Source organism: Mus musculus, chromosome 7 (genome assembly GCF_000001635.26).
Source record: "Mus musculus strain C57BL/6J chromosome 7, GRCm38.p6 C57BL/6J".
Classification (NCBI taxonomy): Eukaryota; Metazoa; Chordata; class Mammalia; order Rodentia; family Muridae; genus Mus; species Mus musculus.
The window spans coordinates 13,421,023-13,554,647 of NC_000073.6; the positions used below are offsets into that span (position 1 = coordinate 13,421,023).

General features: G+C 40.3%; 1 protein-coding gene, 1 non-coding gene and 2 pseudogenes across 3 annotated transcripts; 3 read left to right on the forward strand and 1 right to left on the reverse strand.

The window, feature by feature from the left end:
- On the reverse strand, window positions 18,439–19,289 carry Rpl7a-ps14 (ribosomal protein L7A, pseudogene 14; annotated as a pseudogene).
- Bsph1 (binder of sperm protein homolog 1) lies at window positions 29,819–52,428 on the forward strand. 2 transcript variants are annotated; one of them, NM_001033418.4, is made up of 5 exons: window positions 29,819–29,964; window positions 37,233–37,253; window positions 49,277–49,306; window positions 51,114–51,245; window positions 51,935–52,428. In NM_001033418.4, the coding sequence occupies exons 1-5, from the start codon at window positions 29,892–29,894 to the stop codon at window positions 52,078–52,080; spliced, it is 402 nt and encodes a 133-aa protein (NP_001028590.1). In that variant the 5' UTR covers window positions 29,819–29,891; the 3' UTR covers window positions 52,081–52,428. The 2 variants fall into 2 exon arrangements, with proteins under 2 accessions (NP_001028590.1, NP_001288611.1); NM_001301682.1 differs by lacking the exon at window positions 49,277–49,306.
- A 1,339-nt stretch (window positions 52,429–53,767) lies between these two features.
- LOC115486832 lies at window positions 53,768–53,908 on the forward strand. The gene has a single exon (XR_003947164.1). It is a non-coding gene; the product is annotated as a small nucleolar RNA SNORA48 (small nucleolar RNA).
- A 5,818-nt stretch (window positions 53,909–59,726) lies between these two features.
- Window positions 59,727–60,068, forward strand: Gm44254 (annotated as a pseudogene).
- Window positions 60,069–133,625: the final 73,557 nt, after the last annotated feature.

Consider the following 133,625-nt stretch of genomic DNA (forward strand, 5'->3'; position numbering starts at 1 on the left):
TTTCTATCTCCAGCGTTGCCTCGCTTTGGGTTTTCTTTATTGTGTCTACTTCCCCTTTTAGTTCTAGTATGGTTTTGTTCATTTCCATCACCTGTTTGGATGTGTTTTCCTGTTTTTCTTTAATGATTTCTACCTGTTTGGCTGTGTTTTCCTGCTTTTCTTTAAGGGCCTGTAACTCTTTAGCAGTGCTCTCCTGTAATTCTTTAAGTGACTTATGAAAGTCCTTCTTGATGTCCTCCATCATCATCATGAGAAATGTTTTTAAATCTGGGTCTAGATTTTCGGTTGTGTTGGGGTGCCCAGGACTAGGTGGGGTGGGAGTGCTGCGTTCTGATGATGGTGAGTGGTCTTGATTTCTGTTAGTAGGATTCTTACGTTTGCCTTTCGCCATCTGGTAATCTCTGAAGCTAGCTGTTTTAGTTGTCACTGTTAAGAGCTTGTTCTTCAGGTGACTCTGTTAGCCTCTATGAGCAGACCTTGAGGGTAGCACTCTCCTTAGTTTCAGTGGGCAGAGTATTCTCTGCAGGCAAGCTCTCTTCTTGCAAGGCAGGTACCCAGATATCTGGTGTTCGAACCAGACTCCTGGCAGAAGTTGTATTCCACTCACTAGAGGTCTTAGGATCACGTGTGGAATCCTGTGTGGGCCCTTGCGGTTGTCAGGCGACTCAGCTGGCAAGGTAGCCCGGGGCTCGAGTGGAGTGGAAGGGGTTTGTGCCCCAGATCAAGCCCGGGTAGCCTGCTTCCCTATGTACCACAGTCTCAAGTTCCTCGCGATTGGATTGGGGCAGGCGCTGTGTTCCACTCACCAGAGGTCTTAGGGTCCCGTGGGGAGTCCCGTGTGGGCCCTTGCGGGTGTTGGGCAAGACTCTGCTGGCAAGGAAGCCCGGGGCTCGAGTCGAGCGGAAGGGACTTGTAGTATTCTATCTTTATTTAATGCATTTGATGTTCTGATTATTATGTGTCGGGAGGAATTTCTTTTCTGGTCCAGTCTATTTGGAGTTCTGTAGACTTCTTGAATGTTCATGGGCATCTCTTTCTTTAGATTTGGGAAGTTTTCTTCAATAATTTTGTTGAAGATGTTTGCTGGTCCTTTGAGTTGAAAATCTTCATTCTCATCCACTCCTATTATCCGTAGGTTTGGTCTTCTCATTGTGTCCTGGATTTCCTGGATGTTTTGAGTTAGGATCTTTTTGCATTTTCCATTTTCTTTGATTGTTGTGCCGATGTTCTCTATGGAATCTTCTGCACCTGAGATTCTCTCTTCCATCTCTTGTATTCTGTTGCTGTTGTTGTTGTTGTTCTATGGTTCCAGATTTCTTTCCTAGGGTTTCTATCTCCAGTGTTGCCTCACTTTGGGTTTTCTTTATTGTGTCTACTTCCCTTTTTAGGTCTAGTATGGTTTTGTTCATTTCCATCACCTGTTTGAATGTGTTTTACTGTTTTTCTATAAGGACTTCTACCTGTTTGGTTGTGTTTTCCTGTTTTTCTTTAAGGACTTGTAACTCTTTAGCAGTGTTCTCCTGTATTTCTTTAAGTGAGTTATTAAATTCCTTCTTTATGTCCTCTACCATCATCATGAGATATGCTTTTAAATCCAGGTCTACCTTTTCAGGTGTGTTAGGGTGCCCTGGAGTGGGCGAAGTGGGCGTTCTGGGTTCTGATGATGGTGAGTGGTCCTGTTTTCTGTTAGTAGGATTCTTACGTTTACCTTTCGCCATCTGGCAATCTCTGGAGTTAGTTGTTATAGTTGTCTTTGTTTAGAGATTGTTCCTCTGGTGATTTTGTTACCCTCTAGCAGCAGACATGGGAGACTAGCTCTCTCCTCTGAGTTTCAGTGGTCAGAGCAGTCTCTCCAGGCAAGCTCTCCTCTTTCAGGGAAGGTGTACAGTTATCTGGTGTTTGGACCTCCTCCTGGCTGAAGATGAAGGCCCAAAACAGGATCTTTCCCAGAAGCTGTGTTGCTTTGGCCAGGAAGGTGGCCGGTTGTCTGGAGCCGAAGATGGCGCCGCCTCAGCAGCTCTGTGGCTCTCGCCTGTCCCAGAAATTGCTGGTCTCTGTATTCCACACCCTCACCCGTGCAGCCTGCCCTCCACGGAGTCCCGGAGCCAAGGAGGCTCCCGCCGGGGCCTGAGGCACAAACCTCTCGGGCAGGGCGGACCCCTGTGCTCTCACCAGGAAGGTGGCCGGTTGTCTGGAGCCGTAGATGGCGCCTCCTCAGAAGCTCTGTGGCCCTCGCCTGTCCCAGATACGGCTGGCCTCTGTATTCCACACCCTCACCCGTGCAGCCTGCCCTCCTTGGAGTCCCGGAGCCAAGGAGGCTCCCACTGGGGCCTGAGGCACAAACCTCTTGGGCAGGGCGGACCCCTGTGCTCTCACCAGGAAGGTGGCTGGTTGTCTCCCTTTCTGGTTTCTGCAGGAGCTAAATGCATATATATATATATACACACATATATGCAGACAAAACATCCATAAACTTTAAAAAAGGGAGATTGAATACATGGTCTTAGATTTCTTGGGAATAACAATCTGGAGGATGGTAAAGTGAGAGAGTGGTATGCATATATCCACTAGGGCATGAACAGCCTCCAAATGAGAGTGATTCTATATTTGGAACCAGTCAATAGCTCTTCTAATGGTGGTGGTATCTCAGGTGCCCTCTTCCCACCTCCACCTGTGTTGGAGTTTTGACTGGCTTGATCTTATGCATGTAACCATAGCTACTATGAGTTGATGCAGTTAACAGCCTTGTTGTGCTCAGAAATCAGTATTTCACAGCTCTCCTACCCATCCAAAAGCTCTTACATTTTCCAACTGCTTTCTTCTATTAGATCCCCTGAGTTTGAATGGTGCGGGATTGATGCAGATGGCTCATCCACTGCTTAGCACTCATAGTTATTTATACATAGAACTTCAGCCAGTTATGAGTTTGTTCATTAATCACTATCCAGCAAGCAAAAAGAAGCTTCTCTGACCAAAGTAAAGAAATAGAATAAATATATTTATAATTTAAAATATTTAGAATGCAGTTTAACAGCAAGACAATTTTGTAAAACAACAGTAAGTTTCCTTCAATAGCCTGTGAGTTCCCCAGTCATGGGCTTTTGAGCAGGTCTACCAAGAGAGAATTCCCTCCAATGGTGTAGGTTTCATAGTCTATTAGTAAGGAGTTGGTTAATCTCAAAATTGTCATTGAGCCTCTGAGCAGATCAGTAGTGTAGCATTAGGGTTATTAGTAACAGTAAAAAGAGGACATGAAGTTGAGAAGGGAATGGGGTATAGTCACTAAGGTATGTTAGAGGGACATAGTGGTAGATAGATATGACCAATATGCAATGAAAAGATGCTTGAAGCTATCAAAGAATAAAATGTATTATTTAAAATAAATATAAATAAAAATACCACACACACACACACACACACACACACACACACACACCCATATCCACTGTCTCTCATTCAAGCAGAGTTAATGGTTATACCATACATTTCTTCTGACCCTGACACACAAAGTCCACTTGATGAAGCAGTATTGTTAAATACAGAAACTGAAACATGGGATGAATGGGATAGAGGCTTTCCTTTCTCAGATGGGATTATTCAGGAATTAGGGTGTCAGATATTCATGATCATATATGTAAAAATCATACACTTAAAATGAAATCCATAGTCAACAGAGGGTTAGTTTTAAAATTAATTTATTTTATGTATATGAGTATACTGTAGCTGTCTTCAGACACACAGAAGAGGACATCAGATCCTATTACAGATGATTGTGAGCTACCATATGGTGGCTGGTAATTGAACTCAGGACCTTGGGAAGAACACTCATCTTAACCACTTAACTCTTCAGCCCAAGGGTTAGTTTTTTTTTTTTTTTTAAAGATTCATTTATTTATTATATGTAAGTACACTTTAGCTATCTTCAGACAATCCAGAAGAGGGAGTCAGATCTTGTTAAGGATGGTTGTGAGCCACCATGTGGTTGCTGGGATTTGAACTCCGAACCTTCAGAAGAGCAGTCGGGTGCTCTTACCCACTGAGCCATCTCACCAGCCCCCAAGGGTTAGTTTTAAAAAGGACTATTAGTCTCAAAAGAAGGCTCACCAAAGAAAGGTTTAAAGAGTTACTGCAGAGAGAAAGCAAGCTAAGATTCTAGGGTCAGTTCAATGAAACCACAGTGGGCCTTTGATTTGGTGCTCAGGGGATTATTTTAGGCCTGGGCAGTAGAAACTTGATAAAAGGTGAAGTAGTTTTTCTTGAGATTAGATTTTGAGTATATTGCAGGCTTAGCCAACTGAAGAACCCCATAGCCTATGTATGTTCCCCTGGCCCAACCAGGGTGACTATAATCTATACTTCTGTGCTTGTTAGTTTTTGGCAACTTGACACAAGCTACAGTCATTTAGGAAGAAGGAGTCTCATTTTAGAAAATGTCCCCAATTAATTTGCCTGTAGGTAAGTCTTTGGGGACATTTTATTGACTAATTATTGATGTAGGAGGGTCCAGATTACTGTAGGTAGTAACAATCCTGAGCATGTGATCCTGATGTGTGTGTGTGTGTGTGTGTGTGTATAGCAGGCTGAGGTAAAACATGGGGAACAAGCCATGGTTTGTATTTATGTATAGACTCTGCTTTAGTTCCTGCCTCCAGATTCATGCCTGAGTTCCTGCCCTAACTTCCCTCAGTGATGGAGTGTAACCTGAAAGTTGAAAGCTGAAATCAACCCTGTTCTTCCCAGGTTGCTTTCGGTTATGTTCTTTATCACCGAAATAGAGAACAAGGTAGGACAATGCTCAAATGAACTGGAATAATCTATGACCAACTTTGTAAATCTCAGGAGCTTCAACATTGAGCAAAACAAAACAAGAACAACAAACTTCACCCTGATGTACAGGTTGATGTTGGAGTTGTTACATTAATGTTTGAAATAGACTTAAAATTTTTCATAGTCTAAAACTATTAACTTTATCAGTCCATTTATTTGGTTCATTGTTACAAATAGTGATGGCCATGTGTGTGTCAATTTGTGTTAATGGTATAACCTAAAGCTGAGAGCAGACATGGAGCAACATATACATAGATTTGGATAGAATGTTAAAATAAACATTAGAAGTGAGTGATAGTATATTGGAAGGATAAGGTTGATTTAGAATTATTAAAATACACAATTTGAGGATAGATTGAGGACACAAGATCCTAGATATGATTAACATTTCTTAAATGATAAGGAAAGAACATAATTTCATTTTATGCAAAAATAAATGTGTCCATGGATAAATGCCTTGTACACGCAGGCAACAGCACACAATGAAAGAGCACCATGAACAGTTTGTACTAGAATTCAAATTCTAATTCTAACACACCTAAGGGTATGAACTTGGAAAGGCCTTAATTTTACTGGTAACATTTATTGAATGAAGAGGATGGGATTGCATCTCTGAGATGCATGGATAGACTCAATAAGATCCCAAGATAAGAGCCCAACACCAGAGAGCATCGAATAAATGTTCTTCCTTACAAAGTCAGGATGAGATATCTATTCAAGATAGCATGTTAAATAGGATATCTTTATCATTTATTTTTCCCCTCTCCAAGACCCAGGGATCATTGTAGAAGAAGGGGTTAAAATAAGAGTTGGAAGTCTACAGAGAGAAATATGTCTGACCAAGTTACAGACAGTGATGAGCCACTGTATGGGTGCTAGGAACTGAACTCTAGTCTTCTGCAAGAGCAGCCAGGGCTCTTAACATCTGAATCATTTCTCCATCAATTTGTCCCACTTATTAACTATGTAAACTAAGAGATAGTATGATAGTCTTGATTAGTCTTAAATAGTATGATAGTCTTGATTAGTCTTAAATATTATATCTTTACTTGGAGAGCACTATTTTAATACTATCATTAACATTATAGTATCAGCATCCCTAATTTAAATATTTGACATTCCAAACTCTAAAATGATTATGGCACCAACCTGGCTCACAGGAAAATACCACAACAGAGATCATTTAGTGGGCCATGCATGCCCTTTTGGGTTTGTGTTACCTCAGGATATTTTCTAGTTCCATTCATTTGCCTGCAAAATTTATGATGTCCTCTTTTTTAATAGCTGAATAGTATTTCATTGTATAAGTGAAATGCATTTTCTGTATCCATTCTTCGGTTGTGAGACATATTGGTTGTTTCTAGTTTCTGATTATTACCAATAAGGATGTTATAAACATAGTGGAGCACGTGGCCTTGTGATATGGGATCCATCCCATGAGTGGGCACTATTACTGATGATGTGCTGTGCTTGCAGATAAGAGCCTAGCAAGGATATCCTCTGAAAGGCTCTATCAGCAGATGACTGAGACAGATGCAGATACCATTGGGCTGAGGTCAGGGATCCCTATAGAAGAGTTAGGGGAAGGATTGAAGAAGCTGAAGGATATAGCAACGCCATAGGCAGATTGACAATGTCAACTAATCGGAACCATGGGAGCTCCCAGAGACTAAGCCACCAACCAAAGAGCAAACGTGGGCTGCTCTGTGGTCCCTGCTACATAGGTTTCAGAGGACTATTTTGTCTGCCGTCAGTGGGAAAGGATGTGTGTAATCCAGTAGAGAGTTGATGCCCCAGAACAGAGTGATGCCTGGGGGTAGGGGAAACACCCTCTCAGAGGCAAATTTGAGGGGAAATAGGGTAAAGCTCTGGGATGGGGGACATGGAGGGGTCAATATTTGGAGTGTAAATAAGTAAAATAATTAATTAAAAACGTTTTCAAAAGGACATGTTCATGTCTAAGGAGAAAGGTTATGTCATTTTACATTAACATGGTCCCTTTGGAAATCTGCCCTATTGAAAGCCTGAAGATAGACGGATGCAACTGTGTGAAATTTATTTTATAAGCTCCCCAGACTATATATAGCTCCACACCATTCACTCTTTATTATTAGAGTTAATAATAGGTTGGGGGTGAATGAACATGAAGGGGAAAGTCTATTGAATCTGGAGCAGGTAGAGAGAAACCTTCCCATGTAGAAGACAAGAAAGACACAACTCAGTGTTTTCTAAAAGATGACTCAGCAGAGAATACTGCCATGCAGTGGTGGCACACGCCTTTAATCCCAGTACTTGGGAGGCAGAGGCAGGCAGATTTCTGAGTTTGAGGCCAGCCTGGTCTACAGAGTGAGTTCTAGGACAGCCAGGGGAACACAGAGAAACCCTGTCTCAAAAAAAAAAAAAAAAAAAAAAAAAAGAAAGAATCCCAACAACACATAAGGTAAGGACACACCTTAATTTAAAACTTGCATTTCTAAAATTCAGAGCCTAAAATTCCAGTCCTGAGCTGAACTTAGTGTCTTGTGTTTGTGATAACCAGTTCTCCAGAGGTATGATTAAAGGCCACTTTAAGCTACATAGTAAGTTTTTGGCCAGAATGGTGGAACCCTATCTCAAAAAACCCAAGATAACTAAATATATTAGTCAATTAAAAACACAAATAAAAAACCCACAGTTCTTAAGGTAATGTCACTAGTACATGAAAGCCACTGAGTTGTAAGGCTAAGTCACAAATGGTAATATAGCCCTTATAAAAAAAGACCCATGTGACTATGCCCTAGGATCATTTGAGATTTTACAGTGCAAAGTTGTCATCTGAAGCATGAATGTGTGTCCTCTTCAAACTAATCCAGTGTCAGAATACATTTCTCCTCTTCCTCCTTTTCCCTTTTCCTCCTCTTCTTTCTCCTTTTCCTTCTTCTTTTATATCTTAAATGAATTCTTCTCTCATATGTTATATCTTGACTGCAGTTTTCCATCCCTCTACTCCTCCTAGCCCATTCTGCCTCCCCTTCCTCCCCAGTTCCACACTCCTTCTCTGCTTCCCTTAAAAAAAAAAAGACCCATACAGGGTATGTGATCATTGCTTCAGTCTCTGTGTCCTCCTATGTACCCTGATTAATTAATTCTGTGGGCTGTGTTCTCATAGTGGAGGAACACATTTCTATTGTTCATAAGCCACCAAGTCTTTAGTAATGTGTTATAGTAGCACAAATTGATCAAGTTTTCATGGTGGTTTGAAAGCTACATATCTGCTCTGTGAAACTAGCTCCTTAATGTCATGAAAGCTTATACCTATATCATATTTACATCAAGAGTACTAGGGAAGTGTTTTGTTTTAGTTTAGTTTCTGTTGCTGTGCCCTAACCAAAAGCAAATTAAGAAAGGAAAGAGTTCATTTCATATTATAGTTACAGTCGATCACAGCATGAAGTCAGTCCAGGATCTCAAGTCAGAATTTGAGGACAAGCTTGCTTGTTGTTCCAAACAGCATTATTTTGGAACAAGGTACTTCACAGCCAGATATCTACATCAGGAACTATGAAGGACACTGCTTACTAGCTGGAATCAAGTTAGCTTTCTTAAATAGCTCAGGATCACCTGCATAGGGATGGCACTGCCCAAAGTGGCCTGGGGTGTCTTACACCAATTAACAACCAAGATCTTTCTCCACAGATATGCTTGCTGGCCAGACTGATCTAGGTAATTCCTCAGATGAGACTGCTTTCTCAGGTAACTCTCAACTGTATAAAGTTTACAGTTAGAGCTAACTAGGACACATTTCAGACACAACAAAGGTAAACAAGGTATATTGTTCCTGTGACATTTCTAAGAGAATGGAATAGGCACCACCAATGTTACAAAAATACATTTTTGTATATGACATGACTGTTAGATAAACAGTGACACACAATGAATCATTTTGAAACATCGTATACTGAGAGAAAAAACAAATCCCTTTCTAATGGTTTTTTGAATCTTTTTGATTATGAAAAGGAAAGCTTCAATTTAATATGGGTACATCTATCTCTACTGTCTAGTTTTATAATCTCCCCTTTTAACAAAAGCAGGACAGGACTAGGCTCAGAACCTTATTTGAACAGTGGTATCTAGTGAAATTTAATAACAGATTTTTCATGGTATTTTTTATTTGCATTCTCTGTATAGAAAGTTTTCTTATTATATCATAGAGATGAAAAATTTATTAAAGTAAAGAGTGTGAGAATTTAAAGAAAATGGCAAATAAGTAGTAAACGTTGGTGGTATCTAGATGTGGCAGACAGACAGAAGATGACATCTCATTAGTTAATCTTGGGAAACACAACTCCTTGATATTTTTATTTTTCTGTATGAAAATGAGAATTTCATGTTTTGTTCAATAGGTTCACAGGCCCCAGAGTGATGAATTAGTCACAGCTTATGCTGAAGGAACAACTAATAGAATAAACCATAGGAAATAAAGCTTAACAGATTTTTTTTTTTAATGAAGGGATCATAAGAAGAGGCAAAATGCAAATTAGAGCCAAAGTATAGCCTGTTGCATTATTATTATTATTATTATTATTATTATTATTATTATTCTCAATATGTGATAGGTAACATCTGCTCTTACATCCCAGGGAGTGCTGTTCTAGCTAACACTCAGACCACACACAGAGTATGTAAAGTCAATGCCTTGTTTGGAGTAAAGATAGAATGCTAACTCAACTTTTATGTCTGTTAGTCAAGGCTCACAGCTACCATTCTACCTCCCCTAATACCCTTTAATGACATGAAGGAGTCCACAAGTAAAATAACCCTATAGGTAACCCCTCTTCCTCTTCTCCCAAACACTATAGTGAGAATGCTGATATTTTATCTTCTGGTTCAAAATATTCCTCAAAGAATCCTCTGTCTAGTGTCTTCTGTTGCCTGCTAGCTATGAAGGTAGTAGGAAGGGGGCTATAATCCTCCTACCTACTGAGTTTACACAAAAATTTCACACTTTTTTGAAGGGTGCTATAACTGGTGGAGTGTCTGATCGTTCTGGATCAAGTATTTGCCACTTCCCTATATATCAGAATGCACAGGCACACTCTCCAGAGAGAAAACTCACTGGGATCCAGATTTCAAATTGGAGCATGTTTATGCAATTCTGAGTTCCCGAGACTAATAGATATAAAGCAGAAGGATCTTGTTCTCTCTCTACCAGTAAATGCTTTTCTGCCCAAAAAACACCATGATGAACATGAGTATGGAACAATGTGCTGCTATAAAAATCAGTCCTTTACTGATTAGTATATAAGTGACACTATTGCCTCACCCCTTACTTTGGACCATGAGGGAAGGACTAACAAGAATAAAGAAGAGAATTCCACTTTTGCATTTCACCAATGGGTTGATGTGGTTATGGGTTCTTAAGTAACATGGCATTTCCCACTTGTGGCTCTCAGAGACGTTGTAAAGTTTAAACTGGTTTGAATCTGGAAACTAAAGTATATAGGAAGCATGAGTGCAGCTTAGCAAATATTTGCTGTCCCTATTATGATCATTTCTCTCACGTTGTCATCAGTACCATTCATCCCCACCATCATAAGTATCATCATCATCTTAAGCACTATCATCATCATCATCATCATCATCATCATCATCATCATCATGTGTTTCTCCAATCCTGGGATGTGCTAAGTACATGGGAGGTTGTACAAATTGAAAGGGCAGATGGCCCCTATGCAGGGAATTAAGGTTATCCTTCAGAGCTGTTAGTAAGAACCCAAATATAATGAATACTATTAGCCATCTGCAAATCAATCCAGCAGATGGCCTAATCTTCTTAACTGGGTTACAATCCTCCATAATCCATTCCCTACTGACCTTTGTGTTCTCACTCTCTGATGAACGTCTCTTTGACCTTACCCTATGATTTCTCTTGTATTTCCCTTTTTTCTCATGCCATTTATTAACCCGCCCTGAATGTCATTCCTCTCTTACTGTCTGTAATTCATATTCCTTCTCTATGACAACCTGCTTGCCACCTGCATCAATAGTCTTGACCATCTCCATATTATCCTACAAATCACTGAAAAAACTCCCCAATCTGAGTATTGTCTGCGATCTAACAGTCCCATTCAGTTTGAGCTCTTTCAGAGGAAGTGCTAGAATTGACTTATGGCTGCATTCCTTGTTTATAATCTGAAACCTCAAACTTAGGGTCACTTAACAAACATTCACAGAACAACAACAACAACAACAACAACAACAACAACATACACCAGGAAATCTGTGCAGAGGAGACATAAGGAAACCAGGTTTCCCAACAGGAATATAATAACTGTGTTCTTAGGAAGTTTCTGCCAAGGACCAGCACTGGCTTGGAGAGGGGTTCTGAGGGAGGGGGTGTCTGGGAGCAGCAAATCAAGCTGGCAGCCAATGTTCTGCTTGAGATGGCTCCCTAGACAGCTTTTTGTAGACAGCTCTTGGCTCTGTATTCTGCTGGAGACATCTTTTTATACTGTTCTCTCTGTCTGTCTCTGTATCTGTCTGTCTGTCTCTCTGAGATCTCTCTGTATCTCTCTCTCTCTTTGTGTGTGTGTGTGTTCTGCTCTCCTCTAGACATATTTTTTTGATATTCTAAAAAACTCTTTGATTGAGACAGCTAGCTTTCTGCTTGAGACAGCTCTCTCTGCTAGTGTAAATTCCAAAAACCTGTCTGGATAGCTCATGGGTTTTCTGGCCAAAGTCAGAAAGCTGCTATAAAAATTCTTGAATCTTTCAACCAAGTCAGAGATCCTGTAAGAAAAATTCTAAAAGTAATTCTTGGTTTTCTGATCAAAATCAGAAAGCCAGAAAATATTCTAAAAGAACTGTGTTGTTCTTCAGATAGCTTTCTCCGGATAGCTGCTAGAAAAATTTCTAAAAGAGCTATGTTATCTCACTAAGTAATTCTTGAGATATCTGACATCCTGTTAGAAAAAAAGTTGTAAAAGAGCTATGAAAAATTCTGAAAGAACTATGTTCATTCTCCATGATTTTTTTCCCAAACCGGAAATCCTATTAGAAAAAAAACCTTTTTTTTTGTTTTTTGTTTTGTTTGTTTGTTTGTTTGTTTTTTCAAGACCACTGTATAGCTCTGGCAGTCCTGGAACTCACTCTGTAGAACAGGCTGGCCTTGAACTCAGAAATCCACCTGCTTCTACCTCCCAAGTGCTGGCTAGGAAAAAAATTCTTTAAGAACTATGCTTGTTCTCCAGAGATCTCCAGAGAGCTCTGCTCTAGCTGTCAAAAAACAAAAACAAAAACAAAAAAATACCAAAAAGGAGCTCTTGCTTTTTGGTAGCTCATCTCAGGCAGATCAAAACCAGTTTTTTATTTGCATATCAATTTATTCCATGTTCCCTCTGGACCATCCCAAGAATCAGCATCCATGACCTTAGTGCCTTGACTCTTGGGAAGAGACAACAAGCATAAGCACAGATGAGAAGATAGCTGGGTGAGACCCCACCCTGGAGATACCATTCTGACCACACCTGGACCTAGATTTGCTCTGTCCTAGGGTAACCTTGAACTCAAGAATCTGCTTACATTTGTAAGCATAAACAAAACCTTAGCTGGGTGGGATCTCCTGCAATCACCACTCTCAAATCTCTTTATTTACTTCCTTAGTATCTTTCTGACAATTTGGCTCACAGTGCAGCTGCTTTTGTTCCTTGAGATCTGTGAAGCTCCTCATATAATTCATATTGCATCCTTATATCTTGCATAGTTGAGAAATTATATATTTTCAAACTCATGTTTTCAGAGTTCTTTCCCATAGCCTTGAGGGCTATCCTGAAGGTCCCAGTGTTTACTCTTTTGCTGAGACATTAGCTACACCTGCTTCTCCTGGGCTCAGGCTGTCTCTGATTATCATGAAGTTGGTAATGTTAACAGGGAGGGCATACTTTGAAGGAAAAACATGAAAATGTGTACATTATTATACAAACAAGCCTTATTTCCACAGCAGCCCTTGATGCTTGTGGAGGCCCATCGTGTTGGCCCTGTTCCTGGGTGGAATTCATGTCATTCCACCCCTACCATGGCCAGGACAGACCAAAAAACGCCTGACCAAAATGAGGCTGGGATCATATAATTCCCTTCAGGACTCCTACTTGGTCCCACCATTCCAAGTTTTTTCTTTTTAAATGTCCTCCCCATAGCATTATAACCTGAAGAGTAAGGCTTTAACATATATATAATTAAGAATGAGGGGGTGTTTAAGGCTTAAACTACAGGAAGGAACAAGACAAAAGTTTCTGTGTATAAGTGATGATATTTTAGAATGTATCTGTCATAAGCACAACTCTTTGACCAATCCTTAGGGGGTGTCACACATGTTAAAATACAAATCAGTGTTCTGTGGCCTCTAATAGACCACCAGTGACCCTTGGATAGGTATTATTGAATAATAAAAGACTGAATTTATGAAGGTTTCTTAAATCTTATTCAGAAAAGCTTGCAAGGATTTTAATGCAGAGTCATGCCCCCACTTCCAGCCCCTCCATGATGAATTCTAGGCAAGTGCTCTACCCAATCCCCAGCCCACGACTGACTCTAGGAAGGTGCTGTACCGCTGAAAATATCTTCCCAGATCTATTTTTACCTTTTTCTTTTGAAACAGTATATTGTTAAATTGTCCATAATAGTATTGAACCCACTCTGCAAGCAAGTGTAGGCAAGTGCAGGCAAGCCTTGAAATTAAGACCCACAGAATCAACTAATCTGGGCTCATAGGGGCTCACAGGGACTGAACTGATGACCAGGGAGCCTGCATGGGTTTGACCTAGGCCCTCTACTCATATGTTACAGTTGTGCAACTTGGTCTTTTTTGGGACTCCTAAAAGTGGGAACGGGGCCTTTCTCTGACTCTGTTGCCTACTGTTGGGACTCTTGTCCTCCTAGTGGGTTGCTTCATCCAGCCTTAATATGAGGGGAACTGCCTACTCTTCCTGAAACTTGATGTGCCATGTTTGGTTGATATCCATGGAAGGCCTGCTGTTTTCTGAAAAGCAATGGAGGAGAAGCAAATGTGGGTTTGGGGGAAGGTAAGAGACTGGGAGGAGATGAGGGAGGGGAAACTGCAGTTGGGTTTTAATATATGAGAGCAGGATAAATTAAAAATATTAAAACTAATATAAAAACATTGTCGTTGTCATGGTCTCTGTGTGTGTGTGTGAGAGAGGGGGGAGAGAGAGAGGGAGAGAGAGAGAGAGACATATGTAAATGTCAAAGGACAATTTTGTGCAGATGGGTATATCTTTTCTCCTTTGTTTTGGTTTTGTGTATCTAGAACTTCTATCCTTTTGTTGTCTTATCTATTCTCTCCAGGCTGCTAACGGGCTTCTTTGGGGGTTGAACACAGGACCTCATGCATGCTAGAAAAGCGTGCTGACTCTAAATCACACCTCATTTCCTCACCAGTGGATTCTAGGCACATGTTATAATACCAAGTTAGAGCATCAACCATTATGGAGGGCCTCCTCCTATGCATTCACTCAGGAGCAAAGTTTTGAAAAGTATTTTTAAAATTACCTCATTTATATTTCTAAGTTATAATAAAATTACATATTTTGCTCCTTTTCTTTCTTCTCTCCAAATCCTCCATATACCCCTTCTTTCAAGATTAGGACCTTTTTAAAAAATTAATATTGTTACATGCACACACACAAACACACACTACTCTTTTTAAATTTTATATGCATTGTTTTTTTTTGTTTGTTTGTTTTTTTGTTTGTTTGGTTTTTTTTTTTTTTTTTTGAGACAGGGTTTCTCTGTATAGCCCTGGCTGTCCTGGAACTCACTTTGTAGACCAGGCTGGCCTTGAACTCAGAAATCCACCTGCCTCTGCCTCCCAAGTGCTGGGATTAAAGGCGTGCACCACCACTGCCTGACTGCATTGATGCTTTGCCTTCATGTATGTATGTCTGTGTGAGAGTGTAAGATCCCCAGGAACTGGAGTTACAGAAAATTGTGAGCTGCCATGTGGGTGCTGGGAAATGAACTCAGGTCCTCTGGAAGAGCAGCCAGTACTCTTTACTGCTGATCCATCTCTCCATCCTCCATATATATTCTTAAATACAATGCAGAATCAAAATCTTATTGAATTCTTAGAATGCTGGGGGGGGTGGAAATAGTAGGTGTTATATGTACAGCAATGTAAGAAGCAGGCACCTGTATCTGAATGGCCTGAGTGTCCATTGAAAAACCACACAGGAAGTGAAAAAAGCACAAATAAATACAGGTTTTTTGTTAATCATGGACATGAAGAAGATAGAGGAATAGTTAGGGAACATATACTTTTGACTGAGAGGTTCCCCATGGTATATTATATACAAGCTGTGGTCTGGGAGTACAGAAGGAAGAGAAAATAAACACAAAGGTATGTGGAAGAATGAGGAGACACATCTAGAAAAGAACACAGGTTATTAGATAGAGAAGGGCCTAATGTGTTCAATGGACTGAAGCCATGAGCAAAGAATAAAGCTGGAAGGACGCTTGCTGTGGAGGATATAACAGGTGTCTACAGAGTGCTCCTTGTATTCTAAATACAACTGGAAGCTGATAAAGGGATGTGAATGGGGTGTTAATTTAAAATAATTTACAAAACTATTTATGGTTCATACTATGGTCTTCTCCTCAAAGCTCATTTCTTTCTTTTTTTTTAAATTTCTCTCTCTCTCTCTCTCTCTCTCTCTCTCTCTCTCTCTCTCTCTCTCTCTCTCTCTCTCCCTCTCCCTCTCCCTCCCTCTCCCTCTCCCTCTCTCTCTCTCCCTCTCCCTCTCCCTCTCCCTCTCCCTCTCCCTCTCCCTCTCCCTCTCTCTCTCTCTCTCTCTCTCTCTCTCTCTCTCTCTCTCTGTGTATGTGTATATGTATGTATGTGTGTGCTCATGCATGGCATGGTGCACATGTGGAGGTCAGAGGAAAACTTTTTGGAGTCCATTCTTGCTCTCTACCTTTGGATGAATTGTAGGAATTGAACTCAGGTCACTAGACTTTCACAGAAGGCATCTGTACCTGATCTTTCTATTTCAAAGGTCATTTCTTATCTACTTTCCCTTAGTCTCTCCTGGGTGTGCTAGTCTTTATCTGATTTTTTTAAGTGGTATTTTTATTTATTTGTTGAGAATTGCATGCATTTATACAATATATTTTCATCATATCCATTGACTATTACTTCCCTCTAACTTCTTCTAATGCCCCTGCCCTGTCTCCCTCTCAATTTTATCTTCTCTCTCTTACATCCAAATCCAATTAGTGCTTCCTATATGCATGTGAGTGTGCAACCATTCACTTGAACATGGCTAACCTATCAGAAATGAGTCCTCAAAGAAGAGTTTCTGCTCTTCCCTCAGCAATGACCCACTGTTGATTTCATCTCTGCCAATGTGAGGGCCTTGGATTATCCTGATCCATTTATTCTGGAATTTTGATTATTTAGGCCACCAGAATTGATGTGAGCTGATGTGTGCAACAGAGGTAGGCATCTGGCCGAGTTTTGCACAAGCTAAGGTTTTTCAATGAGGCAGGATGTTTGTATTTACTCTGTAATGCTTCTATCCACCACTCATTTGCAAGGCTTACTACTTTACATAACAAAAGGGATTTTTGTGCAAGATGAGATTTTGCAAATGGTCAAACGATATTGTATGAAATATACTGAAATTTACTGATGATTTCAAATGAGCATGAATATACTTAAATTGGGTTTTGGATATTAATAGGAAATATTGATAGCCTCTGACCAGTATCATACTATGAGATGAAGTTTGTTAGCCAGACACCCTCCCCTAGAACATTTAGGTAAAAGTTAAGCTTATCTCTGACCACTGGGTATCCAGATACTTAGAGTACAGTTTGTCTCAAGCCTTGAGGGACAATTTTCTTGTAGAGCAGGGAAGAACATTCATGACTCTGGAGAAAAGTCACAGTCAGACATGTGTATGAATTTTCTTAGTCTTCAAATAAGGGGGAATAAACCCACCTCAAGATCTTATGATCTATGAGGCAGATTCTGGAAGTAAAAACTTATAGAAAGCCAAGAGGTGGTGCACACAAGCTAGATATTAGTTCCTATTTGTTTATATGTTTGTTTATTTATTTAATGTGTATGGGTACTTTGCTTGCATGTTTGTCAGTGCACTGAGTAAATGCCTGGTGGTTGCAGAAGTCTGAAGAGGGTGTTATGTCCCTTGGAACTGAAGTTATAGAGGTTTGTGAGTCACCATATGGGTGCTGGGACTTGAACCCAGGTCTGTAGGAAGTATAGTCACTGTTTTCACTACCAAGCCATCTCTTCTGCCCCACTTCCCATATATAGAGAAGGTAGAGAAGCAACTTCTACTATGTCCTCCAGACCCTTTACAAGCTGCAACTCAATGCTTGTATCACAGCCTTACTAGAAACCCAGCAGCTATACCTTAATTTATTAACTTTAATCTTCCGTTTGTATCTCATCCTTTATGTGAGTTTTTGTGCCATACCTTCTATGGTAAGCCTTGTTCTTCTAGTTTTAGTGAGGGGAAAGCTATAATTGAAATTGAATTAACAGCTGTTGTGTGTGTTCTAAGATCCAGGCAGGAGTATTATACTGCCTGGGGCCATATTGATGTGAGTGTCCTGTGCTGCCACCTGATGTCATGGTGATGTTTGGTTCCATGATACTTCTATGGGCCATGTCTGGGTGCATGGTCTTACTGCAGCTGAGGTCTGTTTTGATGTCCATGGCCTGTGTTACCACAGAAGTCCATGTGGATGTTCATAGTCTGTGTTGGAATCATGTTGATGTCTGTGGGATGTGCTGCCACCAGGGGCCATATTGATATGAGGAACCTGTACTGCTACCTGAAGCCAAGGTGATGTCCTTGGCTTGTGCTGCCACTGAGGGCTATTATGGTGTCTGTGGCCCATATAGTGGTAGAGAACCATATTAATGTCCACGGTCTATACTGCCACTAGAGATCATGCATGCGGCATGTGCTGATGCTGGAGACCATGTGGATGTATGTGGTCTGTGCTGTTGCCAGATACCATGTGTAAGTCCATGATCTATGTTCCTGCTGACTGTGGAGGGCAAGAAAGCTACTTTTGCCATGGTATTGATGACTGAAGATGCACAATAAAGAAAGAGGAACATAAAAGGCTTCTGGGACAAGCCCTTTGTCCTCCCCCATCAAAAGACTAACAAAACAGCCTAGACAGAAAGCTATCAATGAGAACCCTTAAAATTGAGATGAGGACACTGAAGTATAGCTTTCCATAACTGATGGCTTCTGGAGGGTGATGCATGTCTGGAAGGACCAAGTTTTCTTAAAAGGACTAGCCACTCGGAGTTTGACTGTTCTTCAGTGAGTATATGAACAACACAAAATATTCTTCTCCTTTTCCTCCTTCTTTTTCTCTCCCTCCTCCTCTCCCTCCTCCTCTTCCTCCTTCTCCTCTTTCTCCTTTTTGGGATAGGGGGAGGGCACAGGGAAGATAGGTGAATCTGGGATGACTGGGAAGTAAGAGTGTTGTGAGTTAATGATATGAGCTTCCCCAAATCAATAAAAATATCATGAAAAATATATAAAATATTTTAAAAATTTTGATTTTTAAATAAATTTTGTAATTATATTTATGTATAGAAAACTTAGTGTACATTTAACACAATTTAATGGCGAGTTCTTTAGCCTTTGCCTTTTCCAGCTTGGCAATGTGAACTATAGACTTAGGACCCAGGACGTTGCCTCCCTAGTGGCGATGGATCTCATCATATCTGTCATTATAATTGGTTCTCATAGTTTCCACCAGCTTAGTCAGAGTACCCTTCTCTTCTGAGTTAACCTGTGTGAAGGCAATAGTGGTACATGTCTTCCTATGGGCCAGGCACCCCAGCCTGGCCTTCCCTTGATGATACAGTAGGGCACTCCCATCTTTCTACACAGGGCAGGCAGGAAAACCACCAGCTCAATGGGGTCTATGTCAATGGCCATCACCACCAGCTGAGCCTTCTTGTTCTCCACCAAGGTGGTGACTGTATTGACTCCTGCTCGGAGGACAGGTGGTCTCTTAGTTGGGATGTCGCCTTTGCCAGCAGCTTTCTTCTCAGCACAGGCCAGTAGCCTTTGCTTCTTCTCTTGCTTTGTCTCTGGCCCGTACTTGTAGGCAAACTTAAGCAGCTGAGTAGCTGTCTGTCTGTCCAGGGCCTGGGTGAACTGGTTAATGGCAGGAAGTACTTTGAACCACTTATAGAGGATGACTGCAGCCTGATGTAGCAGGGCCATTTGACAAAGAATGTTAGATCTCTTTTGGGCTGGATGTCCTGCTCAATGCCAAAGTTCTTGGGCCTTTTCTCAAACAAAGGATTGACCATCGTTTTGGCCTCCTGTTTCTTGATGATGGTGGGGGCTGGGGCCACCTTCTTCCCTTTAGCTTTCTTTTCTTTGGGCATCTTGTTCAGCTAGTAGAGAGAGCAAAACTTTGATTTTTAAAATTATATGTGTATATATGGACTGCCTGTGGAGGTCTGAGGACAACTTTGATATGTATGTGGGTTCTGGGGTGGAATTTATGTTGTGAGGCTACCACCACAATTCTATCTGCTGAGTTATCTCATGGGTCTAGTAATTGTTTTTTTTTAATTATTATTATTCTCTCATATGTTATATCCTGACTGCACATGCCTCTCTCTTCTATCTACTCTTCCCCACCCCCACCTCCACTCTCTTTCAGATCCACTCTTCCTTTGTTTCTCATCATAATAAAGTGGGTCTTCTAGGGATATTAACCAAACATGGCATAATAAGTTATACTCAACTAGGCACAAACTCTCATATCAAGGCTGAACAAGGCAACTCTGTTGGAAGAAAAGGGTCCCCAGATCAGAAAACAGAGTCAGAGATACCCCCACTCCCACTGTTAGAAGTCCCACAGGAACACCAAGCTACGTGTAACTATAACATATATGCAGAGGACTTAGCTCAAACCTTTACAGGGTCCATGATTTTTTGCTGCAGTCTCTGTGAGCCCCTAGGATCCCTACTTGGTTGATTTTGTGTGCCACGTTCTCATGGGGTCCTCCTGATCCCTGGCTCTTATAATCCTTTCTTTCCCTCTTCTGTGGGTTTCTCCTTGCTCTGGCTTTGTGTCTCTGAATCTGGTCCCATCAGTTGCTAAATGATGCCTCTCTGATGACAACTGGATAATCTATGAGTCTCTCTCTCATTTTTTAATACACCAATTGACTGATTATTTAACTTTTTGTTTTTGTTTTGTTTTGTTTTTTTTTTGGAGACAGGGTTTCTCTGTATAACCCTGGCTGTCCTGGAACTCACTTTGTAGACCAGACTGGCCTCGAACTCAGAAATCTGCCTGCCTCTGCCTCCTGAGTACTGGGATTAAAGGCGTGCACCACCACGCCCGGCTGATTATTTATTTAACTTTTTAAAAATTGAAAATAGATTTTCTTATGCAGTACATCTCAATGACCGTTTTCTTCCCTCCCTCCATTCTTTCCAGTGCTCCCATCTCCCTCCAAATCTCTCTGTTTCCCTTCAGAAATGAGCAGGCCTGTAGGAGACAACAATCAAACATGACAAAACAGGATACAATAATACAAGGTAAACACCCTCACACTGAGACTGAACAAGCCAATGCAATAAGGAGGAAAAAAGTCCTAAGAGCAGGCAAAAGAGTCAGAGACACATTCACTCCCACTATTAGGAATCTCACAAAAGTCCTTTATGGAGTGTCTCCATGAAGAAATTAGACAGTTGTCGTATCAGCAATTTAAAACTACACCTGAAAGTTCTAGGAAAAAGAAGCAAACACACTAAAGAGGAGTTGAAGACAGGAAATAATAAAACTCAGAGATGAAATCAATCAACTAGAAACAAGCAAACAAACAAATAAACAAAAAACAAAAGAAAGAGTCAACAAAGTCAAGAGCTGGGTCTTTAAGAAAACCAACAAGATAGACAAACCCCTAGCCAAACTAACTAAAAGACAGAGAGACAGTATCCAAATGAACCAAATCATACACGAAAAGGGAGGCATAACAATAGACAGTGAGGACATTCAAAGAATCATTAGGTCTTACTCTACAAAACTGGAAAATCTGATTGAAATGGATGATTTTATAGACAGATACCACTTACCAAAGATAAATCGAGACAAAAAATAATCTATTTAAACACAGCCTTATAACCCCTATGGAAATAGATGCAGTCATTAAAAGTCTCCCAATCAAAAAAAAAAAAAAAGTCCAGGTCCAGATAGTTTTAGTACAGAATTATACTAGACTTTCAAAGAAGAGCTAATACCAACACTCCCCAAACTGTTCCTCAAAATAGAAATAGAAGGAATACTGCCAAACTCATTACATGAGGCCACAGTTATCTTGATACTTAAAGCACACAAAGACTCAACAAAGAACAATTCAGACTGATTTCTCTTATGAATATTGATGCAAAAATACTCAGTAAAATACTCACAAACCAAATCCTGGAACATATCAAAACCATGATCCAGTAGGCTTTAACCCAAGATGCAGGGAAGGGTTCAATATATGAAAATACATCAATGTAATCCACCATCTAAATGAGCTGAAAGAAAAGAAATCATATGATCATCTCATTAGATGCTAAAAAAAGCCTTTGACAAAATCTAACACCAACCACAGAGCATATTCAGGCTGGACCTATGCCCCCTGTACATATGTAGCAGATGTGGAGTTTGATCATCATGTGGATCTGTCAATGACTGGAATTGGAGCTATGCCTAAAGCTGTTGCCTTTCTGTGGTATATGCTCTCCTAACTGGGCTGCTCTGTCTATCCTCAGTGGGAGAGGATGCTCTTAACTCTTCAGAGACTTGATGTGCCAGGATGGGGAAATACCCAGGAGGGTGACCTTTGTCTCAGCAGAGAAAGGCATGGGGGTAAGGAGGGGACTTTGTGAGGGAGAACTGGATGGGTGGGGACAGTAATTGAGATATAAAGTGAATAAATAAATAAATTAATTAAAAAGGAAACTTTCAGGACTTTGCTCACAAATATATGTTTTGGAGATGGTAGATTTTATGATTAATTTGATATCACCATTACACTTTTAAATTGCAGCAACTTCAAAATTGTATATTATTAATGGATGCAATAATTATTTATCAATAAAAATGACTGCTTAAGCTGGACCTGGTGGCATATGCCTATAATCCTAGCACTAGGGAGCAGGAGGATCAGTAGTTCAAGATATGTTTAAGCTCCATCAAATTTGAAGTCAGCTTGGGCTACTCGAGACCCTATCTATAAAATCTAATTAACAAAGCAAGCAAGCAAGCAACCAACCAACCAACCAAGCAAAGATTTTACAAAGAGAATTGTAAAATGATAAACTCTCAGACCTAACCTTGTCTTTGTGTCATATGTAATTTTTAATTCTTCTTCATCTTTCATTGGAAGAACAACTGAACTCATGAGAGATAGTCCCCTGAAACTCTTCACTGCATCACAATCTCACAGACTGCTGTCATTCTGGCTAGAAAGCCAACAATGGTTTCTACAAGACAACTATTCAGCCTGCACCCACTGCTGCTTCCAGGCACAGGTGTCAGAATTCTGTCTACAGATTTCCCCTTCACTGGTGGGTCATAGTACCTCCTGGGTCACAATGTTCCTAGTGCCCAAGAGGAGACTGGCAGATGATACAAGCCCATAGGATCTGTGGAGTTTCCAGGAGGAAGAGGTAAAGTAGTCTCACTGAGAAATGTTTCTGTTTCATTTGGTGGTAAACTCATTTTAGCAAATACTTAGTGTCCCATGAAAAGAACATAACTCAGAGAGCTATCCAGTCACTCTTCTACCAATTTATTAACTCATAGTACTCTGGGACAAGAAGATTTCTTGGATTTCTGTAACATAGTCCTCAACTCTGGCTTATGAAGTTGGATTAAGGTATCCTTATACACATGGCTCCCCATGTGACCTGGATGATTACCTTCCTGGGAACAAGTCAGATTTCTTTGTTTCTACTTAGTTCCATTAATGTGAAGTGTTTCTTTTCATGAATATGTTTGATTGCAAGAGTAGAGGCTTGGCTTTGTAGTCTGGAGAGAGGGAAGGATGATGGTGAGAAAAAGGTGGAGAGGGAGATGAAGAAACAGAATGAGCAGTAGAGAAAGTTGAAGGAGGGGAATGTTAAGAAGAGGGAGGGGAAATGTAGAAGGGGGAGAAAATATAGATTAAAGGGATCAGGGGAAGGTAGTTGTAGATGACAAGATGAACTGGAGTTAGAGATGGAATGAGTGGGGCAGATGGTGAGGAAGAAGATATGAGAAAGTGGAGGAGAAAAAAAAGTGTTGGAGGAAGAAGAGAAGAAGGAAAAGGGAGATAGGAAGCCAAGTGGGCATTTTCAATGCAGAAGAATAAGAAAAAGTAACAGGGACTCCGCTGAGGGCAGGCTGCACGGGTGACGGTGTGGAATACAGAGGCCAGCCGTTTCCGGGAAAGGCGAGAGCCAGAGAGCTTCTGAGGCGGCGCCATCTTCGGCTCCAGACAACCGGCCACCTTCCTGGTGAGTGCACAGGGATCCTCCAGCCCGAGAGGTTTGTGCCTCAGGCCCCAGTGGGAGCCTCCTTGGCTCCGGGACTCCAAGGAGGGCAGGCTGCACGGGTGAGGGTGTGGAATACAGAGGCCAGCCGTATCTGGGACAGGCGAGGGCCACAGAGCTTCTGAGGAGGCGCCATCTACGGCTCCAGACAACCGGCCACCTTCCTGGTGAGAGCACAGGGGTCCGCCCTGCCCGAGAGGTTTGTGCCTCAGGCCCCGGCGGGAGCCTCCTTGGCTCCGGGACTCCGTGGAGGGCAGGCTGCACGGGTGAGGGTGTGGAATACAGAGACCAGCAGTTTCTGGGACAGGCGAGAGCCACAGAGCTGCTGAGGCGGCGCCATCTTCGGCTCCAGACAACCGGCCACCTTCCTGGCCAAAGCAACACAGCTTCTGGGAAAGATCCTGTTTTGGGCCTTCATCTTCAGCCAGGAGGAGGTCCAAACACCAGATAACTGTGCACCTTCCCTGAAAGAGGAGAGCTTGCCTGCAGAGACTGCTCTGACCACTGAAACTCAGAGGAGAGAGCTAGTCTCCCACGTCTGCTGATAGAGGCTAACAAAAGCAACAGAGGAACAATCTCTAAACAAAGACAACTATAACAACTAACTCCAGAGATTGCCAGATGGCGAAAGGTAAACGTAAGAATCCTACTAACAGGAACCAAGACCACTCACCATCATCAGAACCCAGCACTCCCACTTCGCCCAGTCCAGGGCATCCTAACACACCTGAAAAGGTAGACCTGGATTTAAAAGCATTTCTCATGATGATGGTAGAGGACATAAAGAAGGAATTTAATAACTCACTTAAGGAAATACAGGAGAACACTGCTAAAGAGTTACAAGTCCTTAAAGAAAAACAGGAAAACACAACCAAACAGGTAGAAGTCCTTATAGAAAAACAGGAAAACACATCGAAACAGGTGATAGAAATGAACAAAACCATACTAGACCTAAAAAGGGAAGTAGACACAATAAAGAAAACCCAAAGTGAGGCAACGCTGGAGATAGAAACCCTAGGAAAGCAATCTGGAACCATAGATGCCAGCATCAGCAACAGAATACAAGAGATGGAAGAGAGAATCTCAGGTGCAGAAGATTCCATAGAGAACATCGGCACAACAATCAAAGAAAATGGAAAATGCAAAAAGATCCTAACTCAAAACATCCAGGAAATCCAGGACACAATGAGAAGACCAAACCTACGGATAATAGGAGTGGATGAGAATGAAGATTTTCAACTCAAAGGACCAGCAAACATCTTCAACAAAATTATTGAAGAAAACTTCCCAAATCTAAAGAAAGAGATGCCTATGAACATACAAGAAGCCTACAGAACTCCAAATAAACTGGACCAGAAAAGAAATTCCTCCCGACACATAATAATCAGAACATCAAATGCACTAAATAAAGATAGAATACTAAAAGCAGTAAGGGAAAAAGGTCAAGTAACATATAAAGGCAAGCCTATCAGAATTACACCAGATTTTTCACCAGAGACTATGAAAGCCAGAAGAGCCTGGACAGATGTTATACAGACACTAAGAGAACACAAATTCCAGCCCAGGCTACTATACCCAGCCAAACTCTCAATTACCATAGATGGAGAAACCAAAGTATTCCATGACAAAACTAAATTCACCCATTATCTCTCCACGAATCCAGCCCTTCAGAGGATAATAACAGAAAAAAACCAATACAAGGACGGAAACCACACCCTAGAAAAAACAAGAAGATAATCCCTCAACAAAACTAAAAGAAGACAGCCACAAGAACAGAATGCCAACTTTAACAACAAAAATAACAGGAAGCAACAATTACTTTTCCTTAATATCTCTTAATATCAATGGTCTCAACTCCCCAATAAAAAGACATAGACTAACAGACTGGCTACACAAACAGGACCCAACATTCTGCTGCTTACAGGAAACCCATCTCAGGGAAAAAGACAGACACTACCTCAGAGTGAAAGGCTGGAAAACAATTTTCCAAGCAAATGGTCTGAAGAAACAAGCTGGAGTAGCCATTTTAATATCGGATAAAATCGACTTCCAACCCAAAGTTATCAAAAAAGACAAGGAGGGGCACTTCATACTCATCAAAGGTAAAATCCTCCAAGAGGAACTCACAATTCTGAATATCTACGCTCCAAATGCAAGGGCAGCCACATTCATTAAAGACACCTTAGTAAAGCTCAAAGCACACGTTGCACCTCACACAATAATAGTGAGAGACTTCAACACACCACTTTCATCAATGGACAGATTGTGGAAACAGAAACTAAACAGGGACACAGTGAAACTAACAGAAGTTATGAAACAAATGGACCTGACAGATATCTACAGAACATTTTATCCTAAAACAAAAGGATATACCTTCTTCTCAGCACCTCACGGGACCTTCTCCAAAATTGACCATATAATTGGTCACAAAACAGGCCTCAAAAGATACAAAAATATTGAAATTGTCCCATGTATCCTATCAGACCACCATGGCCTAAGACTGATCTTCAATAACAACATAAATAACGGAAAGCCAACATTCACATGGAAACTGAACAACACTCTTCTCAATGATACCTTGGTCAAGGAAGGAATAAAGAAAGAAATTAAAGACTTTTTAGAGTTTAATGAAAATGAAGCCACAACGTACCCAAACCTATGGGACACAATGAAAGCATTTCTAAGAGGGAAACTCATAGCTCTGAGTGCCTCCAAGAAGAAACGGGAGACAGCACATACTAGCAGCTTGACAACACATCTAAAAGCTCTAGAAAAAAAGGAAGCAAAGTCACCCAAGAGGAGTAGACGGCAGGAAATAATCAAACTCAGGGGTGAAATCAACCAAGTGGAAACAAGAAGAACTATTCAAAGAATTAACCAAACGAGGAGTTGGTTCTTTGAGAAAATCAACAAGATAGATAAACCCTTAGCTAGACTCACTAAAGGGCACAGGGACAAAATCCTAATTAACAAAATCAGAACTGAAAAGGGAGACATAACAACAGATCCTGAAGAAATCCAAAACACCATCAGATCCTTCTACAAAAGGCTATACTCAACAAAACTGGAAAACCTGGACGAAATGGACAAATTTCTGGACAGATACCAGGTACCAAAGTTGAATCAGGATCAAGTTGATCATCTAAACCGTCCCATATCACCTAAAGAAATAGAAGTAGTTATTAATAGTCTCCCAGCCAAAAAAAAGCCCAGGACCAGACGAGTTTAGTGCAGAGTTCTATCAGACCTTCAAAGAAGATCTAATTCCAGTTCTGCACAAACTATTTCACAAAATACAAGTAGAAGGTACTCTACCCAACTGATTTTATGAAGACACTATTACTCTGATACCTAAACCACAGAAAGACCCAACAAAGATAGAGAACGTCAGACCAATTTCTCTTATGAATATTGATGCAAAAATCCTCAAGAAAATTCTCGCTAACCGAATCCAAGAACATATTAAAGCAATCATCCATCCTGACCAAGTAGGTTTTATTCCAGGGATGCAGGGATGGTTTAATATACGAAAATCCATCAATGTAATCCATTATATAAACAAATTCAAAGACAAAAACCACATGATCATCTCGTTAGATGCAGAAAAATCATTTGACAAGATCCAACACCCATTCATGATAAAAGTTTTGGAAAGACCAGGAATTCAAGGCCCATACCTAAACATGATAAAAGCAATCTACAGCAAACCAGTAGCCAACATCAAAGTAAATGGAAAGAAGCTGGAAGCATTCCCACTAAAATCAGGGACTAGACAAGGCTGCCCACTTTCTCCCTACCTTTTCAACATAGTACTTGAAGTATTAGCCAGAGCAATTCGACAACAAAAGGAGATCAAGGGGATACAAATTGGAAAAGAGGACGTCAAAATATCACTTTTTGCAGATGATATGATAGTATATATAAGTGACCCTAAAAATTCTACCAGAGAACTCCTAAACCTGATAAACAGCTTCGGTGAAGTAGCTGGATATAAAATAAACTCAAACAAGTCAATGGCCTTTCTCTATACAAAGAATAAACACGCTGAGAAAGAAATTAGGGAAACAACACCCTTCTCAATAGTCACAAATAATATAAAATATCTTGGCGTGACTCTAACTAAGGAAGTGAAAGATCTGTATGATAAAAACTTCAAATCTCTGAAGAAAGAAATTAAAGAAGATCTCAGAAGATGGAAAGATCTCCCATGCTCATGGATTGGCAGGATCAACATTTTAAAAATGGCTATCTTGCCAAAAGCAATCTACAGATTCAATGCAATCCCCATCAAAATTCCAACTCAATTCTTCAACGAATTAGAAGGAGCAATTTGCAAATTCATCTGGAATAACAAAAAACCTAGGATAGCAAAAACTGTTCTCAAGGATAAAAGAACCTCTGGTGGAATCACTGTGCCAGACCTAAAGCTTTACTACAGAGCAATTGTGATAAAAACTGCATGGTACTGGTATAGAGACAGACAAGTAGACCAATGGAATAGAATTGAAGACCCAGAAATGAACCCACACACCTATGGTCACTTGATCTTTGACAAGGGAGCTAAAACCATCCAGTGGAAGAAAGACAGCATTTTCAGCAATTGGTGCTGGCACAACTGGTTGTTATCGTGTAGAAGAATGCAAATCGATCCATACTTATCTCCTTGTACTAAGGTCAAATCTAAGTGGATCAAGGAACTTCACATAAAAACAGAGACACTGAAACTTATAGAGGAGAAAGTGTGGAAACGCCTTGAAGATATGGGCACAGGGGAAAAATTCCTGAACAGAACAGTAATGGCTTGTACTATAAGATCGAGAATTGACAAATGGGACCTAATGAAACTCCAAAGTTTCTGCAAGGCAAAAGACACTGTCAGTAAGACAAAAAGACCACCAACAGATTGGGAAAGGATCTTTACCTATCCTAAATCAGATAGGGGACTAATATCCAACATATATAAAGAACTCAAAGAAGGTGGACTTCAGAAAATCAAATAACCCCATTAAAAAATGGGGCTCAGAAGTGAACAAAGATCTCTCACCTGAGGAATACCGAATGGCAGAGAAGCACCTGAAAAAATGTTCAACATCCTTAATCATCAGGGAAATGCAAATCAAAAGAACCCTGAGATTCCACCTCACACCAGTCCGAATGGCTAAGATCAAACATTCTGGTGACAGCAGATGCTGGCGTGGATGTGGAGAAAGAGGAACACTCCTCCATTGTTGGTGGGATTGCAGGCTTGTACAACAACTCTGGAAATCAGTCTGGCGGTTCCTCAGAAAATTGGACACAGTACTACCGGAGGATCCAGCAATACCTCTCCTGAAGATGCCCCAACGGGTAAGAAGGACACATGCTCCACTATGTTCATAGCAGCCTTATTTATAATAGCCAGAAGCTGGAAAGAACCCAGATGCCCCTCAACAGAGGAATGGATACAGAAAATGTGGTACATCTACACAATGGAGTACTACTCAGCTATTAAAAAGAATGAATTTATGAAATTCCTAGCCAAATTAATGGACCTGGAGGGCATCATCCTGAGTGAGGTAACACATTCACAAAGAAACTCACACAATATGTACTCACTGATAAGTGGATATTAGCCCCAAACCTAGGATACCCAAGATATAAGATACAATTTGCTAAACACATGAAACTCAAGAAGAATGAAGACTGAAGTGTGGACACTATGCCCATCCTTAGAATTGGGAACAAAACACCCATGGAAGGAGTTACAGAGACAAAGTTTGGAGCTGAGATGAAAGGATGGACCATGTAGAGACTGCCATATCCAGGGATCCACCCCATAATCAGCATCCAAACGCTGACACCATTGCATACACTAGCAAGATTTTATTGAAAGGACCCAGATGTAGCTGTCTCTTGTGAGACTATGCCGGGGCCTAGCAAACACAGAAGTGGATGCTCACAGTCAGCTAATGGATGGATCACAGGGCTCCCAATGGAGGAGCTAGAGAAAATAGCCAAAGAGCTAAAGGGATCTGCAACCCTAGAGGTGGAACAACATTATGAACTAACCAGTAGCCCGGAGGTCTTGACTCTAGCTGCATATATATCAAAAGATGGCCTAGTCGGCCATCACTGGAAAGAGAGGCCCATTGGACTTGCAAACTTTATATGCCCCAGTACAGGGGAACACCAGGGCCAAAAAGGGGGAGTGGGTGGGTAGGGGAGTGGGGGTGGGTGGGTATGGGGGACTTTTGGTATAGCATTGGAAATGTAAATGAGCTAAATACCTAATAAAAAATGGAAAAAAAAAAAGAAAAAGTAACAGACTTGATCTAGCTCTGCAGAGAAAAAAGAGTGGGAAGAGGAGGGAGGAGGGAGGAGGGAGGAGAGGAGAGATGACATGACAAGAATGAGACAGAGGCTGTGACTGGATGCCAGGCCTGCAAGATTTTCAGAGTGAGCTACATTTGCCAACCTGACAGCAGGAACATGGCCCAGCCTTTGGATTTTCTATTGGTTTCAATCTGCCTGTTTCACAGCCTTTTCAGTTTTCAAGTAGAAGGTAAGGGATGAAGTGAGTATGGCTGGGGGTGGGTTTTTGATGAAGCAGCCTAGTACATCATTGCCATATGTAACAAACTCTGAGATTTCCTGTAGGGGAGAGGCCACCCTGACTTCGTGTGTTCTATTAAATGAAAAGGCATGTTTTCTCTTGAAAATAGGATCCTCCAAAAGGTTCAAAGCTAGCAAGATAAAACTGAAAGGGGAGAAAGAATAAAAACTCAAATTGGGATATTCTCCAGCTAGAAATCATACCACAGAATAAGTTCTCTATTTATTTTGATGTTTGAAATGCTTACATAAGGAGAAAAGGAGACAGTTTTGGAAAGCCCATTTTATTTCCTTATCAAAGTCGTGTTGTCTTGAGTGACTCTGAAATGGCTATTTAAGCAAGGATTCCATTCTGGTTTCTGTCTTAGTGTTGTGAGCATTAGGCAGAGCTGTGCAAATTACTTTTTATGGAGTGGTTGAGAGTATATACTCATTCAAGTACTCCTCAGCATGTCTTTGCATCTAAGAATAATTAAAAGCCAGAGTATTTAAAAGTGAAAGAGAAAAAAAAAGGAGGAGAAGATTCTCTTTGTATAACCACTTTTCTATTAACTGCAATTCCTATTTTATGATTATTGAAAGGCAACACTTTTGCCATAGCTATGTATTTTTAGTTGAAAAATTTAAATAGTATTTATTTGTGTATGTGAATATACACTTGGATATCATAGTGTGCATGTAGAGATCAAAGAAAAACTTGCAGGAGTCTGTTCTCTCCTCCACCATATAGATTCCAGGGGACCAAACTCAGGTCATCAGGCTTTGTCAGCAAGCACTTTTATCCTCTGAGCCATCTTGCTGGCCCATTTCTCTCTTTTACCTCGTACATAATTCAAGAAGCTACTTAAGATGTTTGCAGCCCCATAAGAGGAACAACAATATGATCCAACCAGTACCCACTCAGAGCTCCCAGAGACTAAACCACCAACCAAAGAGTACACATGGAGAGACCCATGGCTCCTGCTGCATATGTAGCAGAGGAAGGCCTTGTTGGTCATCAATGCTAGGAGAAGCCCTTGGTCCTTTGAAAGCTTGATGTCCCAGTGTAGGGGAATGCCAGGACCAGGAAGCAGTAGGGGTGGGTTGGTGAGCAGGGGGAGGGAGGATATAGGGGGCTTTTGGAGGGGAAACCAGGAAAAGGGATAACATTTGAAATGTAAATACAGAAAATATCTAATTGGAAAAAAAAAGATGTTCCTAAGACCTTTCTACTTTTAGCATCTGGCCTTTTAGGTTATTGACATCTTATTCCTCCATATATTATCATCATCATCTCTGCTATATAAAGTGAGATTCCATGGATCCTGGGTATGTTATCCTGTACTTAGAATGATACAGTGATATTTTACTTTTGGTCATATAACTGTTGTTTATTTATGATCCTCCTTTAGACAGTTTATGAACATTTGCTTCCTAGAGTTACAAACACTACCATCAGTGCCTTTTCCTCCAAAGACATATTTTTATGTATGAGTGTTTTACCTTCATGCATATATAAATACCATGTACATGTCTGGTGACCAAGGATGGTGGAAGATATTCCCTGGAACTGGAATTACAGACAGTTGTGAGTTGCCTTGTGGGTCTTGAAAACTGAACCCAAGTCCTCTGCAAGAGCTGAGGGCTCTTAAACATGGAGCCATCTCCAGGTGTCACTTCAGTTTTTGTTTTATGTTGTTTTGATTGGGGATGGTGGTGGTGGTGACTCATCACAGTACCCGTATCATGGCCAGAGAACAACTTGTGAGAGTCCAGTCTCTTCTTTCTGCTATGCGGGTGCTAGGGATCTAATTGGGTTGAGCCTCAGACTTGGCTTGGTGACAAGTGCTAAGTACCTTTTGCTTGAGCCACTGAAGTGCATACTGGAGGCTTGTAGAGCTGATTCTAGTCAGTATGGGTTGTAATGATCATATTACTGCAATAGCCAGTCTGAAGATGAGAGAATATGATCAACAGTTAGAGGCATTTTGCTTTCAGAGAAATCCAATAATGAAAAACATCAAATCTTACTTAGCATTTTGGCAATGATATCATGGTAGTTTAAAATTAAACATCACAAGTATCTTCAGTCAATGATTGAACAGGCAAGTGGGAAGACAGGCCTTGAGTGGTACCTGCTGAAACCATTTATGATCATGACCTGAAGAGGAAGAAGTGAACGTTGGAAACAGTTCACAGAGGGCTGGTTTGAGTGATCTTGTTCCAGAATTGAAATTATTATTTTGGGAATAAAATATATAACCAATAGCTAGCAAATGGTAACCTCTTTTGTTTGCTGTTTCTTCTATTTTTTAAAAGTTTTCTTTATTCTTAAGAATTTCATAATACATACATACATGCAATAAAATATAAGTATATATACCCTTATTTCCCCTCTTAATTTACTCCAACATGTCCTATTTACAATGTTTTTTTCTTTTTTCTTTTTTTGGATATTTTATCTATTTAGATTTTAAATGTTATCCCCCTTTCCAGTTTCACCTCTACAAGCCCCCTATCCCTTTCCGCTTCTCCTTCCCACCTGCTTCTATGAGGGTGCTCCCCCACCCACCAACCTACTCCTGCCTGACCACCCTAGCATTTCCATATGCTGAGGCATCAAGCCTTCACAGGACCATGGGACTCCACCCCCATTGATAACATAGTATTTTTACTGAATTTTTGGGAATTTTATATCATGCGCCCTATCACACTTATTTCCTAGTCTTTCCATGTCAACACTCCCCCTTGTAACCCCTTAAAAAACAAGTCTGATTTATGTTATCTCTATACTCACTGGAACATGGACAAACTCTAATAGCCAGCCCTTTAAATAGAACTGATTTGTTCCCCTTCTGCACACCATACTAGAAGCCATCAACTGTGGAGAGCTAACTTCAGAACTCTTATCACACTTTAACAGTTCTTTTCTTTTTTTTTTTTCCATTTTTTATTAGGTATTTAGCTCATTTACATTTCCAATGCTATACCAAAAGTCCCCCTTACCCACCCACCCCCACTCCCCTACCCACCCACTCCCCCCCTTTGGCCCTGGCGTTCCCCTGTACCGGGGCACACAAAGTCTGCGTGTCCAATGGGCCTCTCTTTCCAGTGATGGCCGACTAGGCCATCTTTTGATACATATGCAGCTAGAGTCAAGAGCTCAGGGGTACTGGTTAGTTCATAATGTTGTTCCACCTATAGGGTTGAAGATCCCTTTAGCTCCTTGGGTACTTTCTCTAGCTCCTCCATTGGGAGCCCTGTGATCCATCCATTAGCTGACTGTGAGCATCCACTTCTGTGTTTGCTAGGCCCCGGCATAGTCTCACAAGAGACAGCTACATCTGGGTCCTTTCAGTAAAATCTTGCTAGTGTATGCAATGGTGTCAGCATTTGGAAGCTGATTATGGGGTGGATCCCTGGATATGGCAGTCTCTACATGGTCCATCCTTTCATCTCAGCTCCATACTTTGTTTCTAACAGTTCTTTTCAATGGCTTAATGTTAGGCTTCTATTTTGTTGGGGGTATGGTTAGGGGTTGTGATAGAAGCCTTCCATGTCCATATTTCTCAACTATGCATCTATAGCCATCAATATAACTGCAGACGTAGTTTTTTTTGGTTTTTACAGTCAGCAGGAACATAAGACTTTGGATTTTCACATGGTTCTGGTGACAACACAGACCATGAATATGGCCCTAGCTTGCAGTAGGTCCACAGATACATACAAGGCCCTTAGAGAAGCCTGTACTGCAGAAATCACCATGGTCTCAGGTGGCTGTGCAGGTCATTCACATCAACATGGACCCCAGTGGAAGTAAGGCCCATGAACATAAACATGGATTTAAGTGGCAGTCTAGACCATGGACATCCACATGCCTTTTGGTGGCAGCATTGGCCACAAACATCAACAGAGTACTGGGATGCAGTAGGTCCTCTGAGCCAGACATGGCCCCAGGCAGCAGCATGGATCAAACATCTCCATAGCTTTAGGTGGTGTCCCAGGCCACCCACATCAATATGGCCTCCTGTATGTTCCATGAGTATCAACATGGACATAGGCGACAGCACAGACCACCAGCATCCACATGGCCTTTGGTGGTAACATAGATCATGAATATCAGCAAAGACCCTGGCTTCGGTAGAACCATGGGCCCAGGAATGGTACTCAGTGTCAGTATGAATCTGGAAATCACCATGACCTCAGGTGGCAGAACAGTCCATTCAGATAAAGTATGTCTCCCAGAGGAAGCACAGCCCCCCAAACATCAACATAATTTTAGGTGGTAGCCCAGACTATGAGCATCCTCATGAACTTTGGTATTATTGCAGGCAATGAACATCAACACAGATTCCCATATCAATAAGAACTTGGATCCAGACATGACCCTTGAGGGCAGTGCTGGCCCAGACATCACCATGTACTCAGGTGGAAGTTCAAGCCATTCAGTTCCATATGGCCTCAGCAGTGGAAATCAACATGACTTCAGGGGGCAGTAAAGACCATAGTCATCTGCATGGCCTTTTATGGTAACATGGGCCACAGACATCAATAGAGACACTGGCTGCAGTAGAATCATATACCCAGACATAGTCTTTGGAGGTAGCACAGATACAGAAATCACCAAGGTGTTAGGTGGTAGTGCAGTCCACTCATATCAGCCTGGTGCTCACTGTTGCTACATCTTGTCATATCTCCAGATCTAAGTCTTTCCACGGTGTATGTACTGCTCCATTTTCCTGTCTTTCCAATCTCTCTATCAACTATTTACTCCTTATATTGATACCCATCACCTGTCCCATGAAGGCAGGGTGGGCTTTGTGTCTTCTGCTGCCTGTGACTCCAATTTTTTTTTTTGAATAATCCATTAAGTCTAGTTAATGGCACCCATATGAGCATGGGTATAGGCAATTCAGACATGGGAGCTATAGAATCCTATCAGTAGCTAAACCCTCAAAAAAGAATGGTGTTCTCTCCTAGAAGCTTTTGTCTGTTAATAGCTTCCCAGTAAGGCACATATCTACAGAGATTACCTCCCACATCTCCCCTGTTTATGCTGTAACTTTGGTTATATTGATCATTTGCAAGATAACCACAGCTGCTACAAATGTGATAGCTAAACCATGCTATGTCCAGAGAACATCATTTCACACTTCTCTCCACACTTTGCCTCTTACATTTTTTTGTGCTTCCTTTTCTGCATTGTTTCCTTAGCTCCACTGACAGGGATGTTCCATTTAGGGCTGCACACTCAATAGCCTATGTTTTCTTGTTTTAAAGCTCTCATTACTTTGATGTTAGTCTTATTTGATGTTAGTCTTAGGGAGCACCTCCAAAATTCCTCCTCCTCCTCCTCCTCCTCCTCCTCCTCCTCCCCCTCCTCCTCCTCCTCCTCCTCCTCCTCCTCCTCCTCCTCCTCCTCCTCCTCCTCCTCCTCCTCCTCCTCCTCTTCTTCTTCTTCTTCTTCTTCTTCTTCTTCTTCTTCTTCTTCTTCTTCTTCTTCTTCTTCTTCTTCTTTCTTCTTTCTTCTTCCTTCTTCCTTCTTCCTTCTTCCTTCTTCCTTCTTCCTTCTTCCTTCTTCCTTCTTCCTTCTTCCTTCTTCCTTCTTCCTTCTTCCTCTCCCTCTCCCTCTCCCTCTTTCTCTTCCTCTTCTTCTTCTTCTCCTTCTCCTTTTTGTTTTTCGAGACAGGGTTTCTCTGTATAGCCCTGGCTGTCCTGGAACTCACTTTGTAGACCAGGCTGGCCTTGAACTCAGAAATCTGCCTGCCTCTGCCTCCCGAGTTCTGGGATTAAAGGCATGCACCACCACGCCTGGCCAAAATTACTCTTCTTGAAAGACATTTGTCTTTTTAATTTATGTAACTTTGGATCACCATATAGTAAAATTGATTGGTAGGTGATAGATCATAAGTAGAGGTTGGGTTACATTTTCTTTTTTGTGTTGTTTTGTCTCTTTTATGCACTTGTTGGAGTGTTTGTTATGGCTTTCTTTTCTCCTGAACCTATTGGGATGTTCTATTTTCTGTAACTCTTCCTAGAGGAATTACTGCATGCAGTTCAGCTAGGGGGCTGATGAAACATAGTGTTCATTACCAAATGGAATGCTGGCATCATCCTGTATTGGTTATATGCCAATAAGATCAAGGGTGAGGGTGGACACTCAACACCAAGGTGACTAGGTGGAGTCAAAACCTCAGTGACACCCTGGGTTCTAGGAATTTTCTGGAGACAGGAAAGCAATTTCAGATCCAATAAAGTCTGTCTACTATCTGGGAGCTGTGGTTAGAGACACAAGCCCAGAATAACGTTGGAAACACAGTTGTTTAGAGTCAAATTTCTGCAGCAACAATTGGAACTTCAGCAATTGGAAGACAACTCTCACAATGACCTGAGTGACCAAAACTCCATTTTTAAAAAAATTTTATTAGATATTTTCTTCATTTTCATTTAAAATGTTATCCCAAAGTCCCCTATACCCTTCTCCCCACCCTGCTCCCCTACTTACCCACTCCCACTTCTTGTCCCTGGCATTCGTTCCCCTGTGCTGGGGCATATAAATTTTGCAAGACCAAGGGGCCATTTTAAAAAAGATATTCTTTCATACAATTCATTCCAACTGTGGTTTCCCTTCCCTCCATTCCCCTTGCTTCCCCAGCACCTTCCTTCTCACCCAACACCTTCATTCTTCCTCTGTTTCCCTTCAGAAAAAGCAGGTCTCCAAGGATATCAATTGAACATGGCACAAGGCTAAGTGAAGTAATCCAAGAGGAGGAAAAAGGTCCCCTGGACAGGTGAAACTATCAAATATATCCCACTCCCATTAGGAGTCCCATAAAAACACCAAGGCAACAAACATAACATAGATGTAGAGAACCTAGCTCAGGCTCATGCAGGTTTCATAATTTCCACTTCAGTCTCTGTGCAAAGCTCTACTCTTTGATGGGACCCTGGCCACTAGAGCCAACGCTCAGCCCTGCACTGACCTCTGAGGCCACTGGACTAGAGTCATAATCACTCAGGGTACTCTCTTGTCTTGTACAAGCCATGATACTTTAATGCTTAACTTTAAAGATAGTTAAGAATTTTGTATGGCTTGAGCTTGCACAGGTCTTGTGCATGGTATCACAACCACTGTGAGTTCAAGTGGGCAACTTAAGAATACATTTTTTTTAAATAATTGAATTTAGTGAGGTACTTTGTCTCTTGAAATAAGTATTTGTTTCTAATTGTGTTTTTCAGATTATTATGCACCAACTATAGGTGAGTGTGTTTTTAAAATCCTTTTATGAGACATTGTAAAAATGTTGTAGTAAGTGGTGTCACTGGTACTTCATATTTTTAAAATATAAAATATTATTTTATGAATATATACAAGGGAAAGTAAGTTACTTTAAAATAATTAAGGGTTTTATATGGTTTGAATTTGTAATGGTCTTGTGCCTGCTGTCACAGTAGCTGTGAGTTCAAATGTGTAACAGTCCTGCTGTGTATGGAAAACATTCTTTCCTTATATTCATCCACTGTATCTGACTCTGAAAACATTTTTACTTTATTAATTTAATTTTATTTGTTTACATATCGAATATTATTCCCCTCCCCTTCTTTTTCCCTATCCTTCCCTTTGCCTCAAGAGGGTACTCCCCCACTCATCCTCCCACTCCCACCTCACCCTTCTAGCATCCCCCTTCTCTGGGACATCAAGCCTCCACAAGACCAAGTGGCTTCCCTCCCATTGATGCCAGATAAGGCAGTACTCTGCTACATATTTATTGGGAGCCATGGAAAGGTCCATATATTCTTTGGTTGGTGGTTTAATCTCTAGGAGTTCTTAGGGGTCAAGTTAGTTGATACTGTTGTTCTTCCTATGGAGTTGCAGTACCTCCTTCAGCTCCTTCAGCCCTTTCCCCAACTCTTCCATTGAGGTCACCAGGATCAGTCCAATGATTGGATATGAGTATCTGCAACTGTCTTAGTCAGGTACTGGCAGAGCCTCTCAGAAGACAGCCATACCAGGCTCCTGTCTGCAAGCACATCTTGGCTTCAACAATAGTGAGTGTTGAGGTTTGGTGGCTGCAGATGAAATGGATCCCGAGGTGGGAGAGTCTCTGGATGGCCTTTCCTTTAGTCTCTGCTTCATTTTTGTCCCTGCATTTCTTTAGACAGGAACAATTCTGAGTTAAAACTTTGAAATGGGTGGGTGGTCCCATCCCTCTACTGAGGGCCATGTCTATCTACTGGATGTGGTCTCTTCTGATGCTATCTCACCAATGTTGGGTATTTTGACTAATGTCATCCTCATTGGGTTCTGGGAGCCTTTCACATCCCTGGTGTCTGGGATTTTCAAGTGATTTCTCCCAGTTGCCCACATCCCACTGCTACTTATATCTGTTCATCCTCCTGGCCCTCTGAAATTCTCTCATGTCTCTTCACATACATGGTCCTGCTCCCCTATTTTCCTCCTCCTCCACTCTTCTACCAAGGTGACTTCCTCCCTCTGCCTCCTGTGATTATTTTGTTATACCTTCTAAGTTTGAAGCATCTACACTTTGGTCTTCCTTCTTGTTAAGCTTCATATGGTCTATGAGTTGTATCATGACTATTCTGAGACTTTGGGGTAATATCTATTATCAATGAGTAAATACCATGTATGTCATTTTGGGTCTGGGTAACCTCACTCAGGATGATATTTTTTAGTTGTATCCATTTGCCTACAAAGTGTGCGAAGTTGCCATTTTTAATAGCTGAGTAGAATTCCATTCTGTAAATGTACCACATTTTCTGTAGTCATTCTTTCATTGAAGGACATCTGGGCTATTTCCAGCTTCTGGCTATTATAAATAAGGCTGCTATAAACATAGTGGAGCATGTGACCTTGTTATATGTTGGAGTGTATTTTGGCTAAATGCTCAGTAGTGGTATAGGTGGTCTTCAGGTAGAACTATTTTCAGAGAAACTGCCAGATTGATTTTTGAAGTGGTTTTACCAGCCTGCCATCCTACCAGCAGTGAAGGGGAATTCCTCTTTCTCTACGTCCTTCTCTACACCCTTGCCAGCATCTGCTGTCACCTGAGTTTTTGATCTTAGCCATTCTGACTGGTGTGAGGTGGAATCTCAGGGTCATTTTCATTTACGTTTCACTGATGACTAAGGATGTTGAGCATTTCTTTAGGTGCTTTTTGGCCACTCAAAATTTCTCAGTTGAGAATTTTTTGTTTAGTTCTGTATCCCGTTTTTAATTGGGTTATTTGGTTTTCTGGAGTCTACCTTCTTGAGTTCTTTGTATATTTTAGATAATGTCCTCTATTAGATCTAGGGTTGGTAAAGATCTTTTACTAATGTGTAGGTTGCCATTTTGTAGTATTGACAGTGTCTTTTGCCTTACAGAAGCTTTCCAGTTTCATGAGGTCCCTTTGTCAATTGTTGAACTTAGAGCCTGAGTTCTTGGTGTTCTAAAATTTCTCCTGTGATAATGTGTTCAATGCTTTTTCCCACTTTCTTTTCTACTAAATTCAGTGTATCTAGATTTATAAGGAGGTCCTTGATCCAGTTGGTCTTCAGCTTTGTACAAGGAGATAAGAATGGATCAATTTGCATTTGTCCACATGCAGACTGCCAGTTACACCAGCACCATTTATTGAAAATATTGTCCCTTTTCCACTATATTTCTTTGGCTTGTCAAAGATCAAGTGACCATAGGTATGTGTGTCTATTTCTGGGTCTTCACTTCTATTCCATTGATCTACCAGTCTGCCTCTGTACCAATATCAGTCAGTGTTTATCACTATTACTCTTTAGTACAACTTGAGATCAGGGATGGTGATACCCCAACTTCTTTTACTGGTGTGAATTGTTTTTGCTATCCTGGGTTTTCTGTTATTACAGATGAAGTTGAGAATTGCTCTATCTCTGTGAAGAATTGAGATGGAATTTTGATGGGGACTGCATTGAGTCTGTAGACTGATTTTATTAAGACGGCCATTTTTAGTATGTTATAACATCCTACCAATCTATGACCATGGGGGATCTTTCCATTTTCAGAGGTGTTCCTCTTTTTTTTTTTTCTTCAGATACTTGAAGTTCTTGTCATGCAGGTCTTTCACTTGCTTGGTTAGAGTTATGCCAAAATATTTAATATTATTTGTAACTATTGTGAAGGGTGTTTATTCCCTAGTTTCTTTCTCACCTCAATTATCCTTTGTGTAGAGGAAGACTACTTATTTGTTTGAACTAATTTTATATCCAGCCACTTTACTGAAGTTGTTTATCAGCTGTAAGAGTTCTCTGGTAAAATTTTTAGGTTGCTTATGTGTGCTATCATATCATCTGTAAATAGTGGTAAGTTGACATCTTGCTTCCTAATTTTTTTTCCTGCTTTACACATATACTTTATTTTTCCTTCTTTTTATTTAGTTTCATTTTCTTATTCTCTTGATCTCCTTTTGTTATCTAATTGTTCTAGCTATAACTTTGAGTACTATAGTGAATAAACAGGGAGAGAGTGGACATTCTTTTCTTGTTGCTGATTTTAGTGGGATTGTTTCAAGATTCTTTCCATTTAATTTGATGTTGGCTGTTGGTTTGCTGTATATTTCTTTTATTATGTTTAGGTATGGGTCTTGCATTCCTGATCTTTCCAAGACTTTTAATATGAAGGAGTGTTGTATTTTGTCAGAGGCTTTTGTGAGCATCTAGTGAAATGATCATGTGTGATTTTTTCTTTGAGTTTGTTTAGATAGTGGATTACATTAATCCATTTTCATATATTGAGCCATCTCTGCATCCCTTGGATGAAGCTTACTTGATTGTGATGAATGATTGTTTTGATGTTTTCTTGGACTTGGTTTATGAGAATTTCATTGAGTATTTTTAGGTTGATATTCATAAGCAAGTTTTGTCTGAAGTTCTCTTTTTTTTGAAAATTTTATTAGATATTTTCTTCATTTACAATTCAAATGGTATCCCCAAAGTCCCTTATACCCTTCCCCCACCCTGCTCTCTAACTCACCCACCCCTGCTTCCTGGCCCCGGTATTCCCCTGTATTGGGGCATATAATCTTTGCAAGACCAAGGGCCTCTCCTTCCAATGATGGCCCATTAGGCCATCTTCTGCTACATATGCAGCTAGACAGGAGTTCAGGGGGTACTGGTTAGTCCATATTGCTGTTCCTCCTATAGGGTTACAAACCCTGAAGTTCTCTTTCTTTGTTGGGTCTTTGTGTGGTTCAGGTATCAGCAAAACTGTGGCTTCATAGAATTAATTAGGCAGTATTACTTCTGTTTCCATTTTGTGGAATAGTTTGAGAAGTATTGGTATTAGGTCTCCTTTGAAGGTCTGATAGAATTCTGCACAAAAATCATCTGGCCCTTTTTTTTTTTTTTTGTAGTGAGTTTTAATGAGTGCTTCTATTTCCTTAGGGGCTATGGGACTGTTTAGATAGTTTATCTTGCCTTCATTGGTACATGGTACCCATATTGAAAATCATCAATTTCATCTGGATTTTCAAGTTTTGTTGAGAATAGGCTTTTGTATTAGGATGTGGTGTTTTTTGAATTTCTTCAGTTTCTGTTGTTATATCTACATTTTCATTTCTGATTTTGTTAATTTGGATACTGTCTCTGTGCACTTTAGTTAGTATGGCTAAGGGTTTATCTATCTTGTTGATTTTCTCAAAGAACCAGCTCTTGGTACTTTAGATTCATTGTATAGTTCTCTTTGTTTCCAATTGGTTGATTTCATCTCTGAGTCTGATTATTTCCGCTGTCTACTCCTCTTGGATGTCTTTGCTTCATTTTGTTCAAGAGCTTTCAGATGTGCTATTAAGTTTCTAGTATAGAATCTCTCCATTTTTTTTAAATGAAGGTACTCCATGGTGTCTTAGTCAGGGTTTCTATTACTGCACAAACATCATGACCAAGACGCAAGTTGGGGAGGAAAGGGTTTATTTGGCTTACACTTCCACATTGCTGCTCATCACCAAGGAAGTCAGGACTGGAACTCAAGCAGGTCAGAAATCAGGAGCTGATGCAGAGGCTATGGAGGGATGTTCTTTATGGGCTTGCTTCCCCTGGCTTGCTCAGCCTGCTCTCTTATAGAACCAAGACTACCAGCCCAGAGATGGTCCCACCCACAAGGGTCCTTTCCCCTTGATCACTAATTGAGAAAATGCCTTACAGTTGGATCTCATGGAAGCATTTCCTCAACTGAAGCTCCTTTCTCTGTGATAACTCCAGCTGTGTCAAGTTGACACAAAACTAGCCAGTACACCATGGTATGAATTTGCATATTAGCACTGCCTTCATTGTGTCCCATAAATGTGGGTATTCTGTGCCTTCATTTTCATTAAATTCCAGAAAGTCTTTAATTGCTTTCTTTCTTTCTTCCCTGACCAAGTTATCATTGAGTAGAGAGTTATTCAGTTTCCATGTGTATATGTAATTTCTGTTATTTTGTTTTTATTGAAGACTGTCCTTATTCCATGGAGATCTGATAGAATGGATGGGATTACGTTAATCTTCTTGTATCTGTTGAGGCTTGTTTTGTGTGTCATTATATGGTCAGTTTTGGAGAATGTATTCTGAGGTGTTGAGAAAAGATATATATATACTGTTTAGTTTCGATTTCCATGATCTGTCTATTGTTGAGGGTAGAGTGTTGACATCTCCCACTATCACTGTGTGGGATTCAATGTATGTTTTGAGCTTTAGTAATGTTTTACAAATATGGGTGCCCTTGCATTTGGGGTGTACATGTTCAGAATTGAGAGTTCATGTTGGTGTAGGTTTTTTTGGTTTGTTTGTTTTGTTTTTGTCTTCGTTTTTGTTTTTGATGAGTATGAATTATTTTTTCCTGTCTCTTTTGATTACTTTTGGTTGAAATTATATTTTATTGTATATTAGAGTGGCTACTCCATCTTTTTTCTTAGGATCATTTGCTTGGGAAAAATTTTCCAACCTTTTACTCTGAGGTCTTGTCTGTCACTGATGTGTGTTTTCTGTATGCCAGATGTTAGCTTATATCTTTTAATTGGGTATTTGAATCCATTGATATTGAGAGATAATAACAATAATGAGCAATGATTCATGGTCCCTGTTATTTTTGTTTTTAGAGATGGTATAATGTTTGTGTGATTTTGGGGTTTGTTGTGAAATTAATTTTGTGTTTTTTCTTGGGTGTAATTCCCCTCCCTGTGTTGGAGTTTTCTTTCTATCATCCTCTGTGGGGCTGGGTTAGTAGAAAGATATTGTTTAAATTTAGTTTTGTCATGGAATATCTTCATTTCTCCATCTATGGTGATTAAGAGTTTTGCTGGGTATAGTAGCCTGGGCTGGCATTTGTGTTCTCTTAGAGTCTGCATGATGTCTGCCCAAGATCTTCTGACTTTTAGAGTCTCTGTTGAGAAGTCTGTTGTAATTTGATAGATCTGCTTTTACATGTTACTTGGCCTTTTTCTCTTATAGCTGTTAATATTATTTCTTTGTTCTGTTTATTTACTGTTTTGATTATTATGCAATGGAAGGAATTTTCTTCTGGTCCAATCTATTTGGTGTTCTATGGGCTTCTTGTATGTTTATGACCATCTCTTTCTTTAGGTTAGTGGAGTTTTCTTCTATGATTTTGTTGAAGATATCTCCTGGCCCTTTGAATTGGGGGAATCTTCACTTTCCTGTATTCTTTTTATTCTTAGGTTTGGTCTTTGCATTGTATCCTGAATTCCTGAATGTTTTGGGTTAGAAGCTTTTTGCACTTTGTATTTTTTTTTTTTTTTGAAGCTTGCGTCAGTATTTTCTGCCCCTGAGATTCTCTTCTATCTCTTGTATTCTGTTGATGGTGTCTGTATCTGTAACTCCTGATCTCCTTCCTAGTTTTTCCATTTCCAGGGTTGCTTCCCTTTGTTATTTCTTTATTGTTTATTTCCATTTTTAGAACCTCGAGAGTTTTATTCAATTCCATCACCTGTTTGATTGCGTGTATTTCTTTAACAGATTTATGTGTTTTCTCGTGAAGGGCTTCTGCCTGTTTACCTGTGTTCTGTATTTCTTTAAGGGAGTTATTTATGTCATCCTTAAGGTTGTTGTATCATCTTCATGAGATAGGATTTTAGATCAGAACCTTGCTTTTTATGTATGTTGGAGAGAGAACTGTGGTGGAAGAACTGGGTTCTGATGTTCCTAAGTGGCATTGGTTTCTGTTGCTTATGCTTTTGTGCTTGGCTCTCACCATTTGTAATATCAGGTGTTAACTGGCCTCAGTGTTTCTGACTGGATCCTCTCCCTCCTGTGAGCATGGTTGTGATGGACCTCCTGGGAGTCAAGCTGTATGTGGGTGGGAACAGGTCTGAAGTGTAGGCTCTGCCCCAGGTTGAATTGTGGGCTGGAAGGAAAATGTGTCTCCAGCAGGACAGGGTAGGGCAGGGCAGATTTTTTCCACCTAAGCTGGGCCCTGTAGGGGTCACAGTTAGGCCAGGTATTCGGGTAGGGGGTGTCTCACCTGTGAGCCTGGTTTTGATGGACCTCCTGGGAGTCAAGCTGTTTTTTTTTTTTTTTTTTTTTTTTTTTTTTTTTTTTTTTGTGGGAGGGGGTCTGGAGCACTGGCTCTGCTCTGGGCCATCTGACTACATTTCTTCTGCATTCACAATAATCCCTGAGTCTGGGGAGAACAGAGTGTGCTATAGATGTCCCATTTAAGACTGAGCATCCTACAATCTCTTGTTCTCTGCATGTTAAGTAGTTGTGGGTGTCTGTTAATTGCCATCTACTACAGAAGAAGCTTTTGTGATGAGGGTTGAATGCTGCAGTAATCTATGGGGATACCAATAAATTCTTAAGCATGGTGAGGTAAGCAAGAAAATAGTCAAGGAGCTATTGATAATTGATTGCTGCTGAAAGAGGAAAAGTTAGTTATCTTAAAGAGTATGGACTCAGTCAACCACAATCCAGTGGATGGCAACTTACCCAATCATATATAGGCCATAAATTTAGGTAAGCATGAAATGGGGTATGGATCTGGGAGAACCTACTAGAGGGAGTATTATAAAAGTATAATATATTACGTTCTCAAAGAATTAGCAAAAGTATTAAAAATTAAAAATAATGATTTTATCAGTACCTTTAAGCAATTAAATTTGTCATTATGGATATATCAAACTAATTTTTTTCTTTTCTTAAATACTGAGCACTTAAAAAATGACAAATCAGATTTTTTTGTGTCTATTCATATGATCAATTTAGTAACAGCTTAATATACTACAAAGCATGTTTTTCTTTAAAATTCCCTTACTGGTTGATAGTTTATTCTTAATTTACTATTTTAAAAAGGGTTATTTTACTTTTAATTGTGCATATGTGTGTGTGTGTCTGCATGTGGGTATGTATATATTAATGCTGGTGCCTACTGAGGCCAGGAGAGGGCATTGGATTCCCTGGTCCAGTCTTACCTGTTCTTTGTGTATTATAATCTTCCTCTCCCTCATCCGTGATGTTCCTTGAGCCTCAGGGGAAGGGCATATGATATACATGTTTCATCTGTGGCTGAACACTTCATAGACATTTATTCTTTGCACTTTGATCAGCTGTGATTTGTAATGGAATTGGAATTTTAATTAGAATGCCATTCCAACTAAACCCATACACACAGGACTATATATTGTCCACAATTTTTAGTTAATTTGACTAGAGAGGGAACCTCTAATATATGTGATATTATGAAAGAGAAATGACATGTAAGCTGATATAAAACAACAGATTACTAGCAAAGCTGTCAAAAATTATTAGAATCTGGCTTTGTTGCTGATAAAAAAATAAATACATTATAAATACTTTTCTGGATATTTAATGTTAAGAGCCATTCAGACCTGATAAAAGAGGAAGTCTATTTTACATGGATGATGAAGTACTTTGGAATGAAGCCAATGTAGTCATTAAGAAATGTATAGGATTGTTTTGATTTGCATTTTCTTGATGATTAAGGATGTTGAACATTTTTTAGGTACTTCTCAGCCATTAGGTATTCCTCAGTTGAGAATTCTTTGTTTAGCTCTGTACCCCATTTTTTAATCGGGTTATTTGGTTTTTTGGAGTCTAACTTCTTGAGTTCTTTATATACATGTTGGATATTAGTCCCCTATTGGATTTAGGATTGGTAAAGATCTTTTCCCAATCTGTTGACTGCTGTTTTGTCCTATTGAGAGTGTCCTTTGCCTTACAGAAACTTTGCAATTTTTTGAGGTCTTATTTGTCGATTGTTGATCTTACAGCACAAGCCATTGCTGTTCTGTTCAGGAATCTTTCCTCTTTGACCATATCTTTGAGGCTCTTCCCCACTTTCTCCTCTATAAGTTTCAGTGTCTTTGGTTTTATGTGGAGTTCCTAGGTCCACTAAGACTTGACCTTAGTACAAGAAGATAAGAATGGATCAATTCACATTCTTCTACATGATAACTACCACTTGAGCCAGCACCATTTGTTGAAGATGCTGTCTTGTTTCCACTGGATGGTTTTAGCTCCTTTGTCAAAGATCTAATCATAGGTGTGTGGGTTCATTTCTGGGTCTTCAATTCTATTCCATTGATCTACCGTCTGTCATTGTACCAGTACCATGCAGTTTTTATCACCATTGCTCTGTAAACCAGCTTGAGGTCAGGGGATGGTAATTCCACCAGAGGTGTTTTTAATGTTGAGAATAGTTTTTACTATTCTAGTTTTTCTGTTATTCCAGATGAATTTGCAAATTGCCCTTTCTAGCTCATTGAAGAATTGAGTTGTAATTTTGATGGGGGATTACATTGAGTCTATAGATTGCTTTTGACAAGATAGCCATTTTTACTATATTAATTCTGCCAATCCACGAGCATGGGAGATCTTTCCATCTTCTGAGATCTTCTTTGATTTCTTTATTCAGAGACTTGAAGTTCTTTTTTTTTAAAATATTTTTTATTACATATTTTCCTCAATTACATTTCCAATGCTATCCCAAAAGTCCCCCATACCCTCCCCCCCCCACTTCCCTACCCACCCATTCCCATTTTTTTGGCCCTGGCGTTCCCCTGTACTGGGGCATATACAGTTTGCGTGTCCAATGGGCCTCTCTTTCCAGTGATGGCCGCCTAGGCCATCTTTTGATACATATGCAGCTAGAGTCAAGAGCTCTGGGGTACTGGTTAGTTCATAATGTTGTTCCACCTATAGGGTTGCAGATCCCTTTAGCTCCTTGGGTACTTTCTCTAGCTCCTCCATTGGGAGCCCTGTGATCCATCCAATAGCTGACTGTGAGCATCCACTTCTGTGTTTGCTAGGCCCTGGCATGAGACTTGAAGTTCTTATCATACAGATCTTTCACTTGCTTGGTTACAGTCACACCAAGGTATTTTATATTATTTGTGATTATTTTGAAGGGTATTGTTTCCCTAATTTCTTTCTCAGTCTGTTTATCCTTTGTGTAGAGAAAGGCCACTGATTTGTTTGAGTAAATTTTGTATCCAGCTACTTTACTGAAGTTGCTTATCAGGTTTAGAGATTCTACCTCACACCAGTCAGAATGACTAAGATAAGAAAATCAGGGGACAGTAGATGCTGGTGAGGATGTGGAGAAAGAGGAACACTCCTCTACTTTTGGTGGGATTGAAAGCTTGTACAACCACTGTGGAAATTAGTCTTGTGGTTCCTCAGAAAATTGGACATAGTACTACCAGAGGATCCCACAATACCTCTCCTGGGCATATATCCAGAAGATGTTCCAACTGGTAATAAGAACACATGCTCCACTATGTTCATAGCAGCCTTATTTATAATATCCAGAAGCTGGAAAGAACCCAGATGTCCTTCAACAGAGGAATGGATACAGAAAATGTAGTACATTTATACAATGGAGTACTACACAGCCATTAAAAACAATGAATTTATGGAATTCTTAGACAAATGGATGGATGTGGATAATATCCTGAGTGAGGTAAGCCAATCAGAAAAGAACACACTGATAAATGGAAGCTCAGAATCATTCTTTGAAGGGGGAACAAAATACCCATTGAAGGAGTTACAGAGACAAAGTTCAGAGCAGAGCCTGAAGGAACGACCATCAAGAGACTGCCCTACTTAGGGATCCATCCCATAAACAACCACCAAACCCAGATGCTATGATAGATGCCAACAAATTCTTACTGACAGGAGCTTGATATAGCTGTCTCCTGAGAGGCTCTACCAGTGTCTGGCAAATATAGAAGTGGATGCTCACAGTTATCCATTGGATGGAGCACAGGATCCTCAATGAAGGAGCTAGAGAAAGTTTCTAAGGAGCTGAAGGGGTTTGTAGCCCCATAGTGGGAGCATCAATATGAACTAACCCCCAGAGGTCCTTGGGACTAAACCACCAATCAAAGAAAACACATGATGGGACTTGTGGCTCTAGCTGTATATGCAAGAGAGATTGACCTAGTTGGTCATCAATGGGAGGAGAGGCCTAGGTCCTGTGAAGGTTTCATGCCCCAGTATAGGGGAATTCCATGGTCAGGATTGGGAGTGGGTGGTTTGGGTAGCAGGGGGACATGATTGGGGATTTTTGAAGGGACACTAGGAAAGGAGATAACATTTTAAATGTAAATAAAGAAAATTTCTAATAAAAATTATATATAAAGAAATGTATAGGATAAGTAGAGAGCCTGCCAAGAATTTCCTCAGTGAGGGTCTGGAAGCATGGCTGAGTATTTGCCACATCCACAAGGCCTGGGTTCAGTCCCCAGCAATGAAAAAGGATGTAGGATTTCCATAAAGTAAATAATTTCAGGAGCATAAAACTAGATCTGAAAATGTATGATATCTATGGTGGTTTGAATAGGTATGTCTACCACAGACTCATGTGTTTGAATGTTTGGCCCATAGTGGGTGGCATTATTGAAGTAGATGTGGCCTGGATGAAGGAAATGTGTCACTGTGGGAGTGGCCTTTGAGGTCTCCTATGTTGAAGCTACACCCAGTGTGATACACAATCTTCTGCTGTCTGTGGATCAAGATGTAGAACTCTCAGCTCCTTCTCTAGAACCATGTCTGCCTATGTGCTACCATGCTTCCTATCATGATAATAATGGACTAAACCTTTGAAACTGTAAGCCAGTCCCAATTAAGTATTTTTCTTCAGAAGAGTTGCTGTGGTCATGGTGTTTTTTGCTTGACATAATCTTGTGTCAATACTGCTCTTTCTCAGATTAAGATGTCTATTACTGTCATTTTCCGGAAGAGTCTGGATTTTAAAATCTATGAGTGAAATGAACTTTACTTGAATTTTAATTTTTCAGAGTCTTTAATTAGAAATCCAGAGACAGAAGGTAAGTTGATCAGAAAATTTTCATTATTAATATGCTCTTTTTCTTCACATGTTTTTCTTTATTTTAATTTTATGTGTATGGGTGTTTTGTCTGTCTGTATGTTCATAAACCACATGAATGCCTAATGTCAATGGAAGCCAGAAAAAGGCATCAAATCCCTGGAATTGAAGTTACAAATGTTTGTGAGCAAACATATAGGTACTGTCAACTGATCCCAAATCCTTAGGAAGAGCATCTAGTGCTCTTAACCACTGAGCCATCTCTTCATTCCCTGTGCATTGTCTTCTGATTCCAGAAAATAGGAACTTAGTGATTTTGTTTTTAGTAATTTTTCTCCTTTTTTAAATAAAACATTGCATATGTTCCTTTTAAATGGACAAAAGAGTGAAATATGCCTCCATGAGTTCTTACTAGCACTAAAAATTTAGACTTTAAAATTTTTGCTATTCTAGTAAAGAATTCCAGATATATAAAAATCAGCCAATAATAATTTGGGGCATTATGAACAAAACAGTACTGAAGTAGAAAAACATTTTCTTTTGTAATCAGTTGTCTAACCATATTATAGATGTTTCAATATGAAAAATATGGTATCGACCTAGTTGGAGTCAAATAAGTAATATTTTCGATGCTTGTGGAATCCAGATTATGGTGGTTTAAATAAAAATAACCCCTCTAGGCTCACAGAGAGTGGTACTATTAGGAGCTGTGGCCTTGTTATAGTAGGTGTGTCCTTGTTAGAGGAGGTCACTCAAGCCAGTTCACTTCATGCTCCTTGCCAACCAATGTAGAACACTCAGCTCCTCCAGCACCATGTCTACCTGCATGCTGCCATTCTGGATCCATGGCAATAATGAACAAAGCCTCAGAAACTGTAAGCCCAGTGAATTGTTTTCCTTTACAGGAGGTGCCAGGTTCATGGTATCCCTTCACAGCAATGGAAACCCTAAGACCCAGGCCTTGACTATTTTTTCACAATGGTGTTCACAGCTCTAATAGTGGCTTTGATCGCTAAAGTAAGGGATTCTGAGGAAGGACTCACATTTTTAAAGGAGTTACATTTAGTTTCTTAGTTATGTATGTGCTTGTGTATGTATTTGGGTATGCTCATGTGAGTGCAAATGAGGAGACCCGATGTATAGGATCCTCCCTGGAGCCTGAGTTACAGGAAATTGTGAATTACCACACTGGGATGCTTAGAACTGAACGTGAAACCTCTGTAATAACAATATGTGTTCTTAACCACTGAGCCATCCCTTTACTCCTGAAAGAACTCACTTAGAAGTTTAAAATAGAATAGTTTTTTAAAAATATAAATCTAATACATTTAAATGAAGGGAGATGTGATGTAATTCTATTTTAATTAAAAATGTGTTATATAAAATGGTTTATATTTGTCAATTTCACATATTTAAACAATGTATTTTGATCGTATCCATCTCTAACACTTCATCCTACTTCTCACATTCCTAACATTCCTTTCCTCATTTCATGTATTTTTTTTCAACTTGGTAACTAATTATTTGCCAAAATTAACTCATTTTGGCAATTAAAGATACATACTGGAATGTTGGCTTGATGCTAGGCAGCTCATCACAATTGCAATGGCCATTCCATGTCTGATAGCATTCCATAGCTCTCCATAGCTCTCCTTTCCATCCTTCTGACGTTATATACTTTCCACCCTCTTTATGAGATGTGTTGTGTGGGTGTTGACATAGATGTCTCATTTAGGGAAGTAATTCATTTTAAAAAAATACTCTACTAACATACTCAGGGTTGATAAAGAATTTTTGTGTTCTTTTAGATGGTGCATGTGTCTTTCCGTTCTTGTATAGAAGTGAAATATTCTATGACTGTGTCAATTTCAATCTGAAACACAAGTGGTGTTCTTTGAACAAGACTTACCAAGGTTACTGGAAATACTGTGCTCTTTCAGGTAAGTGCTTGACTCACAGATAGTCATCCCTTGTCTTGGGAACCATTTGATGTGATAGACAGGAACTCAGAATCCAGAGCAACTTCCGTTGTGAAAATAAGAGGCACACAACTTCTTTGTTGCTGTTGAATGAGAGCACATGCTTTAAGTGTATGTCATATATCTCCTTCTATCCTTCTATTACTCTTTACCTTTTTATTATTATTTATTTTTTGAGACAGGGTCTCTCATTAAACGTGGAGGTTGCTGATTTGGTGAAACTACCTGTTCAGCAAGCCCAGGGGATTTACTTCTTTCTATCTTCCCCTAGAGTTGAGATTGGAGGCATGTGATACTATACCTGGATTTTATTTGGATTCTAGGTATCTAAAATTGGGTCCTCATCCTTGCACAGTGAGGACTTTAGATACTGAATTGTCTTCCAAGTCCCCGAGGTGTGTGATTTCTGACAATTTCAAATTATATAGAATTAAAGATGTATTAGAGATGTTTTTGATTCCATCATCTTGATAAGAAAACTCCAGTAGAACATCAAGTAGAAATGAATTGCAACGTAGTAGCAATCTCATTTTTATAAGCTACATGGACTAGGAAAGAGAAGATTGTGCAAAAGTGTGTGTGTGTGTGTGTGTGTGTGTGTGCTGCAAAGAAGAAAGTGTTCCCCTTCCCACTGACTCTTCCTTTTACAGACTATGCTCCATGTGCCTTTCCCTTCTGGTACAGACATATGATCTACTGGGATTGCACAGAGGATGGAGAGGTGTTTGGGAAAAAGTGGTGTTCACTCACCCCAAATTACAACAAAGACCAAGTTTGGAAATATTGTATAGAGTGATGAGATTTATTGGATAATGGTGATGATAATGATGACAACAACGACAATAATGAAGATAACTGGTTGTAGAGAGAAGGAAGAAAAATGCAAATTCTTTTTGGAAAGGACTTTCCCTCCTGAAGAGGTTGAATCTTCATTAAAAGTTTTTGTTAAAATTTAAAGCTTTTTTCTGAGATGCAAGTTGAAGATGCTCTGACTATAGATAACTTAGGGTATAGATTATGACTATAGATAACTTAGGGTATAGATTATGGGTTGTGGGATTTAAGATGGAGCGTTATTCTTCAACCACCACTTTCTATTTGCTAGGCATATAAATTGAAGCCATTAAAAATCATACCAGTGTGAAAGCAGTCTGTCAATGTAGTTTTTTGTTTTTGTTGTTGTCATTGTCACACTACTCAGTTGGGAAATCTCCATAAATTCTTGATTTTCTTTGAAGATGAAAGTGGTACAGTTAAGACAATCAGAAGTTCATTGCTGAACAAAGGCCAAATTTTGAGAACACAGATCTTCCCCTGCTCTGTGTCCACTTTGCTTTTTATCTGAACCAAGTCAAATCATGCTCCTCCCTTTCCCCTTCTAGCACCATTTGTATCTGACAGTGAAGAATACACAGCAAATGCCTCATACTTTCACCCCAAAGGGGAACAGCTGACCCCTAAATCTATTCTAATAGAAGAAAAGGGGTTTGCCATGGAAATACCACAGTGACACAAAGCAACCTTGGAAGACTCTACTGGGAAGCAAAAGCTTCTTAAAATTCCCAAAAGGTGCAGTCAACTGGGCAGAATTCAAAGATGGATTTTGAAGAGAATATACTGAGAAAATTTCAGCACTAGACAATAGGTGCCATATCTGGCACTGTGCAAATTGGTGGGCATTATAACTGTCTCCTATTCATCCAGAACATGAAGGAGCCTGTGAAAACCTCAACCATCATGGGATTGTTGCTATATGTAACAAGGTAATTGAAAGAGATGAAGTGAGCTTGTCAGCATGATCACATGACACCTGGTTGGGTGGAGGGTTGACAGGATGCCAGGTCCCATATTTACCTTAGAACCCAGGCAACAATCTTTATGCCTATAAAGACCTTGGCTCTTCTTGGCTGCTAGGTGAGTTCACCTGACATCAGCACCTACTTGGTTCCTAAAAGGAGCAAGCTAAGAATATATGTGTTCAAGGTTTATATCTGTGTCTTTTCTTATCCAGGAAACAAAGGCAGTTCCTGAAGCTGCCTGAAAAGTGGTCTAGAGCTGGGCATAAGAGTTATTATAAGAATCCAAAATTAGGTCTCCATTCTCAAGCTTTTTGGGCCTTAAATAGGTTCACACTGAGCTGCCCCTCTCAGTGTCTGCATTTTGCAATGTTCATAACATTTTGGTAAATAAGCATGGTTTTCCTTAAACTGGTGAGTTTCCTACCATAGCCTCCCAAGTGCTGGGATTACAGTGCCTTACCATCATGCCTGCTGCAATATTGGGGTATTTGAAAATCACACCGTAGGGTCTAATCAGATGATTCAGTGGGTAAAAGTGCTTGCCACCAAACTTGATGACCTGAGTTCCATATAGTAGAAGGAGAATCCATATAGTAGAAGAAGAGAACACACTCCTGCAAATTGTCCTCTGACCCTTCTTCCTTCTACACAATTAAAGATAAATAAATGTAATTAAAAATTAGACACCTCTGGCAATGGGCAAAAAGACACCTTGTTGGTGCTGTTTTTAAATCAGTCAGGGCCAGAGCAGATGGCAGCCCTTTGTTCATCCTAGCCTGATGCCTGGCTAGGTGGCCAAAGCTGCCTTAAACCTAGGACTCATAAAAATCAAGTCAAATCAAGTCAAATCAAATCAAATCAAATCAAATCAAATCAAATCAAATCAAATCAAATCAAATCAAATCAAATCAAATCAAATCCAGGCAGTACATTGTGGGAAGAGGAAGACAAACAGAAACCTGTAGACTGTCATGTCAACCATAGGCTTGCCCTCCAGTACATGGCTCATTTGGGCCATAGACATCCACTTGCTGCCATGCCCTGTATATCATGGATGAAGGATGTCAGCCAGAGGCCTGCCAACTGTGTGACCAGCCTGCAGCAGGAGCCATCACAATGTGTGAGTATGTGGTGATCAGATGGAAGAGAAAGAGAAGTGGAACAGCTTGAGTAGTATGAAGTGGGATGGGACTGGAGACTCGAGGGTGGAGAGGAGTTGCCTGTGAGTTGCCATCTCTGCCACCTAAGGTGCTGGCGTGGTCCCTGTCCGAGCTGCTCCTGAGAGCCATAACTGAGTCCATGACCATGTGACAGGGGTCAATACAATATTTTGCCTTTACTATATTTTGGTGTGGGCCTTGAATTCCTTATCTTTCCAAGACTTTAAATGTGAAGGGCAATTGAATTTTGTCAAATGCTTTTTTCTGCATCTAATGAAATGATCATGTGTTTTATTTTATTTTTTTTTTGAGTTTGTTTATGTAGTTGATTACATTGATGGATTTCCATATATTGAACCATCTTTGCATCACTGGGATGAAATCTACTTGATCGTGGTGAATGATCATGTTGATGTGTTCTTGGATTCGGTTTGCGAGAATTTTATTGAATATTTTTGATATTCATAAGGGAAATTGGTCTGAAGTTCTCTCTCTTTTGTTAGGTCTTTCTGAGGTTTTGGCTTCAGCATAACTGTAGCTTACTAGAATGAATTGGATAGTGTTCTTTCTGTTTCTATTTTGTCGAAAATTTGAAGAGTAGTGGTATTAGTTCTACTTTGAAGGTCTGATAGAATTCTGCACTAAACTCATCAGGTCCTGTGCTTTTTTGGTTGTGAGACTTTTAATGACTGTTTTTATTTCTTTTAGGGGTTATGGGATTGTTTAGACAGTTTATCTGATCCTGATTTAACTTTGAAATTTGGTGTATGTCTTTAAAATTGCCCATTTCATCCAGATTTTCCAATTGTGTTGAGTATAGGCTTTTGTAGGAGGATCTGATGATTTTTGAATTTCCTCAGTTTCTGTTGTTATAGCTTCCTTTTCATTTCTGATTTTGTTCATTTGAAACTATTTCTGTATCCTCTGGTCAGCCTGGATAATGGTTTATCTATCTTGTTGATTTTTTCAAAGAATCAGCTCCTGGTTTTGTTGATTCTTTGTCTAGTTCTTTTTGTTTCTATTTAGTTTATTTCAGCCCCAAGTTTGATTATTTCCTGCCATCTACTCCTCTTGGGTGTATTTGCTTCTTTTTGTTCTAGAGCATTCAGGTGTGCTGTTAGGCTGCTATAATATTCTCTCTCCACTTTTTTTTTGGTAGTCACTCAGAGCTCTTAGCACAACTTTCATTGTGTCCCAAGTTTGGGTATGTTTTGCCTTCATTTTTATTTAATTCTAAAAAGTCTTAAATTTCTTTCTTTGATTATTCCTTGACCAAGTTATCATTGAGTAAAGCATTGTTCACCTTCCATGTGTATGTGGAATTTCTGTTGTTTTTGTTGCCTTAGTCCATGATGATTTGATAGGACAGATGGGATGATTTCAACCTTCTTCAATCTGTTGAGGCCTGTTTTATGACTGATTGTATGGTTGATCTTGGAGAAGGTGCCATGAGAGGAAGGAGCTTTTGTTTTATGATGATATGTTCTATAGATATCTGTGAAATCCATTTGGTCCATAACTTCTGTTAGTTTCACTGTGTCTCTGTTTAGTTTGTTTTTCTATGATCTATCCAGGACCCTGATATAGCTGTTTCTTGTGAGACTATGCCGGGGCCTAGCAAACACATAAGTAGATGCTCAGAGTCAGCTATTATTGGATGGAGCACAGGGCCCCCAATGGAGGAGCTAGAGAAAGTATCCAAGGAGCTAAAGAGATCTGCAACCCTGTAGGTGCAACAACATTATGAACTAACCAGTACCCCGGAGCTCTTGACTCTAGCTGCATATGTATCAAAAGATGGCCTAGTCGGTCATCAATGGAAAGAGAGGCCCATTGGTCAGGCAAACTTTATATGCCCCAGTATAGGGGAATGCCAGGGCCAAAAAAAAAAAAAATGGGAATGGGTGGATAGGGAAGTGGTGGTGGTGGGGGGGGGTTTGGGGGACTTTTGGGATAGCATTCTAAATGTAATTGAGGAAAATACGTAATAATAAAAAATATTAAAAAAAAAGACTGGGTTGTTTAAGTCTTTCAGTATTATTGTGTGAGGTGCAATGTGTGCTTTGAGCTTTAGTAAAGTTTCTTTTATGAATGTGGGTGCCCTTGCATTTGGAGCATAGATGTTCAGAATTGAGAGTTCTTCTTGGTAGTTTTTTCTTTTGATCAGTATGAAAGTGTCCCTCCTTATCTTTTTTGATATATTTTGGTTGTAAGTCGATTTTATCTGATATTAGAATGCCTACTACAGTGTGTTTCTCAGGACAATTTGTTTGGAAAATTGTTTTCTAGCCCTTTACTCTGAGGCAGTGTATGTGTTTAACACTGAGGTGCCTTTCCTGTAAGCAGCAAAATACTGGGTTCTGTTTACGTTATCCAGTCTGTTAGTCTGTTTTTTTATTGGTGAATTGAGTCCATTGATGTTAAGAGATATTAAGGAGTAGTGTTTGTTACTTCCTGTTATGTTTGATGTTATTTTTATGTTTGTGTGGCTATCTTCTTTTGAGTTTTTTGAAAGAAAATTATTCCCTTGCTTTTTCTAGGGTGTAGTTTCCCTCCTTGTGTTGGCATTTTTCCATCTATTATCCTTGTATAGATGGATTTGTGGAAAGATATTGTGTAAATTTGGTTTTGTCATGGAATAGCTCGGTTTCTGCATCTGTGGTAACTGAGAGTTTTGCTGGGGCTGACACTTGTGTTCTCTTAGGGTCTGTATGACATCCCAGTTTTCATAGTCTCTGTTGAGAAGTCTTTTGTAATTCTGATAGGTCTGCCTTTATATGTTACTTGATCTTTTTCCCTTACTGCTTTTAAAATTCTTGCTTTGTTTTGTGCTTTTGGTGTTTTGACTATTATGTGATGGGAGGGATTTCTTTTCTGGTCCAATCTATTTGGAGTTCTGTAGGCTTCTTGTATATTCACGAGCATCTCTTTCTTTAGGTTAGAGAAGTTTTCTTGTATAATTTTGTTGAAATTATTTATTGGCCCTTTAATTTGGGAATCTTCACTCTCTTTTGTACCCATTATCCTTTGGTTTGGTCTTCTCATTGTGTCCTGGATTTTCTGGATGTTTTGGGTTAGGAGATTTTTGTATTTTGCATTTTTGTTGACTGCTGTGTTCATGTTTTCTGTTTTATCATCTGTACCTGATATTCTCTTCTATCTCTTGTATTCTGTTGGTGGTTCTTATATCTATGACTCCTGATCTCTTTCCTATGTTTTCTCTCTCCAGGGTTGTCTCTGTGATTTCTTTATTGTTTCTATTTCCATTTTTAGATCCTGGATGGTTTTGGTGAATTCCCTCACCTCTTTGGTTGTATTTTCTTGAAATACTTTAAGGAATTTTTGTTGTTCCTCTTAAAGTGTTTCTACCTGTTTACCTGTGTTCTCTTCTATTTCTTTAAGACAGTTATTTATGTTCTTCTTAAAGTCCTCTATCATCATCATGAGATGTCATTTTAAATCAGAGTCTTGATTTTTTTTTTGGTGTATTGGGGTAACCAGGGCTTGCTGTGGTGGGAGAACTGGGTTCTGATGATGCCAGGTAGCCTTGGTATCAGTTGCTTATGTTCTTATGCTTGCCTTTTGCCATCTGGTTATCTCTGATGTTAGCTGGTCTTGATGTCTCCCGACTGTGACTTGCCCATTCTGCAAGTCTGTGTGTCAGTCATCCTGGGTGACGAGTTCTCTCCTGGATGAATTTAGCTATGGAGAGCTGTGGTACAGGGTCGGCTCTGGGATGCAGACCAAAACCAGAAGAATTCTGTCCCCAGATGTTCCTTGGTTCCTGTGTCCTGATGGCTCAGGGTGGGTCCCTCTTGGGCCAGGAAGTTGAACAGAAGTCTTATCTGTACTCCCAGATGTACAGGCACTTCTGGGAGACCAGCTGTCCTCTTGATGTATTTTTGTATGTAGTGCTGTTGCATAGGATAAGTTCCAGGCACATAAGGAAACTGGAAGGCTTCTGTTCCAGGCCACTCCTCCATTCTTGTGTCCTGAGGGTTTAGGGTAGGTTCCTCTAAGCAACAGTAGTGGTCTTACCTGTGCTCACAGGATGTCTGCACTCCTGGTGCTCTTTGGGTATGGAGTCCCATGGCACAGGATCAGCTTTAGGCACAGACAGAAACTGGAATGCCATCCATAGAAGTTTTCTTCAAAAATAACCAGAAACTGGAAACAACCTAGATGACCCTGAATGGATAAAGAAGAATGGATAAAGAAAATGTGATATATCTACACAATGTCATACTGTTCAACTATTAAAATCCAAGATATCATGAATTTTGCAGGCAAATAAATGGATGGAACTTGATAATATCCTGACTGAGGTAACTCAGTCCCCAAAGGACATGCATGGTATGTACTCACTTATAAGTGGATATTATCCATAAAATACAGGTACCATGCTACACTCTACAGACCCAAAGAAGCTAAACAAGACGAGAGGTCAAAGTGAGAAAGCTTGCATTTTACTTAGAAAAGGGAATAAAATAGTCATAAAAGGCAGATGTAGGGAGGAAACTTGGAGAAGGGTATTGTGACTGGCAAGGGGGATTCAGGATCAGGTGTGAGGAAAGACAGGAGAGATGTCTAGATGGCCATGAAAACGAATGTAAATCTGCAACTGATGTGGGTGTGGAGGTTGGAGACATCTCCAGGAGGAGACATGGCCTGGGACAAGGGAGGCACCAAAGAATCAATGAGGGTGACCTTAGCTGTGACTCAGTACTACATTGGAGATATGGACCCTGAAGAGGATACCTTCTGTATCTTGACAGAACCTCAGTGGAGCAATAGAGACATCAGCCCTCTCACAAAACTTTCATCCCCAAATTTATCCTGTCTACAAGTAATGCAGGCATGGGGGATGGAGCAGAGACTGGGAGAATGGCCAACCAATAACTGGCCCAACTTGAAACCCACCTCATGGGTAAGCATCAATAAGAGAAAGGATTGTAGGTCCCAAAGGGGATAATACTCCACAGGAAGATCAACAGAGTCAACCAACCTGGACCCTTGGGGCTCTCAGAATCTGAATCACCAACCAAAGAACATATATGGGTTGAACCTAGGCCTCCCCACTCATATGTAGCAGATGTGCAGCTTGACATTCATGTGGGTCCTGAACAACTGGAATGGGGGCTATCTCTAAACCTGTTGTCTATTTGTGGGATATGTTCTAGCTAGGCTGCCCTGTCTAGCCTCAGTGGGAGAAGATGTGCCTAGCCTCTCAGAGACTTGAATTGCCAGGGTCGGGGGAACCCCAGGGGGACCTGACTTGTCCAGAGGAGAAGGAAAAGGAAGAGGAAGGAAGGATTATGGGAAGAGATGACAGTGAGGGGGCAATGGGTGGGATGTAAAGTGAATAAGTAAAAACAAGTAAATTATATTTTTTAAAAAGTAAAAACAAACAAACAAACAAACAAAAAAACCTTTCGTTGCTGCTCTAGCCTCTCTCTTTCCGAGCTGCTAGTGCTCCTGCAACCATGGTGAATGTGCCTAAAACCTGCCGGATATTCTGCAAGAAATGTGGAAAGCACCAACCCCACAAGGTGACACAGTACAAAAAGGGCAAGGATTCATTTGTATGCTCAGGGAAAGCAGCGTTATGACAGGAAACAGAGTGGCTATGGTGGGCAGACTAAGCCTATTTTCTGCAAAATGGCTAAAACTACAAAGAAGATTGTGCTGAGACTAGAGTGCGTTGAGCCCAGCTGCAAATCTAGGAGGATGCTGGCTATTAAGAGATGCAAGCATTTTGAATTGGCAGGCGACAAGAAGAGAAAGGGCCAAGTGATCCAGTTCTAAGCCGATTTTGTTATGAAGACAATAAAATCTTTTTTTTTTCATTTTTATTAGGTATTTAGCTCATTTACATTTCCAGTGCTATACCAAAAGTCTCCCATACCCACCCACCCCCAATCCCCTACCCACCCACTCCCCCTTTTTGGCCCTGGCGTTCCCCTAGACTGGGGCATATAAAGTTTGCGTGTCCAATGGGCCTCTCTTTCCAGTGATGGCCGACTAGGCCATCTTTTGATACATATGCAGCTAGAGTCAAGAGCTCCGGGGTACTGGTTAGTTCATAATGTTGATCCACCTATAGGGTTGCAGATCCCTTTAGCTCCTTGGGTACTTTCTCTAGCTCCTCCATTGGGAGCCCTGTGATCCATCCATTAGCTGGCTGTGAGCATCCACTTCTGTGTTTGCTAGGCCCTGGCATAGTCTCACAAGAGACAGCTACATCTGGGTCCTTTCGATAAAATCTTGCTAGTGTATGCAATGGTGTCAGCGTTTGGATGCTGATTATGGGGTGGATCCCTGGATATTGCAGTCTCTACATGGTCCATCCTTTCATCTCAGCTCCAAACTTTGTCTCTGTAACTCCTTCCAAGGGTGTTTTGTTCCCACTTCTAATGAGGGGGATAGTGTCCACACTTCAGTCTTCATTTTTCTTGAGTTTCATGTGTTTAGCAAATTGTATCTTATATCTTGGGTATCCTAGGTTTTGGGCTAATATCCACTTATCAGTGAGTACATATTGTGTGAGTTCCTTTGTGAATGTGTTACCTCACTCAGGATGATGCCCTCCAGGTCCATCCATTTGGCTAGGAATTTCATAAATTCATTCTTTTTAATAGCTGAGTAGTACTCCATTGTGTAGATGTACCACATTTTCTGTACCCATTCCTCTGTTGAGGGGCATCTGGGTTCTTTCCAGCTTCTGGCTATTATAAATAAGGCTGCTATGAACATAGTGGAGCATGTGTCCTTCTTACCAGTTGGGGCATCTTCTGGATATATGCCCAGGAGAGGTATTGCTGGATCCTCCGGTAGTACTATGTCCAATTTTCTGAGGAACCGCCAGACTGATTTCCAGAGTGGTTGTACAAGCCTGCAATCCCACCAACAATGAAGGAGTGTTCCTCTTTCTCCACATCCACGCCAGCATCTGCTGTCACCTGAATTTTTGATCTTAGCCATTCTGACTGGTGTGAGGTGGAATCTCAGGGTTGTTTTGATTTGCGTTTCCCTGATGATTAAGGATGTTGAACATTTTTTCAGGTGCTTCTCTGCCATTCGGTATTCCTCAGGTGAAAATTCTTTGTTCAGTTCTGAGCCCCATTTTTTAATGGGGTTATTTGATTTTCTGAAGTCCACCTTCTTGAGTTCTTTATATATGTTGGATATTAGTCCCCTATCTGATTTAGGATAGGTAAAGATCCTTTCCCAATCTGTTGGTGGTCTTTTTGTCTTATTGACTGTGTCTTTTGCCTTGCAGAAACTTTGGAGTTTCATTAGGTCCCATTTGTCAATTCTGGATCTTACAGCACAAGCCATTGCTGTTCTGTTCAGGAATTTTTCCCTGTGCCCATATCTACAAGGCTTTTCCCCACTTTCTCCTCTATAAGTTTCAGTGTCTCTGGTTTTATGTGAAGTTCCTTGATCCACTTAGATTTGACCTTAGTACAAGGAGATAAGTATGGATCGATTTGCATTCTTCTACATGATAACAACCAGTTGTTCCAGCACCAAATGTTGAAAATGCTGTCTTTCTTCCACTGGATGGTTTTAGCTCCCTTGTCGAAGATCAAGTGACCATAGGTGTGTGGGTTCATTTCTGGGTCTTCAATTCTATTCCATTGGTCTACTTGTCTGTCTCTATACCAGTACCATGCAGTTTTTATCACAATTGCTCTGTAGTAAAGCTTTAGGTCAGGCATGGTGATTCCACCAGAGGTTCTTTTATCCTTGAGAAGAGTTTTTGCTATCCTAGGTTTTTTGTTATTCCAGATGAATTTGCAGATTGCTCTTTCTAATTCGTTGAAAAATTGAGTTGGAATTTTGATGGGGATTGCATTGAATCTGTAGATTGCATTTGGCAAGATAGCCATTTTTACAATGTTGATCCTGCCAATCCATGAGCATGGGAGATCTTTCCATCTTCTGAGATCTTCTTTAATTTCTTTCTTCAGAGACTTGAAGTTTTTATCATACAGATCTTTCACTTCCTTAGTTAGAGTCACGCCAAGATATTTTATATTATTTGTGACTATTGAGAAGGGTGTTGTTTCCCTAATTTCTTTCTCAGCCTGTTTATTCTTTGTGTAGAGAAAGGCCATTGACTTGTTTGAGGTAATTTTATATCCAGCTACTTCACTGAAGCTGTTTATCAGGTTTAGGAGTTCTCTGGTGGAATTTTTGGGGTCACTTATGTATACTATCATATCATCTGCAAAAAGTGATATTTTGACTTCCTCTTTTCCAATTTGTATCCCCTTGATCTCCTTTTGTTGTCGAATTGCTCTGGCTAATACTTCAAGTACTATGTTGAAAAGGTAGGGAGAAAGTGGGCAGCCTTGTCTAGTCCCTGATTTTAGTGGGATTGCTTCCAGCTTCTCTCCATTTACTTTGATGTTGGTACTGGTTTGCTGTAGATTGCTTTTATCATGTTTAGGTATGGGCCTTGAATTCCTGATCTTTCCAAAACTTTTATCATGAATGGGTGTTGGATCTTGTCAGATGCTTTTTCTGCATCTAACGAGATGATCATGTGGTTTTTGTCTTTGAGTTTGTTTATATAATGGATTACATTGATGGATTTTCGTATATTAAACCATCCCTGCATCCCTGGAATAAAACCTACTTGGTCAGGATGGATGATTGCTTTAATGTGTTCTTGGATTCGGTTAGCGAGAATTTTATTGAGGATTTTTGCATCGATATTCATAAGAGAAATTGGTCTGAAGTTCTCTATCTTTGTTGGATCTTTCTGTGGTTTAGGTATCAGAGTAATAGTGGCTTCATAAAATGAGTTGGGTAGAGTACCTTCTACTTCTATCTTGTGAAAAAGTTTGTGCAGAACTGGAATTAGCTCTTCTTTGAAGGTCTGATAGAACTCTGCACTAAACCCGTCTGGTCCTGGGCTTTTTTTGGCTGGGAGACTATTTATAACTGCTTCTATTTCTTTAGGGGATATGGGACTGTTTAGAAGGTCAACTTGATCCTGATTCAACTTTGGTACCTGGTATCTGTCCAGAAATTTGTCCATTTCGTCCAGGTTTTCCAGTTTTGTTGAGTATAGCCTTTTGTAGAAGGATCTGATGGTGTTTTGGATTTCTTCAGGATCTGTTGTTATGTCTCCCTTTTCAGTTCTGATTTTGTTAATTAGGATTTTGTCCCTGTGCCCTCTAGTGAGTCTAGCTAAGGGTTTATCTATCTTGTTGATTTTCTCAAAGAACCAACTCCTCGTTTGGTTAATTCTTTGAATAGTTCTTCTTGTTTCCACTTGGTTGATTTCACCCCTGAATTTGATTATTTCTTGCCGTCTACTCCTCTTCAGTGAATTTGCTTCCTCTTTTTCTAGAGCTTTTAGATGTGTTGTCAAGCTGCTAGTATGTGCTCTCTCCCCTTTCTTCTTGGAGGCACTCAGAGCTATGAGTTTCCCTCTTAGAAATGCTTTCATTGTGTCCCAAAGGTTTGGGTACGTTGTGGCTTCATTTTCATTAAACTCTAAAAAGTCTTTAATTTCTTTCTTTATTCCTTCCTTGACCAAGGTATCATTGAGAAGAGTGTTGTTCAGTTTCCACGTGAGTGTTGGCTTTCTATTATTTTTTTATTATTGAGGATCAGCCTTAGTGCATGGTGATCTGATAGGATACATGGGACAATTTCAATATTTTTGAATCTGTTGAGGCCTGTTTTGTGACCTATTATGTGGTCAATTTTGGAGAAGGTACCATGAGGTGCTGAGAAGAAGGTATATCCTTTTGTTTTAGGATAAAATGTTCTGTAGATATCTGTCAGCTCCATTTGTTTCATCACTTCTGTTAGTTTCAGTGTGTCCCTGTTTAGTTTCTGTTTCCATGATCTGTCCATTGGTGAAAGTGGTGTGTTGATGTCTCCCACTATTATTGTGTGGGGTGCAATGTGTGCTTTGAGCTTTACTAAAGTTTCTTTAATGAATGTGGCTGCCCTTGTATTTGGAGCATAGATATTCAGAATTGAGAGTTCCTCTTGGAGGATTTTACCTTTGATGAGAACGAAGCGCCCCTCCTTGTCTTTTTTGATGACTTTGGGTTGGAAGTCAACCTTATCAGATATTAGGATGGCTACTCCAGCTTTTTTCTTCAGACCATTTGCTTGGAAAATTGTTTTCCAGCCTTTCATTCTGAGGTAGTGTCTATCTTTTTCTCTGAGATGTGTTTCCTGTAAGCATCAAAATGTTGGGTCTTGTTTGTGTAGCCAGTTTGTTAGTCTATGTCTTTTTATTGGGGAGTTGAGACCATTGATGTTAAGAGATATTAAGGAAAAGTAATTGTTGCTTCCTGTTATTTTTGTTGTTAAAGTTGGCATTCTGTTCTTGTGGCTGTCTTCTTTTAGGTTTGTTGAGCGATTACCTTCCTGTTTTTTCTAGGGCGTTGTTCCCGTTCTTGTATTGGTTTTTTTCTGTTATTATCCTTTGAAGGGCTGGATTCGTGGAAAGATATTGTGTGAATTTGGATTTGTCGTGGAATACTTTGGTTTCTCCATCTATGGTAATTGAGAGTTTGGCCGGGTATAGTAGCCTGGGCTGGCATTTGTGTTCTCTTAGTGTCTGTATAACATCTGTCCAGGCTCTTCTGGCTTTCATAGTCTCTGGTGAAAAATCTGGTGTAATTCTGATAGGCTTTCCTTTATATGTTATTTGACCTTTTTCCCTTACTGCTTTTAGTATTCTATCTTTATTTAGTGCATTTGTTGTTCTGATTATTATGTGTCGGGAGGAATTTCTTTTCTGGTCCAGTCTATTTGGAGTTCTGTAGGCTTCTTGTATGTTCATAGGCATCTCTTTCTTTAGATTTGGGAAGTTTTCTTCAATAATTTTGTTGAAGATGTTTGCTGGTCCTTTGAGCTGAAAATCTTCATTCTCATCCACTCCTATTATCCGTAGGTTTGGTCTTCTCATTGTGTCCTGGATTTCCTGGATATTTTGAGTTAGGATCTTTTTGCATTTTCCATTTTCTTTGATTGTTGTGCCGATGTTCTGTATGGAATCTTCTGCACCTGAGATTCTCTCTTCCATCTCTTGTATTCTGTTGCTGATGCTCAAATCTATGGTTCCAGATTTCTTTCCTAGGGTTTCTATCTCCAGTGTTGCCTCACTTTGAGTTTTCTTTATTGTGTCTACTTCCCTTTTTAGGTCTAGTATGGTTTTGTTCATTTCCATCACCTGTTTGTATGTTTTTTCCTCTTTTTCTGTAAGGACTTCTACCTGTTTGATTGTGTTTTCCTGTTTTTTTTAAGGACTTGTAACTCTTTAGCAGTGTTCTCCTGTATTTCTTTAAGTGATTTATTAAAGTCCTTCTTGATGTCCTCTATCATCATCATGAGATATGCTTTTAAATCTAGGTCTAGGTTTTCGGGTGTGTTGGGGTGTCCTGGACTGGACGAAGTGGGAGTGCTGCATTCTGATGATGGTGAGTGGTCTTGGTTCCTGTTAGTAAGATTCGTACGTTTACCTTTCGCCATCTGGTAATCTCTGGAGTTAGTAGTTATAGTTGACTCTGTTTAGATATTGTTCTTCTGGTGATTCTGTTACCGTCTATCAGCAGACCTGGGAGACAGATTCTCTCCTCTGAGTTTCAGTGCTCAGGGCACTCTCTGCTGGCAAGCTCTCTTACAGGGAAGGTGCGCAGATATCTTGTTTTTGGACCCCCTCCTGGCCGAAGAAGAAGGCCCAAAACAGGGCCTTTCTCAGAAGCTGTGTTGCTTTGGCAGTTCCCAGAAGCTGTCAGCTTCTGTGGTGCAGACTCTCACCTGTGCAGACTAAATTCCTAAGTTCCAGGGAGTCCCGGAACCAAGATGGCGACCGTTGCTCCTGAGGCTGAGGCAGCCTCCAAAGCCAGGCGGACACCTGTCCTCTGGTCCGGACGGTGGCCGGCTGTCTGTGGCCCGCCAAGGGTGCTGCCTCAGCGGCTCTGTGCTTCTGCCTGTCCCAGTTCTCTGGCGCACCCTCTCACCTCGACAATAAAATCTTGACCTTTAAAAAAAAAAAAGGCAAAAAATTAAATAAATAAAGATCAGGCTGTAAAGGGAGTCATGCTTTCCCAATGGTAATGATTTCTCTTCACATGGCATGACCAAATGAGAAGTAGGTCTTCAATGCATCACAACTGTGTAATTGATTATGTACAAATTCAAATCCATAACAAAAAGACACCAGAAAACATGACTTAAAACATCAATTCTACAATATTTGTTCATTTGATAAGATGAAGAGAAATTTGAATTTATAAAGGCTTGGCAAAGTAGAGATGCAGAACTTGTGGTGTTAGAATTGACATATCAGTAGTAGTAGGTATATGCGTGAAGCTAATTTGTTGGAGTGCTTGCATAATATGTGCAGTCCCTTGGGTTCCATCCTCAGCATTTCATAAACTAGGCATGGATTTGCAACCCTGTAATCTCAGAACTTGGCAACTGGAGACAAGAGGATCATAAGTTCATGATAATTATTGTGGATTTGAGGTCTGTCTGGGCTATATCAGCCCCTGTCTCAAAAACCAACCAACCTAACAAGAATGCCCCCTCCCAAACATTCTCAAACCTAAATTATCACTAGTACCCAAAATTTCTAAAGGAAGAATAAAAAAGCAAGGAGAATGGAAAGTAATTTTAAAACATGCTATTCATGAGAAATTTAAGAGAAGGAAAAGAGCTAGAGAATTCAATATAGAACCAATTGCCACTAGGAAAGTGACGTTATCTAGAGACACAAATGGCAAATGTCAAAGAGTTAAAGCAGTCAGCTGCTGTGATGCAGAAGGCTGAGAATAATGAATGAGAAAGGCAATTCTATACTCCAATATTTATCTAATTATGAATCATATGAGACTTTTAAAAAAACGTCTTGCTCCTAACCAGTAGAAGAGACAAAAATCTATAAGGAGATCCCAGTGAAGGGATTTGCCACACATATATGAATTCAGAGGTCACTGTGGACAATCACCAGACCAGGTAGTGTTGGACTTTTCTGAGCATGAAAATTCAAAATATCTTCATGAGAACCTTCCTGTTACCCAGAGAAACTTGAGATGAAAGAAGAGAGGCAGTTTGACTACTCAAGGATCTCCAGAGAGAAGCCTGATCATGAGTCCTTCTTTGGAAGGGTCTGCCTTTTGAAAGCTGTACATAGATGCTTTATCCTGAATTCAGCAGTTTCAGTCTTAGCTAACATTCATATTCTATTTCAGTCTTGTTCATGTGTATGTCTGTGCCTCTGTTACTAGCATTGACTATGGGGATCTCTTGGAAGCTAGAGGTTTCTAGCACTGGGTTATATCCTCAAGGCTTCATCTCAGTCTTTCAGAAGGGGAATACTTCCTGAATGTGAATGCCCGTCTTTACCTAGGGCCATTCAGTGACAGAAACTAAGGGGTGACACCCTACATCAAAGACAAAGAAAATTTCTGGATACTCCTATTGCTTCCTAAAGTCTTTTAGCATGTGTCCTTGGTACCAGAAGTGTGGGGTATTCCTGTGACAACCTGGCCATGCTTTGGGGAGGACTGTGGAAGGACTTTGGAACTTTGAGCTACAAGATCCATTCGGTGTTAAGAGCTCTGTCAGATGTTGTGTAGGAGCTTGGAAGATAATGTTGAAAACAATGCAGAAGATGGAGGCCTGGCTTGTGAAGTTTCAGAGGGAAAATTAAAGTCTCTTTGCAGGGCCATTGCTACTTTGGTTGTGAAGATTCTGTGGTTCTGGTTAGCTGGGGCTGAAGAATCAGCTGTGATTAACAAGATACCAGAACTACTAAAGCAAAAACTTTGCATTACTGGGACTATTGATGCTGGTTAGCTGGTGCTAAGAAATTAGCGGTGATTAAGAAGAGACCAGCATCATTGAGGTGACATCTTCTAGGAAGTGTTTTCTGAAAGCACAAAGAGGCTGTGTTCCAGAGATAGCCAAGGTTGTACTCCTGCTGCAGCGGGACTTGGTAATGTGTAAGGGTCACCAAGGTGGTACTAGTTTTGAAGGCATGAAGGGGTCACATGGAGCAGCTGAGGCTTGGCACTGTGAGAGGCCATGGGAGCCCATTGGTGAAGGAGCAGCCTCAGTTGTAATTAATGGCCCAGGACTGAAGGGGTCATGCAGTGTTTTGAAGAGACCAGCACCATTGAGGTGACAGCTTCTGGGAAGTGTTTTCTGAAAGCACAGACACTGTGTTCTAGAGATAGCCAAGGTTGAACCTTATGCTGTGGCTGGACTTGGTAATGTGTAAGAGTCACCCAGGTGGTACTGGTTTTGAAGGCATGAAGGGGGTACACAGAGCAGCTGAGGCTCGGTACTGTGAGAGGCCACGGAAAGCCATTGGTGAAGGTGCAACCTCAGTTTCAATTGATGGCCCAGGACTGAAGGGGCCATGCAGTGTTTTGGAGATGCCAGTACCATGAGATGACCACCAAGAGAAGCAGCAGTGGAGTACAGGCATCTGGAGCCTAGAGGACAATGTATGTGCTACAAAGGGCATGGCTGGAGAAGTGACCCAAGCCCTTGGAGGAACCCAGAAGATCATGAGTTGGATCCCAGACATTGGGTGGTTGGAGATTGAATTTTGCTTTTGATTGTGACTATGCCCTGATATTTTCCCTCTTGAAGGAAGAAACTATTTTAGTGGAGCCCACAGTTAAGAGACTTTTAATTGTAAAAAGATTTTGGATTTTAAAAGAGATGGATATTTTAAAGAGATTGAAAATTTAAGAATATGTAAAAACTGTGGGACGTTTAAAGTTATTTAGATCTTGGGGATTAATAAGAATGTAAGGGTTGAGGCTTAGTGGTGATGTGTTTGTGTGTCAAGTTGACAAGGGGTCAATTGTACTGGCTAGTTTTGTGTCAACTTGACACAGCTGGAGTTACAACAGAGAAAGGAGCTTCAGTTGAGGAAATGCCTCCACAAGATCCAACTCTAAGGCATTTCCTCAATTAGTGATCAAGGGTGAAAGGCCCCTTGTGGGTGGGACCATCTCTGGGCTGGTAGTCTTGGGGTCTATAAGAGAGCAGGCTGAGCAAGCCAGGGGAAGCAAGCCAGTAAGGAACATCCCTCCATGGCCTCTGCATCAGCTCCTGCTTCTTGACCTGCTTGAGTTCCAGTCCTGACTTCCTTGGTGATGAACAGCAGTATGGAAGTGTAAGCCGAATAAACCCTTTCCTCCCCAATTTGCTTCTTGGTCATGATGTTTGTGCAGGAATAGAAACCCTGACTAAGACACCCAGTTAGTCTTATGTGCATTTTATCTTTTGTACACATTATCACCTTCAAAAAGGGAAATTGAGAGTTTTCAAAGACAGGCAGTTCTTTTATTTAACATTCCTATCAGAAAAAGTGACCCAAATGGATTGAGCTACACTCACTTTGAGGATTTGCCTTTTTGTTTGTGAACTCATGAATGTGCACCACAGAGACCTGCATACCTCTCTTGTGTTTGGAATCTGAACTTTGGATGGTACAAGTTTTGGAGTTTTCTCACCAAGTGAGAAGACTTCTTGACCTTTTTTTATAAGAATTATTTTGTCATCTTATTCTTAACTTTAGATCAAAGATGAGAAGGTCATTTTAATACTTCATATCTTCCTCTTCTTTTTAAGAATTAATTCAAAATTTTATATGAACTATTTTGTCATTTTATTCATAACTCCAGAACAAAATCTAGAGGATCATTTTAATATTTTATATTTTCTTATATTTCCCCTCTTTTTAAGAAACACAACACTTCCGGTCCCGCCAGCACCAGGGTAGCTAGGGCGCAGAGTTGGCTGACACCCGCAAGCTACCCACAAGACCTGCCACGGGATCTTAAGACCGCTGGTGAGCAGAACACAGCTTCTGCTCCAATCCAATCGCACGGGACCTGAGACTGCATTAATTAGGGAAGCAGAAAACCTGGCCTGATCAGGGGCACAAGTCCCTTCCAGTCCATGCCAGCACAGGGGTACCTTGGGCATGGAGTCTTCAGACACCCGTAAGGTATACACAGGACCCTCTACGGGATCTTAAGACCTCTGTGAGTGTATCACAACTTCTGCCAGGAGGCAGGTTCGAACACCATATATCTGGGCACCTTCCCTGCAAGAGGAGAGCCTACCTGCAGAGAGTATTCTGAACACTGACTCTCAGGAGAGATCTCGTAACCCAGGTCTGCTGATAGAGGATAACATAAACACCTGAGGAACAAGATCTGACCAGAGACAACTAATACAACTAACTCCGGAGATTACCAGATATCGAAAGGTAAATGTAAGAATCTTACTAACAGAAACCAAGACCACTCACCATCATCAGAACACAGCACTCCCACCCCACCCAGTCCTGGGCACCCCAACACACCCGAAAAACTAGACCCGGATTTAAAAGCATATCTCATGATGATGGTAGAGGACATAAAGAAGGACTTTAATAACTCACTTAAAGAAATACAGGAGAACACTGCTAAACAGGTAGAAGATCTTAAAGAGGAAGCACAAAAATCCCTTAAAGAATTGCAAGAAAACACGACCAAACAGGTGATGGAAATCAATAAAACCATCCAAGACCTAAAAAGGGAAGTAGACACAATAAAGAAAACCCAAAGTGAGGCAACACTGGAGATAGAAAACCTAGGAAAGAAATCTGGAACCATAGAGGCAAGCATCAGCAGCAGAATACAAGAGATGGAAGAGAGAATCTCAGGTGCAGAAGATTCCATGGGGAACATCGGCACAACAATCAAAGAAAATACAAAATGCAAAAAGATCCTAACTCAAAACATCCAGGAAATCCAGGACACAATGAGAAGACCAAACCTATGGAAAATAGGAGTAGATGAGAATGAAGATTTTCAACTTAAAGGACCAGCAAACATCTTCAACAAAATTATAGAAGAAAACTTCCCAAACCTAAAGAAAGAGATGCCCATGAACATACAAGAAGCCTACAGAATTCCAAATAGATTGGACCAGAAAAGAAATTCCTCCTGACACATAACAATCAGAACAACAAATACAAAATAAAGCTAGAATATTAAAAGCAGTAAGGGAAAAAGGTCAAGTAACATATAAAGTCAGGCCTATCAGAATTACACCAGACTTTTCACAGAGACTATGAAAGTCAGAAGATCCTGGACAGATGTTATACAGACCCTAAGAGAACACAAATGCCAGCCCAGGCTACTATACCCAGCAAAAATCTCAATTACCATAGATGGAGAAACCAAAGTTTTCCACGACAAAACCAAATTCACACATTATCTTTCCAAGAATCCAGCCCTTCAAAGGATAATAACAGAAGAAAAAATACAAGGATGGAAACCATGCCTTAGAAAAAGCAACAAAGTAATCCCTCAACAAACCAAAAAGAAGACAGCCACAAAAACAGAATTCCATCTCTAAAAACAAAAATAATAGGAAGCAACAATTACTTTTCCTTAATATCTCTTAATATCAATGGACTCAATTCCCCAATAAAAAGACATAGACTAACAGAATGGCTACACAAACAGGACCCAACATTCTGCTGCTTACAGGAAACCCATCTCAGGGAAAAAGATAGACACTACCTCAGAGTGAAAGGCTGGAAAACAATTTTCCAAGCAAAATGTCTGAAGAAACAAGCTGGAGTAGCCATTCTGATATCGAATATAATCGACTTCCAACCCAAAGTTATCAAAAAAGACAAGGAGGGACACTTCATACTCATCAAAGGTAAAATCCTCGAAGAGGAACTCTCAATTCTGAATATCTATGCTCCAAATACAAGGGCAGCCACATTCATTAAAGAAACTTTAGTAAAGCTCAAAGCACATATTGCACCTCAAACAATAATAGTGGGAGACTTCAACACACCACTTTCATCAATGGACAGATCGTGGAAACAGAAACTAAACAGGGACACAGTGAAACTAACAGAAGTTATGAAACAAATGGACTTAACAGGTATCTACAGAACATTTTATCCTAAAACAAAAGATATACCTTCTTCTCAGCACCTCATGGTACCTTCTCCAAAATTGACCACATAATTGGTCACAAAACAGGCCTCAACAGATACAAAAATATTGAAATTGTCCCATGCATCCTATCAGACCACCATGGACTAAGGCTGATCTTCAATAACAACATAAATAATGGAAAGCCAACATTCACATGGAAAATGAACAACACTCTTCTCAATGATACCTTGGTCAAGGAAGGAATAAAGAAAGAAATTAAAGACTTTTTAGAGTTTAATGAAAATGAAGCCACAACATACCCAAACTTATGGGATACTATGAAAGCATTTCTAAGAGCGAAACCATAGCTCTGAGTGCCTCCAAAAAGAAACTAGAGAGAGAGCACACACTAGCAGCTTGAAAACACAACTAAAAGCTCTAGAAAAAAGGAAGCAAATTCACCCAAGAGTAGTAAACAGCAGGAAATAATCAAACTCAGGGGCGAAATCAACCAAGTGGAAACAATAAGAACTATTCAAAGAATCACCCAAAGGAGGAGCTGGTTCTTTGAGAAAATCAACAAGATAGATAAACCCTTAGCCAGACTCACTAGAGGGCACAGGGACAGCATCCTAATTAACAAAATCAGAAATGAAAAGGGAGACATAACAACAAAACCTGAAGAAATCCAAAACACCATCAGATCCTTCTACAAAAGGCTATACTCAACAAAACTGGAAAACCTGCACGAAATGGACAAATTTCTAGACAGATACCAGGTACCAAAGTTAAACCAGGATCAAGTTAACGATCTAAATAGTCCCATATCCCCTAAAGAAATAGAAGCAGTCATTAATGGTCTCCCAACCAAAAAGAGCCCAGGACCAGATGGGTTTAGTGCAGAGTTTTATCAGACCTTCAAAGAAGATCTAATTCCAATTCTGCACAAACTATTCCACAAAATAGAAGTAGATGGTACTCTACCCAACTCATTCTATGAAGCCACAATTACTCTGATACCTAAACCACAGAAAGATCCAACAAAGATAGAGAACTTCACACCAATTTCCCTTATGAATATCGATGCAAAATCCTCAATAAAATTCTCGCTATCCGAATCCAAGAACACATTAAAACAATCATCCATCCTGACCAAGTAGGTTTTATTCCAGGGATGCAGGGATGGTTTACTATATGGAAATCCATCAATGTAATCCATTATATAAACAAACTCAAAGACAAAAACCACATGATCATCTCGTTAGATGCGGAAAAAGCTTTCGACAAAATTCAACACCCATTCATGAAAAAAGTCTTGGAAAGATCAGGGATTCAAGGCCCATACCTAAACATGAGAAAAGCATTACAGCAAACCAGTAGCCAACATCAAAGTAAATGGTGAGAAGCTGGAAGCAATCCCACTAAAATCAGGGACTAGACAAGCCTGCCCACTCTCTCCCTACCTATTCAACATTGTACTTGAAGTCCTAGCCAGAGCAATTCGACAACAAAAGGAGATCAACGGGATACAAATTGGAAAAAAAGAAGTCAAAATATCACTTTTTGCAGATGATATGATAGTATACATAAGTGTCCCTAAAAATTCCACCAGAGAACTCCTAAGCCTGATAAACATCTTCAGTGAAGTAGCTGGATATAAAATTAACTCAAAGAAGTCAATGGCCTTTCTCTACACAAAGAATAAACAGGTTGAGAAAGAAATTAGGGAAACAACACCCGTTTCAATAGTCACAAATAATATAAAATACCTTGGCTTGACTCTAACTAAGGAAGTGAAAGATCTGTATGACAAGAGCTTCATGTCTCTGAAGAAAGAATTTAAAGAAGATCTCAGAAGATGGAAAGATCTCCCATGCTCTTGGATTGGCATGATCAACGTTGGAAAAATGGCTATCTTGCAATCTACAGATTCAATGCAATCCCCATCAAAATTCCAACTCAATTCTTCAACGAATTAGAAAGAAAAATCTTCAAATTCATCTGGAATAACAAAAAACCTAGGATAGCAAAAACTCTTCTCAAGGATAAAAGAACCTCTGGTGGAATCACCATGCCTGACCTAAAACTTTACTACAGAGCAATTGTGATAAAAACTGCATGGTACTCGTTTAATGACAGAAAAGTAGACCAATGGAATAGAATTGAAGACCCAGAAATGAACCCACACATCTATGGTCACTTGATCATAGGCAAGGGAGCTTAAACCATCCAGTGGAAAAAAGACAGCATTTTCAACAAATGGTGCTGGCACAACTGGTGGTTATCATGTAGAAGAATTTGAATTGATCCATACTTATCTCCTTGTACTAAGGTCAAATATAAGTGGATCAAGGAGCTCCACAGAAAACCAGAGACACTGAAACTTAAAGAGGAGATAGTGGGGAAAAGCCTTGAAGATATTGGCACAGGGGAAAAATTCCTGTATAGAACAGCAATGTCTTGTGCTTTAAGCTTGAGAATTTTAAAATGGGACCTCATGAAACTGCAAACCTTCTGTAATGTAAATACACTGTCAATAAGACAAAAAGGCCCCCAACAGATTGGGAAAGTATCTTTACCTATCATAAATCAGATAGAGGACTAATATCCAATATATATAAAGAACTCAAGAGTGTGGACTCCAGAAAATCGAATAACCCAATTAAAAAATGGGGCTTAGAGCTAAACAAATAATTCTCACCTGAGGAATACCGAACATCAGAGAAATACCTGAAAAAATGTTCAGCATCCTTAATCATTAGAGAAATGCAAATCAAAACAACCCTGAGATTCCATCTCACACCAATCTGAGTGGCTAAGATCAAAAATTCAGGTGACAGCAGATGCTGGCGAGGATGTGGAGAAAGAGGAACACTCCTTCATTGTTGGTGGGATTGCAAGCTTGTAAAACCACTCTGGAAATCAGTCTGGCAGTTTCTCAGAAAATTTGACATTGTACTCCTGGAGGATCCTGCAATACCTCTCCTGGGCATATATCCAGAAGATATTCCAACTAGTAAGAAAGAAACATGCTCCACTATGTTCATAGCAGCCTTATTTATAATAGCCAGAAGCTGGAAAGAACCCAGATGCCCCTCAACAGAGGAATGGATACAAAAAATGTGGTACATTTACACAATGGAGTACTACTCAGCCACTAAAAAGAATGAATTTATGAAATTCCTAGGCAAATGTTTGGACCTGGAGGCCATTATCCTGAGTGATGTAACCCAATCACAAAAGAACTCACATGATACGTACTCACTGATAAGTGTATATTAGCCCAGAAAGTTAGAATACTCAAGATATAAGTTACAATTTGCAAAACACATGAAACTCAAGAAGAACGAAGACCAGCAAAGTGTGGACACTTTGCTTCTTCTTAGAATTGGGAACAAAACACCCATGGAAGGAGTTACAGAGACAAAGTTTGGAGCTGAGACAAAAGGATGGACCATCTAGACAATGCCATATTCAGGGATCCATCTTATAATAATCAGCCTCCAAATGCTGACACCATTGCATACACTAGCAAGATTTTGCTGATAGGACCCTGATATAGCTGTCTCAAGTAACACTACGTTGGAGCCTAGGAAACACATAAGTGGATGTTCACAGTCAGCTATTGGATCACAGGGCCCCCAATGGAGGAGCTAGAGATATTACCCAAGGAGCTAAAGGGATCTTCAACCCTATAGGTTGAACAACATTATGAACTAACCAGTACCCCGGAGTTCTTGACTCTAGCTGCATATGTATCAAAAAATGGTCTAGTCGGCCATCACTGGAAAGAGAGGCCCATTGGACTTGGAAACTTTACATGCCCCTGTACAGGGGAATGCCAGGGCCAAAAAAGTGGGAGTGGGTGGGTAGGGGAGTGGGGAGGAGGGTATGGGGGACTTTTGGGATAGCATTGGAAATATAAATGAGGAAAATACCTAATTAAAAAAATAAATTTAACCATTCAAAAAAAAAAAAAAGAAACACAAGAGAGAGAGAGAGAGAGAGAGAGAGAGAGAGAGAAACAGAGAGAGACAGAGAGAAAGAGAGAGAAAGAGAGAGAGACAGAGAGAAATGTAGAGAAACTGAGAGAGACAGAGAGAGATAAAGAGAGATAGAGAGAGAAAGAGAGAGAGGGGGGGAGAGAGGAGAGAGAAATGGAGAGAAACAGAGAGAGACAGAGAGAAACAAAGCAAGACAAGAAGTAGATAGAGATACAGAGAGATACAGAGGAAGATGGAGAAAAAGAAACAGAGGAAGAGACAGAGATAGATAGATAGATAGATAGATAGATAGATAGACAGACAGACAGAAAGACATTCATCTAAATGTACAAGGAAGTAAGGCTTGCATAGGGGCTAATCATAAGGGTATTAAGTCACTAAGGAAGGTTGAAAGAGAAAAAAGAGGAACATGTAAGCTGTTGGCAAAAAACTTCTTCAGTGTAGACCTGAAACAGCAGCTGAGTCTCCTAGGCATCAGAGTCACATATTTTTATACATGTCCAAAGGCGTGAACAACCTGGAGAGGCAAAGTATTGTTGCTTATTAACTTATGAGAGGTATGCATTCATGTAAGCTGGTGGCAATAACTTCTGGGGAGTCATGAAGTCCAGCACAACTGTGTCATCTGGATGAGGCCTACAGCACATGGATGAGTTGTATAGAGATAGATGGGTCTGATGTACAATGTTCACCAACCCAGAGAGATGTAAAAATGGATAATAGAGAACTGTTAAGATTCATGCCAGGAAAGGCTTTCTACTTTTGTTTTTTGAACCCAAAACTTTTTATTGATTTTGTGACTTTAACATCATATACCTCAATCCCACTCATCTCCCTGTCCCTTCATATCCATTCTCCAACCTTACAACCTCTCCCCTCCAACATAGAAAAAAGATAGAATTAAAAACCCTTATCTTGTAGTGCAAGCTGTAGTGTGTCGGTGTGTCACATAGTATACCCTTTTGTCCACACATTGTTACTTTTAAACGTTCATTGCAATGAGTCATTGTTCTGTCTTGAGGTCTCTGCAGTGATGGACTAAGTACAAAGAAGAAAGTGAATGGAACACTAGAACCCATTTTCTTTCTTTTTATTTTTTATTTGATATTTTCTTTATTTACATTTCAAATGTTATCCCCTTTCCTGGTTTACCCTCCAGAAAACACCCTCCTCCTATCCCCTTCCACCTCTCCCTGCACCACACACTCCAGCTTCCTGGTCCTGGCATTCCCCAACACTGGGTTATAGAGTCAACATAGGACAAAGGGCAGCTGGAGCCATGAGTCTCACCATGTGTGCTCTTTGGTTGGTAGTTTAGTTCCTTTGAGTTCTGGGGGTACTGGCTAGTTCATATTGTTGTTCCTCCTATGGGGCTGTAAACCTCTTCTCCTGGGGTCCTTTCTCTAGCTCCTTCATTCAGGAGAGAGCTATATCAGGCTCCTGTCAGCAAGCACTTGTTGGCATCCACAAAAGTGTCTGGGTTCGGTTGCCACGAACTCCGGTCGAGTCAGCTTGACAGGCTGTGAAGCCTAAAAGCCACTCATGAGGCAGAGAGTTTCAAGGAAGCTCACCTCCTGGAGTTTATCCATATACTCATACTCTATTCCTGCGTTAGTCTAGTATATAGATCCATGAGCTCTCTTTTAATATTTTATTATAAATGCTTTTTAAGGTTAAATTCTGTTATAGTTAGTCTCCCCAGTGTTCCAAGATCCCAGAAGCCTCTAATTAAGCTAATTAAGCATTACAATAGACAGAGCCAGTGGCTCAACTGGTCTCCAGAAAGAGCCAGGGAATTTCACTGAGATAGAAATCTTCAGTAAGGCTACATTGCATATTAAAAGCAAGTTGGTATATTCTCCTGACAAATGGAGATTCTCCAGATACTTATAAGTTGCACTCATATAAGAATTTAGCAAGGCCTAGGAAATTAGGGGGGTTGTGATATTACATTATTCTTGAGGTCTGCCAAGAGCAGACCCCCCTGGTGCTAGCCTTCACAAGGTTCAAGGGTATAGCACTAGAGTGTGAAATCCTTGCCTGTCAATAAGCTGATCCTAGGCAGGACTGCTTTATCTTTACTGTAAACATTTATCTGGTTCCTGTAAATCCTTTTGAAGTCATTCCTTTGTTTTGTACCTGGTAACTTCAATGTACCTTGCCTGCTGTGACTTCCGAGACCCTTGTATTTTCTGTACTATAAAGTTTGATGCTCAACCTGACAAATACATTCAGATTCTATACAACCTCTCCTGTGTGCATCTCTCTGTCATCTCATCCAATGCTTTGCCCACCTGCGACTAGAGGTCCATTCCACGCAGACATAGGGACCCAGAGGATCTACGACATTTGGTGATTGTAAAAGGGATAGATCCCCAGGTGAGTCAGTCTCTAGATGGTCATTCCTTCAGTCTCTGCTCCACACTTTATCTCTGTAACTCCTTCCCTGGGTGTTGTGCTCTCCTTCTAAGATGGACAGAGGTATCCACACTATGGCCTTCCTTCTTCTTGAGTTTCATGTGGTTTGTGAATTGGGTATTCCCAGCCTCTGGGCTTTTGGGCTAATGTTCACTTACCAGTGAGTGCATATCATGTGTGTTCTTTTGTGATTGGGTGTTAGGAGCAGGTGTGGCGGCAGTCCTAAAGGCGCCAGGGACTGCAGCTAAGTCATATGACTTGCACCTGACTTCCTCATATGAGACACAAACATCTTGAGTGCTGCGCAGGTGTACCAGGATACAGGTGAATCCAATTTGGTGGAGATTTGCCCCTGCTGCCCTGATTAGCTGAAGCCTCGTGACTGGCGAGGGGGCGTGGCCTGCGGTTCGTGGATGAGAGAGAGTATAAAAGGAGTGAGAGGCCCGGGTTAGAGGGAGGATTATTATTCGAGAGAGGATTACTATTAGGGGGGAGATATAAAAACAAGGGAGATATAAAAACAAGGGAGATATAAAAACAAGGGAGATATAAAAACAAGGGAGATATAAACAAGGGAGATATAAAAACAAGGGAGATATAAACAAGGGAGATATATGGAGAAAGAAGAAACAGGACTGAATAAATGTGTGCAGAAGGATCCTGTAGCAGCGTCGTTCTTCCTGGCCAGTTGAGCGCACGCAACAAGTGGTGCCGAAACCCGGGAAAAGAAACATCTTCAGGCACAAGCGAAGACCCCCTGCTACAGGGAGGATTCAGAACTGCATAACGGGGAAGAAGGGGTTAATAAAGGTTCCCGTAAAACAGACTGTTGAGAAGGATCCGGCGTGGATTCAGAACTCTTCAGCTGGGGAACGGTACTGATGAAGAGAAAGAAGAAAGATGAGGACTGAATAAACTGCTGTTAGAAGGACTGGTGGTCGTGTCGTTCTTGCTGGTCGAGAGCGGACACGACAATTGGTGGCCCGTACGGGGAACCGACTCCCCCACCGAGTTCAGAACTTTCAGCAGTCAGTGGTTGCTGGCAGGGTAAGTTCACGGTGAGTGAAACTTGCGACCCCAGGAGTTTGGGAAGGACCTCGGATAAAATAGAGGTGAGCATAAAGTTGCCAGGAAGTAGGCACAAAGTAACCCAGGAGTTTGGGAAGGACCTCGGATAAAATAGAGGTGAGCATAAAGTTGCCAGGAAGTAGGCATAAAGTAACCCAGGAGTTTGGGAAGGACCTCCGATAAAATAGAGGCGAATATAACGTTGCCAGGAAGCAGGTACAAGGTAACTAAAGGTTCCCGGCTTTGGGACAAGTTAAGGTTCCTGGTTTCAGGATAGATTAAGGAAGTATGATAACCTCAGTGTAGTGATCAAGAGATCCTCGCTGTGTAGTTATGCTTTTTTCTCCCATTGACCCTTTGTGGGTAGGTCTGATAGTTTTGGTCTTGTTTGTTCTGATATATGGACTCTGTTACTGTTTGAAACTGTGTGTAGAGGCAGTCAAGACAGGTCAGAAAATCCTTACAGAGCAACAAGAAAGTATGTCGGAAGAGGAGAAGGGCTTAAAAAGAAAAAAGAAAGGAGACACAGTGTTATCAGGTGGACAGAAAGGACAAAATAAAAGAGCAGAGGTGGAGGAGGAAGGCGAATTAGCTTTTGTGCCGCCTCCCTATGCCTCCTCAGCAGTGAAAACTTGACTCTCATATTGACTCCCCAGATGGACACACAGGTGATTGAGGTTATGGTCTCATCACCACGAGGTATTGTGTCCATCTCCACTGGGGATCGAGCAGATCAGGTGTTGACGTGGGCGAGAGGGTCTGTTTGTGTGTTTCCACAGGACCAGATGGAACCTCTTTGGGTGCCGGAGAGATTGGTGAGACACTGCAAGAATGAGGCTCCTGATCCAGTTGCCCCTGTGGATGTGGTGGATGATCCCACAAGCACAAAGGATGGAGCCGAGATGAGAGATCCTTTCGGTATTCCAGAAGCCGATACCAGCTCGACATGACATTCAAATTTTTCCACGCTTTTTGATCCCTGAATTCCCCTTAAAGAGATAGCCCCGCTGGCTATCTATCCCTTGCTTCAGAGAAGATGAGTGGGGATGAGAGCCCTGGGATGTATGCTTGTTATAGTGTGTGTGTTTTGTGTGTTTGGCACATGTGTTAGGTGCAGAGTGTGCAGGCCCACACTTTCGCCATGGTAGCGTAGGCTTTTGCTGCAGTGGAGGCGGGACAATCTCCTCAGATTCGGTTTGCCGCTCTAAAAGAAATTATGCTGCGTTATGCCGTGGGGTGCGAGGCTAAGCACTGCACAGAGGATAGCTTGCTGTTGGCATCCTGTGGAAGGCACGTCTGATTGCATGAAGGTTCAGTGTCCTAGTTCCCTTCCCCCAGGAAAAACGACACGGGAGCTGGCCAAGACCTCTCTGGGTGATGAGCCTAAGGGATGGTTTTGTGTAGGGCCCCTATGCTTGCACACTGGGGATCAGACCTCTACCTTCACCCATGAGGCTTGCTTGCAGCAATTAAGATCTGGCCATAGGTTAATTAACATCCTGGCCTTTTGATGCACCTGCCACAAGCAAAACACAATCTCCCCAGGAGTGGCTTGGCATGATAGAGAGGTAGTCAGTGATAAGACTCCCTGGGCATGTCACCAACCTAAGACAGGGATCAAACCAATGCTGTTTGTCACCCAAGGACGGGTAAGGGGCATGGCTGCGGGGGGCTATCTACAGACATTCTCTCTGCCAAAAAAGAAAAAAGGGGGAGATGTTAGGAGCAGGTGTGGCAGCAGTCCTAAAGGCGCCAGGGACTGCAGCTAAGTCATATGACTTGCACCTGACTTCCTCATATGAGACACAAACATCTTGAGTGCTGCGCAGGTGTACCAGGATACAGGTGAATCCAATTTGGTGGAGATTTGCCCCTGCTGCCCTGATTAGCTGAAGCCTCGTGACTGGCGAGGGGGTGTGGCCTGCGGTTCGTGGATGAGAGAGAGTATAAAAGGAGTGAGAGGCCCGGGTTAGAGGGAGGATTATTATTCGAGAGAGGATTACTATTAGGGGGGAGATATAAAAACAAGGGAGATATAAAAACAAGGGAGATATAAAAACAAGGGAGATATAAAAACAAGGGAGATATAAACAAGGGAGATATAAAAACAAGGGAGATATAAACAAGGGAGATATAAACAAGGGAGATATATGGAGAAAGAAGAAACAGGACTGAATAAATGTGTGCAGAAGGATCCTGTAGCAGCGTCGTTCTTCCTGGCCAGTTGAGCGCACGCAACAATTGGGTTACCCATTTTCTTTGTTGTTGTTTACTGACTATGAACACAATGTGACTAGCTGTTTCATGCTCCTGTTTCTATAGCCATGGCTGATCTATGGCCCACCATTTTTTTTTTTATGATGATGGACTGAATGCTAAACCTTTGAGTTTAGGGACAGGAGAGAAAGCTTGGGAGTTAAGAGCAGTTGCTGCTCTTTCAGCAGTCCTACCTTCAACTCCCAGCACCCAGATGTCACCTCACAATTGTTTTAATGTCCAGTTTATGGGGATCCTCTACTTTCATCTGACTTCCAAAAGTACCCCACATGTGGTACATCAATATACATGTAGGGAAAGCACTTGTATTGGTTACTTTTCTATTGTGATAAGACTCCATTGCTCTCGAGCCCCAGGCTTCCTTGCCAGCAGAGTTGCCTGACACCCGCAAGGGCCCACACAGGATTCCCCACGGGATCCTAAGACCTCTGGAGAGTGGAACACAGCGCTGGCCCCAATCCAATCGCGCGGAACCTGAGACTGCGGTACATAGGGAAGCAGACTACCCGGGCCTGACCTGGGGCACAAGCCCCTTCTGCTCCACTCGAGCCCCGGGCTACCTTGCCAGCGGAGTCGCCTGACACCCGCAAGGGCCCACACAGGATTCCACAAGGGATCCTAAGACCTCTAGTGAGTGGAACACAACTTCTGCCAGGAGTCCGGTTCGAACACCAGATATCTGGGTACCTTCCCTGCAAGAAGAGAGCTTTCCTGCAGAGAATACTCTACCCACTGAAACTAAGGAGAGTGCTACCCTCCAGGTCTGCTCATAGAGGCTAACAGAGTCACCTGAAGAACAAGCTCTTAACAGTGACAACTAAAACAGCTAGCTTCAGAGATTACCAGATGGCGAAAGGCAAACGTAAGAATCCTACTAACAGAAATCAAGACCACTCACCATCATCAGAACGCAGCACTCCCACCCCACCTAGTCCTGGGCACCCCAACACAACCGAAAATGTAGACCCAGATTTAAAAGCATTTCTCATGATGATGATAGAGGACATCAAGAAGGACTTTCATAAGTCACTTAAAGAATTACAGGAGAGCACTGCTAAAGAGTTACAGGCCCTTAAAGAAAAGCAGGAAAACACAGCCAAACAGGTAGAAGTCCTTAAAGAAAAACAGGAAAACACATCCAAACAGGTGATGGAAATGAACAAAACCATACTAGAACTAAAAGGGGAAGTAGACACAATAAAGAAAACCCAAAGCGAGGCAACGCTGGAGATAGAAACCCTAGGAACGAGATCTGGAACCATAAATGCGGGCATCAGCAACAGAATACAAGAAATGGAAGAGAGAATCTCAGGTGCAGAAGATTCCATAGAGAACATCGACACAACAGTCAAAGAAAATACAAAATGCAAAAGGATCCTAACTCAAAACATCCAGTTAATCCAGGACACAATGAGAAGACCAAACCTACGGATAATAGGAATTGATGAGAATGAAGATTTTCAACTTAAAGGGCCAGCTAATATCTTCAACAAAATAATAGAAGAAAACTTCCCAAACATAAAGAAAGAGATGCCCATGATCATACAAGAAGCCTACAGAACTCCAAATAGACTGGACCAGAAAAGAAATTCCTCCCGACACATAATAATCAGAACAACAAATGCACTAAATAAAGATAGAATATTAAAAGCAGTAAGGGAGAAAGGTCAAGTAACATATAAAGGAAGGCCTATCAGAATTACACCAGACTTTTCACCAGAGACTATGAAAGCCAGAAGAGCCTGGACAGATGTTATACAGACACTAAGAGAACACAAATGCCAGCCCAGGCTACTATACCCGGCCAAACTCTCAATTACCATAGATGGAGAAACCAAAGTATTCCATGACAAATCCAAATTCACACAATATCTTTCCACGAATCCAGCCCTTCAAAGGATAATAACAGAAAAGAAGCAATACAAGGACGGAAATCATGCCCTAGAACAAGCAAGAAAGTAATCACTCAACAAACCAAAAAGAAGACAGCCACAAGAACAGAATGCCAACTCTAACAACAAAAATAAAAGGAAGCAACAATTACTTTTCCTTAATATCTCTTAATATCAATGGACTCAATTCTCCAATAAAAAGACACAGACTAACAGACTGGCTACACAAACTGGACCCAACATTCTGCTGCTTACAGGAAACCCATCTCAGGGAAAAAGACAGACACTACCTCAGAGTGAAAGGCTGGAAAACAATTTTCCAAGCAAATGGTCTGAAGAAACAAGCTGGAGTAGCCATTCTAATATCGGATAAAATCGACTTCCAACCCAAAGTTATCAAAAAAGACAAGGAGGGACACTTCATACTCATCAAAGGTAAAATCCTCCAAGAGGAACTCTCAATTCTGAATATCTATGCTCCAAATGCAAGGGCAGCCACATTCATTAGAGACACTTTAGTAAAGCTCAAAGCATACATTGCACCTCACACAATAATAGTGGGAGACTTCAACACACCACTTTCTTCAAAGGACAGATCGTGGAAACAGAAACTAAACAGGGACACAGTGAAACTAACAGAAGTTATGAAACAAATGGACCTGACAGATATCTTCAGAACATTTTATCCTAAAACAAAAGGATATACCTTCTTCTCAGCACCTCACGGGACCTTCTCCAAAATTGACCATATAATTGGTCACAAAACAGGCCTCAACAGATACAAAAATATTGAAATTGTCCCATGTATCCTATCAGACCACCATGGCCTAAGACTGATCTTCAATAACAACATAAATAATGGAAAGCCAACATTCACATGGAAAATGAACAACACTCTTCTCAATGATACCTTGGTCAAGGAAGGAATAAAGAAAGAAATTAAAGACTTTTTAGGGTTTAATGAAAATGAAGCCACAACGTACCCAAACCTTTGGGACACAATGAAAGCATTTCTAAGAGGGAAACTCATAGCTCTGAGTGCCTCCAAGAAGAAACGGGAGAGAGCACATACTAGCAGCTTGACAACACATCTAAAAGCTCTAGAAAAAAAGGAAGCAAATTCACCCAAGAGGAGTAGACGGCAGGAAATAATCAAACTCAGGGGTGAAATCAACCAAGTGGAAACAATAAGAACTATTCAAAGAATTAACCAAACGAGGATTTGGTTCTTTGAGAAAATCAACAAGATAGATAAACCCTTAGCTAGACTCACTAGAGGGCACAGGGACAAAATCCTAATTAACAAAATCAGAAATGAAAAGGGAGACATAACAACAGATCCTGAAGAAATCCAAAACACCATCAGATCCTTCTACAAAAGGTTATACTCAACAAAACTGGAAAACCTGGACGAAATGGACAAATTTCTGGACAGATACCAGGTACCAAAGTTGAGTCAGGATCAAGTTGACCATCTAAACAGTCCCATATCACCTAAAAAAATACAAGCAGTTGTTAATAGTCTCCCAGCCAAAAAAAGCCCAGGACCAGAGGGGTTTAGTGCAGAGTTCTATCAGACCTTCAAAGAAGATCTACTTCCAGTTCTGCACAAACTATTTCACAAAATAGAAGTAGAAGGTACTCTACCCAACTCATTTTATGAAGCCACTATTACTCTGATACCTAAACCACAGAAAGACCCAACAAAGATAGAGAACTTCAGACCAATTTCTCTTATGAATATCGATGCAAAAATCCTCAATAAAATTCTTGCTAACCGAATCCAAGAACACATTAAAGCAATCATCCATCCTGACCAAGTAGGTTTTATTCCAGGGATGCAGGGATGGTTTAATATGCGAAAATCCATCAATGTAATCCATTATATAAACAAACTCAAAGACAAAAACCACATGATCATCTCGTTAGATGCAGAAAAAGCATTTGACAAGATCCAACACCCATTCATGATAAAAGTTTTGATCAGGAATTCAAGGCCCATACCTAAACATGATAAAAGCAATCTACAGCAAACCAGTAGCCAACATCAAAGTAAATGGAGAGAAGCTGGAAGCAATCCCACTAAAATCAGGGACTAGACAAGGCTGCCCACTTTCTCCCTACCTTTTCAACATAGTACTTGAAGTATTAGCCAGAGCAATTCGACAACAAAAGGAGATCAAGGGGATACAAATTGGAAAAGAGGAAGTCAAAATATCACTTTTTGCAGATGATATGATAGTATATATAAGTGACCCTAAAAAGTCTACCAGAGAACTCCTAAACCTGATAAACAGCTTCGGTGAAGTAGCTGGATATAAAATAAACTCAAACAAGTCAATGGCCTTTCTCTATACAAAGAATAAACAGGCTCAGAATGAAATTAGGGAAACAACACCCTTCTCAATAGTCACAAATAATATAATATATCTTGGCGTGACTCTAACTAAGGAGGTGAAAGATCTGTATGATAAAAACTTCAAATCTCTGAAGAAAGAAATTAAAGAAGATCTCAGAAGATGGAAAGATCTCCCATGCTCATGGATTGGCAGGATAAACATTGTAAAAATGGCTATCTTGCCAAAAGCAATCTACAGATTCAATGCAATCCCCATAAAAATTCCAACTCAATTCTTCAACGAATTGGAAGGAGCAATTTGCAAATTTGTCTGGAATAACAAAAAACCTAGGTTAGCAAAAAGTCTTCTCAAGGATAAAAGAACTTCTGGCGGAATCACCATGCCAGACCTAAAGCTTTACTACAGAGCAATTGTGATAAAAACTGCATGGTACTGGTATAGAGACAGACAAGTAGACCAATGGAATAGAATTGAAGACCCAGAAATGAACCCACACACCTATGGTCACTTGATCTTCGACAAGGGAGCAAAAACCATCCAGTGAAAGAAAGACAGCATTTTCAACAATTGGTGCTGGCACAACTGGTTGTTATCATGTAGAAGATTGCAAATCGATTCATACTTATCTCCTTGTACTAAGGTCAAATCTAAGTGGATCAAGGAACTTCACATAAAACCAGAGATACTGAAACTTATAGAGGAGAAAGTGAGGAAAAGCCTTGAAGATATGGGCACAGGGGAAAAATTCCTGAACAGAACAGCAATGGCTTGTGCTGTAAGATCCAGAATTGACAAATGGGATCTAATGAAACTGCAAAGTTTCTGCAAGGCAAAAGACACCGTCAATAAGACAAAAAGACCACCAACAGATTGGGAAAGGTTCTTTACCTATCCTAAATCAGATAGGGGACTAATATCCAACATATATAAAGAACTCAAGAAGGTGGACTTCAGAAAATCGAATAACCCCATTAAAAAATGGGGCTCAGAAATGAACAAAGAATTCTCACCTGAGGAATACCGAATGGCAGAGAAGCACCTGAAAAAATGTTCAACATCCTTAATCATCAGAGAAATGCAAATCAAAACAACCCTGAGTTTCCACCTCACACCAGCCAGAATGGCTAAGATCAAAAATTCAGGTGACAGCAGATGCTGGCGTGGATGTGGAGAAAGAGGAACACTCCTCCATTGTTGGTGGGATTTCAGGCTTGTACAACCACTCTGGAAATCAGTCTGGCGGTTTCTCAGAAAATTGGACATAGTACTACCGGAGGATCCAGCATTACCTCTCCTGGGCATATATCCAGAAGATGCCCCAACTGGTAAGAAGGACACATCCTCCACTATGTTCATAGCAGCCTTATTTATAATAGCCAGAAGCTGGAAAGAACCCAGATGCCCCTCAACAGAGGAATGGATACAGAAAATGTGGTACATCTAAAAAATGGAGTACTACTCAGCTATTAAAAAGAATGAATTTATGAAATTCCTAGCCAAATGGATGGACCTGGAGGGCATCATCCTGAGTGAGGTAACACATTCACAAAGGAACCCACACAATAAGTACTCACTGATAAGTGGATATTAGCCCAAAACCTACGATTCCCAAGATATAAGATACAATTTGCTAAACACATGAAACTCAAGAAGAATGAAGACTGAAGTGTGGACACTATGCCCCTCCTTAGAATTAGGAACAAAACACCCATGGAAGGAGTTACAGAGACAAAGTTTGGAGCTGAGATGAAAGGATGGACCATGTAGAGACTGCCATATCCAGGGATCCACCCCATAATCAGCATCCAAACGCTGACACCATTGCATACTCTAGCAAGATTTTATCGAAAGGACCCAGATGTAGCTGTCTCTTGTGAGACTGTGCCGGGGCCTAGCAAACACAGAAGTGGATGCTCACAGTCAGCTAATGGATGGATCACAGGGCTCCCAATGGAGGAGCTAGAGAAAGAACCCAAGGAGCTAAAGGGATCTGCAACCCTATAGGTGGAACAACATTATGAACTAACCAGTACCCCGGAGCTCTTGACTCTAGCTGCATATGTATCAAAAGATGGCCTAGTCGGCCATCACTGGAAAGAGAGGCCCATTGGATACGCAAACTTTATATGCCCCAGTACAGGGGAATGCCAGGCCAAAAAGGGGGAGTGGGTGGGTAGGGGAGTTGGGGTGGGTGGGTATGGGAGACTTTTGGTATAGCATTGGAAATGTAAATGAGCTAAATACCTAATAAAAAATGGAAAAAAAAAGACTCCATTGCTAAGGTAACTTATGAGGCAAAGAGTTTAACTGGGATTCCTATGCCAGAGGATTAGAATTTATAATGGCTGAGTGAAGGCATGGCAGCAGGAGCAAAACCTGAGAACTCACAACTCAATCCATAATCAGGAAGCAGAGAGAACAAACTGGGAATTGAGCAAATCTTCTGTACGGGGGTGAAGGCTAGGTCCATCTTGGGGATCTTATGTTTTCTTCTGGCCTCTGCAGGCACACAGTGCAGAGGCAGCATGCAGACCAATCATGCATACACACAAATAAATATAAATTCTAAAAATACTTGCAAACAGAGTTAAAAGATTGATGTTGAATAAAAGGTATAAACTTAAAATACAATAAAGTGAATATTGAACTAAAATATTTGTGGGTACAGTGGGGAATGTTGTGGGATTGGGGCACCAACCCACCCACAAAACCTTTGACCTACAACCTGTCCTACCTACAAGATGTGCTGAGGTATTGGTGGTGTGGAACTTGTGGTAGTGGCCAACTAATGATTGGTCTAACTTGAAGCCCATGCTACCAGAGGAAGCCTATTCCTGACACTGCCCTGATGGCCAGGAACTAGAAGCTGGATGGCCCAAAGACCTAGGGTAGAACCAGATACCACTGGCAAAAAAAAAAAAAAAGGAGAGTAAATTAAATAATTCTTAATGATATTCTGCTATATTCATCATACAAGTGCCCAAGCCAATTGCCATTAGAGAGGCTTCATCCAGCAACTGATGGGAGCAGATGCAGAGACACTCAGCCAAACATTAGGTGGAGCCAGGGGAATCCCAAAAAAGAGGGGAAGGAGGGATTATAGTAGCCAAAGGGTTTGAGGACACCACAAGAATATACCACAGAATCAATCAAATATGGCTCACAGAGATTGACGCAGCAATCACGGAGCCTGTATGGGTCTGCTCTAGGACCTCTGCATATATGCTATGGCTGTGTAGCTTAATTTTGTTTTGGGACTCCACACGATGGAAGTGGGGGTGTCTCTGACTCTTTTGCTTGTTCTTGGAACTCTTTTCCTCTTACTTGGTTACCTTGACCAGCCTTGATTTGAGAGTTTGTGTCGTGTCTCATTGTATCTTGTTATGCCATGTTTGGTTGATGTCCCTGGGAGACCTGCTCTTTTCTGGGGTAGGATGGCAAGTGGAAGCAGCAGAGATGCACTAAAAAGAAAAGAAAGAAACTTTCAATCCAAAATTTATCCTCTCTACAAGAAATTCAGTATGGAGACAGAGAAGAAACTGAGGGAATGGCCAACCAATTACCAGCCCAACTTGAGACCCATCCCATGGGCAAGCACCAATCTCTGATACTACTAATGATTCTCTGCTATACTTGCAGATAGGAGTCTAGCATGGCTGTCTTCTGAGAGACTCCACTCAGCAGCTAACTGAAACAGATGAAGAGACCCAGTTAAATATTGGATAGAGCTCAGGGACTGTCATGGAAGAATTGGGGAAAGGATTGAGAGTCCTGAAGGGGATAGAAACTTCACAGGAAGACCAACAGAATCAACTAACTTGGACTATGGGGGCTCTCACTGACAGAACCACCAACCAAAGAGCATACATAGGCTGGACCTAGGCCCTCTGCAGTATGTAGCAAATGTGTAGCTTGTCTTCATGCGAGTGCCATAACAACTGGAACAGGGGCTGTCCCTAAAGTTGTTGCCTGTCTGTGGAATATGTTCCCCTATCTGAGTTGCCTTGTCTGGCCTCAGTGGGAGAGGATTCAGGACTAGCTTTGCAGAGACATTATGTGCCAGGGTAGGGGGGGAGATATCTGGGGGGGCCTCCACCATCTCAGAGGAGGAGAGGGAGTATGGGGGAAGGGACTGTGTGTGTGTGTGGGGGAGGGGCAGGGGGGCCTGGGAGATGGGGAAGCAATGGGATGTTAAAAGAAAAAAGAAAAGGGGAGGGAAGATGGGATGGGGGATTCCAGAGGGGAAACCAGGATAGGGAATAATAACATTTGAAATGCAAATAAATAAAATATCCAATAGGGAATCCAAAAAGAATAAGAGTAAAGAAGTGTTCTCACAGCTTCTGTCTGAGCCCTTGAAGACTGGAGACTGAGTTAATTAGATAGGACGAAGTACAGTTGAACTTGTGAGCTTTGGTCTGTTGAATAGTTTAAGCTGGTTGCTGAACCTATTTATTTTATTATAGACATGACTTGGCCATATTGCCTGTTCTTTGTGCCACAGTACCCTCTACTGGCCAAAATGAGCTTTGTTGTCTCTGGATTCATTTTACAGCCTCTTGACAGTACTTTGTGGGGTGGTTATGTTTAAATTAGGGGATGTTTCTTCTGGGTATGTTGGGAATGTGAGAAGTAACCACACTGATACCCACATGGATGGAGACCATGTCTTTATAATTCCCAGAATTCCTTTGTGTCTGGATATCCTTGATGGAGGGATGCAACTATTGTTATCAGAGCTGACCTTCAGGGTTTCCTATTCTGCAGCTGTGTATATAGCAGATAAACACTGTTCCAGAGGTTGATCCACCAGCTGACTTCAGGCACAGAGCTAGACAAATCCAGAATTACTGTCCTTTAGTGAAATTTCCTGGCCAAGAGGTGTGTGGCTAGCTTTCTCTGTATACTCCATCACTAAAGTGGAACTCCTACTACCTGCTCATTATTGGCTTGACAACATCCAGCCCTCCCACTCTCTACAACTGTGACCCAGGTTTCTGTCTCCTCCTATGGCTGTATCAGACTAAACGCAGGCCCCCTGATTGGTAGATCTCTATCTCTGGTCCCTGAAGCAGTTCAGTTTTAAACAAAAGATTCCCTTTGAAGATACCACTAGGAGATGCTCCTTGAATTATACAGAACGACAAAATAAGATTTCTGTCCACAGCCTATCCATCTACCAGCGGGATTACTAACTCACCAAAATCCTGCAACTGGATTTGAGGCCCAAAAGAGCTAGCTCTAGGTTTGTCTGCAGGCAATACTGTCAGTGTGGTTGTCACCTTGACTGCCAGGCATAATTTTAGGATGAGGCTTCAGCTTCCTCTTGATACTAAGGATCTGTGAAGTTTGAAGCTGTGTTCTGCTTGTTTTACTTCATTTTTGCTTGTGTGTGTGTGTGTGTGTGTGTGTGTGTGTGTGTGTGTGTGTGTGTGGTGTGCATATCTATGTGCAAGTTTGTGTGCAGAGGCTAGAGGTCAGCATCGGGTGCTCTCTTTGGTCACCCTTAACATTTTAAAACAAAGTCTCTGGGAGAGGCTAGGTTTTCCTTCTCTCAGTAGTTATCAGTTGCCTGCTTGTAAACTTTTGTTCACAGCTGCTGTCCCTGTGAGAACTTCACCTTCCTCATTAGCACATTGATTCATACTGCCATTGATTGCACCACAGCCTTTTCTAGGAGAAAGTCTCACAGTAGAGTTCCTGGTCCTTTGGCTTTACAGTCTTTCTGCCTCACTACCACAATGTTCAGTCTGTCAGTGCAGAAATAAAGAATGAGCAGAGACTGAGAGAACAGCCAACCAATGGCTGCTCCAACTTGAGACACATCCCATGTGATAGAGCCAACCCCTGATACTATAAATAATACTATGCTATACTTGGAGACAGGAAACTAGCATAACTGTCTCCTGAGGGATTTCATCCAGCAGCAGAAGAAGGAAGATGCAGAGACCCACAGCCAAACAGGAACTATTATTTTAATGAAGATGTTACCTCATGTGTCCTGCAATGCAGATTCCAACATATTGCCTTGAAGAAACAACACATTAAGCAAAATAAGGAGTAGGCTGTGGGATATACACAACTTTTGACCAAGAGACTTGTGAAGGCCAAACAAACACTAGAAACAAATTACTAAGAGAATTAGTCTGTCCCTGCTGAGAACTTCTACATCTAAGTCTGAGTACAGTCAAAATTAAGTCTTTTAAAGCAACAAATAATCAGACCTTGAAATTTATTAATTTTAATTGAATATGTCACTTCCCTCCTTCCCTTTCCATCCTCAAACTCCTCCTATCTATATCTATCTATCTATCTATCTATCTATCTATCTATCTATCTATCTATCTATCTATCTATCATCTATCTAAACCTGATGGCCTTTTTTATTATACTATTGTGTGTGCACATGTTTACACATATAAAATTACTATATTTACATATATATTTATATCTACATATAAATACATAGATATATAAATATAACCCGATGAGTATGTTATTGTTGCTTGTGTGTATATGATCAGGCTGACAACTTTGTGTTGAATAACCTACTAGAAGGCTCATCTTTGGGAAAAGCTAATTCTCCCTTTCTCAAGTCATTAGTTGCAGAAAGTTCTTTGTCTAAATGTGGGATCCTCTGAGATTTCCCCTCCTATGTTAGTATGTCCATTTTGCTGTCCTTGTTCAGGTCTTGTTTAGGCAGGCATATTGGTGAGGTATCATGGGTGAAGCTTATTTGGTGTTTCTAGGATACTCAATCTCACAGCAGATGTCCTGTCCTCTGACTCTTATATAATCTTTCTGTCCCCCCCTTCCACAAAGTTTCCTGAGTCTTAGCTGTGGGAGTTGTGTTGTAGAAGTGTCCACTGGGGCTGGGCATTTGGTGATTAGTTGTTATTTCTATTTTGACTAGTTATGGCTTTCTGTAGTGGCCTCTGTCTGTTGTAAAGAGAAGTTTCTTTGATGAGAGGTGAGAGCCACATGTATTTGTGGGTCCAATCTTCTTAGTTTGCAGCTGAGTTTGATTTTCAGGTATATTTTTATAATTTTTTCTGCTTATGTTCATCTGGGAATGTGGTTTATAGTTCTGTTTTGTGTATTTTCTTCTAAAACTTCCATTTTATTATTCCATAATTTGTGTGTGTGTGTGTGTGTCTGTGTGTGTGTGTGTGTACATGTGAGTGCAGGTGTCCATGGAAGCCAGAGGCATTGTATCTCCTGGAGCTGGAGCCACAGGCAGTTCTGTTGCATTCTGCAACACAAAGAGCAACCTATCAGTGAATATTTCACCTTTTAAATAGTATTGCTTCATTATCCCCACTAAATTTTTGTTCTTTATTTTATTTAATTGAGTGATTTGGGTGGTTATCCCCTTGTATCCAGTCCTTCAATTGTCATTATTCTTTTTCCCAGTTAGTTGTTTTTAATCTGTTTTGTAGTACAAGACACTTTTAAGGCATTATATTTTTCAGTTTTGAAGCTCAAACTAGTTATGGAGAACAAGGAGGAGGTGAGAGAGGGAGAGAGACATAGAAAAAAGAAAAGAGACAGATGAGAGAAAGGTGAAAGAAAAGGAGGAGAGAGGAATAAAGAGCAAGAGAGAGAGAGAGTGAGTAAGAGAAAGTATAGAGAAAGGTAAAGATAACAAGAGCAAGAGAGAGAATGAGAGAGACAGGAGAGAAGAAAGAGTGAAGAGTGAAAAAGGGAGACATGCAAAGGTAGAGGAGGGCAGAATATAAAAATAAATTAGACCTTTTATTATGAAGAATGTATTTTTACACAAGTGAAATGATGGTGTTGGGAAGAAAAATGCAACATGGATTAGCATAGGAGGCAGCAGAAATGAAACAACATAGGAGTAATTGCAGATTCTAGAAAAGAATTTCATGTTATAGGTCAAGAAAACTTTCCCACTATAAGACAAATCTCAAATCAATATATGATGAAGATATGCCTTCTATCCAGAAAAATAGACACAGTTGTGAAGCTGATTCCTATCCAAGCAAAATGACACAATTAAGGCACTCAGATTTCTTCAGGTATCCCAACAGAAGACATCTGTCAAACAAAACAAAACAAAACAAAACAAAACAAAACAAAACAAAACACTCACTTCTAACTAATTACAGTGGTACATTAATCATTATTTAAACTATAGCCACCTACTATGCCATGAATAACAGCATTTATTCCTTCTATCTAAGTGTAACATTGCATCCGCCAGTCAACTTCTCCATGCCCTTTCCATCCTCCATTGCTGGTCTGTAATTATCTTTATATAAGCCAATTTTGGTTCACTCTCTAATCCAAAACAACCAGAACACAATGTACAAAGAATTAGTATATTTTGGTAATTGAGAATACAGTGGAGTCAGGTAACAAGGAGTGTGAAATACTAACCCAGATTTTATTAAGGCGTAAGACTAGTACTTAACTTTTTATACCATAGCCTCTCCATCTGTAAATTCATTCACATTGGCTGGAGAGATGGCTCTGCCGTTAAGAGCACTGATTGCTCTTCCAGAGGTCCTGAGTTCAAGTCCCACAACCATATGGTGGCTCACAACCATCTGTAATGAGATCTGATGCCCTCTTTGGGAGTGTCTGAAGATAGCTACAGTGTACTTACATATAATAAATAAATAAATAAATCTTTTTTAAAAAAAGTAGAGTCTATTTAAAAAAAATCATTCACATTACTGCTTTTCTTAGAGTGTTGTGGTTTGAACAATAATGTCTCCATAGACTGTTAGCTGCATTGATAATAGCAGAAGCAGTAGGTGAATACTTCTATATCATGTTCTGTGCCGGGGATTGTTTTCATTGCCATACACACCCTGAGTCATAAAAACTCTGCAATTTTATGACCATGGTTCTATTTAAACTCTATTTCCCACATCAGAAAGACAAAACACGAAGCTTTGTAGATCACACAAGCATATTAATTGCATTTAGATAAAATGACAACAGTAACAAGAATTCTTACTATGGAGGTTTATTTATGATAATTTGTCTCAGAGGCAGAAGTGAGAGTTAAATAAGATTTATCAGACTTGAGGATGGAGTGTTTTCCATTGAGCTAAGTAGATGCTTTTTGAATTGTATTAATTTATGTTTGCTTATTCAGTGAGCAGTTGGTGGTGCCATGATATGCAATGAACACAAGGAAGTTGGTAACAACTTCGGCAATTTGGCACAGAACACACTCTTCTTTAATGCACACCCAGGATTAGTAACTGGTTTCATATATTGTTGCAAATAATGCCTAAAATTCCACATACTCCTCAGAATTATATATATTAACTGAAAGTGCTAGTTTGTAAAAACACACACAGTTACCAAGGTTATCATTGGAAATGATTTTTAAAGTAACTTGCAAGTCAAGTTAAAGTTAAAGTAATTACTGGTTTTTTCTTTGGCAAGAATGGACATGAGAACTATCTTACAATGTATAGTTCTCATGTCCATTGCTTTATCTATACTATGTTACAAAATCCTTATTCCCCAAACTGGGGGAAAAGCATGGTATATTCATTCAAAACAACAGGGGCATAGCATGTTATTTGCTATTCCATTTGTCTTGGGACAGAGTATTAAAAATTGAAGTATAAATGTGAGTTACAGATAAAAAATGTAGAGTAGACATCAGGCAGCAACAGTCTGGAAAATATTAACTCATGGATGGATGAAGACACTACTTTTCAAAGGTTCTGCAAGTTGTTGCAGTGTTCAAACATGTCACCATCAAATCACCACAATGGGATGCTTGGCATCTGAAGAAAAAGGGGTGAGTAAATATGACCGGATAACTCTGAGGAATAGTGTTTGGGGACAACAGTGATGAAATGTAAATGTCCTTAAAGAAGATTGCGTTTTGGATGTTTGAGAAATGACAAGGAGTCCGTTGGTTTGAGTGAGGGAAGATGTGATCTGTCTGTTTGTGATATTTTGCATTGGCAACCACAGCAGACCAATACAGTAGATTCATACGCCTCATCTACAGTTACTCTACTCTTAAATTCTTAAATACTCATGATGTTTGACAACCTGATATTCTTATGCTGTGTGACTATGAAGCATAGATATTAAGCAACTACACAGACAGAGAGTCCTTTAGCCATTATCTCTACTAATTAATGGGGAATCAGTGATTTGAGTGTTAGTCTATCTGATATTAGTGGGTGCATATTCTCATCAGGTTCTACAGGCAGAAAGTAGACATACATATCCATTGCAATATCTCTTTGTTTTTGTGTTCCACATAAAATGTTCCACATAAAAATAGAAAATTGATCCCCTATGTATCAGAATCACTGGTAATTTTCACTGGCCTGCAAGTAGAGTATTCACATAGAATTCTAGAGATGCAAGTCCACTTCTGCCATTTTGTAGGTTTTTGACCTTGTGTAAATTTTTTTTCTTTATAACTTGCCCCGACTCACCAAGTACTGTTGGCTGGATACCAGCCTTAGTTCTGAGAAAATTGGAAAGCTTTCTTTTTAGCATAAATGACAAGAGCCTCAGGACATAATAACTATTCAGTTGAGAAAGGAGTAATGGGTTCTTTCTGCTATTCATTGCAATCTTCCAGGGTGAGGTGTTCTGGCCTTTAATCACGAAGTACTTTTGCATGTAACACAAGGCACATCTTTAGACTACTCTTAATTCTTATCAAAAGTTTCATAACTTCATGAATATTCAGGAAAATATATGCCCGTTGTCTTTGGGAAAAGTTATGACACAAACAGTAAAGAGGACTTAGAAGAACACTCTAATGAAGCAGGAAAAAGGTAGAAAAATCAATTCAAGGATGTGCTAACTCCCAGAGAGTTGTCAAACTCTATGAATATGGAATTTGGATAAAAATTTTTCATTCCTGAAGATTTATGTAAATTGGATAATGGTAGTTCTGACTGAGACTATGTTATTAATAAGAATTAATTAAAACAGTAACCATTTAGCTCTCAAATTAAGCTCCAGAAATACCCCCTTTCTCCTGCGTTAGGATCTTTTGTTTCCCATACATATGATATGAATTGTAACTAGCAGTAAACTGACGTTTTCCAACGGGGAAATGGGTTTTCCCATGGCTGTGGGCAGATCAGGTATCCTATGAATACACTTAACCCGCAAGATTTCCTGGACTCTGGAGTGAGGATATATCTGTTTATGATGCTTGAAGGAAATCAAAGATTTCCTAATTATTCATGAGACACTTACTTTTAACTAATCACTCTTTGACCCCCAACTTCTAAATCTTTGGTCCTATGTTTCCTAGTTGAACCAAGTACCCAGTCCCACATGATGCCACTCTGATGAGACTTTTATGGGTATGTTCAAGAAGGACTACTGACCTATGTAGTTCTTGCTTGTATCAGATGAGTGTATTGGCTACTTTTGTGTCAACTTGACACAGGCTGGAGTTATCACAGAGAAAGGAGCCTCAGCTGGGGAAATGCCTCCACAACATCCAGATGTAAGGCATTTTCTCAATTAGTAATCAAGGGATGAGGTTCCCCTGTGTGTGGTGCCATCTCTGGGCTGGTAGTCTTGGTTCTATAAGAGAGCAGGCTGAGCAAGCCAGGGGAAGCAAGCTAGTAAGTAACATCCCTCCATGGCCTCTGCATCAGCTCCTGCTTCCTGACCTGCTTGAGTTCCAGTCCTGCATCCTTTGGTGATCAACAGCAATGTGGAAGTGTAAGCTGAATAAACACTTTCCTCCCCAACTTGCTTCTTGGTCATGATGTTTGTGCAGGAATAGAAACCCTGACTAAGACAGATGAGGATATTTATTACTGAAGGTTCTCTAGGGTCATTAGTTCAACAGAAGTATAAAGATCCTATGTGTTAGAAGCTTTTATTCTCTAGGTTCTATGCCTTTATCAATATTTCTCCTCAAGTTTATGTATATTCATAGCAGAAATAAAAAGACTCCCTGATTTCTTCATAGACAGTTGGTGACTGATGATTGTTAACTCGATTCTTTTTTTTTTTTTTTTTTTGGATTTTTTTTCCATTTTTTATTAGGTATTTAACTCATTTACATTTCCAATGCTATACCAAAAGTCCCCCATATCCACCCACCCCCAATCCCCTGCCCACCCACTCCCCCTTTTTGGCCCTGGTGTTCCCCTGTACTGGGGCATATAAAGTTTGCAAGTCCAATGGGCCTCTCTTTCCAGTGATGGCCGACTAGGCCATCTTTTGATATATATGCAGCTAGAGTCAAGAGCTCCGGGGTACTGGTTAGTTCATAATGTTGTTCCACCTATAGGGTTGCAGATCCCTTTAGCTCCTTGGCTACTTTCTCTAGCTCCTCCATTGGGAGCCCTATGATCCATCCATTAGCTGACTGTGAGCATCCACTTCTGTGTTTGCTAGGCCCCGGCATAGTCTCACAAGAGACAGCTACATCTGGGTCCTTTCAATAAAATCTTGCTAGTGTATGCAATGGTGTCAGCGTTTGGATGCTGATTATGGGGTGGATCCCTGGATATGGCAGTCTCTACATGGTCCATCCTTTCATCTCAGCTCCAAACTTTGGCTCTGTAACTCCTTCCATGGGTGTTTTGTTCCCAAATCTAAGGAGGGGCATAGTGTCCACACTTCAGTCTTCATTCTTCTTGAGTTTCATGTGTTTAACAAATTATATCTTATATCTTGGGTATCCTAGGTTTGGGGCTAATATCCACTTATCAGTGAATACATATTGTGTGAGTTTCTTTGTGAATGTGTTACCTCACTCAGGATGATGCCCTCCAGGTCCATCCATTTGGCTAGGAACTTCATAAATTCATTCTTTTTAATAGCTGAGTAGTACTCCATTGTGTAGATGTACCACATTTTCTGTATCCATTCCTCTGTTGAGGGGCATCTAGGTTCTTTCCAGCTTCTGGCTATTATAAATAAGGCTGCTATGAACATAGTGGAGCATGTGTCCTTCTTACCAGTTGGGGCATCTTCTGGATATATGCCCAGGAGAGGTATTGCTGGATCCTCCGGTAGTACTATGTCCAGTTTTCTGAGGAACCGCCAGACTGATTTCCAGAGTGGTTGTACAAGCCTGCACTCCCACCAACAATGGAGGAGTGTTCCTCTTTCTCCACATCCACGCCAGCATCTGCTGTCACCTGAATTTTTGATCTTAGCCATTCTGACTGGTGTGAGGTGGAATCTCAGGGTTGTTTTGATTTGCATTTCCCTGATGATTAAGGATGTTGAACATTTTTTCAAGTGCTTCTCTGCCATTCGGTATTCCTCAGGTGAGAATTCTTTGTTCAGTTCTGAGCCCCATTTTTTAATGGGGTTATTTGATTTTCTGAAGTCCACCTTCTTGAGTTCTTTATATATGTTGGATATTAGTCCCCTATCTGATTTAGGATAGGTAAAGATCCTTTCCCAATCTGTTGGTGGTCTTTTTGTCTTATTGACGGTGTCTTTTGCCTTGCAGAAACTTTGGAGTTTCATTAGGTCCCATTTGTCAATTCTCGATCTTACAGCACAAGCCATTGCTGTTCTGTTCAGGAATTTTTCCCCTGTGCCCATATCTTCAAGGCTTTTCCCCACTTTCTCCTCTATAAGTTTCAGTGTCTCTGGTTTTATGTGAAGTTCCTTGATCCACTTAGATTTGACCTTAGTACAAGGAGATAAGTATGGATCGATTCGCATTCTTCTACACGATAACAACCAGTTGTGCCAGCACCAATTGTTGAAAATGCTGTCTTTCTTCCACTGGATAGTTTTAGCTCCCTTGTCGAAGATCAAGTAACCATAGGTGTGTGGGTTCATTTCTGGGTCTTCAATTCTATTCCATTGGTCTACTTGTCTGTCTCTATACCAGTACCATGCAGTTTTTATCACAATTGCTCTGTAGTAAAGCTTTAGGTCTGGCATGGTGATTCCGCCAGAAGTTCTTTTATCCTTGAGAAGACTTTTTGCTATCCTAGGTTTTTTGTTATTCCAGACAAATTTGCAAATTGCTCCTTCCAATTCGTTGAAGAATTGAGTTGGAATTTTGATGGGGATTGCATTGAATCTGTAGATTGCTTTTGGCAAGATAGCCATTTTTACAATGTTGATCCTGCCAATCCATGAGCATGGAAGATCTTTCCATCTTCTGAGATCTTCTTTAATTTCTTTCTTCAGAGATTTGAAGTTTTTATCATACAGATCTTTCACTTCCTTAGTTAGAGTCACGCCAAGATATTTTATATTATTTGTGACTATTGAGAAGGGTGTTGTTTCCCTAATTTCTTTCTCAGCGTGTTTATTCTTTGTATAGAGAAAGGCCATTGACTTGTTTGAGTTTATTTTATATCCAGCTACTTCACCGAAGCTGTTTATCAGGTTTAGGAGTTCTCTGGTAGACTTTTTAGGGTCACTTATCACTTATATATACTATCATATCATCTGCAAAAAGTGATATTTTGACTTCCTATTTTCCAATTTGTATCCCCTTGATCTCCTTTTGTTGTCGAATTGCTCTGGCTAATACTTCAAGTACTATGTTGAAAAGGTAGGGAGAAAGTGGGCAGCCTTGTCTAGTCCCTGATTTTAGTGGGATTGCTTCCAGCTTCTCTCCAATTCTATGACATAATATCTTAAAAATTTTTATATGTGACAGGGCTGAGTAGCTGTATTTATGTATGGACTACAGGGAGTAAAAAAGGGGGGTGAGGATTGGAGGGGGAGCAACCTAAGGATTAAGAAGAGCTGGAGATGAAGATGAAAGATGATGTGGCAAAGGGACTCACATAATTTGCTCGAGGTCGTTACTTCCTTTCTGTGTTCTCCCAGAATTCTGAAGTGCTCTTATGTCTGATTTTATCTTACAAAAGTACTTCAGAACATTGTGAAAGCATAGTAGAATATCAAGAAAGTTTCCTACACCAACCCTAACAAAACAGAAAGTAAAATAAAGCCAAAATGTTAAGAAAGAAGAGTCCAGGAGGTTTCTTCAGAAAAACCTAATAAAAACAAACAAACAAACAAACAAACAAACAAACAAACAAATAACAAAAAACAAGGCTGTGTAAATAGCTTTACCACAAGACCAGGTATGGAGATAGCTCATCATGTGTAAGACATTGGCCCTAAGCCTCACCAATTGATATGGATTCTCAGAACACATAGTAGAAGGAGGGAGTGACTTCTTCAAGTTGTCCTCTGAACTCCACACACATACCACAGCTTAAACACACACACACACACACACACACACACACACACACACACACACACACACACACACACTTAAGGACAACAAAACAAAACTCAAACTCAAGCTCACAAAAAACTTGCAAGTGCTCTTTCAATCACATCTTTCCAGCAGGTGGTCACTGAATTTTAGTTTGACCTCACCCTTATTATGGATGCTTGCAGTCAATTCTATTCTTAATTTATCTGAGAATCTTTATTTCCTCCTTGACCAAGGCTCCTTAAATATGGCTAAAATCTACTATGTCCTATTGAAATGTTCTACTAATCCAACAATGAGTGTCATTTTCCTTGATGAATATTATCTAGACTTTTAGTGAGTGGACAGAAATGAGATTGCACTGGACATGAATGAATTACTTTAACCTACTGAATGGAAGACATTTGGAAGAGATCTCATCTGAGTGGATGGAACCTCCTGCCTTTTCATAGCACGGTGTCATTTCCTGGGTGATATTCAATCACAACTTGAAGAGATGTTGCAGAATGCTGATGTGTATTTCATAGTAATCCTAGATATGAAGTGCTTTAGAAGATTGCTTAAATTTTACCAATTCTTTTTATGTCGTTTAGACTTGACTCCTTATTTTTTTAGATATTTTCTTTATTTACATTTCAAATGCTATTCTGAAAGTTCCCTATACCCCCCCCCCCTGCCCTGTTCCCCTACCCACTCACTCCCACTTCTTGGCCCTGGCGTTCCCCTGAACTGGGGCATATAAAGTTTGCAAGACCTATGGGCCTCTCTTCCCAATGATGGCTGACTAGGCCATCTTCTGCTACATATGCAGCTAGAGACACAAGCTCTGGGGGTACTGGTTAGTCCATATCGTTGTTCCACCTATAGGGTTGCAGACCCCGTCAGCTCCTTGGGTACTTTCTTTAGGGCCTCCATTGGGGGCTCTGTGTTCCATCCAATAGATGGCTGTGAGCATCCACTTCTGTATTTGCCAGGCACTGGCATAGCCTCCCACGAGACAGCTATATCAGGGTCCTTTCAGCAAAATCTTGCTGGCATATGCAATAGTGTCTGGGTTTGGTGGCCACCTTTATCTTGCAGCTTCTTAAATTTCAGCCCCTCCACCCTTTAAAGAATAGCAGATGAATATTTTCCTGCTGTGAATTCATTATCCGTGTTACTGTTCTGACTTTAGATGCTCCACCAGAAACAGGCAATGGTGGTGCACACCTTTAATCCCAACACTTGGGAGGCTGAGGCAAGCAGATTTCTGAGTTTGAGGCCAGCCTGGTCTACAGAGTGAGTTCCAGGGGACATCCAGAACTTCACAGAGAAACCATGTCTTGAAACACCAAAAAAAAAAAAAAATGCTCCACCAGCTTAAACATCAGCTAGACAAACCTGAAGATCCAGTTAAGTGACCAACTTAAGGTTCTTCCTTGTCACTCATGAAATATATTTCTTTCTCCATGGGGACACAAAGACACTATGAGGACTTCTAGACATGGTTGCTTATTTCTCTTTCCATTGGGAAATAATAATTACATATGTAAGTTAAATGTGATGTTTGGATATAGTTTCACACCATGAATAGTTCAACCAAAGTGGTTAATGTACTAATAAAAACATCTTGTTACAAATACCAGTTTAAATTTTTATTAAATATAATTGCATCACTTTCCTCCATTCTGCATTTCTCTAACTCATCCAATGTCCCCTCCATATCACCTCCTCTCAAATTACTTGTCCCCTGTCCTAAAATTATATATGAACATTCACTCACATATAAATACAACTTTCTGAGTTTGTTTAGTGCTGCTCTTAGTATTGGATAACCAACAAGGAGGTTCCTCCATGGGAGAAAACCAATTCTCCCACTTTCACCATACCTTGATTTCCTGTAGTTCTTTGACTAAGGGTCAGGTCCAGTGATATTTCTCCCTTCTAGGTTAGCATGTCAATTGGTGCTGTCCTTGTTCAGGTCTTGTTTGGGCAGCCATAATGATAAGGTATCATGGGTGATGCTTCCCTGACATTTTTAGGAGAGACTCAATACCATAGCAGATTTCCTTGTCCTTTGACTCTTATAATTTTTTGGTATGGCCTCTTTCACTATGTTCCCTAAGCCTTCTGCTCAAGAGTTGTGATGCCGATGTTTCTATTCACTAAGACTGGGAACCTTATGATTAGTTGCTTTCTATCGTTTGACTAGTTGTGGCTTTCTATAATTGTCTCTTTTTTTTTTTTTTTTTTTGCAAAAGACATTTCTTTGATGAAGGTTGTGAACTACACTTATCTGTGGGTATAAGGCTAAGTGCTTAGAGTGTAATTAGGAATTATGGTGACAAGCTTCAGTTTTTGATAGCAAAAAATAAGTTACATGAAGCTGTTTCTTATTCTAAGAACAAGAGTGTAATTAAGCAATCAGGGGGGTTAGGCTGATGGTTAGGAGTAATCCCTTCATCTTGGATCAATACATTGAGAGAAGGCAGAGATGTGCTGTTCCTTTAGAAAAGATGAAGATAAATGCCAAGTCATGAAAATTCTCATGGAGGGCAGGGGGGAGCTTGGGGAGATGTTTTGGGCATCTTGGTAAGTTTGAACATCAGTACATCAGGGGAGCAGATTTTGAGAAATGTTCCAGAGTGTGAGTTCTGGAAATCAAGTCAAACTTCTAATGGACGTAGAATTGAGGAAATCTCTGACTTTGGAGATTTGCTGATATTTACTGTCACAAGCAGAAAAGACAGAGAGTGACACCCGCTACAGGTGTATGTAAGGGTACTGGGAGAGCAGTCCTGTGCCTCTGAAATCAAGTACCAGCTAGGCATGGCAGTTCGGGTTTATAATCTCAGCACTCTAGAAGCTGAGGACTGACATTAGTTAGAGGCCAGCCTTGGCTATAGAGTTCTAACACAGAGTTATACAAGTGAGACCAGATTTAAATTAAATAAAATACAACAAATTTAAAAGTCATTTACTTCCAAGCTTGGTAGTGAGTGCCTTTAATGGCAAAACTCAGGAGGCAGAGGCAAGTGAAATCTCTGAGTTCAAGGTCAGCCTGGTCTACATAGCAAGTTCTAGGCCAGCCAGGCACACACAGTGAGACCCTGGAATCAAAGAAACAAAACGAAACGAAACAAAACAAAACAAAACGAAATTTATCCCCTTTATGTGTATCTTTACATTCTGAATTTGTTCTTTCCTCCAGAAATTCCTGTGAAAAGTTGTACCTTTCCATGCATCTATAATGAGGTATGCTTCTACAGCTGCATCTCTATCCACAGTGAATTTGATTGGTGTCCCCTTGATTATTATTTCAAAGGAAGGTGGAGATACTGCAAAATGTATGGTGAGGATTATTTAAGTATGTATATTAGACAGCCAAGACACAAAAGGCAGTGTGTAAAATCTAGAGAAAATGTTTTAGATCTCAGAAAGTAGGTTTAAAAATGAATGTATTCTCGGCAGGGATTAACGAGGACAGTGTTTATTGTTCACCCTTTGCCCATCTTTTTATGCAGATTTTCCAAAGTGTTCCTTCCTTTTCCAGTTCAGACAAAAGTTTATTAAGGAATGCATCAAGGAAAGCTAAATTTTGAGTCAGAGTAGGTGTTCATTGACTGACAATTACATCAGAGATGGAAAATGGAAGCAATGTTCTCTTTATAATGGGAGAAGGTGGATCAACACCTCACTGAGCTATGAAAGAGAAGCAGAGCATTAGGTTGATGGATAAGGAGCCTGAGGCCTAGATGTATGGCCTATGACTCAGTTAGCAAGCAGTAGACACTTCACAGGAAGTGTCTCCTGGAGTACAACAGACTTATCAAGCTATGCGGTGCTGTTAAGAAAGATCCAGCTCTGGTTTTATAGTACAAACTCACACCACAATCAGAACAAGTGTGCTGGGTCATTGGCAAGTATGACATGCTGGTGTCCTTATACATGCTGTCTAATGATTAAAATCACACATAGTCCTTTCGTAATTTCTGTGACAAAACACTGAAGTAAACTAATTCAATGAAAGTGAGAAGGGTTTCTTTGTGCCACTGGTTTGAGAGAACATGGTGAGCAAAGTGTAGTGGTGAGAGCATGAAACAGTTGATCACATTGTATCTTCAGTTGGGAGAAAGAGAGAGAGAGAGAGAGAGAGAGAGAGAGAGAGAGAGAGAGAGAGAGAGAGAGAGACTGGTACTCAGTTGGTTTTTTCTATTTTTTTAAATTTTTTTCCATTTTTTATTAGGTATTTAGCTCATTTACATTTCCAATGCTATACCAAAAGTCCCCCATACCAACCCCCCCACACTCCCCTACACACCCACTCCCCCTTTTTGGCCCTGGCGTTCCCCTGTACTGGGGCATATAAAGTTTGCAAGTCCAATGGGCCTCTCTTTCAAGTGATGGCCTATTAGGCCATCTTTTGATACATATGCAGCTAGAGACAAGAGCTCCAGGGTACTGGTTAGTTCATATTGTTGTTCCACCTGTAGGGTTGCAGTTCCCTTTAGTTCCTTGGGTACTTTCTCTAGCTCCTCCATTGGGGGCCCTGTGATCCATTCAATAGCTGACTGTGAGCATCCACTTATGTGTTTGCTAGGCCCTGGCATAGTCTCACAAGAGACAGCTATATCTGGGTCCTTTCAGCAAAATCTTGCTAGTGTCAGCGTTTGGAAGCTGATCATGGGATGGATCTCTGGATATGGCAATCACTAGATGGTCCATCCTTTCGTCACACTTCCAAATTTTGTCTCTGTAACTCCTTCCATGGGTGTTTTGTTTCCTATTCTAAGAAGGGGCAAAGTGTCTACACTTTGGTCTTCATTCTCTTGAGTTTAATGTGTTTAGCAAATTGTATCTTATATCTTGGGTATCCTAAGTTTCTGGGCTAATATCCACTTATCAGTGAGTACATATTGTGTGAGTTCCTTTGTGATTGGGTTACCTCACTCAGGATGATGCCCTCCAGGTCCATCCATTTGCCTAGGAATTTCTTAAATTCATTGTTTTTAATAGCTGAGTAGTACTCCATTATGTAAATGTACCATATTTAATGTATCCATTCCTCTGTTGAGGGGCATCTGAGTTCTTTCCAGCTTCTGGCTATTATAAATAAGGCTGCTATGAACATAGTGGAGCATGTGTCCTTCTTCCCGGTTGGGACATCTTCTGGATATATGCCCAGGAGAGGTATTGCAGGATCCTCCAGTAGTACTATGTCCAATTTTCTGAGGAACCGCCAGACTGATTTCCAGAGTGATTGTACAAGCTTGCAATCCCACCAACAATGGAGGAGTGTTCCTCTTTCTCCACATCCTCACCAGCGTCTGCTGTCACCTGAATTTTTGATCTTAGCCATTCTGACTGGTGTGAGGTGGAATCTCAGGGTTGTTTTGATTTGCATTTCCCTGATGATCAAGGATGTTGAACATTTTTTCAGGTGCTTCTCTGCCATTTGGTATTCCTCAGGTGAGAATTCTTTGTTCAGTTCTGAGCCCCATTTTTTAATGGTGTTATTTGATTTTCTGGAGTCCGCCCTCTTGAGTTCTTTATATATATTGGATATTAGTCCCCTATCCAATTTGGGATAGGTCAAGATCCTTTCCCAATCTGTTGGTGGTCTTTTTGTCTTATTGACGGTGTCTTTTGCCTTGCAGAAACTTTGCAATTTTATGAGGTCCCATTTATCGATTCTCGATCTTACAGCACAAGCCATTGCTGTTCTATTCAGGAATTTTTCCCCTGTACCCATATCTTCGAGGGTTTTCCCTACTTTCTCCTCTATAAGTTTCAGTGTCTCTGGTTTTATGTGCAGTTCCTTAATTCACTTAGATTTGACCTTAGTACAAGGAGATAGTAATGGATCAATTTGCAATCTTCTATATGATAACAGCCAGTTGTGCCAGCACCATTTGTTGAAAATGCTGTCTTTTTTCCACTGGATGGTTTTAGCTCCCTTGTCAAAGATCAAGTGACCATAGGTGTGTGGGTTCATCTCTGGGTCTTCAATTCTGCTCCATTGGTCTACTTGTCTGTCACTATACCAGTACCATGCAGTTTTTATCACAATTGCTCTGTAGTACAGTTTTAGGTCAGGCATGGTGATTCCACCAGAGGTTCTTTTATCCTTGAGAAGAGTTTTTGCTATCCTCGGTTTTTTGTTATTCCAGATGAGTCTGTCGATTGCCCTTTCTAATTCGTTGAAGAATTGAGTTGGAATTTTGATGGGGATTGCATTGAATCTGTAGATTGCTTTTGGCAAGATAGCCATTTTTACAATGTTGATCCTGCCAATCCATGAGCATGGGAGATCTTTCCATCTTCTGAGATCTTTAATTTCTTTCTTCAGAGACTTGAAGTTTTTATCATACAGATCTTTCACTTCCTTAGTTAGAGTCACGCCGAGATATTTTATATTACTTGTGACTATTGAGAAGGGTGTTGTTTCCCTAATTTCTTTCTCAGCCTGTTTATTCTTTGTGTAGAGAAAGGCCATTGACTTGTTTGAGTTTATTTTATATCCAGCTACTTCACCGAAGCTGTTTATCAGGTTTAGGAGTTCTCTGGTGGAATTTTTAGGGTCACTTATATATACTATCATATCATCTGCAAAAAGTGATATTTTGACTTCTTCCTTTCCAATTTGTATCCCCTCGATCTCCTTTTCTTGTCTAATTGCTCTGGCTAGGACTTCAAGTACAATGTTGAATAGGTAGGGAGAGAGTGGACAGCCTTGTCTAGTCCCTGATTTTAGTGGGATTGCTTCCACCTTCTCTCCATTTACTATGATGTTGGATATTGGTTTGCTGTAGATTGCTTTTATCATGTTTAGGTATGGGCCTTGAATTCCTGATCTTTCGAAGACTTTTATCATGAATGGGTGTTGGATTTTGTCAAATGCTTTCTCAGCATCTAACGAGATGATCATGTGGTTTTTGTCTTTGAGTTTGTTTATATACTGGATTACATTGATGGATTTCCATATATTGAACCATCCCTGCATCCCTGGGATGGAACCTACTTGGTCAGGATGGATGATTGTTTTGATGTGTTCTTGGATTCGGTTAGCAAGAACTTTATTGAGGATTTTTGCATCAATATTCATAAGGGATATTGGTCTGAAGTTCTCTATCTTTGTGGTGTCTTTTTGTGGTTTAGGTATCAGAGTAATTGTGGCTTCATAGAATGAGTTGGGTAGAGTACCTTCTGTTTCTATTTTGTGGAATAGTTTGTAAAGAACTGGGATTAGATCTTCTTTGATGGTCTGATAGAACTCTGCCCTAAACCCATCTGGTCTTGGGCTTTTTTTGGTTGGGAGACTATTAATGACTGCTTCTATTTCTTTGGGCGACATAGGGCTGTTTAAATAATTAACCTGATCTTGATTCAACTTTGGTACCTGGTATGTGTCTAGAAACTTCTCCATTTCATCCAGGTTCTCCAGTTTTGTTGAGTATAGTCTTTTGTAGAAGGATCTGATGGTGGTTTGGATTTCTTCAGGATCTGTTGTTATGTCTCCCTTTTCATTTCTGATTTTGTTAATTAGAATGCTTTCCCTGTGCCCTCTAGTGAGTTTGGCTAAGGGTTTGTCTATCTTGTTGATTTTCTCAAAGAACCAGCTCTTCAATTGGTTGATTCTCTGAATAGTTCTTGTTTCCACTTGGTGGATTTCACCCCTGAGTTTGATTATTTCCTGCCTTCTACTCCTCTTAGGCAAATTTGCTTCCTTTTTTCTAGAGCTTTTAGGTGTGTTGTCAAGCTGCTAATGTATGCTCTCCCTAGTTTCTTTTTGGAGGCACTCAGAGCTATGAGTTTTCCTCTTAGAAATGCTTTCATTGTGTCCCATAAGTTTGGGTATGAAGTGGCTTCATTTTCATTGAACTCTAAGAAGTCCTTAATTTCTTTCTTTATTCCCTCCTTGACCAAGGTATCATTGAGAAGGGTGTTGTTCAGTTTCCATGTGAATGTTGGCTTTCTATTATTTATTTTGTTATTGAAGATCAGCCTTAGTCCATGGTGATCTGATAGGATGCATGGGACAATTTCAATATTTTTGTATCTGTTGAGGCCTGTTTTGTGACCTATTATGTGGTCAGTTTTGGAGAAGGTACAATGAGGTGCTGACAAGAAGGTATATCCTTTTGTTTTAGGATAAAATGTTCTGTAGATATCTGTCAGATCCATTTGTTTCATAACTTCTGTTAGTTTCACTGTGTCCCTGCTTAGTTTCTGTTTACATGATCTGTCCATTGGTGAATGTGGTGTGTTGAAGTCTCCCACTATTATTGTGTGAGGTGCAATGTGTGCTTTGAGTTTACTAAAGTTTCTTTAATGAATGTGGCTGCCCTTGTATTTGGAGCATAGATATTCAGAATTGATAGTTCCTCTTGGAGGATTTTACCTTTGATGAGTGTGAAGTGCCCCTCCTTGTCTTTTTTGATGACTTTGGGTTGGAAGTCAATCTTATCAGATATTAGATGGCTACTCCAGCTTGTTTCTTCATACCATTTGCTTGTAAAATTGTTTTCCAGCCTTTCATTCTGAGGTAGTGTCTATCTTTTTCTCTGAGATGAGTTTCCTGTAAGCAGCAAAATGTTGCGTCTTGTTTGTTTAGCCAGTTTGTTAGTCTATGTCTTTTTATTGGGGAGTTGAGACCATTGATGTTAAGAGATATTAAGGAAAAGTAATCGTTGCTTCCTGTTATTTTTGTTGTTAAATTTGGCATTCTGTTCTTGTGGCTGTCTTCTTTTAGGTTTGTTGAGGGATTACCTTCCTGTTTTTTCTAGGGCGAGGTTTCCGTCCTTGTACTGTTTTTTTTTTTTTTTTTTTTTTTCTGTTATTATCCTTTGAAGGGCTGGATTCGTGGAAAGGTAATGCGTGAATTTGGTTTTGTCGTGGAATACTTTGGTTTCTCCATCTATGGTAATTGAGAGTTTGGCTGGGTATAGTAGCCTGGGCTGGAATTTGTGTTCTCTTAGTGTCTGTATAACATCTGTCCAGGCTCTTCTGGCTTTCATAGTCTCTGGTGAAAAATCTGGTGTAATTCTGATAGGCTTGCCTTTATAAGTTACTTGACCTTTTTCCCTTACTGCTTTTAGTATTCTATCTTTATTTAGTGCATTTGTTGTTCTGATTATTATGTGTCGGGAGGAATTTCTTTTCTGGTCCAGTCTATTTGGAGTTCTGTAGGCTTCTTGTATGTTCATGGACATCTCTTCCTTTGGATTTGGGAAGTTTTCTTCTATAATTTTGTTGAAGATATTTGCTGGTCCTTTGAGTTGAAAATCTTCATTCTCATCCACTCCTATTATCCGTAGGTTTGATCTTCTCATTGTGTCCTGGATTTCCTGGATGTTTTGAGTTAGGATCTTTTTGCATTTTTTATTTTCTTTGATTGTTGTGCTGATGTTCTCTATGGAATCTTTTGCACCTGATATTCTCTCTTCCATGTCTTGTATTCTGTTGCTGATGCTTGCATCTATTGTTCCAGATTTCTTTCCTAGGCTTTCTATCTCCAGTGTTGCCTCACTTTGAGTTTTCTTTATTGTGTCTACTTCCCTTTTTAGGTCTAGTATGGTTTTGTTCATTTCCATCATCAGTTTGTATGTGTTTTCCTGTTTTTCTATAAGTATTTCTACCTGTTTGGTTGTGTTTTCCTGTTTTTCTTTAAGGACTTGTAACTCTTTAGCAGTGCTCTCCTGTATTTCTTTAAGTGAGTTATTAAATTCCTTCTTGATGTACTCTACCATCATCATGAGATATGCTTTTAAATCCGGGTCTAGCTTTTGGAATGTGTTGGGGTGCCCTGGACTGAGCGAAGTTTGAGTGCTGGGTTCTGATGATGGTGAGTGGTCTTGTTTCCTGTTAGTAAGATTCCTACGTTTACTTTTTGCCATCTGGTAATCTCTGGACTTAGTTGTTTTAGTTGACTCTGTTTAGAGATTTTTCTTCTGGTGATTCTGTTACCGTCTATCAGCAGTCCTGGGAGACAGGCTCTCTCTTCTGAGTTTCAGTGCTCAGAGGACTCTTTGCTGGCAAGCTCTCCTCTTACAGGGAAGGTGCACAGATATCTTGCATTTGGACCTCCTCCTGGTCGAAGAAGGCCCAAAACAGGACCTTTCCCAGAAGCTGTGTTGCTTTGGCAGGTCCCAGAAGCTGTCAGCTTTTGTGGTGCACACTCTTACTTGTGCAGACTACGTTCCTAATTTCGGCGGAGTCCAGGAACCAAGATGGCGCCCGTTCCTCCTGAGGCAGAGGGCTTCTGAGCCAGGTGGACACCTGTCCTCTGGCCGGGAGGGTGGCCGCCGGTCTGCGGCCTGAAAAGGGTGCTGCCTCAGCGGCTCTGTGTCTCCCGCCTGTCCCAGAAGCTGTCTCCTTCTGTGGTGCACACACTCACTTGTACATACTAAGTTCCTAAGTTCGCTGGAGTCACCGAACCAAGATGGTGCCCGCCGCTCCATAGGCAGAGGGCTCCCGGGCTGGGCAGACACCTGTCCTCTGGCCTAGAGGGTGGTCGGATGTCTGTGGCCTGAAAAGGGTGATGCCTCAGAGGCTCTGTGGCTCCCGCCTGTCTCAGAAGCTGTCCGCTTCTGTGGGGCACACTCTCACCTGTGCAGACTAAGTTCCTAAGTTAGGCTGAGTCCTGGAACCAAGATGGCGCTCGCTGCCCCCGAGGCAGAGGGCTTCTGAGCCAGGCAGACACCTGTCCTCTGGCCGGGAGGGTGGCTCTCTGTCTGCGGCCCAAAAAGGGTGCTGCCTCAGCGGCTCTGTGGCTCCGCTGTCCCAGAAGCTATCTGCTTCTGTGGTGCACCCTCTCTCCTGTGCAGACTAAGTTCCTAAGTTTGGCAGAGTGGCTTTTTCTTTTATATTCTGTTACACTGACTGAGGCCCCAGTCCAAGAGCTGTTGTTGCCCTCATTTAGGTGAGTTTTTGCTCTTCAGTTAAACCTTCCTGAGAAGCCTGAAAGTGTGTCTCCTAGGTGATTCCAATTCCAGTCACCTAGCAATGAATAATATGTAGCCATTTGGTATGTGTGCATTAATTTTTAGTTTTAATATTTGTTTTGATTTACAAAAGGAATGTGAGATGCCCAAGCAGCACATGACAAGAGAGAGAGTAAACATGAGCATTCTTTATGCCCTCCCTTGGAACTCCCTTCCACAGGTGGTATGACAGCTAACTCAGTGTGTGGCATCTTGTTTCTCTCCATACATCTACATAGATGTATGATCTTAAGGTCTTTATAATATAACCTAGTCTCTTTCTTCTTTGTCACCAAGCATGATTGTCAATTAAAACATATTGTTAGGGGTTTTCCCTGTGAATGCATCAACTTCACCCACTTTCTTCACACATTTGTAGAATTTCACAGTACAGATATGCCATTCCATCTTAACATGGGATCTCATATCTTTAAATCTCTTTGTGTTATTATGAGCAAGGGGACTTTCTGCATACTGAATTTTGAGCAAGTTTGTGAGTTGTTTGTTTTTCATCTTAGTAGTTCTGTTAATCAGGAAGTCAAAGTGCTTATGTGCATCATATGTGTGCATGCATATCAAATCTGAAGTGTTTGGAGATTATCCATAATCCGTATATGAGACTTCTGATTAAAATGCTCTTCCTAAACATTAACAGGGACAGATAGAATAAATGCCTTTTAACAGTGAACTGAACAATTTATGTTATCATAAAAGCACAGTATATATTCAGTTTTCATTTACTTAATGTTTTATTTAAATATTTTATGAAATATATTTTGATCATGTTTTTCCACTTCTCTAACTTTCCTCAGAAATTCCCTAGCTCCTTACTCAACTTCATGTTCTCTCTCTTTCTCAAAAATACTCTCTGTATTTTTCTCTCTTTCTGTCTCATTCTCTCTTTCTGCCCATGTCCCTTTCTCTCTCTGCCTTTCTCACACACAAAGCAAACAATTACAATGAAGACTATGTTCATCCTTCTGAGGCCTTTGCTCCAGGGACTCCTGTTACTATGATTCCCCATCAAAGAAAAGAAACATATTACTCTTTCTTCGGTTTTTAGATAAACTGTGCATTTTTGAAGATATAGAAGTTAAGGATCCATTAGATGCTTCTCCAAATATGATTCACTGTCATTATGGAGTACTCTGATAAAAAATGTTTGTGATCTTGTCTATCTGGATATCTTGTTTCATAGGAAAAAATCCCACTGAAGTACACATTTGTTATGTGAGAGTTTTCTTGAGGAGACAAAGCGTGCGCACACACACACACACACACACACAGCCCTACTTACTCTGGATTTGGATCTCAGAACAGATTAAATTAATAATGCACCAAAGTCCAACACAGTGAACCCAATTAATTTTTATTGGTGTTACTAAGAGGAGTATGGGTAAGGAGTTACAAGAGCAGGGATCCCCAAATCAGCTGCATCACAGAAAAGTCTACCTCAACAGTGATGGCTGCTCATGAAAGCTACAACCCTTGACCTCCCTGCTCAACTTTTAAATTTACTGATCCAAGAGTTTCCTCTCAGTAGTTTTCCTGGCCATATATTTTTTTCCTGGCCATCTTTTCCTGGCAACTATAAATCCTTGCCAACTATAATCCTAAAAATACTTATATTTCCCAATATTTATTACTAAGAATAAAAATTTGTTTTCATGTATCCCCCAAATGTGATAAGGATGCTGAAGTAAAGCTCTCCACAACTGATGGCTGGATGTTGGTGGGGAAGGACTCTGTTTTCTTTTTCTTTCTTTCTCTTTTCTTTTCTTTCTCTTTTCTTTTCTTTTCTTTTCTTTCTTTTCTTTTCTTTCTCTTTCTTTCTCTTTCTCTTTCTTTCTTTCTTTCTCTCTTTCTTTCTTTCTTTCTTTCTTTCTTTCTTTCTTTCTTTCTTTCTTTCTTTCTTTCTCTCTCCCTCTCTCTCTTTCTCCCTCTCTCTTTTCTCTTTCTTTCTTTCTTTCTTTCTTTCTTTCTTTCTTTCTTTCTTTCTTTCTTTCTCTCTCTCTCTCTCTCTCTCTCTCTCTCTCTCTCTCTCTCTCTCTCTCTTTCTTTCTTTTTTTTTTTGAGACAGGGTTTCTCTGTGTAGCCCTGACTGTCCTGGAACTCACTCTGTAGACCAGGCTGGCCTTGACCTCAGAAATCTGCCTGCCTCTGCCTCCCAAGTGTTGGGATTAAAGGTGTGTACCACCACGCCCGGTGCTCAGTTTTCTTTAATGGTTGGTCACTGGGAGTTTGCCCATGCTCTAGTGATTATATTGTCAACAAAAATTAAACTTGTTTTGTTTTGTTTTTGTTTCTCTTTTTCACTTTTGGGGTGTGTATGGAGTCACAAGGGTAGAGGGGTAGATTTGGGAGGACTGGGAAGTGACTGTGATTGGGGTTTATGATGTGAAATCCTAAATAATCAATCAAAGCACTATGTAAAGAAAAACTGAGAAGTTCATTATATATTGGTCAACTACTTAAGAATATGAGTCACGCCACGGAGTAGTTGATTTCTTTCTTGGACTCAGCCTATGAGTATTTTATTGAGTATTATTGTCTCAGTTTCATAAGAGAAATTGGTCTGGAATTGTCTTTCTTTGTTGAGTCTTTCTTTGTGTGGTTTTGGTATCAGGGTGATTGTGGCCTCATAGAATCAGTTTGGCAGCATTCCTTTTATTTTGTGGAATAGTTTGAGGAGTATTTGTATGTAACTCTTCTTTAAAAAAATCTGGTAGAGGTAATGCTAAAATAATCTGGCCTTGGGCTTTTTTGGTTGGGAAACTTTAAATAACTGCTTCTATTTCCTTAGGGGTTACATGACTGTTTAAATACTTTACATTATCTTAATTTAGCTTTGGAAAGTGCTATGTGTCTAGAAAAGCAACCAGTTTGTTTAGATTTTCCAATTTTGTATAGGCTTTTGAAGTAAGACCTAATGATTCTTTAAATTTCCTCATTGTTTCTTGTTATGTCTCCCTTTTCATTTCTGATTTTGTTTATTTGGATACTATTTCTCTGTCTTTCAGTTTCTTTGGCTAAGGATTTGTCTATATTGTTAATTTTCTCAAAGAATCACCTGCTTGTTTCATTGATTCTTTGCATTGTTTTCTTTGTTTTTAATTGAGTGATTTTAGCCCTGATTTTGATTATTTTCCTGCCTTCTAGTCCTCTTGGGTGTGTTTGCTTTTTTTTTTTTCTAGCTTTTAGATGAACTTTTAAAATGTTGGTATGAGAAAATTTTAATTTCTTTATGGAAGTGCTTAGTGCTAAGAACTTACCTCTTACCACTACTTTGATTGTGTCCCATAAATTTAGGTTTGTTTTACCTTCGTTTTCATGGAATTCTAAAAGTCTTTAGATATTTTTCTTCATTTCTTCTCTGACCCAGAGATCATTGAGTAGGGAATTGTTCAGTTTTCATGAGTGTGTAGGCTTTCTGTTGTTTCCTTTGAAGTTCAGCTTTAATCCATGGTATTCTGATAAGATACAAGGCATTATTTAAGCTTTCTGTGTTACTTACTATATGGTCACTTTTGAAGAAGGTTCTGTGAGGTGCTGGAAAGAAGATATACTGTTTTTTTTCCATTTTTATTAGGTATTTAGCTCATTTACATTTCCAAGGCTATACCAAAAGTCCCCCATACCAACCCACCCCCACTCCCCTACCCACCCACTCCCCCTTTTTGGCCCTGGCATTCCCCTGTACTGGGGCATATAAAGTTTGCATGTCCAATGGGCCTTTCTTTCCAGTGATGGCCGACTAGGCCATCTTTTGATACATATGCAGCTAGAGTCAAGAGCTCCGGGGTACTGGTTAGTTCATAATGTTGTTCCACCTATAGGGTTGCAGATCCCTTTAGCTCCTTGGGTACTTTCTCTAGCTCCTCCATTGGGAGCCCTGTGATCCATCCAATAGCTGACTGTGAGCATCCACTTCTGTGTTTGCTAGGCCCCGGCATAGTCTCACAAGAGACAGCTACATCTGGGTCCTTTCGATAAAATCTTGCTAGTGTATGCAATGGTGTCAGCGTTTGGATGCTGATTATGGGGTGGATCCCTGGATATGGCAGTCTCTACATGGTCCATCCTTTCATCTCAGCTCCAAACTTTGTCTCTGTAACTCCTTCCATGGGTGTTTTGTTCCCACTTCTAAGAAGGGGAATAGTGTCCACACTTCAGTCTTCATTTTTCTTGAGTTTCATGTGTTTAGCAAATTGTATCTTATATCTTGGGTATCCTAAGTTTCTGGGCTAATATCCACTTATCAGTGAGTACATATTGTGTGAGTTCCTTTGTGAATGTGTTACCTCACTCAGGATGATGCCCTCCAGGTCCATCCATTTGGCTAGGAATTTCATTAATTCATTCTTTTTAATAGCTGAGTAGTACTCCATTGTGTAAATGTACCACATTTTCTGTATCCATTCCTCTGTTGAGGGGCTTCTGGGTTCTTTCCAGCTTCTGGCTATTATAAATAAGGCTGCTATGAACATAGTGGAGCATGTGTCCTTCTTACCAGTTGGGGCATCTTCTGGATATATGCCCAGGAGAGGTATTGCTGGATCTTCCGGTAGTACTATGTCCAATTTTCTGAGGAACCGCCAGACTGATTTCCAGAGTGGTTGTACAAGCCTGCAATCCCACCAACAATGGAGGAGTGTTCCTCGCCACATCCTCGCCAGCATCTGCTGTCACCTGAATTTTTGATCTTAGCCATTCTGACTGGTGTGAGGTGGAATCTCAGGGTTGTTTTGATTTGCATTTCCCTGATGATTAAGGATGTTGAACATTTTTTCAGGTGCTTCTCTGCCATTCGGTATTCCTCAGGTGAGAATTCTTTGTTCAGTTCTGAGCCCCATTTTTTAATGGGGTTATTTGATTTTCTGAAGTCCACCTTCTTGAGTTCTTTATATATGTTGGATATTAGTCCCCTATCTGAGTTAGGATAGGTCAAGATCCTTTCCCAATCTGTTGGTGGTCTTTTTTCTTATTGACGGTGTCTTTTGCCTTGCAGAAACTTTGGAGTTTCATTAGGTCCCATTTGTCAATTCTCGATCTTACAGCACAAGCCATTGCTGTTCTGTTCAGGAATTTTTCCCCTGTGCCCATATCTTCAAGGCTTTCCCCCACTTTCTCCTCTATAAGTTTCAGTGTCTCTGGTTTTATGTGAAGTTCCTTGATCCACTTATATTTGACCTTAGTACAAGGAGATAGGTATGGATTGATTCGCATTCTTCTACATGATAACAACCAGTTGTGCCAACACCATTTGTTGAAAATGCTGTCTTTCTTCCACTGTATGGTTTTAGCTCCCTTGTCGAAGATCAAGTGACCATAGGTGTGTGGGTTCATTTCTGGGTCTTCAATTCTATTCCATTGGTCTACTTGTCTGTCTCTATACCAGTACCATGCAGTTTTTATCACAATTGCTCTGTAGTAAAGCTTTAGGTCAGGCATGGTGATTCCACCAGAGGTTCTTTTATCCTTGAGAAGAGTTTTTGCTATCCTCGGTTTTTTGTTATTCCAGATGAATTTGCAAATTGCTCCCTCTAATTCGTTGAAGAATTGAGTTGGAATTTTGATAGGGATTGCATTGAATCTGTAGATTGCATTTGGCAAGATAGCCATTTTTACAATGTTGATCCTGCCAATCCATGAGCATGGGAGATCTTTCCATCTTCTGAGATCTTCTTTAATTTCTTTCTTCAGAGACTTGAAGTTTTTATCATACAGATCTTTCACTTCCTTAGAGTCACGCCGAGATATTTTATATTACTTGTGACTATTGAGAAGGGTGTTGTTTCCCTAATTTCTTTCTCAGCCTGTTTATTCTTTGTGTAGAGAAAGGCCATTGACTTGTTTGAGTTAATTTTATATCCAGCTACTTCACCGAAGCTGTTTATCAGGTTTAGGAGTTCTCTGGTGGAATTTTTAGGGTCACTTATATATACTATCTTATCATCTGCAAAAAGTGATATTTTGACTTCCTCATTTCCAATTTGTATCCCCTTGATCTCCTTTTGTTGTACAATTGCTCTGGCTAATACTTCAAGTACTATGTTGAAAAGGTAGGGAGAAAGTTGGCAGCCTTGTCTAGTTCCTGATTTTAGTGGGATTGCTTCCAGCTTCTCTCCATTTACTTTGATGTTGGCTACTGGTTTGCTGTAGATTGCTTTTATCATGTTTAGGTATGGGCCTTGAATTCCTGATCTTTCCAAGACTTTTATCATGAATGGGTGTTGGATCTTGTCAAATGCTTTTTCTGCATCTAACGAGATGATCATGTGGTTTTTGTCTTTGAGTTTGTTTATATAATGGATTACATTGATGGATTTTCGTATATTAAACCATCCCTGCATCCCTGGAATAAAACCTACTTGGTCAGGATGGATGATTGCTTTAATGTGTTCTTGGATTCGGTTAGCGAGAATTTTATTAAGTATTTTTGCATCGATATTCATAAGAGAAATTGGTCTGAAGTTCTCTATCTTTGTTGGATCTTTCTGTTGTTTAGGTATCAGAGTAATAGTGGCTTCATAAAATGAATTGGGTAGAGTACCTTCTACTTCTATTTTGTGAAATAGTTTGTGCAGAACTGGAATTAGATCTTCTTTGAAGGTCTGATAGAACTCTGCACTAAACCCGTCTGGTCCTGGGCTTTTTTTTGGCTGGGAGAATATTAATAACTGTTTCTATTTCTTTAGGGGATATGGGACTGTTTAGATGGTCAACTTGATCCTGATTCAACTTTGGTACCTGGTATCTGTCCAGAAATTTGTCCATTTCGTCCAGGTTTTCCAGTTTTGTTGAGTATAGCCTTTTGTAGAAGGATCTGATGGTGTTTTGGATTAGAAGATATACTGTTTTTTGTTTTAGTGAAATGTTTTGTAGATACCTGTTGGGTTTGTACGACTCACAACATCAGTTAGTTCCATCATTACTTTGTTTAGTTTTTGTTGGGATAATGTATTGATTGGTGAGGATGAGGTGTTGAAGTCTCCCACAATTTTTTAAAGAGATTTATTTATTTATTTATTTATTTATTTATTTATAGACATTTCTTTTACTTACATTTCAAATGCTGTCCCTTTCTTTTTTTGGGTTCCCTTCTGAAAACCTCATCCCACCCCCCGACACCCTGCTCACCTACCCATCCACTCCTGCTTCTTTGTCCTTGCATTCCCCTACACTGGGATATCATGCCTTCTCAGGACCATGAGCCTTTCCTCTCATTGATGTTCAACAAGGCCATCTTCTGCTACATATGCAGCTGTTGTCAAGGGTCCCTCCATGTGTACAGTTTGGTTGTTCATTTAGTCCCTGGGAGCTCTGGAAGTACTAATTGGTTCATATTGTTGTTCCCCCTATGGGGCTGCAAGCTCCTTCAGCTCCTTCAGCTCCTTCAGTCCTTTCTCTAGATCCTTCACTGGGGACCTTGTGCTCAGTCAAATGGTTGGCTGAGAGTATCCATCTGTGTATTTGTCAGGCACTGGTAGAGCCTCTCAGGAGATAGCTATATCTGGCACCTTTCAGCAAGAACTTGTTGGCATCCACAATAGTGTCTGGGTTTGGTGACTGTATATGGGATGGATCCCAAGGTGAGGTAGTCTCTGGATGGTCTTTCCTTCAGTCTCTGCTCCACATTTTGTCTCTGTATCTACCCCCATGGGTATTTTGTTCCTCCTTCAAAGAAGGACCGAAATATCCATGCTTTGCTCTTCCTTCTTATTGAGCTTCAGTTGATCTGTGAATTCTGTCTTGGGTATTCCAAGCTTCTGGGCTAATATCCACTTATCAGTGAGTGTATATAATGTGTGTTCTTTTGTGATTGGGTTACCTTGCTCAGGATGATATTTTCTACTTCCATCCATTTGCCTAAGAATTTCATTAATTCATTGTTTTTCACAGCTGAGTAGTATTCCACTGTGTAATTGTTCCACATTTTCTGTAACCATTCCTCTGTTGAGGGATATCTGAGCTGCTTCTGGCTTCTGGCTATTATAAATAAAGCTGTTATTAACATAGTGGAACATGTGTCCTTACTACATGTTGGAGCATCTTCTGGGTATATGCCCAGGAGTGATATAACTGGTAGTACTATGTCCAATTTTCTGAAGAATCACCAAACTGATTTCCAGAGTTTTTGTAACAGCTTGCAATCCTACCAGCAGTGGAGAAGTGTGCCTCTTTCTCTACATCCTCAATAGCATCTGCTATCACCTGAGTTTTGATCTTAGCCATTCTGACTGATATGAGGTAGAATCTCAGGGTTGTTTTGATTTGCATTTCCCTGATGACTAAGGATGTTGAACATTTCTTTAGGTGTTTCTCAGTCATTTGGTATTCCTCAGTTGAGAATTCTTAGTTTAGCTCTGTACCCCATTTTTAATAGGGTTATTTGGTTCTCTGGAGTCTAACTTTTTGAGTTCTTTGTATGTATTGGATATTAGCCCACTATCAGATGTAGGGTTGGTACAGACCTTTCCTCAATTTATTGGTTTCCAATTTTTCCTATTTTTGTTCAGGAAATTTTCCTCTGTGCCCATGTGGTCAAGGCTCTTCTCCATTTACTTCTGTATTAGTTTCTGTATATCTGGTTTAATGTGGAGGTACTTGATCCACTTGGACTTGAGCTTTGTACAAGGAGATAAGAATGGATCAGTTTGTATTCTTCTGCATCCTAACTGCCAGTTGACCAAGCACCATTTGTTGAAAATGCTGTCTTTTTCACACTGGATGGTTTTAGCTCCTTTGTCAAAGATCAAGTGCACATAGTTGTATGCGTTCATTTCTGGGTCTTTAATTCTATTCCATTGATCTCCCTGCCTGTCACTGTACCAATACCATGCAGGTTTTTTGTTTGTTTGGGTTTTTTAAAATCACTATTGCTCTGTAGTACAGCTTGAGGTCTTGGATGCTGATTCCTGCAGAAGTTCTTTTATTGTTGAGAATAGCTTTTATTATCCTGGGTTTTATGTTATTCCAGATGATTTTGAGAATTATTCTAACTATGGAGAATTGAGTTGGAATTTTAATGGAGATTGCATTGGATCTGTATATTTCTTTTGGCAAGATGGCCATTTTTACCCTGTTAATCTTGCCAATCCATGAGCATGGGAGATCTTTCCATCTACTGATGTCTTCCTTAATTTCTTTCTTCAGAGACTTGAAGTTCTTGTCATACAGATTTTTCACGTGTTACATTAGAACCACACCTAAGTACTTTATATTGTTTGTGCCTATTGTGAAGGGTGTCATTTTTCTAATTTCTTTCACAGTCTGTTTATCTTTTGAGTGTAGGAAGGCTACTGATTTGATTGAGTTAACTTTATATCTGGCCACTTTGCTGAAGTTGTTTATCAGCTGTAGAAGTTCTCTGATGGAGTTTTGGGGGTCACTTAAGTATACTATCATATCATCTGCAAATAGTGACAGTTTGACATCTTCCTTTCTAATTTGTATCCATTTGACCCTCTTTTGTTGTCTAATTACTATAGCTAGAACTTCAAGTACTATATTGAATGGACACACACACACACACACACACACACACACACACACACACACACACACATATATATATATATATATATATATATATATATATATATATATATATATATATATATATAGAGAGAGAGAGAGAGAGAGAGAGAGAGGCAGCCTTGTTTAGTCCCTGATTTTAGTGGGATTGCTTCAAGTTTTCTCCATTTAGTTTGATATTTGCTACCTTTTTGTTGTATATTGCTCTCAGGATGTTTAGATATGCACCTTGAATTCCTGATCTTTCCAAGACTTTAACATGAAGGGATGTTGAATACTGTCAAATGCTTTTTTAGGATCTAATGAAATGATCATGTGGGTTTTTTTTTCTTTGAGTTTTTTTATGTAGTGGATTACATCAATGGATTTCTGTATATTGAACCATCCCTGCATCCCTGGGATGAGGCCTACTTGATCATGGTAAATGATTGTTTTGATGTGTTCTTGGATTCAGTAGGCAAGAATTTTATTGAGTATTTTTGCATCAGTATTAATAGGGGAAATTATTCTGAAGTTCACTTTCTTTGCTGGTTCTTTGTGTGGTTTTGATAACAGTGTGATTGTGGCTTCATAGAAAAATTGGGTACTGTGCCTTCTGTTTCTATTTTGTGAAATAGGTTGAAGGGTATTGGTATTAAGTCTTCTTTGAAGGTCTGATAGAACTCTGCACTAAACCCATCTGGTCTTGAGCCTTTTTGGGTTGGGAGACTTTTAATGACTGTTTCCACTTCTTTATGGATTTTGGGACTGTTTAAGTGGTTTATCTGATCCTGATTTAACTTTGGTACCTGGTATCTATCTAGAAAATTGTCTGTTTCATCTAGATTTTCCAGTTTTGTTGATTATAGGCTTTTGTAGTCAGATCTGATGATTTTTTTTTGAATTTCCATAGTTTCTGTTGTTATATCTCCCTTTTCATTTCTGATTTTGTTAATTTGGATAGTGTCTCTGTGCCCTCTGGTTAGTCTGGCTAGGGTTTAACTATCTTGTTGACTTTCTCAAAGAACCAGCTCCTGGTTTTGTTGATTCTTTATATGGTTCTTTTTCTTTCTACTTCGTTGATTTCAGCTCTGAGTTTCACTATTTCCTGCCTCTACTCTTCTTGGTTGTTTTTGCTTCTTTTTGTTCTAGAGTTTTAGGTATGCTGTTAAACTGCTTGTATATGCTCTCTCCACTTTCTTTTTGGAGGCATTCAGAGTTTCATGTTTCCCTCTTAGCACTGGTTTATTGTATGCTATAAGTTTGGTATGTTGTACCTTCATTTTCATTAAAATCTAAAAAGTCTTTAATTTGTTTCTTTATTTACTCCTTGACCAAATTATCATTAAGTAGAGCATTGTTCAACTTCCATGCATATTTGGGCTTTCTGTTGTTTTTTCTTTATTATTTATTTTTTGCTTTTGAAAACCAGCTTTAATCTGTAGAGATCTGATTGGAGGTATGAGGTTAACTCAGACTTCTTATATCTGTTGAGGTCTGTTTTGTGACTGATTATGTGATCAGTTTTGGAGATGGTTCCATGAGGATAAGAGGTATATTCTTTTGATTTAAGATTAAATATTCTGTATATATCTGTTAGATACATTTGGTCCATAACTTCTGTTAGTTTCACTGTGTCTCTGTTTAGTTTCTGTTTCTATAATTTGTCCATTGATGAGAGATGGGTGTTGAAGTCTCCCAATACTTATTGTGTGAGGTACAATGTGTGCTTTGACCTTTAGTGAAGTTTCCTTTATGAATGTTGTGCCCTTGCATTTGGAGCATAGATGTTCAGAATTGAGTGTTCTTGGTAGATTTTTCCTTTGATGTGTAAGAAGTGTCCTTCCTTGTCTTTTTTGATGACTTTTGGTTGAATATCGACATTTCCAATATTGGAAGGGCTACTCCAGCTTGTTTCTGGCACAATTTGCTTGAAAAATTGTTTTCCAGCCCTTTACTGTGAGGTGTGTTTCCTGTATGCAGCAAAATGCTGGGTCCTGTTTACATATCTAGTCTGTTAGTCTATATCTTTTTTTGGATAATTGATTCTATTGATATTAAGGGATATTAAGGAATAGTGTTTTTTTTTCTTCCTGTTATTTTTGATGCTATTTGTATGTTTGTATGGCTAATTTCTTTTAGGTTTGTTGAAACAAGATTAATTTCTTGCTTTTTCTAGGGTATAGTTTAAATCCTGGTGTTGGTGTTTTCCATCTATTATCATTTGTATGGCTAGATTTGTGGAATGATATTGTGTAAATTTGGTTTTGTCATGGAATATGTTCGTTTCTCCATCTATCGTAATTGAGAGTTTTGCTGGGTATAGTCTGGCATTTGTGTTCTCTAAGGGACTGTATGATGTCTACCCAGAATCTTCTGGCTTTCATAGTTTCTGGTGAGAAGTCTAGTGTAATTCTAATAGGTCTGTCTTTATATGTTTCTTGACCTTTTTCCCTTACTGCTTTTAATATTCTTTCTTTGTTTAGTGTTTGATTATTATTTGACAGAGGAATTTCTTTTCTGATCCAATCTATTTGGAGTTCTGTAGACTTTTTTTGGTTCATTGGCATTTCTTCCTTTAGGTTAGGGAAGTTTTCTTCTATAATTTTGTTGAAGATATTTAATGGCCCTTTAAGTTGACAATCTTCACTCTCTTCAATACTTATTATCCTTAGGTTTGGTCTTTTCATTGTGTCCTGGATTTCCTGGATATTTTGGGTTAGGAGATTTTGCCTTTTGCATTTTCTTTGACTGTTGTTTCAATGTTTTCTATAGTATCTTCTTCACCTGAGATTCTCTCTTCTATTTCTTGTAATCTGCTGGTGATGCTTTCATCTATGACTCCTGATCTCTTTCCTAGTTTTTTTTCTCTCTTCTTCCTTCCTTCCTTCCTTCCTTCCTTCCTTCCTTCCTTCCTTCCTTCCTTCCTCCTTCCTTCCTTCCTTCCTTTCTTTCTTTCTTTCTTTTTTTCTTTCTTTCTTTCTTTCTTTCTTTTGAGGCAGGGTTTCTCTGTGTAGCCCTGGCTGTCCTGGAACTCACTCTGTAGACCATGCTGGCTTTGAACTCAGAAATTCAACTGTCTCTGCCTCCCAAGTGCTGGGATTAAGGGCGTGTGCCACCACGTCTGGCACTTTCCTAGGTTTTATATCTCTAGTGTTGTCTCTCTTTGTGATTTATTCATTGTTTCTATTTTCATTTTTAGATCCTGGATGGTTCCTTCACCTGTTTGGTTGTGATTTCCTGTAATTCTTTAAGGGATTTTTGTGTTTCCTCTTTAAGGGCTTCTACCTGTTTACCTGTATTCACCTGTATTTCTTTAAGAGAGTTATTTATGTCCTTCTTAAAGTCCTCTATCATCATTATGAAATGCCATTTTAAATCAGGGTCTTGCATTTTGGTATGTTGGGGTAACCAGGACTTGCTTGTGGTGGGAGAACTGGGTTCTAATGATGCCTTGGTATCTGTTGTTTATTTTCTTATACTTGCCTTTCCACATCTGGCTATCTCTGGTCTTAGTTGGTCTTGCTGTATCTGACTGTGGCTTGTCCATTCTGCAAATCTGTGTGTCCTTGGAGTCCAGTTCTCTCCTGGATATACTTTGGTATAGAGAGCTGTGGTACTGGTCAGTTCTGGGGTACAGGCAGACACCAGAATTATCCTGCCCCTAGCTGTTCCTTGGTTCTGGAGTCCTGATGGCTCTGGGAGAGTCCCTTTTTGGCCAGTAATTTGATAATTGGTAGTCTTACCCGTGCTTGCTGACCAGATGTTTCTTGTTAGTATTTGTGTATACTGTGCCACTGATCTGTGGCACTGATCTGTGGCACAAGATCAGCTCTGGGCACAGACAGAAATGGGAAGACTCTTGTTCTAGGCAGCTCCTTGTTTCCTGTTTCCTGAGGGTTCTAGATGCATTCCTCTGAGCACAGTGGTGGTCCTACCTGTACTTGGAGGCCTGTTTGTACTCCTGGGAGGATAGCTCTCTCCTGGTGCCACTTGGGTATGGAGCCCTGTGGTAGAGGACCTGCTCCTGGCACAAATAGAACCTGGAAGACTCCCAGGCAGTTCCTTGGTTTCTGTGTGTGTGTTCCTCTGAATAGCAGTGGTGGTCCCACCCATGTCACAGGGTTGTCTACACTTCTGGTAGGCTAGCTCTCTCCAGGTGCTATTGTGTATGGATCCCCATGGCAGAGGATCAGCTCTAGTCTCCCACTATTAATGTTTGGGCTTGATGTGTGATTTAAGCTTTAGCAATGTGCCTATTGAAAATGTGGGTGCCCTTGCATTTGGGACATAGATGTTCAGAATTGAGATGTCATCTTGGTGAAATTTTATTTTGCTGAATATGGAGTGCCTTCCCTGTGTTTGTTGACTAATTTTGGTTGAAAGTCTACTTTATTAGATACTGGAATGGCTACTCTAGCTTTCTTCTTGAGTCTGTTATCTTAGAAAACTTTTTCCAGACACTTACTCTGGCATAATGCCTATCTTTATAGCTGCAAGGTTTTTCTTATTTGCAGCATAATGCTGGCTCCTGTTTTTGCATCCATTTTGTTAGCCTGTTTCTTTTTATTGGGGAATTGAGTCCATTAATATTGAGAGACTTTAATGACCAATGATTGTTAATTTCTGTTATTTTGGTGTTGGTGGTATTAGTACATGTGTGTTTATGAACATGCATGTGTGTGCGTGCGTGTGTGCACGCACGCATGTGCTTCTCTTGTTTTGTTTAGGCTCATATGGGATTACTTATTTCCTGTGTTTTCTTTGGTGTAGTTATCTGTGGGACATTGGGTTATGCACAGACAGGCTGGTCTCCAGTTGAGCTGAGATGCTGAACCCAACCCCGGGACCTGGTGGTCACAATTTTCCTACATGGGACGGAAGGAGTTTTCTCATGTCTCCTGGAACTCTGGCTCCTGTCTAAGTTACCACCCCACACAACACCCACAAGAGAAGCATGGCTAGAAGTCATGTAGGCAATGTCCCAAGCTTCTGACCTTCAGGCTAAGCTCCTTCCCAGTTACCTAGCAACAGAAAAGATAGCAGCTAAGTTTAAAAGGGGATGTTTGGCCCCTCCTTGCTCTCTCACTCCTTTGTTCTCTTGCTCTTATTCTCCTCTCTTCTCACTCTCTCCCTCTTACTCTCTCTCTCTAGCCTTTCCCCCTCTCTTTTCTACCTTCTCTCTTCCCCCCTGCCTTTCTATAATAAAGTTCTAAAACCATAGACAGTCTCTGTTCACCAAGGCTGTGCTCACTTTCACATACATGGGAACCTTTCTTCCCTCATCCCTCTCTCCCATAATCCGGGAAATACAGGGTGTGGCCCAGGGGCCCCTAGGTCAGGGCTGCCCCTTGTCTACCTCCCATCTAGTGGGTCAGAGGCTTGGATGCCCACCCGGGGATGAGTGGAAAGCATCTGGCAGCCCTCCCATGTCTGCCTGTCCAGAGCATAGGTGGAACTATGGTCAGACCTGTTCTCCCTTCCCCCCTCCCCCCTAGGCCCCTTTTTAGTTCCCACAGTTATCCTCCTTATTTTGGAGTTTTTTTTCTACTTTTTTCAGTAGGGCTGGATTTTATGGATAGATATTGTTTAAACTTGTATTTGACTTGAAATATTGTATTTTCTCAATCTATAGTGATTGAGAGTTTTGATGGTTATAGTAGTCTGGGGTGTCATTGTTTTTTTTTTTTTTTTTTTTTTTTTTTTTTTTTTTTTGTTTTGTTTTGTTTTGTTTTTGTTTTTGATATTTCTTTATTTATAGGCTCAAGACATCTGTCCAGACCCTTGTAGCTTTTAGAGTGTCTGTTGAGAATTAATATCCACTTATCAGTGAGTGCATATTGTGTGTGTTCTTTTGTGGTTGGGTTACCTCACTCAAGATGATATCCTCCAGACCCATCCATTTGCCTAAGAATTTCGTAAATTCATTGTTTTTAATAACTGAGTGGTGCTCCATTGTGTAAATGTTCCACATTTTCTGTATCCATTCCTCTGCTGAAGGACATCTGAGTTCTTTCCAGCTTCGGGCTATTATAAATAAGGCTGCTATGAACATAGTGGGGCATGTATTCTTATTACAAGTTGGAACATCTTCTTGATATATACCCAGGAAGTACTCAAGGAGATGAAGGGGTCTGCAACCTTATAGGAAGAACAACAATATAAACTAACCAGTACTCCCAGAGCTCGAGTCTCTAGCTGCATATGTAACAGAAGATAGCCTAGTCGACCATCATTGGGAGGAGAGGCCCTTGGTCTCAGGAAGATTATATGCTCCAGTAAATGAAAATGTCAGGGCCAGGAAGCCGGAGTGGGTGGGTTAGGGAGCAGGGAGGGGGAGGGTATAGGGGACCTTCAGGATAGTACTTGACATGTAAATGAAGAAAATATGTAATAAAAAATAGTAAAAAAGAAAAGAAAATATTTTCTGTTCCTTGGAGCTGGGACCATTTACCTTTTTCTATTCCTATAACTCGTACCTTGTCTTTTCCCCCATAGTATCTCAAATTTCTTGGATGTTTTGTGTCACAATCTTTTCAGATTTAATATTTTCTTTGACTAGTGTATCAATTTTTTCTATCCTATCTTCTCTACCTGAGATTCTCTCTTCCATCTCCTGTATTTTGTTTGAGATATTTGTATCTGTTGGTCCTGTTCTCTTCCCTAGGTTTTCTGTCTCTAAGTTTCCTTCAGTTTGTGTTTTGTTTATTTATTCTATTTCCATTTTTAGGTGTTGGTGAATTTTATTTCTTTCTTTCATCTGTTTAATTGTATTTTCCTATATTTCTTTGAGATATTTATTATATTTCCCTTTAAAGACCTCTACTGGTTTGATTGTATTTTCCTGTTTTTATCAAGGGATTCATTCACTTCCTCTTTAAAGACCTCTATCACATTTATAACATTGGACTTAAGGCCATTTTCATATGTTTCAATTATGTTAGGCTATCCAAGGCTTGCTGTAGAATGGTACCTGTGCTCTGAAGCTCTGAAGGTGTGTTATATTGTTGTGGCTTTTGATTGTGTTCTCATGCAGGCCTTTATACATCTGGTTCTCCCAGTATGTTCTTTCTTTCTTTCTTTCTTTCTTTCTTTCTTTCTTTCTTTCTTTCTTTCTTTCTTTCTTTCTTTCTTCCTTCCTTCCTTCCTTCCTTCCTTCCTTCCTTCCTTCCCCCCCCTCTTTCTTTCTTTCTTTCTTTCTTTCTTTCTTTCTTTCTTTCTTTCTTTCTTTCTTTCTTTTTAAGATCCCTTTTTACAGTTCAGTCTTCATCCCCCTCCCAGTCTGACTCCTGACTGCTCCCCATCCCAAATCTCCTCCCCCCATTTTAAAGAGGATATCCCCACTTTCCCACCCCCACTCCACCAGACCTCCCCACTCCCTGGGGCCTCAAATCTCTCAAGGCTTGGGTGTATTTTCTCTCACTGAGGCCAGACCAAGTAGTACCCAAGGAAGTACCCTGTCTGGTTGGTAGCTCAGTGTCTGAGAAATCTTGGAGGTCCATGTCAATTGAGACAGCTTCTAGCTTTTTCCCAATTCAACCACAGGGGTCCCTGCTTCCATCCATTGATGTAATACTTATTTAGGGGGCCAAACCATCCATTGATGTAATACTTATTTAGGGGGACACCATCATAGATTTGGGTGGCAGCCCATGCCACTCAAACCACATGGTCTCTGGCAGTAGCATGGCCCATGGATATTAATATGGCTTTAGAAGGCAGCATGCACTATGGATATCTGCATAGCCTTCCAGGGTAAAAAGGGGCAGACATCAACACAGACCCTGGCTACATTATAGCCATGGAAACAAATAAGGCCCTTACCATCAGCATGGCCCATGGACATAAATTCGTCACAGAGGCTACTCACATCAACATGCCCTTTGGTGGCAACATGGATCATAGACCTAAGCATGTCCTCTGGCTTCTGTAGGACCATGATATTCACATGAACCCCATGCTTCAACAGAACCTATGGCAGCAGAGCATGTGGTCTTCAGAGACAGCACATTTCATTGAGATCTTTTGTGTTGGTCTAGTCAAGAAAATGAACCATTGTTCTTCATGTCAGATATCATGTCATTGCTCAGAGCCAGTGCAGTGGTTCAGCTGGGCAGTGTGTTTATGGGCTTTGTCTGCTCAATTTCCAGGAAGCTGCTTGACACCCTGTTGGTTCTGCTTAGGAAATATTTGTTTCCCTGTCTATTGCAACCTTCTCTTACACCATTTCACCACTGTTATAATGTCAATAGTTCTGCCTCTCTCCACACATTTACTGCTCCATTCCTCCATCTTTTCCACTTTCCCATTTTATATTTGCTCATTGTATTATTCCAGTTTCACTGTAAACTGCAATGTGTCACTTAGTGTGTGTGTGTCTGTCTGTCTGTCTCTCCTTCTGTGTGTGTATTGCCCAAACAGCTTTAGCTGCAAATAGTTATTGCTATTAGTCATTGATCTAGTTCAAGGTTTCTGGTTTATGAGTTTCTGAAGCAATATAACTACTGGACCGTTGCTGAGACTTGACTTGTATATCCTTCTGAGGCCCAGAGTCAGTGAGATATAGCTAGCTAGGTAGTGCATCGGGTGACAGGTGCTGTGAGAGCTCCTGGATACCACACACCTCTTCAAGATTGTTTTAAATAATACAAATAAGATTGTTTTAAATAATACAAATAATAAAAAGTTGTAGAATAACATTTCAAACAGATCAGTTATTAAAGAAATTTTAAAGCACAAAAACCTAACGGGCAAAAAGAAAGTGGAAATAGTAAGACTATGAAGAAGTGGGGATCAGAAAAGTGAATACTAGAGGTTTTGTTAGGAGAAAGACATTCTGGTGAGCTACTGGCTAGAGGGAGTGGGAGTGTACTGTGTATCCTAAAAGCAAGAAGAAAGGTTGTTGAATTCTTCATTATGAAGAAATGGATGTATCTGGAGGATATCATCCTTAGTGAGGTAACCCAATCACAAAAGAAGTCATTACATATGCATTCACTTGTGGATATTAGCCCAGAAACTTAGAATACCCAAGATACAATTTGTAAAACACAAGAAAATCAAGAAGAGGGAAGACCAACAGGTGGATAATTCATTCCTCCTTAGAAGAGAGAACAAAACCCATGGAAGGAGTTACAGAGACAAAGTTTGGAGCTAAGACAAAAGGATGGACTATCCAGAGACTACCCCACCCAGGGATCCATCCCATAATCAGCCACCAAACTCAGACACTGTTGCATATGCCAGCAAGATTTTGCTGAAGGGACCATGGTATAGCTGTCTCATATGAGGCTATGCCAGTGCCTGGCAAATACAGAAGTGGATGCTCACAGTCATTTATAAGATGAAATACAGGGCCCCCAATGGAGAAGCTAGAGAAATCACACAAAGAGCTGAAGGGGTGTACAACCCTATAGGTGGAACAACAATATGAACTAACCAGTAACCCCAGAGCTCGTGTCTCTAGCTGCATATGTAGCAGAATATGGCCTAATCGGCCATCACTGGGAAGAGAGGCCCCTTGATCTTGCAAACTTTTTATGCCCCAGTACAGAGGAATGCCAGGGCCAAGAAATGGGAGTGGGTGGGTAGGGGAGCAGGGTGGTGGGAAGGTATAGGGAACTTTTGGGATAGCATTTGAAATGTATATAAAGAAAATATCTAATTAAGAAAAAGAACAAAAAAAGAATAGCTAAATATTTAATGAGATACACAGACAGATTTGAACTGGTTTAAGCAGTATAAAATATATGCATATATGGATACATCAGATGGTATACCATAAGTGTTCATAATGATCATGTTTATGTATCATTTAAAAATAAGTTAATTACAAATAAGATCAGAATAATAATAAAAGGATTGGTGATTATATAGAGACCCAAATGAATAGATGAACTAAGAAGCTCAATTACAGGCCTGGATGAGAAAGTTGACAATATAGATAAAATGGCCAAAGCTTTAGAGGAAACATTCAATAACATGGAATTAAGATTAAATAAAGAAATGGACCCAGAAGTAGAACCAAATAGAAATATTGGAAATAAAGGAATCAATCAATTAGATAAAAGCAAAGTAGAAAACATTGGCCATAAATAAAACCAAGAAGACGAATGAATCGTAGGGAAAAAAGATAAATTGAGACTATTAAATTCATACCCCACATATATAAACTAATATATATCTGTATTTTTATCTCTGTATATGTAGCTACACAAAGTCATACAGACACACACACACACACACACACACACACACACACACACACACACCTATAAATTCTACACAGCTTGGGGATTGTGGTGTTTTGAGAATACCTGACCCTGGGAATGGCCCTGTTAGGAGGTATGGCCTTGTTGCAGTAGATGTGGCCTTGTTGGAGGAAGTGTGTTACTGGACTGCGCTTTGAGACCCTTCTTCTAGCTGCCTCAAAGTTAGTCTTTTCCTGGTTTTCTTCAGAACAAGATATAGAACTTTCAGCTCCTCCAGCACCATGCCTGCCTTGTCACTGCTACGATGATAATGGACTGACTGAACCTTAGAACCTTTAAACCAGCCCCAATTAAGTGTCCTTTATAATAGTTGCCTTGATCATGGTATCTCTTCACAACAATGGGAACCCTACTAAGATAGGAGTGGTTGTAGGGTCAACAGATCCTGGTTCTTGCTGACCAGCCAGCTTAGCTATAATGGTAAGCTTCAAGTTCAGTGGGAGACATCATCTTCATCCCCCAAATAAAATGGAGAGCGATAATTGAAAATATCCTAAGTTGATATCTACACATAATATACAACCAAGCACACACCCTTGAACACACATGCATATAAAACATTTACATATGTGTGCACACACACACATGCACAGAGGCAGGGAGACAGAGAGACAGATACACAAAGAGGATAATAAGATAAGCATGGCCCAAATTCAACAACTTTTAAATATATTCTAAAGATAATCTCGTAAGAATTCATGGTGTAAAGGGGGGAGGAGTACAGAGAACCTAAGAGCATACATGACAATGTATTCAATGAGACTGTGCTAAACATTTTCTTAACCAGTGAAAGAAATAAATTTTTAAATCCACAATATGAGAAATATTTATACCATGTAAACAGGTAAATTTTACATGGATGGCTTAACTTTTGAAAATTACCCTAATGCCAGACAGCAGCTATGAACTTTCAAGACATGCATGTTAGTGATTAAAAAGCATGGGGCTTACTCACCCAGCAGAGTATTATTTGGTCATAGAGAAAACAAAGTATTGATATGGGAGTATCTGGGTGGCTCTATAATGCATAATTTTGAATAAAAGAATTCAGGCAAACTATCACACCCTGTATGACTCCAGTAATGGGAAACATTCACAACTGTCAAATATACAACAAGAGAAAGTTTTGTGGTTGTCAAGATCAAATGTGGAAAAGAACATGGGGGATTACTGCGTAGAGGGTACAGAACCTCCTTCTGTGATGATAAAAAAGGTTTGGATCTTGATGGAGTTTGTTGTTTTTCAACACTGATCATATTAAATGCCAGTGACATGTTAAACTGTACATCCTGTGAATTTTGGTTTCAAAGCTTTAAGTTGTTTTATTTCCACCAATTCTTTTTGAAAAATGTATATGGAGAACCCTTTGGTATCATGAGAGTTTTTTCTTTTTTTAAATTGCCTGAAACTAGAACTTGACTTGAGCGTTATCAGAGGAGTTTAATTGAGGATGGAAAATCCACATTGAGTG

Bases quoted from the DNA above. Each gene is read 5' to 3' on its own strand.
- Bsph1 (NM_001033418.4), top strand. From the start codon at position 29,892: ATGGCCCAGCCTTTGGATTTTCTATTGGTTTCAATCTGCCTGTTTCAC. The intron at 37,254-49,276 runs GTGAGTGTGTTT...TTAATTTTTCAG, and splicing joins TTATTATGCACCAACTATAG to AGTCTTTAATTAGAAATCCA. The intron at 51,246-51,934 runs GTAAGTGCTTGA...TTCCTTTTACAG, and splicing joins GAAATACTGTGCTCTTTCAG to ACTATGCTCCATGTGCCTTT.